The sequence below is a fragment of the Podarcis cretensis genome, assembly GCF_951804945.1.
Source record: "Podarcis cretensis genome assembly, chromosome: 1".
In the NCBI taxonomy this organism is placed as follows: domain Eukaryota; kingdom Metazoa; phylum Chordata; class Lepidosauria; order Squamata; family Lacertidae; genus Podarcis; species Podarcis cretensis.
In genome coordinates, this window is record NC_137170.1 from 115,917,417 (window position 1) to 116,061,595 (window position 144,179).

A 144,179-nucleotide genomic window follows, 5' to 3' on the forward strand; every position below is an offset into this window, starting at 1 on the left:
TCCCCCTTCCAAGCTAAAGACTGTGGGTTTTCGAAACAGCCCAGCGGGGATGCATGTGGGGCAGCCCTTCTGGTCTGTGGCTAGAGGAAAAGAGAGCTCAGTTTATAGAGTGGACTTTCCCCGTGATTTGTGCGCATAGAAACTAAAAATATAGAGTGTGGTGGGGCGGATCTGCTATTATTTTTAATTCATTTTGGATTGCCAGGTGAGGCGAGGAAGGACGGTGCTCCTCTACCACACACCTCCCAGAAATGCGATTTGCAAACCCACCGAAGCAGCCCGTTCGAAGGCTCTGAAGACGCTGACCTAGTGCTGAAGCTCAGCTGGGAACCTGATGCGAACAGCCCTGGCCTCTTTGCAGGAAGCTCGGAGCCGAAGGGTAGGGGGAAAGTAAACAGAAGTTCCTTCTTTATTCTCTGCTTCGCTGTTGCTCAGTGGTAGTTGATCGTCTGCTCAGGTTCATTCCTCAGGTTCAGCATCTCCAGGAAAGGCTCCCGACCTGAGAGAGCCGTGCAGGGAATCTTGAGTTAGACGAACCAATGATTCAGTAGAAGGCAGGAAGGATCTTATAACTCGTTCGCCCCTGTGTGCGATTATCTGCAGACCACGACTGAATATTTGGAGACTGGTGGATCCGACCGTTTCCTAACCACTTCTGCTACCCTCGGCCAACAAAGGTGCGCGAATGAACCCACACATCACCACCACTTTTATAAAGAGTTTATATATAAAAACCACCTATAATCGCTTTCCCCCTAGGCTGGAGATCTCTTGAGACTCTGTGGGAGTGGGCTGTCGCCTAGCAGAAAAGCTTTTGCCTCCAGATCAGATTCTTGGGTCATTGCTGGGCGGGAAGCGGATGGTTGCTGCTGTAACAGACCAGGGCAGCTTTCGCCATTTCCCACGTCTGTGAGCTGCACGACCTGGGAGTAGGCTGCTTGGCGCTCGGCGCTTTCCCTCCGGAGGGGAGCAAAGCTGCTCCCGGACCTCCGCCGGAAAAGCATCCGAGAACGCGTTTCTGTTTCCATCTCCGCACCGAAAGAAGCGACGGCAACTAGGGAACCTGAACAGGGAACTGAGCGCAATGCAAGGAGGAAACGAGCACTGGTTGTACCCTAATGAGCCTTCCTCATACGTGAAATCGTTCTGCGAGTTCGGTGCTGGGTGGAGACCTTGGATGCTTACACAACCCAGCGCGCAAAGGATCTCCGCGATCTGGCAAAAGAAAGATCCCGAAACGCTCGTTCTTTCTCTTTCAAGGAGGCTACTCCTAGTTCCTCGGTCAAAAGTAGAAGGGGACAATCCACACACACACACACCCTTTCCCTCTCAATATCCCCAAGCCTCGCGCGCCAGCGCAAGGGTTAATCTCTCCTGCGGGTACAAACAGGTCCGCCGAGTCTCTGGCTGGCGACAGATGGCCACTTTCTTTCGGGCCACAAAGGGATGGCAGGGAGAGCCGGGCGGCATACGAATGGGCAGCTCACGTGACCGCGCGAAGCTTGACGTGGGTGACCATATGGCGCGTGCCGGGGGAAGGCTGACGCAGTCGCTGGGTGGGTAGGGGGGGTATAGCGGGAGGGGGGAGGAGCGAAGGAGGTGGAGCTTGCTGCCTGGCCATCCCCAGGGGGTGCCTTCGCTGCCCGCCCCCTCCTCCTCCTCCCCCCCCCCCAGCAGAAGAGCCTCGGCTATATATATAAGCGGAGTCTCCTGCATGCAGCCTCAAGGAAAAAAACACACACAAATCCAATAAAAAGTGGCACATCCCTCCGTTGTAAGGAAAGCTTCCCAGGAGCAACAGGGTTATGAGACCATCACTGCAAAGGACACGCTGAAGAAGAAAAAGAGAAAGGTAAATATTTGATTCCCTCCTCCTTAGCACCCATCTCCTCTTTATACAGTATCCGTGGCTTGGGTGAAGGATATGCCTAAAAAAGAAAAGGGGGAAAAAGCACCCCAACCCATCGCACGACTAGCTTTATTTCCTCAGAAGGCTATTATTTCCTCTATCTGAACGAAATAAGGATGAACCATTGGATTGGCTCTTTTCACTACATTTTTATTTTTTAAAAATATTTTTTTAATGACCTTTCTTGTTGGCGAACTCTTTTCGCCACACGCTTGGGTCCAGTACGATCTTACTCGGGAGTAAAGCATGGACATAGCCAAGGGAGGGGCAAGGTGGGGTAGCTGTCCCCCTAAATCAAGTAAATCAATACAAAATACTTAAGTAGTTGAGGTTCTCCCCCCCCCACAGCATAAAGCCTGCTCCTCCCCCAACATAAATCCTGGCAAAAGCCATGAAGTAAAGACCCGCCGATCCAGCGCTCTCGACCTACTCTCTAGAAAGCGCGCGTTGTATGACATCCTTCAGTTCCCCCATCTGCGTTTCTGCTACTGCGTCAAGCCGTGTGAGGCGCAGCGACACAAAAAATACGGTAGAAATGATCCGAGGAATCCGTAGTAATGCCTTGTTGCGCATGGCACTGGGTTTTTTTTTTGGGGGGGGGGGGGGGGGTCAGAGCCAAATCGAATCCAGTAGACCTTGTCCTTACAGACTGGAAGGAGTGTGGGCTGCAGTCTAGAACAGGTGCCGCTGGATTTCTTTCTTTCTTTCTTTTGGCGGTGGAAAGAGAGAGGAAAAATGGGGTGTCAAATCAGTTGATAGGACTCGCCTGTCCTTTGACAGGTCAGGATTGGGAACTGGCGGGTTGCTTGCTAAAAGGGAGAGGGAAGTTCCTATATGGGGAGAGGGAAAGTGGGCAACAGATGGGTCAGGTTTCGCTCCCCATTGCCGCTTGAGGGAGAGGTGCTGCGCTGGTGACGGAGAAGCAAACGGTTTCACTCAACTGTTGCAATTGGATCGCCTTGTAGTTCCGGAGGCTTCGGTAGAGTCGCTTGCCTAAGACGGTCAGGATCGGTCTATCCCCTTCATTAGCAAACGCTTCCTCTCGCAAGGTTGGGGATCTTCAGGCAGAAAGGGGGGTGGGGGGAGGCAGGGGAGGGGTGGTTTATTAGAGAGGCTGTGGCTGCACCTGATCCCCTGTCTGGGCGGCAGACTTTGGCTGGACTCTGAACAGTTGGGAAGTCTGCACGGCTATTGTAGGGGAGAATGAAGTGGCAGAATGAAATGTGGGCAGAATGAAAAGGGGCACCCAACTCAACGGATAAATCCTCCCCGGGCTGAATAATCGTTGGCCATTTGTCCCGCTGATTCTGCTGCTGCGTGATGTTCTCTCCCCCCCCCCGCCCCCCCCCTTAGACACATTTTCTTCTTTTCGATTCTCTCCGTCAAATTTCATTCTATCTATAATCTCCTTAGAGAGCCACCACCAACACCAATATAAACACGTTATATAATGCTATTTGAGACGATCGATCTCTTTGTGGCGGAGACGCGCGGAGAAAAGTCGAAGTTTGTTTACTGGGGAAGGCTTAGGAGTCAGAGAGTCTAAAGCTGCAGTACTCTTTCGCCTCGGAGGAAACTCGGTTGAATTGAATAGGACGTTTCAGTAGACGGGGTGAGGATTGCGCCGTAAGTTTCAAATTGCTAGGAAACTTCTTTAAGAACCCAATTTGCAGAAAGTCGCATAGAAATGTGGGGGGTGGGGGGTGTGAAATTCACCAAAGCCAATTATCACATTGTAATCGGTGTGAACGGAATAACTATTATGGAGCTTCCTAAATAATGCTGACGAGGAGAAAATCCCGTGCATTTCTACTCAGAAGTAAACCTCGCTGGTTTCAGTGGCGCTTACTCCGTGGCAAATGCATTTAGGATTGTAGCCCCGGAGGAAGGGCTTGGAGGAAGTTATTGGGAGTGTCCTCTCTGCTAAATGCCTTTTCTCTTGTGATCTCTTCCGCGCGCAGGATCCTGCAGGATGACCAAATCGTACAGCGAGAGCGGGCTGATGGGGGAGCCCCAGCCGCAGGGTCCCCCCAGCTGGACGGACGACTGCCTCAGCTCCCAGGACGAGGAGCACGAGGCGGAGAAGAAAGAGGGCGACCTGGAAGCTATGCACGCCGAAGCTGAGGTGGACTCGCTGAGGAACGGCGAGGAGGAAGAAGAGGAGGAGGAAGAGGACGACCTCGAAGAAGAGGAGGAGGAAGAAGAGGAGGAGGAGGAGGAGGAAGAAGACGACGATCAGAAGCCCAAGAGGCGCGGTCCCAAGAAGAAGAAGATGACCAAGGCCCGCTTGGAGAGGTTCAAGCTGCGGCGCATGAAAGCCAACGCCCGCGAGCGGAACCGCATGCACGGCCTCAACGCGGCTCTGGACAACTTGCGGAAGGTGGTGCCTTGCTATTCCAAGACGCAGAAGCTGTCCAAGATAGAGACGCTGCGCCTGGCCAAGAACTACATCTGGGCCCTTTCGGAGATCCTGCGCTCGGGCAAGAGCCCCGACCTGGTCTCTTTCGTGCAGACGCTCTGCAAAGGCCTGTCCCAGCCTACCACCAACCTAGTGGCCGGCTGCCTGCAGCTCAACCCGAGGACTTTCCTGCCCGAGCAGAGCCAGGACCTGCCTCCGCACATGCAACCGCCCAGCGCTTCCTTCCCGGTGCACCCTTACGCCTACCAGTCGCCTGGGCTGCCTAGCCCGCCTTACGGCACCATGGACAGCTCCCACCTGTTCCACGTGAAAGCGCCGCACTCCTACGGCGCGGCGCTGGAGCCTTTCTTCGAGAGCGCGCTGGCCGAGTGCGCCAGCCCTTCCTTCGACGGGCCCCTCAGCCCGCCGCTCAGCGTCAACGGGAACTTCTCTTTCAAACACGAACCTTCCGGAGAGTTTGAGAAAAATTATGCCTTCACCATGCACTACCCCGCCGCCGCCGGCCTGGCGGGGACCCCGGGACACGGATCGCTCTTCTCCTGCTCTGCCTCTCGCTGCGAGATCCCCATCGACAACCTCCTGCCCTACGAGAGCCATGCCCACCACGAGAGGGTCATGAGTGCCCAGCTCAATGCCATCTTTCACGACTGAGCCCTTCCAGAAGCGTCGGGGCAGAGGAGCCAAGGGGCATCGAGGGGCTGCCTTGCTTCGGAAGGGGGACCCCCACAACACAGACACCCACCCTAGGGCTCCAAGTGCAAAAAGCCCGGAAGGGGCAAAGGGGGGAACTTCCAAACGCCAGAGTCATCTATATAAATATATGGGGAGGCTACATTTTCCCTGGTCTCCCTTCTGTAAATCCCACCTCGCTCCGCTAAGCTTCCCCACCCCGCACGGTCCCGAATGTAAATCTGCACTATCAATTTAGTGTAGAAGAAAGTCAGCCAGTCTCCCCACTGATCTGATCGGGACAAAAAAAAAAAATCACAAGCAATAATTAGGATCTATGCAATTCTTATTAATTTTTTTTTTGTTTTTGAAACTAGACGTGGGCCAGTTTAAAAAAAATAAATCGAAAAAAGTATATATAAAATGTCTATTTTTCAACCAGCATTTTTCCTACTTGCTACCTTTTCCCATGCCGAATTATTTTGTTGTGGTTTTGTACAGAATTTTTAATAACTTTTGATAAACTATTTTAAACCATGCAGCTTCATCGATTTTTATACGTATTGGAAACAAAGTAGAATTATATCTGATTTATACGAAATAATTTAAGTAATTTAAACCAGCAGAAAAGTGCTTAGAAGAGGTGTGTGGGGAGGGGGGGATGTTCTGTTGCCTTAGCACCTCCCCGCCCGGTTCATTTTCCTTTCACGTTCTTCACACACACAAATGCACAGCGCCAGCAAAGTCTTTCCGATTAAAAATTTCGTTTCCTTCCAGTAAGAACCAGATTCCTACAGGGTTTTTGGATTTATTTATTTTTAAATGGAAGTAGGAAAATATTTATTTCCTATTGGAACATGTCAATCCAACGGAAGGTTTGCAAAACCTTATGTGCGGATAGAGACACCCTCCCACTCGCCAGTCATTCTTGTTTTCATAAGGAAATGCCAAGTTCTTCCCTTTTTTCCCGAATCAAAAGCTGCTTGACTATCACATTCAATTTGCACTGTTTCTTTTTAATCTTTGGCGTCCCCGTCCTTTCTCCTCACGTGATTTTGAAGAGAACAGAGATAACTTGAAAACACTTAATGTTTCCAAGCAATGATAAATGCATGATATATATATTTTTAAATATATACATAGTCACATGAATCGGTGGTTTGTCATATTTCCGTCCAGGAGTCGAAAAGCCAATCAGGTTCGCTATGGTTGGGGTTGTTATATAATATGCTGGTGGATTGTAGTCAGTAGTTTCAAACCCATTCGAACCATTTGACTTCGTAATTAGAACAATATAGTTATTATGCATGTACAATGCAATCCGCAATAAGTGCTGTCTGAAATGTAACGCTGGTTCAACCGAACTCAATCTGTACTGTAATTTTGTTCGTAATCCTGTATATGACTATGTAATGCACATTTGGGAATTTAGTAAGCACACCTTTGGAACGAGATAGTAAGGAGACGTCCGTCAAATGTTGCATTTCTCCTTAAATATGATTCCCCTCTCCCTTCCCCCTTCTTAGTGTGAGCAATTCCTATGGGATTATTGTAATAGTTCCTTAAAAAAAGGTGCAACCTTTACTAATTTGTACAATAAACGGAAGTTTAAGAAAAAAACAAACAAACCAAGGTGCAGTCCAATAGCAACCTGACTATGGGTGGGAGGTGGCAGAAACCCATAGCTAGCGAGCAAGGTTCTCTCGGAAATCTGATCTGGAAGTCAAGGCGAGCTCGCATTCATGCGCTCACAGTAGCAACCGCTCACCGGGCCAAGGCCCTACGTAGCTGTCCTGCTCTGCGGTGCTGAAATCCCACAGGGAGAGACGGCAAGATCGGCCAGCAAAGCCAACTCCACAGCGCCCAGTGATTAATTTGTAGAGATTCTGCTGCTGCTCTGGACCAAACAGGAAGCCACGCCCTCTGACCTGTAAGCGCTTTGTAGCCCCCCAAAGATGGAGAAGGGGAGCTGGCAATAGTTATTCGGTGGAGAGGGGGAAAGCTCTGCAGAGCACTGAATGTATGGTACTCAGACAGGTTCTGGGACTCTTAAGCCTTGGGTGTGTTACTGCATCTGAAAGTAAACTGAAATAAGTGGTGGTTTGATTTCTCTGAAGCAAGTCATGTATCCTAAGTGATTGTTTGGGTTGGATGGAGGGTGGCACTTTGTGTCCAGACCATCTGTGGTCAAAATTCAGGAGTGCCATATCCTACACACAAATCTTACCAGGAGTCATAGGTAGCTCTTGTTTCCTCCACTCCTTCCTGCCCTCACTCAAATCTGATCAATATGGATATGTGTTCCTTTAGAGTGGGGAGGACACTTCCGTATGCTTGGGTTTCACACATGTAACTCTTCTACCAGGAATACATCTGTTTCCAGTCATCATGACATCTAAAGAAGTAAGCAATGCAAACATACTTTGCTCTTTGCAATTATATTTTGAATGCTTCCAAGATCAGACCTCAGACATTTCCAGGACATTCTGCCTCACATCTCCAGTACCATCTGAAATTTGAATCTTGCTGCTATCCCTGACCTAGAGTATCTACTGGCACTGACAGCACCATAACTAAGATTTGGGGTCCTGCAGCAAGGAAGGATGGTGATGATGGGAACCCACCAACTGCTCATGGAAAGGCATAGAGGAGATGGTTTCTATTTCCCCAAGCAGGAGGTAGCATAGAGACCCCAGCATTCCAGGGATTTATTTTTTAGCCTTTGGTGACTGCCTTAGATATATAACAGCATCTGAATTCAATTGTGGTTGGTCTCCCAAATCATGTTTCTGCCTGAAGCTGGTATTTATGTGTTTAGGCCAACCCCGGTTTTTCAGTATCCAGTCTGCTCCTACCATTAATTGCTGCTGCCAAGTTGCTGGTGAATCAGGACCCCTTTTCAAGTTTATGTTGCTAACAAGCCCATTTAAAGGCTCCAGTGCAGGGAAAGTTTGGTACACATAAGTCCTACTGGAACCCAGCTGCCCTTTGCTAACAGTTGTTAATTCATGATCACTAGGCTTCCAGACTGCTGGCAGGCTTGCACAAGTATCTTACATGAGGGATGGAGAATTTGTGCCCCTCCCAAAGTTGTTGGACTACAGTTCTAATGATCCCTGACCACTGAACATACTGACTGGGACTCTCAGGAGTTGGAGTCCAGCAACATCTGGTGTGCCGCAGGTTTCACACACCTATTTCATGTTGTCCCCCTAATGCACCATGAACAATCAAGAGCAGATATCATGAGCTGGAGTAACACTGTTATGGATGTGTGTGACAAAAGTAGGAACTAGTTTGCATATACAGGGATGCATGCTTAAATCAGCATCCATAAGCCTGTTCTATTATGATGAACAGGTAACCCTACTGTTTGGTGTGAATGAGGTTCATTATGGCTACACCGTAGCACTAAAATACTGAGGGAGGGATTAAACTATTGAGCCCTACCAGCAAAAGTTCTGTACAAGAGCTTCTACTTCTGCAATGGGGCTTCCCCACTCTCACCAACCCACATGCCCCCAAAATTGTCTTGAGAAGGTTGGGAGAACCTCAAGAACAGTGAGCTGGGAGAGGAGGCAAGGACTCATTCCACCTGGCAAGCTGAAATGCTTGTCCTCATGTAACATCACCTTAGCATGTTGTTGAATTTTTCCCTGAGACACAATGTTCCTCAGGACTGTTTGCATTTCATTATGCCATGCACAGAGAAAGTGCAGAATGAGCTATTATGCTTCCCTGAGAATCTCAGCATTCTTTTCCATTTTCAAAGAAAAAAATATCTACCACTTAATTTCAAGTGTGGTTTATTTGGGTTGGGTTGTTTTTTTGGAGGGGGGCAGTAATACTTTTGTGTTTGCAACAATGCAAAATAAAACACACACAAAATCTGCATGTGTTCAACCCCCACAAAAATAAAATTAAGGTCACCATGTGAGCCCATAAGATGAATCTCAACATCCACATGAGGGTAATACTTTAATGGACCAACTAAAATGACCAAGCTGTCACAAATGAGTGTGCAACAACATTTTGATTTCATTTTCTCCAGAACTCTTAATCAGGTCTGGTGGCAAACAAAGCAATGAGAAGGGAGGGGGGAAATGTTTGGTGGTGAAGTCAAGAGTCTGTTTTGGGAAAGAGGCTGAAGATGGAATGCAGGTGGAAGGAGCAGACATGCAAATGAGGTTCTGTAAGATGCTCTGCAGGTTTCAGGTTGCACCAATGCATCCTGGGAAGGAGAAACTTACAATGGCTAGTTTCGCACCTCTAAAAATACAAAAAGGCATCTGTTACATGTCTGTCCTTAGGAGAAGCACACAGCTTGCTTGGTAGGTGGAAAGCAGGAAAAAAGAGGGGGAAAGGCAGGTTTTATATAAATAAAGGTGGGAATTAATTGTAGGTGGTGTGCTAGGTAAAAATATTCAACCCAGTAGTCCTTTGTTCTCCAGATGATGCGCAGGGACGGAGGAAGTGTCAGGACTTTTGTGGTATTTTTTTTTTTTGAGGGGGGACCCAGAAAGTTCCCTGGAGTTTGTTCCTTCTCTAACTGCTAGTCAAGGTCAAGGCCAGTCCTCCCCACGCCTAATGAAAGTGTGTGAGAAATGCCTGGTGAAAACCACAAAGCCAGAGGAGGAGCTGCTGCTTTACAGTGATCATAAGAGCACAAGAAGATCCCGGCTGGATCACAGCCAATGACCCCTCTAGCCTAGCATCCTGTTCTCCCACTGATCAACTAGATGCCCGTGGGAAGCCTACAAGACAGACATGAACACAACACCACTCAGTGGGCAAGCAAACAGAAAGGAAGGGTGCAAAAATACAACGTAAAATTCATCTTATCCTTCTCAGATTTCTGTTTTTCTTGGTGCGGTTATCTTTTCTAAAGTTTTTTTTTAATGCACAGCCATGAGGATAGTGGGCAGGGTATATTACATTTGCCTTTTCAAATGCATATGCTTTTATTGTTTGATGTGGAGGAAGGGCAGAATAATTTACTGGTAGCAGGACTACTTTTGTTTCCTGCCTGCCCTGTAGGTAGCAACTTACTGAGCTGAAACCCTTTCTAGTAGTTCTGGAAACAGAGAAGCAGTTCTTAGCTGCCTCTCCTTTGTGCCTAGTTACTATGAAAGGAGATCTGCATTCAGGAAAGGGTGTATGCAGTCTTCATACTGTCTCTTGTTTCCTCCCTGGGTTGCCTGGCAGTTGAATTAACACAGTGATAGCTTCCTACTGCTTCCAGATTTCTTAACCTCAGCTGCCTTAATTTAGAAAGGGGAACATTTGGTGCTCCTGTTGTTAAACAATTGGGAGTCAGAATCCTTGCTGACCACTTACAGATCTATCCATAGATCCCAGTCTACTTTTTGCCCAGCTCTGGTTTGTTGTCTTGAAGAGCAGACGGGCAGAAGGCAATTGCCTTGAGGCAAGACTGTGGGTGTATGATTGCAAATATTATTTACATTTACACCCTAACTTTCATCCACGGAACTCAAGAAAGCATGCATAAAAATCCTAGATAGTCTCCCATTTTGGGACTGAACAAATGCAGACCTGTTTAGCCTAGCAAAGTGGTTGCGTCATGTACCTTCAGAACATGCTCTGGAACTGTTAGAATGTTCACATATCAACAAAACCTTCCAGAACTTTAAGCCTCATCATTGAGGTAATGAAACCGTGTATCTCTGAACATCCTCAGCCACAACTGTCATTTTTCAAAACTCCATTCTTCTCAATATTCCAAATGGATGATGCTGAAATTTGTTTCTTCTTTTTAAAATGAAAACAAACCCTGAGTACAATTGGTCACTGGTAATCTACTGATTAGGGACGCAGGTAGCGCTGTGGGTTAAAGCCTCAGCGCCTAGGGCTTGCCGATCAAAAGGTCGGCGGTTTGAATCCCTGCGGCGGGGTGCGCTCCCGCTGCTCGGTCCCAGCGCCTGCCAACCTAGCAGTTCGAAAGCACCTCCGGGTGCAAGTAGATAAATAGGGACCGCTTACCAGCGGGAAGGTAAACGGCGTTTCCGTGTGCGGCTCTGGCTCGCCAGAGCAGCGATGTCACGCTGGCCACGTGACCCGGAAGTGTCTCCGGACAGCGCTGGCCCCTGGCCTCTTAAGTGAGATGGGCGCACAACCCCAGAGTCTGTCAAGACTGGCCCGTACGGGCAGGGGTACCTTTACCTTTACCTTTAATCTACTGATTGACACGCACAAGCATGTATTTGACAACCTGGCTTCTCTTTGATGGAGCAAAATCCTAGAATGGCAACTTAATGGTTCCTCTCACAGCATCTGAGCTTGGAGTGTTTTCTCTGCTGTTGCATGCCAGAGACTCATCTTGGCTCTGAGGCGGTAAGAAAGCAATTTGCTTATTCCAGGATGCAGGGCATGCATCCTTTATGGAGAAGTAATGGATTAGAACAAGTTGCCTGGAGAATAATGTTTTGGCACCACCCTCTAAATATTCAGCTGCCATATTCCCCATACTAAGCTGTGTTTACTGCATAGCTTTCCTTCTTGAGACAAGGTCATGATCTCAGTTTACTATGCCCAATTATGTTATTTTATTATTTTTAAAAGAGTGACACATGTGGTTTTACATTTTCATTTTTCTTATCTTTCAGGGTTCTTGCACACAGGCTGAACAATAAGTGATCTAATCAGGCCAACAAGAAGAAAGTAGTTACAAGCATTGTATATAAGAGCTGCGGGACTTCATCATGATTGTATGAAAATTCTGTGGGGTTTAGAGGGTTTTTCTGGTAAAAAATGAGGTGACGTTATCGTATCTTGATAAAAGTGCTGTGCATGTCAGCCAAAAATGCAGCAAAGAAGAGGTGGTGGCAGTCTGTGTTGGTGAGTACCAACACAAAAAAGCACCATGAAAATTATTCCAAATCAAATGAGTGAGATTTGGCTACTGTAGGCAAACATGACCCTTATGTTTATAAGACAAAAAAATACAAAAAAATCCCAACATAAATGCCAGTCAGTTAGACCAAGACAATTGCAAAATGATTGTCTTCCAGTATTTTATTTTTTTCAGTTGCAGCACATATAAAGATTTGTTCACGTTGTTCACTTGTTCTGGAGAGTTAGTTCTGAAGGTGGAAAAGTGGTGTCACAAGGTCTAAAAAAGAGAGAGAGAAATCTGGTCCGTGTTTTGTTCCTTTTGGTTAAGTGCTTCCATTCCAAATAGAAGGATTCTTCCAGTCAGTCAAGGGGCAACTCAGATGCCACCATCTTTTATTCAAAGGCAGGCACAGATGTTCCTTCTGCAGGGGAGGTTTTAATTTATGAAAATGATATTGTTTATGCATGAATGCACTCCACATAACACACAGTACTTCCATCTAATGAGAGAAAACTGCAGAACCAGTGCCAATGTCAGGAACATATTCTGCAAATTTAGTCGCTTAAATGTTTAATGAATATTTGGAAGGCATTTGCAAGCCACAAGAAAGCTTTTCAATTATTTCCCCCTCTTCACAGCTAATAATCATTTTCACCTCCTCCAGCCAATGCAATTGACCATGGTATGACAAATGTTTGATGCTGTAGTACTTCAAAATAAATAATAATCAAAAGAACAAACAAGCTCAATTGGATGGTGGTGAAATATTTGGGTGGGCAGATGATTAACTTTACATATTACCTGGGCATTTTTTGAAAATCCAAGCCGGTAATTTTTCTCATGAAGAATTTTGTACTGGAATATATATTTTTTATTAGTTAGCAAAGGCAAGCTGATAAGAATTGTGTTTCCAGGTATTACTATTAATGACACTGATAGAAGTTGGCAGTGGTGCACAGCTCTGATACCAGCAATACAAGGAAGAAGAACGCCAGTAAATTGATTTGTCAATTGTGGAAAGCGGTGGCTGGGAGTAAATCTCTTAATTTACAAATCCAGCCTTATAGAGTCGCTACTGTTGTTTTGTCTCAAGTTTGTGTAGAAGGCATTTCCTCACCACAGCTGCCACAAGCCTCTTCCATTTTCCTAAAGTGTTTTTGGGGAGTGATGCAAGGTAGCCCACTCTAAAGCACCTTTCATCTCAAACTCCTGTCCACTCAAGTTAACCTCATTGTACACAGGTGTGTGGGGGGAAAATATCAGCTCTTGAGAGGTGGCTTAAACAAACAAACAGAATAAAATCTGCTCCAGTCCTTAGAAACTTGTTTAACAAAAGTTATTACTTAATAATCATCAACTATCAAGAGTGGGGTAGTGGGTGGGTGGTTAACTGTGTCCTGCCAGTTGTTGGAAGTCTAGATGACTCTTTGGGTCCCTTCCAGCTCTATACAATTCTGTTATTCTAATTCCCACAATCCCTAACAATTGACCATGCTGAAGGGTCCTGATATGGGAGTGGACGTTCAACAGTGTTTGGAGGGCTACAAGTTCTCTGACCCTGAACATAATCCTAGCACTGTACCTGAGCCCGGCTTCGGCTGGGGAGGGCGGGATATAAATAAAATTTATTATTATTATCAGTAGCAGACACTTTATTGCAAAAGAAGGACATATTTTTGTTGCTTAGTTCTACAAAAGCACTTAAAAAAGAAAGAAAAAGAAAGGCGCAGCTCTTTATATTCTACCAAACTAGATTGGGCCCCAAGTGACTGGAATTTACCACGCCCCAAACAAAGAATAGCCTAAATAGGTCACTTAGTTGGAAGGCCGCTACTATGACTGGTTCTCCCACAACATAAAATATATTAATACATACATATTAGAGTGGTGAGTTGGAAATTTGGTTTGCAACCGAGCTGTTGTTTAAACGCATATGTGTTTTTCCCTAATTAAAAATACATACATACATTGAAATATGTACTTAACAAGCTGTCACAAGTAAGGTAATCCAAATTAAGCCTGACATCACTCTTAATGCATTCACTTATACTATTAAATTGTTGGCAGGGTGTGCAAGGCATTGAATTGCTGCATTTAATTTTCAGATTCTGGGCACTTTGCGTCACAGACTGAGTGATATTTAAGATGGAAAGCATAAATGAATACCTGTGGTATGTAGCCTGTAACATCATTCTGGGAACACCATCCTACAAGGTGGAATCCCCACCCCACCCCCCACCCCCAGTTAATGGGCATTGCCATTCAAATGGTATGTAGGGGCTGCATCCTGGGGGCAGGAATTGGGCTTACCTGTCCCCCAATTCTTAATTCACCTGGTCACAGGTGAGAGTTGAATGCAGGATGGGGAGCAAAGGTGGACAAGCCACCCCAGAAGGAGCAGGACATGTCCCCCATCAGAGTACTACCCCTCCCCTAACACCCGATACAACCAAGACTGTGAAGCAGGGCCAGTGAAGTTTGTGGCTTGGGAACTTTTTTGAGGCTCCGGCTGTACTGTGAAGCTGGGAGAGTCATATTTGGTTCCCAGGCCTAAGGTTCTGCACAGGCCTTATCTATAACACCAGCCTTCACCACCCTGACCCCCCTCAATGCTTTGGATCACAACAGATGTTTTGTAGCCCAAAGGTGTTGGGTTAGTAAAGGCTGCACCAACCCTGCGCTCAACCAGCCTGGCTCTCTATAAACTGCCTGGCTATCTGCATCAATAAACAAATAGGAAAATTCACATCACCAAGGTTGCTACCCCAGTCTCCTTGGACTTAGGATCATAATGCAACAACAACAGCAACAACAACAACAATATAGAAGGAGGAGGAGGAGAATTTATTGCCCTATGCTCAAGCAATCAAATTGGAGATGAACATATCCAGTGCTTTTTTAAAAAAAAAAAATGTTTAGGGGTACTCTTATTTTCCTACTCATATTGAAATACTGCCTCTCAATGAGGCCAAACCTAGATTCACAAGATGTTTAGATTTATGCATCCCCCTGCACCCCCCCCCAGAAAAAGCACTGAACATATTTATAAAATCCAGGTTAGCAATTTTCATACTGTGCTAATGTTGCATTCACTGAATGGATAGAAAACAGGCACTGAGAAGTGGCTTTTTGGTGTGAATATTGCAGCAAAAGCAGGAATTCATTAATGTGAGTAGCAAACCTCCCACTATTTTTCTTTTCTTTTCAGAAACAGAGTGTGTACATAAATGTCATATTTAATCCTTCTGAGGGGAAAAGAGGCAGGGATAGGTCCATCTTTTAGGTTTGTTGCATTTGTGAGAGAGTAGGAATAACTTCCGAAAATGAGCTACATACTGACCTCTTTAAGGAAACGTAACAATCGGCTTGCGTACTCTAACCATGGTGACTCAGACCAGGTAACAGTGCAAAGATTTTAGGTTTCAAGAAAGCATTTCTAAACAATCATGTGCCCCAGTTTAGTAACTGTTGATGGGCACTGCCACTCCACTGCTCAACTTGGCCTATATTGCCTTACATGCCTTTATTGGTGCCATATATCCCAGGGGCCAATATTTGGCTGTTGCTTCTGCGCAGCTGTCCTCAATTCAAAAGCCTTTTCCCCAAAGACTTCACTTTCTCTGGGAACATAAGACTTTTGTAATTGTGGTTGTAGAGATTCTCTGTGAACATTTCTGGGTGTGGGTGTCATCTTACTCCCAAACAAGTTAATGAATAGAAGACTCTCTCCAATAACTTCTGCAGGGAAACGAAGAGGATGCATTGGCAGAAAAGGCTGGGGGAAGGTTGTCGCTTTTATTCTTTTGAGCAAGCAGTTTATAAATTAATCCATTATACCAATGGTTCCCCAACTTTTTTGGACTACAACTCCTATCATCCCCTAGCTAACAGGACCAGCAGTCAAAGGGTGATGGGAACTGTAGTCCAAAAACAGCTGGAGACCCAAGTTTGGGAAGCTCTGAAGCAGCCTTTCTCAACCTGTGGGTCCCCAGATGTTGTTGAACTACAACTCCCATCACCCCTAGCTAGCGAGGGGATGATGGGAGTTGTAGTCCAACAACATCTGGGGACCCACAGGTTGAGAACCGCTGCGTGAAGTAAACCAACAGGCAGTTTGGTGATTGGATAACACCGGTGTTCTCCCCACCCCTTTCCCTCTGAGGCAACTGAGCCGCGCTTTTCCGTGCAGAGGAATTCAAAAGAACCATCCCGCTCAGTCTCGCGGCTCTTTTCCCGCCTTTCAGAAAAAGCTTCCCTCCTCCTTGAGGCCAACCCCGTGACCAGGGCGGGGCGGGAAACGGGCTTAAAAGTTGGTCGCGAGGGAGGCGCGGAGATGGCAGAGGTCGCGCGCCTAAGCTCAAAGCCGAATGCGCGCGCGCGCACCCCTCCCCCTCCCTCCTCCAGCTGGACCCGGGACAAGGGGGAGGAGAGCGGCTCGCTGCCTTGGTAGCGGCGGCGACGCGCTGAGGCGCCTTTCCTGTCCCCTTTCTCCTTCCTAGCTGGAGGAGCCTGCCTGCCTGTCTGCCATGCACCGCCCCGGGAGGAGGATAGCCTGGGCCGCCGAGAGCCCGGAGGACCCTTTCGGGGTGGCGGCAGCAGCAGCAGCGGGCGCTGGGTGGGAGGGAAGCGACGGCGCCCCCTCCTCCCGCTCCTCTTCCTCGACGGAGGAGGAGGAGGGAGCAAAGGGGGCGCCCCCGGTGCGGGACGAAGACGAGCAGCCCCTCCTGAGGGGGATTTTCGGCGTCGGCAAGAGGAGCTGCGACGTGGTGCTCAGCGCGCGGAGGCTCAGCTGGAGCCCCATCCAGCCCGAGAGGCCCGTAGGTGAGAGCGAGCCAGTGTGAGGAACAACAGCAAACGCTGCTTGGATTTTTCTTCTGCTCCGTGCCGAGCTTCGGCGTAAGCGGAGCTACAGCCCGAGCATAGCAGGAAGGGCTGCTGAGTTCCCAACGGGTCTCGAACCCGCTTCGGCAGCGCGTGCAGCGCAGCCTCGGTTCCTTTCGTGCCCTCACATTCCGCCGCCTCCATCCCGCCCCCTCTCCGCTGTGTCACTCAAAGATACAGGTGGGCAGGGAGGACGTGACGTCAGAGGGTAGCCTGCCTCTCTTAGCGAAAGAAAAGTTTTGTTAACTTTGGGACTGGCGTGCAACCGATGGGTGGGTTACTTGCATAGGAGCCACCTCCTAGGGGCTGATGTCCCTTTGCCCCCCCCCAAATAACATTTGAGCCCCACCCCAGAAAGTTGATTGGCATTGCCATTCAAATTGGATGTGTACACCGCATCATGTGATCAATTATGTGGGATAGGGCTTACCTGCCGCCTATCAATATTTTATTCAAGTTGGCACCCTTGATAGAAGGGGCTGGTATTCCTTCGTGCGCCTCCCCCGTTAAATTTTTTTTGGGGGGCCAACCCCCCCCCCAGTTGGCCATTGAATGGCCATTGCCATTCAAATACTGTGCGTGAACCACATCATGGGATCGGTTTTGCAAGGCAGGGCTGCCTCCCCCACCAATATTTTTAGTCAAGTTGACATCTCTGGTTACCTGAGAACCAAATTATACTCTTGAGTGCTGATGCTGTTTGCAGAGCAAGCACTATAAGGAAGTGATAGTTGTGAGTTGATTTGTCAGCCAATAAAGGAACTGGTATGTAAAACTCAGCAAGGTCCTATTTAGGAAAGCAAGTAAAGATGATGACATAATGGCAGCCACATACCTAAAAGAAATAAAATATGAAAGTCTAACATACTGGTTGCTCACAACACAACGGTCTGAAAGGGAATCCTAATATTCATTGTATGTGACAAGGGCTCAATGGTCCATGTATGTTTTGGCCACTGAGCTTAGATACATGCCCAATGCTTTTTATTGTTTTACATTCAGTTCAAAGCATTTGTAGATGAGTTGGTGATCTGGTTGTTGTGCGGGAGACAGTGCTGTGTCCCTGTCTTTCTAATTGCACAACATCAGACTCAGTCTATAGCCATCATTGGGTTTCCTCCTCTCACCTCCTCCCAACCTAGGCATTAGTTTGCCCAGTGATATGGGAAGGTTTTTCTAATGTTGCAAAATCAATTTGGATCTGATTTATGATGTTCATGTTTCTTATATTTAGTAAACAAACGAAAAAAGGATGGCATGCTCATTTTACATTGTGTGTGTGCGCATGTGCTCGCATATTAATACCCAAAAGCCAAAAGTTTTTTTAAGTGAAATATTTGATTAGGAAAAAGAAATAATGCATTATAAGAGTGGATTCTTACAGTGTACAATTGTAAGAGCTTGTTATGATACTACAACAAAGCAGCCTTCTCTGGACACATTAACTCTGTTAAGCTTTAAAGGGTGGGGAATCTATGGCCCTTCAAAAGTTTTTGGACTCCTGACTCCCACCAGCCAGACTCAGCATGACCAATAGTCAGAGGTGTTGGGAGATGGAATACAATATCTGCAAGGTCACAGGTTGGTTGCAAGTTTATCCTTTTGGGGCAAGGTACACAAGTGGGTAATAGCTACCGACGTCCAAACATCTTTGTGTGATAGAGACTAAGGGTTATAAACCCATTTCTTTCAGGATTCTGACTTAGTTTTGGGACTGAAACTGCTTTGCTTATTCTGGTTGATGGCCCGTTGCTGGGAGACAGACCTTCATTGATTTTATTGGACTTTTTGGTGGCTTTCACAACCATGGAATCTTTCTTAAGGACCTTCTGTGGTTTTTAGTGGGATTCTAATATATCCATGAAATGACTGGGATAGGTTAATAGATTTGAAGTCTGCTGTTACCAATGCAGTGCTAGATGTTACCCACACTGCTGCCTTTCAGCTAATCACTGTTATTGGTTCCAGTGAGCTACCTGGTCCAATTCAAGGTTTTGGTATTAATTTATAAAAGCCCTCAATGGTTTGGGACCCAGATATTTGCTAGAACAGCCCCTCAGCTGACCCAGTATTTAAGGTTTTTGGGCAGGGGAAACCTCATATTTCATTGTGTGAGGAAATGGGACAGAGTCTTCCCTGTTGTGGCACCCAAACTGTGGAACTCACTTCCCTTGGAAGTGTGTTTGTCCCCCTTCACTTTTGATATTCAAGTGTCAATTAAAAACACATCTGTTTATGCAAATCTTTGGAGGATGAATCTATTTTAGTACAAACAGCATGAAGCATTTTTGTAATTTACCGTATTTTTCGCCTTATAGGACGCACTTTTCCCCCTCCAAAAATGAAGGGGAAATGTGTGTGCATCCTATGGGGCGAATGCAGGCTTTCGCTGAAGCCTGGAGAGCGAGAGGGGTTGGTGCGCACTGACCCCTCTTGCTCTCCAGGCTTGCGGAGAGTTGCCTACATGCTGAAGCCTGGGCGCGCTGAGCTCAGCGTGCCCAGACTTTGCGCAGCTCTCCGCAAAGCGCGGGAGCCCGGCGCTGGGCTCCCATGGCTTGCGGAGAGTTGCCTGCATGCGGGAGCCCCGTGCCTGGGGGGGGGGAATAATTTTTTTCCCTTTTATTTCCCCCCAAAAAAACTAGGTGCGCCTTATGGGACGGTGCGTCCTATAGGGCAAAAAATACGGTACATAGATTTTATTTTTAGAAAACCAATGTATGTTTTTTTATGAGGTGGTTAAAGGTAAAGGGACCCCCGACAGTTAAGTCCAGTCATGAATGACTCTGGGGTTGTGGCGCTCATCTCGCTTTACAGGCCGAGGGAGCCAGCGTTTGTCCGCTCCACAGACAGTTTTTCCAGGTCATGTGGCCAGTATGACTAAGCTGCTTTTGGTGCAACAGAACACCAACACCAGAGCAGCGCATGGAAACGCCATTTACCTTCCTGCCGGAGTGGTACCTATTAATCTGACAATGTACACAATTTATTTTCAGCTTTGTAATCTTGTTGGTTTTTATTTTATGGCACCTAGACACTCCGTTATGGTGACTGTCACTGATTTGAAAGGTGCCATTTGGTGAATAGTTTATATAGCTGAGTTTCTATCACTGCACTGTCCTGAGCTAAGGACGGCATTGAGGGGGTGGGGAGGAGTTAGGATTGCTCTGTAACTCACTGCATTTTTATTACATTTTACTCTTTGTGAAGTCACTTGAATACAGTTTGCAGAAATGCAGATTTCAAGGTTTAAGAATAAATAGGTTCAACTCTCCTAGGATCATTAAATTGTAGCAAGCATTATTTTCATGGTTATTTTCTCCCCCCCCCCCAGTTTGAACACATGAGACAGAATTGAAGGGATATCAAAATTTTAGTGCATTTTAGAATCTTCCACTTAATTATACCCTTAGCTTGAGGTGGCTCGTCTATGTTTCTTGCATAGTGGTGTCCTATTAAGAAAAAAATACTGAGGTGTGAAAGAATTTTACTGTATGTTGAAAAACTCTAAAGCAGTAGCAAAATGACTGTTCGGTATCTTGGCTTGCTGCTTTGTTCACCTTAGCAAAGTCCTTTGTGTTTGCATTATTTTGTGATGTTCTATTTTTGTTGATAGTGGAACTTAATCGTTACCTTTATATTGCATTTACTGATCACATCTGAATAGCTGTGAATTCTGAGCAGTATGTGCTTGCATGCCTTAATAGCCTGCTATAATCTTTATGTAGCTTCTCCTTGTTGGGGGGGGGAGGGGAATCTGGCATTAATTTCTGCTGGTTATGAATTCTTATCGGAACATTCTGTTGAAACATAATGTGTTGTACATTTGATACATACATTACCGTTCAGCCATAAGGGCCTGCTATTATTTTAGACACCAACTGATTTTATGATGGTATTGGATTTCTTTCACATATGCTTATGTTTTTGTCCAGATGAACTCAAAGAACATCTGTTACTCTTGTGGTGGTATCTGCTGTTTCCTTTTAGAATTTGACCTTTTGGTTAATTGCAGCTACAATTCTCTAGTTTTTCAGTATTGTGTGACTTAAGCAAAAAAAAATTTTTTTAGTACTAATCAGCTAACTGTAGGAAGATAGTTGAGTTCTGTCTCCCTTTGTCATATCTACATATTAGACCCAATTGTTAAATGGGCATGGTTATTTTGTTGTTATTGGGCAGAGCAATTGTAACAGGAGACCACCATTGCTCAGAGCTTCTGCCACATTTGAAGATCCATTAGCTCCAGCTGGTCTGAGTGCAAGGGGCTGGCGGGGGGGGCATTGTGTGTTTTGTGCACGAGCAGTTTTGGTTACGCTAACTCCCAGCTGGTCAGCAAAGCTATGTCTCCTGCAAACAGACTGACATGGGATCCAGGGATCCTTTTCTGACACTGCCCTGCCTCTGCATTTTGAAGTTTTCCAGCAGGAACACCATCCGATGTAGCTTCACAATAGCCTACTCTTTCCATGGGCACGATGGGGACTTCCCGGTGTCAGAACTTGCTCACTGCCAATTCCACCCTCCACCCCCCCCCCCCGGTAGTGCAGGTTTAAGATCGCTCCCTTATTCCCTTAATAGTTTTAAAGTTATTTGAACTGTGGAAGCTTTATTGTTTGCCTGTCCTATGGGTGTTTCAAAGGAGCAGCCGTCTAAAGTAGCAACCTTCACAAGTTGCAGTTGGGTTAGACTCTATTCCAGTGCCACATATTCATTCAGAATAAATTATTCTGTATGAGTGTAATGCTTTGGTGAAAGCAAGGGTGAAGCAGGGATACTATGGCAGCTTTCATTGCACATCATACTAGTATTTGAAGCATTTGGGGTGAAGTCTTGGGAGGGACGTGGGTGGCACTGTGGGTTAAACCACAGAACCAAGGACTTGCCGATCAGAAAGTCAGCGGTTCGAATCCCCGCAACGGGGTGAGCTCCCGTTGCTTGGTCCCTGCTCCTGCCAATCTAGCAGTTCAAAAGCACATCAAAGTGCAAGTAGATAAATAGGTACCACTCCGGCAGGAAGGTAAATGGCGTTTCTGTGTGCTGCTCTGGTTTGCCAGAAGTGGCTTAGTCATGCAGGCCACATGACCCAGAAGCTGTACGCCGGCTCCCTCGGCCAATAAAGCAAGATGAGCACCGCAACCCCACAGTTGGTCATGACTGGACCTAATGGTCAGGGGTCCCTTTACCTTTACCTTGGGAGAAACGGACTTCTGGAAGAAATATGCACTGTTGTTTGGCAATGGCACCATAAAGTATAATAACAGGCAGAGCTAATATCAGCACATGTTGTTGTTGGTTAATCCATGCCTCCAAATTGCATGACTAGAACTGCCATCATAGGTCTGCTGACTTCTGGTGGAAAGTTACTGTTGCACGGCACAGTCCCATGAGTGTAAGTTTTTACCTAATGATCCAAAGCACTTGAAAAGAGCAAAATGAGTTTTTTTGGACAGTCACCTTGTTTTTATACCCTTTTATTACCTGTCAGTGTGCTGGGTAACTTTCAGATAAAGGCAATGGTTGTTTGCATAGAACACTGAATAAGTTGCAAACACTTCTAAACATTTACTATTGTTGATGTAAAGCTTGAATTTTTTGCTCAGGCATTTGCTAGGCATGAAGGCTGGAGCCTGTTGTGATTTACTAGCTTACTGGTTGTAAACTTAGGGCCATATTCAACTTATTCAAAGTAGACACATTAAAATTAACATCCCTAATTTCTATCTATTTCATTGGGTCTACTCTGAGTAGGAATACAACCCATAGTGAACAATGGTGGCTTTTTCTGTTGCATTTCTTTTTAAAATGTAACACTTAAAAATGTAACACACCAGGCTCTGAGATTGTGAAGAGTGGATAAGAAATATATTAAGTAAATAATATTTAATTGTATAAACTAATTCTTCTTGAAATGTTGAAAATAGCATGTTTGCACTCTTGTTTGGAACTCTGCAAGATTGCAGGTATCAGTTGAGAATTTAGTTTTCTTTGGGGGCGTTTAGTTCTCTGGTTAGACTAGGAAGCATTCCCTTGATAAGTAAACTTCTAATGATCTGATTTTGTATGCATTCAACATTTAATTTTTTTATTGTATTAATAAATTAATATATTTCAACACAACATAACTTAGTAGGCAATATATTTACAAAGAAAAGAAACTGATTTAAAAATAGATGCAATATTTACTTGCTTTTTGACAAGAAGATTAGAGCAGAAACTGATCAGTGCAGCTTTTAAATGACAGAGCTGTATACGGTGTACAGCTAACTTGCCGTGTTCTAATTGATTTGAGTTAAGACCGCATATCTTCCATGTAAATTGACCTAATAGCAGGGTATAGGAAAGTATGCTTAGGCAGGTTCTGCAAACCTTTCAATCTCTGAAGCGACAGATGTTACGATCTACATAGTAGTGTGTATCTTGGAAACAGAGAGAGTGTTAGAGAAACAAAAAAACCTGAGCCAACGACATACTTTCTAATACCAGGAATAAATTCTTGTCATTGGCTATGATGTGATGTAGTTATAGAGATTTTGTGTGTGAGTGTGTGTGTGTGTGAGAGAGAGAGAGAGATTATATAAGAAATATTAAAGTGATAGTGAAAAATAACTGAAGTGTAATAACAAATTCATGTCCTGAGCTTGTCCCTCCCCCCCCCCCCCGATTTTGAAATAGCCCTATTGGTCATGCAGGGCTTCATCCTGCTCTCTGTACATAGATGCACAACTGCTAAGTGGCCAGTACCAGGCCCCTCTTATCAATCAACAACAATTTGGGTTGGGTAGTTGTGATAGAATAGTGGGGGTGGGTAAGCTGGTCTGTCGTGTGCCCCCCCCTCCACAAGCCAACCTAATGTCATAATTGGGATGATTCTAGTGAATGAGGACTTGGTGGACCCCCCCCCCCACACACACACCTCACAGTCCCCTGCTGCAATATAGTAATTAACCAAAGTCTCTTCTGTCCCTCTTGGTCAACAACAGAAGGGTGTTTGTGCTCCCCACCTGGCTGGACCACAGCTTGATGGTTGGCACCCTTAGTCTGTGGTCCATAAGATTTCCTCATCACACTTCAAGCAGGGGCAGGATGTAAGGTGTCCATGGCTGTCTAATGCTTGGGGGTGGGGAAGGGATTTTAGCTCTACAATGCCAGGACAAGGGTGGGAGGGAAAGGGGACGTTATTATCATGAGTTGTTGTGTATTTATAGGAATCAGATTCCTAACCAAAATTTCTGTACGACACTGTCTCTTTTCTGCCCACTGCTTAGTACAGTTCTTGATGCATATGTGGTCTTTGTTTGTTTGTTTGTTTGGATATAGTTGGTAGGAATAAGATGGGATAGAAATAAGACTACAGTTGCAGAGAATGGTAGGATTAAGAATTATGGTTACCATGGATAAAGGCTGCAGAGTAATAATGAAATCTACATACAGGATTAGCTTTTCTCCTTATGCAGCTGACAAGTATATTACAAAGAAGAACACAGGCAATGCTTTTCCAGACTCATCCTAAGTCAGCACTGTACGGTTTTGTGTTCTGCATTGACTGATTGTGTTGCGTTGATGCACTTTCACTTGTATGCAATATCTTGTATTATCAGGAATGTGAGGTTTTTATATTACATTTCTGACCAGTCAGCTTACTGTTCTTGACCTGATTGATTGATCTGATTCACAGGTGGATATAATGATTACAAGCACCACACAGTGCAACACATGGCACAAAACAACATGGGGGAAAGAATACACAGTTTGAACTGGAAGTAGTTTTGTGGTCTGAATGTTGTGTGCTTGCCCATTGTGTGTGGTATCTGCTTCATACAATAGTATATAGTATATAAACACTTATAAAACTGTTTTCACTTAGGGTGTGTATGCACACTCATACACACACTTTGGTAAAATATTACAGTACATACAGATTATTATATGTTTACTATATGTTTTGGAGACATGCTTATTTGTTATCGGATTTGGTCACCCTTTCAGATAGCACAACCTAATTTTCTTCCTGTGATCAAGGAGCAGGCTTTCGTCTATGTGTGGATATAACTGGGCACCATTTTGCACTTAGTTTAACCATTGGGTACCTAGAATTTCCAAGCAATATTGGGTATGAGAATACTAGGGCTTAATATTATTCTAAGGATGGTAGTCAACAAAGTTTTACTCAGACACATTAAAATTAATGAACATGACTAAGCTAAGTCAATTGAGCTCAATGGGTCTACTCTGAGTAAAATTTAGTTGAACCCCCCACCCCATGGACACTATGAGAGGAATTAAACGTTGCACTAAAATGTGAGTTTTATCACGACAAGCATTTTGACTTTCCAGATGGAACACTTCCCCTATCCTTCCCCTAAATGCTGTTTTGGGGTTCTTCCAAGTCCACCTTGAGCCAGTTTGGGAGGCATGGGACACAGGGGAGGGGAGGTGGGGAAAGCCATATTGCACAGGACTTTTGCAGACAGGACTCATTAGTTGACTCCTACCCTATTTTTAAACAACCTAGTAGTAACTATAGTCTGCATCCTGCAATAGGAACTTTCAGTAACTCATTTCACGACATCCTCAAATATCTCCAGGTCAATTCACACATGTATGCTCACTGCCTAATGGCTGCAGCATAAAACAAGGAGTGGCATGTGTTGAGCATGAGAAAGAACTTATATATTCACATATTAGTTTTCCCCACACTAAATGGTGGTAGTTCATACGCGCAACTGGGAATCAAAATGGTATGAAATACTGTATCAGTAAATTGGTGTGCATGTGTGAATAAGCCCTTAGTGCCATGTGTCTTTTGAAGTTTCTGAGCTTTATCATTTAATCCTGCAGCTATACTTGCTGCAGTTCAACAGAGTGCTGGGTCATATTCAGTGATGCTTTACTGTTTATACAGAAGATACCTCTGAAAGGAAACTTTCATTCATCCGTAAGAAATGGGCTTTTCTAGGAGACTGCACAGTATTATTTAATACTGTGATTTCTTGCTGTGAGTGAAAAGTAGGTTTGGTTCAAATGGATCAGATCATATTGCTGTCAAATTTGTCTGGAAAATATTTGACAGGAACATTGAGCATATTTGCTTTGTACAATGAGGTTTACCTCCAGTTGCTTTGAAGTAAGTGTATAGAATGCAGTGTTAGACATACCTTTATTTTTTAATAGCCATGTATGTAGCCATGATATACATTAAAGTTAATCATAATTCAGTTGGGTATTTTTTGCCCTAAGACACACAGTTTGGCCGTGTTGTTACTTGTGCCCTTTGTGACACAAGACAGAAAAGAGAAGTGTTTTAATCCAGAGACTGAAAATCTCCAGAGTTAATCATTATATGAGATGTTCTGCTTTATTCAACAGATAGCACTTTTCAACTCATAACAAAGGTGATCCTTGGGTGCTGAGGGAGGGGCTGGAATAGCACATCTCCCATACAAACAAGTAATTGGCATTCTCTTGAATTCAATTCTGTGACAGTAATGAGCTGGTCTCGTTTATTACTTTTAGCATTATGTATTCAACAAAGTCCTCTGGATGGTTAGAGAATGTGGGCCCAAGGGTGTATCTTCTCTGAGGCCAATCCTGTGAGGCCAGACCACCCCATGGTTATTTAATCTCTGTGGGAGTACAGCCCTAGCAACTTATATTGCCTGCTTCCTGCCTAACGTCTGTTTTCTGGCACCTTTGGGGATCCAGAAATAAGAAAGGCCTTCAAAGCTTGGGGTATTACTTATTCTCATAGCCTCCAAACAAGAAGACAATGCAGGTGCCATTTTGGCTGAGGTCAAGCTTAGCTAATACAGTCTCTCCTCACACTTCACCTCAGCTATGAAGGAAAAAATTGCCCTTCAACTTAAAAGACTCTTGTGAAGGCTGGGATTTTGCCTCGGATGATATGTATCTAAGGTACATATTCTGTGGGACCAGTTTTCTCTCTTCCCCTATCCCTCGGTTTGCATCCCAAAGCTGAAGGGGGAAGCAAGGAGAAAAGAATGAGAAATCCTCTTCCCCTTCATTCACTCTCAGGCTGAAGAGAATTAAGGTTTAGCAAAGTGTGAAGAATTTTTCGAAGGTAATTATAGATAGTAATTAGAGGAAAATGCACGTCTGAACCCATTTTAGGAGCACTCGTTTACTTAAGAATATAGCATGCCTTATCCAAGTGCGTAACACATGCTGGTAGAAATAACTATCTTAGCCATACTTATTTTTCATGCTGTATTTGGGGGAAATGGACATGTGCAGAAACTGTGAGTACAATTAGCGTCAAGCAGATAAATCCAGCTAATCCTGTTTATGCTCTCTATCAAGCAGATGTGCCAAAATTGATGTAGACAAGCTCTTGGCTTATAATAATATTTTTAAGAGCTGTGTAGTATTGTTTTTGTTAAGACCTTTCTTAACGTTAAGTGTAGTTAAAAATGGAAGAGGACCTAACAAGTGCAGCCTACTTTATGCAGGTCCCTGCTCTGCTCTTACGGTGATGGAACAACCTGGCAGGAAAGATTATCTTTATTCCTTGTAATTAAATTGACTTGGGGGGAAAAATACAATGGGAAGTGGGTGCTGAATTAAATAAATAGCATGATATCTAATGTATACTTAAACCCCTTATAAGAACAGATGGTACCCTGTATCCTTCTAGGTAATATGAGAGGATAGTTAATGTTTTGAAACAGCTAGGAATAATCAGTATGATACTAATGAATGGATAGTTCTTGAATGGAAAGAATTACTGTGGGGGGTTTTTTTAAAGGCAAGTTTAGCTTATTTAGAAGATTTTGACTATGGGAAATAAAATAGTTTCTTTTTTTAACGTAGTGAGAAGCAGGTGTTCAAAATTCCATAGATGCAGATGAAGTCAACAGTTTGAAAGTTGAAAATGTATTTCTAATTTTAATGACATATAATCGTTGTACATCGCCATGAGCACCCATTGCATTGAAAAAGTGATTTTAGAATTGTAAGAAACAATGCACTGTGATTTCCATGGTTCCTAGGAGGAAAGTCTACATATACATTCTAGTAAGGCTTCTCCATAAGATGTCAATCTAGAGTTTCAAGGAATGCAACCAGTCATTTATTTATTTTTACAAATCCAGCACCAGCAACCAGAATAGCTGTAAGATTGCTTTTATGCTGTCTTACTATAAAAAAAGCTAAGAAAAGGAAACAGAAAAAAAGAAATACTTTTGGTTGACCAGTCTTTGTCTGTCTTATAAGTGGCATGTAACCAGAGGGATTTGTTCAAGATGCTCTCTTTGCTCCCTTGATTTGTTGGCCATGGGCCTTTGGCCGTGGTATTTCACCATCTGCAATACCAGCCTTAATGGATGAAAGGACACACGAAAACCATTTTACTCAGGAGCAGGTGGCTTCCCTGCTGCATGGATACTTTATCATCTACTGCAAGGTAGACTAGAACCTCTGAGGCATGCATGTTAAGAGAAGCTTATAGAATAGGTTACTTCCCTTGAAAGCTTCAAGAAGAGGTACGTGGCCAGCTTGATAGTCTGCTGCAACTGCTGTGATCATGTTTTATTCCACATTTTGAAGGCTGTGTCCACAGTACAACAGAAGGTGAAAAAAGGAGGTTCAGCCTTTTGGTCCCGGAGTCTATTTGTTTGTTTTTGCTAATTTCATCCTAAAGGAAGACAATTAAAAGAATGGCTTCCTAACGATGAGACTGTTCATACTAAAGGCCATTGTTTAATGGTGACATTGATGGGGGGGGGGCGGAATTGCTGTGGCTAAGGACAAGAAGAATAAATCATAAAGTCCTATCAGAGTCCTTCTAGAAGAAATATAACTCTCTTAAAGTCAGCTATCCAATTTGGAGTCCCAGAGGCAGCCAAATCTTGTTTGATTTTTTTGCTTCTGAGCAAAGAAAGGAACCAGTAGGTCATGGTAAACCCATAGTTACCAAACTGATGATTTGGCCACTTTGCCCCTCCACAATAGCATACCAAAGAAACACGCTGCAATTCCTTAGTGTTGTGTCTAAACCAAGGTTCATGGTTTGTTTTCCTGTAAGCTATGAACAAACCTTGTTTACAGATCATGTTGGGAGTGAAACAAGACAATGATCCTTGGTTCAGACATACGTAAAATTAACTTTGGTTTACTGTGACATGCAAATAAGCACTGTGTCTCTGTGGTGCAATGAATTCCAGCCATTCTGACCAAGTTACTCAGTGACATATTGACTTGCATATAACCCATTTTGTGAGGGAAAACCAAGAATGGGAGAGAGGTAGAGCTTCCATGGAGCTTCCATGATATATCCCGAGCTTCCATGGAGCTTCCATGATATATCCTGAAACTGCTTTAAAAAAAAAAAGATTTTGTGTGAGGGATTTTGGAACTGTATGTAAAAGGGCAGCTGCTATCAAAATTAGGCAGCGGTGGGGGAGGACGGGGCTTGCACTCATAATTTTTTTACAGATGTAAAGGGAGATATTCATCTCTTGACCTTGTGAACCATTAGAGAAGGAGTATAACATAATGTGGAGGAGAGTAGCACAGTCCTTTCTGTGAAGAAGAAACAACTTTAAATATTACTGAGTGTGGTATGGAAGCAACTGCTGTAAGTCCCACATGGTTGCCAGCGATGTAGAGTCTGGCCCTCTCTTCACAGTTCATGAACAGCCCTTAAGTATCTCTAAAACTATTTTTTCAGGGATGCATTCAGGAAAAAAGTGACAATAATAGATATTTTGTATGTGCACTTTTAGTTAGGATGGAACCATAAGGGATTAAACTGTGATGTGGTATGAAAATAAACACTCTCTCTTCCTCCTTTGGGCAGGTGGTTCCAATGTGGGCTTGACAAATGAAGAGGAATATGTCGAAATGAAAGATGTATTTTCCGTAAAACTGAAACGCCGTCGTTTTGCTGGGCAGCAAAAAGGTGGCCTATTATTAGGTATCACAGTTTTTGTCTGCCTGAAAAAAGAAGGAAACAAACTTAAGGATTCTGTCATCAACTTAAGTAATTTAAGTGAGGACCATTGTTACATGTGGTTTAAGCATTTGAAGGAAATTTTGAATGGTAAGCACTTTTCAGAAAGACTTTATTTCTATATTTTCTAAACATTCTTAACCTTAAAAAATTACAGTATGAGGCTGAACATGTTTACTGAGAAATAAGTCCTATTGATTTCTGTAGGACTTTCCCCCCAAATCAGTATACTTAGAATTGCCATCTTAATCTGTTAGTGACATATTCCATTTAGCTGATTTTAAATTAGTCTAAGCCTCTGTTAATATGTAACAAGAAACCAAACATTTTACTGGCCTGGCTCGCCAATAAAAGTCTGATTTATCACTACATGCACAAGCTTCAGGGCTTGCACACTCAATTTACCATTCCTTCTTTGGCACATCTGGGAGGATGAGATGGGAAGCTTTCACTTCTGTTTTCAACTAATTATAATTACTTGTTTTGCATGAACTCAAACTGTGGTTATTCTTAACTGTGGTTTACAGAAGCAAGCAAATTTTGAACCATGGTTTACAAACCTGACCTGTTTCTCTAAATTGTAATTAACATTAAGCACATTTATTGGTTTGGACAAAAGAAGTAAAATGCAAAAACTTCTGATCTCATTGCAACTGTGCTGGAGGGAGGGGTTGTACTGGTTGTTTTTGTACTGCTAAACTGGTTTAATGTCACATCAAAACACTGCCAATGCCTGTGCTTGGATAAACATAATTTGGCTTACCAAGCCAATATATGCATGAACTCTTTCGTCTGCATATGCAGCTACTTCACTCCTCCCTTTGTGGCATGCAGCAATTAAACCAGCAAATTTCTAATTAACTAGAGTTTTCCATTTCATCAGAAGCAATGTCCTCTTTGAGGATAAGATTGATACCATTACACTAGCCATAGTAAAATTGCTCTTGGAGGCAGTAAAAATCAGAAATCAGTATGTACAAACTAAAGCTACTCTGTTGGCTAGCAAGGCCGATCTTACACCTTAATAACATTTGATATACTATCATTGTACCATATTTTGGTTCTATGGACTGTAGTAAAGCTCTGTGTGTGATTTCAGAACAACCCAGTCTCATACACCATGATTTGAAGTTTGTTTAGCATACTAGCTTGCTCTAAAGTTGGTTACCATAGTTTCCTGGTTTGGATGAAATGAGAAACTATTGTTAATTAGATGCTTAGTGATTTGACTGTGGATTTCAAGGAAAAGGCTTGTTCATAACTTGAATTAATAAACAGATCCAAACCAGGCTATTTTCTAAGCTTGCGGCTGCCCTCAAACTGTGATTTGTTTGGGAGCTGACAACGTAGGATCTGAAATCATGAGTTTGTGCTAACTCTAGTTTGCAGTAGATCTCTTGTTTAGAAATGCAAATATGATTTATTATTGCTATTCGTGGATTTATACCTCACTTTTTTCTGCAAAAGTACACCAGGAAAATGTATACAAAATGGAGATAGTACAAAATAATATAAAAGTACAGCATAAAACCCAAACAAAATGCAACCAGAAAACAAAACAAACAAGGAAAATCAGCAGCAGTTAAAGACAAAGACAGCAGTGTTAAAAGCATATGACACAATAGGAGACTGGGAGTCATGAGAATGCTTTCTCCTTCTCTCCTCTGGTTCCAGTTTGTTTTTCCATACTTACCATATATACTTGAGTATAAACCGAACTGAATATAAGCTGAGGCACCTAATTTTACCACAAAAAAACTGGGAAAACTTATTGACTCGAGAATAAGCCAGTTCACCACACCACAAACCTCCTGGTGGGCCAGAGTGCGTGTGTGCGCGCGCTCATGCACACATGGCAGAGGGGGTTTCTCTTCCCAGGTTCCTCCTAAACAAGATTTGAAACCAGGAATCTATGTGAAGTGGGGAAGATTGGTGTGCTTACTTTAGTTTGTTGTAGTATTCGAAAGAATACTGTGTAATATAAATCAAGGATGACTCAGTCCATAGAGCATGAGACTCTTAATCCCAGAGTTGTGAGTTCAAGCCCCAAATTGGGCAAAACATCCCTGCATGACTGCTGGGATAGCTCAGTTGGAAGAGCATGAGACTCTTAATCTTAGGGTCGTGAGTTTGAGCCCCACATTGAGCAAAATATTCCTGCATTGCCAACTCAACAATTCTATGGTTTTATGAAATATTAAGATAAAGCATCGAAAACCAGAAAAGGTTTGTTTCAACGCAGCCATATTTTCCTTTTTTAAAAAAAAAATGTGATAATTTTTGGTTAAAATTAAAACTACGTAATTTAAACAATCTCTTAGGAGAGATTTTTAGTCTAAATTTTTGCTTGACTTTAGCAGTGAGCAATATAGAGCTATGCTTTCAGTATAAAAATTAAGAGTGCCTATTTTATAGAAGAAATTTGTTACAGAAGCTCCTTTTACAGCATGCCTCTCACACCAAGTTTTTAATGTGAACATCGAAAGCTTCATGCGTGAAGGTTTAATTATCCCATTAATGTTATACATTAACAGTGTAGCATCAACAGTGGTATATCTCTAGTTAGCATGAAAAATGTTTATTCACATCATTACTTCTGTCTTTATGTAGCAGTTTTCTTATTGCTTGTTGTATAAAATATTAATAACGTATGTGACAGTGACATCATTTCAAGCCCTTAACTTTTGTAAACATAAGCCTGCTGCCATAAAACTAAACAGTGAAAACAGCACAGATGTGTGTCTGAGGATAGCGTCTCTGCTGCCCTATGAGCTTTTGTTTTCAGAACTCCCTGATTAACCCCTACCTTTCATGGTTCATTGATTCACTGATAGATCAAGTTTAAACTAGTGCATATTAGCACATTTGTTACTACCAGAGGAACAGTTGGCTATTTTGTTTTAAAGTCCTAGTTCACTTTAGCAAAGGAAGCTACAATGAGCAATTCAATAGAGCATAGGCTCTAATGATGCTAAAGGCTACAGCACTTATATGCCAGTAATGAGACCTGAAACTATTTAACATTATTAGATTATAAAGTTGTTTGCTGTAAGACTGCTGAATAATATATTTTGGGAAGGAGAAAACAAAGTCCCTGGTGAATCGAGATATCGAAGCAAATTCTCCAAACCCTTTGGGAAATCATTTTAGGGTTGTATTGATGTTTCTGCAAATCATTTTGCTGGTTTCATATATAACAACTTCCAACTCATAAACCATTGGTTATTGGACTGAGAACAAGCCATGCATGTACCCATGCATGTCCTTTTACCACCCTCTTGTGTACACTATGCATGAAAAGTTTAAGAAAATATGTGGTTTGTAAAGCCATGGTTTCTCCACTTAGATGTTATGGTTAACTCTGGTTTAGCAAACTCTAATATGTTCATTAAATCTGGATCCACAGTGTGAATGGGACAGAGGAGGGCGTGTCAGGGCCCCTGACCCCAGGGGCCTCCAGTACTTTGAGGAAGATTCAAAGGAAGATGAGGCACATGCTGCTGCCTCCAGGGAATAATCTTCAGTAGCTTCTCTCTTGCTTTCTTTGCCGGAGGATGTGGACCTGAAGACAAAACCCCAGCAGCACACCCCAAAGTAGCTAATGGATACAAAATTAGGGAAAGGCCTTTAGAAAAGCAAAGTCCCCCTTCAGGTAGATAGAGTCATCGTATCACAGGCCTTGTTAGCCTACAGCATCCCTCTATAGTTGCAGTAGGAGGGAGAGCTCCAACTAGCTAGCCCTAGAGCGATCTGTCCTTGGTCCTGACACCCCTGACCTCTGCTTGGAGACTTGACATTATTTTGCCTGTCCAGGAAGTTCATGCCTGAGTGTGTCCATTTCCCCTGCAAGCCTCAAGTCCCAATGAAACAATACAGTGCACAAAAACAAAGGTTATTTTTGGTGTGATAAACCATGGTCCTTAGTTAAGAGTCCTGGATAGCGCAGTTGGTTAGAGCATGGTGCTGATAATGCCAATGTTGTAAAAAAAAAAAATCAAAAAAATTGTAGCTGTTGTTTTATTTTTGGTGTGTGTTTTTTTCACTGAAAATTATGGGGATATCAGAGAGGGGCAAATAACTGCTAAACAAATGATTCTTTGAATTATCACCTGATGTGTACACGATTAGGATCGATGATAAATAATGTTGTATGGTAGGTGAAAGTTAACAAGATAATTTATTTTTAAATGCTGTAGTGATAAAAGCACAGATTATCAACAAGACACGTTGTTTCAAAATGTGTATTTTGGCTTTCATCCCCCTCCCTTACTCTCATACCTCTATTTTATTGATCCTTTTAATCAAGGGCAGATTTCTTTTGCACCTGTGCACCTTCTGTGTGGCATGAAACATAATCTGTAAATCCTTAAAATTGTAGTATCGAATCTCCGCAGCAAATGTGAAGGGGTACTATTATCAAATCCTTGCTGACAGGCACTTCCTTTTTTTCAATTCTCAGGAGAATATTCTCTTCTCACTTGATCTCCCTCCTTCTTTCAGGTTTCAACCATGACCTAAAACCTCTTTCGTGATAGCTGTCACATAATGCTCTTGATGAGGGTGACTGACTCATTTGTACTAGTTATTCTTAGCTGTAGAGATGCACAAACAGGTCAGTTGCTCCAGTTGTTTCAGGATTACGTAGATGGCATATATAAGTAATGAGCAGCTTCGTGCAAAAAAAATAAAGAAAAAAAGATGGCCACAGACACAAACCAGAATTTGCTGTACCTTTTCAGGATGCATATTCATCTGCAGGTGTTAATGTTTGCAATCCATGCTTTTATTCTTTTGCAATGCTGTGTGTTCAAAGTGGTTTGAATTAGCCTTAAAAACCCTGATGTGGTTTTTTTCCTTGTGTGTTTTTTTAAAAGGTTTTCCAAATAGGCCAAAGTCATTAAAGGTGTTTGTCAATCCAAATAGTCATAGAAAAGAGGCTGCTCGCATTTATCACGAACAAGTTGCACCTCTCTTTAAGCTTGCTGACATCAAGGCTGACGTTACAGGTAAGATGCTTTGTGGAACATGATTCGATCCATTTTTGGAGGTAGCATCTCCGCAAATGGGTCAGTCTGCATTTAATGTTTCTATTTTAATGACATCACTTAGCACACATGATTTTAAAGAAATAAATTCCCTGTTAGCGAAAATTATTTTGTGTTGATGTGCAGTCATTGGTTTATCTTTTAGTTAAATATTTTCATATGCTCTTGGTTTGTTAAATACCTTTCTCCATCCTGTTTACAGTGGTGCCTCGCAAGACGAACGCCTCGCAAAACGAAAAACTCGCAAGACAAAAGAGTTTTCCGTTTTTGAGTCGTTCCGCAAGACGAATTTCCCTATGGGCTTGCTTCGCAAGAAGAAAGCCCATAGGGAAATCTCCGGGGACCTCTTTTAAATGCTGGCGGTGGGGAGCAAAGCCTTTCGCCCCCCTCTGGCCTTCAGAAGAGGTCCAGGAAGGCCGGCGGGGGCCGAAAGGCTTTGCTCCCCACCGCCAGCATTTTAAAAGCGGTCCGGGATAGCAGGGAAGCCCGCGCTGCGCTTTCCCGCTATCCCGGACCGCTTTTAAAATGCTGGCCATCGCGGACCGCTTTTAAAATGCTGGTCCTGGACCTCTTCTGAAGGCCGGCGGTGGGCGAAAGTCTTTGCTCCCCCCCCCCCGCCTGCCTTCCCAGGATGGCGGAGAAGCGCAGCGCGTTTCTCCGCTATCCCGGATGGCTTTTGAAGGCAGGCGGGGGGGAGCAAAGACTTTCGCCCACCGCCTGCCTTCAGAAGACCTCCGCTGTCCCGGGGGCTTTTAAAATGCTGGCGGTCGGCAGCAAAGCCCTCCTGTCCATGGAGCTTGCGGGGCGGGAGGTGGGGAGAAGGGCTTTTCTTCCCACCGCCAGCCTTCAGAACAGCCTTCTGAAGGCTGGCGGTGGGAAGAAAAGCCCTTGTCCCTCCCCCCCCCCCAGCCTTCAGAAGAGGTCGGGGGACAGACTGTCCCCGGACCTGGTCTGAAGGCGGTTTCCATAGGAACGCATTGATTGATTTTCAATGCATTCCTATGGGAAACCGTGCTTCGCAAGACGAAAAACTCGCAAGAAGAAAAAACTTGTGGAACGAATTAATTTCATCTTGCGAGGCACCACTGTATTAGTTACTGAAGTTATAGGAAATTAATGAAAAAATTAGTATAATACAGTGGTACCTCTGGTTAAGTACTTAATTCGTTCCGGAGGTCTGTTCTTAACCTGAAACTGTTCTTAACCTGAAGTACCACTTTAGCTAATGGGGCTTCCCGCTGCTGCCGTGCCGCCGGAGCACAATTTCTGTTCTCATCCTGAAGCATAGTTCTTAACCCGAGGTACTATTTCTGGGTTAGCGGAGTCTGTAACCTGAAGCGTATGTAACCTCAAGCGTATGTAACCCGAGGTACCACTGTATGTTATTCACTAACCCTGCAAAAGACAAGACTTTCTAGGGAGTAAGACAACAAACCTGTACACAATCAAACTGGGAGTTAGCCCCACTGAACTCATTGAAACATGCTTCTGGGTAGCCATGCATAGGATTTCACAGTGATAGAATGGAAGCAGTTCAATTACTCAATCCCGGGTGGGGAGTTGGAACTTGTCCAACCTTATACAGAGTTGCATTCCAAATATGACTGCCCCCCAATGTAGTATCAAATATTATATTATACACTTATATTTCCCCACCTACGCATTGTCACAAGCACCTTTCTATCAGGTGCAAAGCACTTTCTTTCTGTTCCTCTCTCATAAAAATCAACATATGCAGTCACACTCATACACACCCCAGATGGGTTTGCAGGCACAAACAGTAGTAGACTGTGTGTTGTGGCAGAGGCAGTTCCACCAGACCTGGGAGAGGTAAAGCAAGGAAGATGGTGCAAATATACTTGCAGGACCACTGAATCGGCTTCATTGGTGTGTTTGCAACATGCCAACCTCACCAATGGATTGCCCTTCCCCCTTCTGGTATGTAGCAGTGACTTACCTGCCAGGAGGTCAGGTAAGCAGCTCTGACCCGTCATGCTGGCTCCTAGTAGTCAGGCAATCACACACAGAACATATCCTTTCCTCTCTGCTCCAGCACTGAGATAGGAATGGCTGGAAAGTTCACTCTGCCTACCTTTTAGAGAGGATCCCTAGGCTGCCATTTACTGTCTAAGAGCAGGTAGTGAGCCTATCTCTCATCTTAGCACTGTGCTGCTGTTGACCTATGATATCAAGTAATTGGTAGGTGGATGCAGTTTGCCTGAAGCTGCCTTGCTGGTGAAATTCAGAGACCTGGTGGACCTAACTAGGCCTACAGGTCAGAGGTACCCCATGACTGCTCCGTCCAGAGATCTCTAGGACTAGCTCTTCCACTTGCTTAGATGCTGAATAGATTATTCAGTTCTGACAAGCCCATTAGTGTTTTTGGCTCGGTCCTCCTACCTTTCCAGACAGGCGAACAGTGATTTCAGAGCTGAAAAACTGCTTGCTGGTACATGCCTGGTGTATGTGTATGAAACATGTACTCTGGAGATAAATGTTTGCCATGACAATGACATGCAGAGGAAATCTGGAAGAGTTTTTGTGCATTCATACTATTCTTGCTGAAGAATTGTGTCCTTTTATTATTAAATCCCAAACTTTCTTATCGTAAAGTCTATTCATAGCATATTGCTATGGTTAGTGGTTAACACTCCTCCTACAGGTTAATTTGGCAAATGACATGTACTTTGGTTTTGTCAGATATAATTTTATCAAACCAAGAAGTTCTGCTGTGTATCAACTGACACAGATTGCACATGAATATATGAAATTTATTTTTAATAGTAAAATCATAAAAATGTTCACTAGGAATTTATGCAGAACCGTAGATCAAGAAAAAACATGCTTACTGATTTTTTTATTTTTTAAAAAAGTGTTACCTTTAAATTAATTCATCCTTCATAGAGTTTATGTTGCTCAGCCAATCAGAGGAACAGTCTGTAAAGTTGAGATATATTTCAGTAGAGCAGGAAGACTTTAATTAGTAGACTGCCAGAATCTTTTTTGTGGTAAAACCCCTTCAGTCTTTATGTGAGCAAAACCTTTCTTCACAAATCTAAGATGAAAGTAAGGCTTGTGAGGGTCCTTCGTTAAAATGAAAACTCCATACTATAAGCTAAATTCTGCAACCTGCATAATTTAAGCATTTGGCTATATTTACTTATTTTGATTTTGCTGAGGCATTTTTGTTTTAAAATTGTGGATCTGTTTGCTGTCCCAGGCTCCTTCGGGAGCAAGGGCAGAATATAAGTTCAATAAATAAGAATGATTTTTGGAAAATTAATACTTCTGTTCCACACAATGCTGCTATATTTTGCCGTGCATCATCATAATCATCATCATAATCATCATCATCACATTTATTAGATGCTTTTTCTTGCTGCTACTCAAACCAACTTTCAAAAAAAATAAAATTGAATGAAACACTAAACTATGGTTTAATGCTATAAGAAGAGCCCTCAACTTGTTTCCTCCACTCCTCTCCTCCTTGGGTGTAGCAAGCAGGAGAAAATCAAAGCACATGCCCCTGTTTTCAGTGAATGGTGGTTTGTCATTATGTTTAAACTGGGTCAGGCTTTGCTTAGTTTTTAGCTATTGCATGTCCAAGCTGGCCATTGTGCATGGGCTTGGCTTGTTTGGATAAACCATAGTTAAATCCATCCACCATTTTGATTCAGCCATAATGGAAAAACTACAGTTAGCTGGAAAAAAGAAAGCCAATGCTTCTGATATCTTACTTCTGCCTACACATAACCCTAAACAAGGCGAGAGCAAAACTAGATTCAGACATAATCTCACTCTCACTCTCCTCTTGGCTTCTGACTATTTGCATTTGAGCTTATTGGTTCATATTTGCCCTTCATGTTGGCCAGTGAGAGTGTCAAAGAAGCAGGGGAAATGTATACCTAAGCATGTTTTGAGTACATGATTCCTGAGCCTTGCTAAGTCATGCTAAAGATGGGATGCGTAGAGCTATAAGAGCATTTCAAACTTGCCTCCCAAGGATTGTAAAAAAATCTTTGTAGCTTCTGGCATGATTCTAGCTTTGCAGGCATATATTTGAGCAGGGGGCCCTTCTTTCTACGCATCTCTACAGCTTTGAGGGGTGAGAAACTTGTTTACACATTAGTGACAGTGCTACAAAGCTGCTTCTGGGCTCTTCACTTTGCACTCTTGATCTTTTAAGACTAAAGGTCAAGGGTTTAGCATATGTAGAGACGACATGTTATGCTGTTTTGTGGCTGGAATTCCCATTTGCAGCCCCAGGTGAGAAACTGTGCTATGGTGTTCTGCACCATTGTTGGTTTTTTTTGCTTTAGGACTTTGCTACCCATCCTAATGAAGCAGGCAGGAGGCTAACTCTAAGGCAAAATACAAATAATGATGTGTTTATGAGTTGTTTTTAAATAACCACGGAGTGAGCGCAACAATATTTAAAAGCACTGGAGAGTGAGAATGTACTCTCACCAAAGACAGACAAGCATGAAAGATTAATGTAATCTTGCATATAATAATGCACATTCTTACACAAAAAATCCATCTGGAGGTGTCATGTCAGTCAGCAGAAATCTTTGATGAGCGGATGCAGCTGGGCTGTCTCTTCTGGCAAAGATGCCCTAGAAAATGCTAAATGTGGTTATGATGCTTGATGCCATCTGCATTATGCCAGTTTAGTCTTACTTTGCCGGATTTGCTGTACTGCGTTGGATATCAACAAACAGAGACAGCGATGTAGAGTGACAGATTCCTTTTCTCCAGAGGCTACAGACTCTGGTGTATACTTGTACCACCACCCTCCTGTGTTATATTCTTTCATTACTGGTCTCCGGTCTTTGCTATTTCCATGGTTAACTTGTCCAAGTTAGGAATGTGCATTTACTGATGCAAATACCATTTCGTTTTCAGATAATTCAGTTCTGTGTGGTGTGATATGATTGCATCTAGTAAAAGATGCCAGTTTATTCTTGTGCAGACGCTTGCATTTCAAAGATCTACAATTATAAATCGCAACATAACCATTGTATTGCTATGGAAAGAGCAGATAATGTACTGTATATAACTGAGTATCCACGTAATCCTAGTTTACGAATTTGCAAACAAGTAACTGACTTTTTCTTGTTCAAAATATAAGGGAGAAATAGTGCCCATGATCACAATCCATGATTAGTTCTGTCTACGCACTGGGGCTCTAGAATATATTTGTGTTTCTGGCATGCTGAGTGGCAAATGTGCTTTTGATATCCAGGAGAACTTAGTACTTGGCATAAGGATCTCCTAATCTAAGTGAAAAACCCCAAAGATCTCCTGGGCATAGCTCTCTGAATTGTGAATTATGACTTCCAAAACAGATTTGTCAATTTACACTGAGAAGTTGAATGTTGCTGAAATTGTCTGTTTATGCATATTTGTCTGTTTATTTCATAGTTACAGAATATGAAGGACATGCTCTTAAATTACTTAAGGAATGTGACCTGACGTCATTTCATGGGTAAGTTTAACTTTTAACTGCTTTCTTCTACTGCAAGGATGCTGCTAATTCAAGGAAAGGGCAATCAGTGGCATAGGCACATAGCTTATTTTTAATCTTGGGGTTCTATCCCATGCATCATGTCTCAGAGTTTTGCTACAAACCCGTTATTCAATGCAGGCATTCCTTTGCACACCCAGAATTACCCCGCCACCATTTGACTCCCTACCAAATCAATCAGTCTGGGTTCACAGAAGCTCTCTGTATTATAGCATCCACAGGCTTTTCTAGTGAGCTGGCTAATTTCAGATTTCCCCAGATGAAGCAGGTGTAGGGTATCATAATAGGTAATTCAAGCAATTCTGAGTTATTGTTTGTTTTATTGGTTTAAGCACATTATTGTTCTTATTTATTTCTTAGAATATTTTAATTAATTTAGAATCTTAATAAAGGTTCTTAAACCCTCAGACTTGAACAAAACAACAAAATAAATTTCTCTTTCAAATAGCCAGTTAATTGAAACAGTTAGCGGTGTTCAATAAATTACTACTTGAGGCTTTTTACAGATAGGCCGTACCAGCTTGCACGAATTTTTATACTTCTGGATGCTATGCAGAAGAGTTGGGAGTATAGAAAGTATATAAGCTTGCTCAAAATTTTGGGATCAGCAAGCCAACATTAAAGATAGCTGTGCATTTAGTTGTTCTAATTCTAGCTGTCTAGCTATATCTTGCCCTTCCTTTTAGGAGTTCAGGGCAGTGTAAATGGCTTTCCCACTCCCCACTTCATTCCCCCAACTCCAATGACAGTGACTGGCTCAGAGGCACCTAATGAGCTTCATGGGTAAGTCAGGATTTGGCCCTTGCCTCTGAAGCCTTAGTTCCATACTGTAGCCACTATAAGCAAGCTGGCTACTCTCTAACATAGCTGTTAAAGGCAACACAAATATGGCTAATTGCAGAAGCGGAATAAAATTCACAAGCAAAAGGTATGGGATTTGACCGTTTGTGTGGTACAGCCGCTACGAGACCAAGCTTCTAATCTGGCAGTCCCTGGTTTGAATCTTGTTTCTGCCATGAACACAGTGAAGGTAAGCTAGGCTGTGAGACTGCTCATAACGTCCCCTAGTGAGCTTACAATTTCTGAAGTATTGCCTTGAATAGATACAGATGGCAGAAATTTGGGTAAGATAGCGAAGTGTCTTCGTTAATAACTCTTGCTTTGTGTTGCATTTTGTTTGCATGTGTAAGAGGTAGGGGCTCTTAATTTTATTGGGAAGGCTGGATGATGCAACTAGATCAGCATCAGCAGAGACATTTTTACTGCTTCTATTATTGGTATATTAGTGTTTCCTATTTTGTATGGTTTTTCCTATGCCGTAAGCTCCAGTGGGGAAGTTACTATATTTTGAACACTGCCATAGAAATTAGTTAAATAAATAGTTTAAGGGAATGTGATGAAAGTTGCTTTAATGGTTAAATAAATGGTACAAACACACACTAGTACAAATTGGGTGATATCCAACAGAGACATTGGCTGGCTTTGCTGTTTCCCCCCACTGTGATTTTTGCATCACACGCACAAACCAAAAATTATGAAACCAATATCGCAACATGGATTTCAAACCAGTTTTGGATGATATATTGATATATTGCCCGGCCCTATTCTCTATATGAAATATAACTTGGGTATTACAAGTGAGAGAGATACTGCAAGCTGATGAGACTAATTTAAATTGGTATCCAACTCAAGTGTTAATTATTTTATCATGGATATGCTACAGTCAGTCTTGGGTGACATGCTTCATGCTATAAGAATGTTAGTTTTATGCAGAATTACAAAACCTGAGTTTTAACTTAGCTGGTTATCAAAATCAATAGACCTGTTGAAATCAGCGGACTTCATTTGCATAAATAGCATTGTGTAATTTGACTAATGTGGGATATTGCCTGTTGACTGCATGGCAGCTGGGAGAAGTGCAGAGAGCAGAAACGCCATGGTGCACCAGTAGCAGCAAATCCGGATGCCTTCATCAGCCCCACCTGCAACGAAACAAGTCTCTCCCATATCGGCAGCAGGCACTGTAACTCTCAAACGGTTTGACTTTACCCTCAAAAGTGCACACTTCCATTATCTCCCGAGACAGACGGATGCCAACAACATATTAACAGGGGGAAGGGGATGAGAACAGCACACTTATCATATTTGCAAAGCTCAAAAGAAGTCAAAGCTATGTAGAAAATTGTTCTGGAGCATATTAGTTCAATAAGCTGTCCTAGAAAGATTATAATCTGTTTCATCTTGATCATATGTAATGCCTCGCACTATCTTTAGCCTAAAACTAAATGGTTTTTGAACTAAATTGTAATGAAGAGAGACCTGCCACTGTTTTGCTGCAGGGTGGTTTCCGTTGGTGGAGATGGGACTGCCCATGAAGTTGCTCATGGTCTTCTGCTTAGAGCCCAGATGGATGCCAGGAGGGATGTTGATGACATAATTGCACCAGTTAGAGCACAAGTTCCTCTTGGAATAATACCAGCAGGTGAGAGTATATAAAGCAATGAATACAAAAAATGGTACACGTAGTTTTTATGGTATTGTGACAGAATCACTTTCAGATTTTATACTGTCTTGGGTTCTGTTATATTGTTCTCTGCTTATTGTTTGATTTATTTCTAAATCCCCAGTTATTTATTTTTTCTCCTGGCACAGTCCATATTCTTTATATGGCACTCTGGAGATGCTCACCTTTCCCTCACAGACCTAAGTATGGCCTATGTAAACCCAACTTTGATTCTTAAGTGGACAACCGTTTATGGGAGCATGGGCAAGTTGCTGATCTCCATTTATCTTTCTGAGTAGTGGTCGAATCATGGCAGACTTCATGTACCATGCTGGGTTACCATGGAGGAATATGCATGTAAAGGGGGTGGAAGCCCTGAGTGGAAAAGTCCTCTCTGGTTTACCAGTAGGTACAAGATGTTTCATGCCGTTTCATTCCAGAGCAGACTTTCAGGAAGCACAAGAGATTCCCAGGGGAAATCAGTGAGAGATATCACCTGGGCAATACCTGTTTTTCAACATTGTGATATATCACTAGCTAAACATTGTGATATACTGATATATCACCATGTCTGAAATAAAGATGGAACAATGTAGAGCAGGCACCCCCAAACTCAGCCCTCCAGATGTTTTGGGACTAAAATTCCCATCATCCCTGACCTCTGGTCCTGTTAGCTAGGGATTATGGGAGTTGTAGTCCCAAAACATCTGGAGGGCTGAGTTTGGGGATGCCTAATGTAGAGGCAATGGCTGGCTTCCCCGTTTTTCCCACACTGTGATTTTTGCATCACACAAACACACACAAACCAAAAATTATGAAACCAATATCGCAACATGGATTTCAAACCTGTTTTGGATGATATATTGATATATTGCCTGGCCCTATTCTCTATATTAAATATAACTTGGGTATTACAAGTGAGAGAGATACTGCAAGCTGATGTGACTAATTTAAATTGGTATCCAACTCAAGTGTTAATTATTTTATCATGGATATGCTACAGTCAGTCTTGAGTGACATGCTTCATGCTATAAGAATGTTAGTTTTGTGCAGAATTACAAAGCCCGAGTTTTAACTTAGCTGGTTATTAAAATCAGTTCTGAGTAGAAAACTAACACCCAGTTCTAGAATGTTAACAGTCATTCAGCATTGTGCTAAATTGTAGTTTTCCTTGAGAGAAAAAACGGAAGAAAGGTTTCGTTAGACCAACATAACAAGCTACTATACTGTGGTCAAAATAAAACCAGTCGGATGGCGGAAGCCTGTGGTGGTGCTGCTGGCTATTTAGGAATAGTGTTTGTTGCTATGGGAACTACAGCTCAGGAACTGTACAGAGGGATTTGGAGAAAACTGGAAGGACTGGGGGAAAGCAGATTAATTGTTATGAAATTGTTATGAAACAGAGGAATTTTATATATATTGACTATAAATCTCATAGCCCTGAGATTTCCGTTATTTCCTGCTTCCAATTAATTTGTGGAGAATAATATATTGTTAACGAGATTTTCAATTTCCATGATACTTTGGGCAAAGAACCACGGCGTTGGTGCAGCTTTCGTGAGATTCTTAGATATGCTTGACTAGGAAGTCATTACATCACATTTATCTGTTTGGATGTGGTGGAGACATTAACAGACTTATGAATATTCATGTTGTCTGGTTAATTAAGTTAATTGTTCTGCAGGAGTGCTTGCACTTCCAAAGACATTTCCCCCCACAATTTCTGTCTGGTACCTTCATCAGTCAGGCTTTATGTGAACTGGTACTTTTTCCCTTTCTCCCACACTTTAGCACCTTTTAGGAGAAGGTTTGGTTAGCAGGAACAGAAGCACTGGAATAGAAGTTTCATTTTATTGGTAGTGTTGTCCATTTAAAAAATGTGTCTTTTGTAATATGTTGGGAAACACCACAACTTAAGAAGCCGCAACATTGCCATTAATAAGCAGTCTTTTAATTACCTCTGCACAGTGCTGTCACTTGGGAAATGAGAAATCCATTGGCTTGGATCCAGGATACGTTAGTTGTTATTAGTTCCCATTGAAATCTGTGGAACTTAACATAGCTGTGATTAAATTTTTAGATTGATTTTAATGGACCTTAGTGCAACTAGGACTGCAGCCCTATACATAGTCACCTTGGGAGTAAGTCCTGCTGAGCTCACTGTGACTTATGAGTATACATGTATGTTAGGATTGTATTATAATTTAGCCTAGATCCAATCCTTTATTTCCATGGAATAAGTAGCCTTTATGGGACGCAGGTGGCGCTGTGGGTTAAAGCCTCAGCGCCTAGGACTTGCCGATCGAAAGGTCGGCGGTTCGAATCCCTGCGGCGGGGTGCGCTCCCGCTGCTCGGTCCCAGCGCCTGCCAACCTAGCAGTTCGAAAGCACCTCCGGGTGCAAGTAGATAAATAGGGACCGCTTACCAGCGGGAAGGTAAACAGCGTTTCCGTGTGCGGCTCTGGCTCGCCAGAGCAGCGATGTCACGCTGGCCACGTGACCCGGAAGTGTCTCCGGACAGCGCTGGCCCCTGGCCTCTTAAGTGAGATGGGCGCACAACCCCAGAGTCTGTCAAGACTGGCCCGTATGGGCAGGGGTACCTTTACCTTTACCTTTAAGTAGCCTTTAGTTACTGTTATTTGTTTGTATGCTAGTATTATTGCTAGGACCAAATACATGTTGAGCATCAGTGCAATAATAATATCATGGGACTGCAGAAATAATCAAAAGAATACATTACCTGGAGCCTTTGTTTCATGGAGGGAGGCTGCATAGTGCAAAATATTTAATTAGACTTTGAATCTTTCACACAAGGATTGCTGAGATCCAAAGGTTTTATGTACTTTGACCTTGACATAGCATAACTTCTTATGTCAAAAAAAACCAACTGGAGCTCTTCCAGGTGCATGTTTAGGATCTGTGTAACAGACAGGTTAGCTGTCGGAACTCACTCTTGTCCTAGATTAAAGCCAGAGTAGTAAACGGAAACAGGTCAGATCATGGCTGGCTTTCAAAATTCCAAGGCAAGAACCCCAGAAAGGAAAAGTTGAACTGAACATTGGCCACTGAGGCAACATGGGCTGGAGCCAGGCTTCTTGTGAATGAAGTTCTGTTCGTAGGTCACATCTGAAGGAATGGCAGGAAGAGGCAATTTTTTGCTGTTTCCTCCTTTGCCCTGTAGTCTCCTGTGCCCCCTGGAAAGCTCCTCTGGAGAGTTGGGGGATCCTCTGGAACAGCATCAGAGGTAGTGCTGGGGTGCAAGGGGAAAGATAAATGGGCAAGAATTGTCTTCCATAAGGAGGCACAGTGGAACCTTGGGATACGTACCGTCCTCCTTATGAATGCTTCGGATAAGGAGCTCTGCTAACCTGGAAGTAGATGCTCCTAGTTGCGAACTTTGCCCCAGGATCTGAGCGGAAGTCGTGCGCCAGCAGTGCGGCAGCAGCAGGAGTCCTCATCAGTGAAAGCGTGCCTCATGTTAAGAACGGTTTCAGCTTAAGAACGGACATCCGGAACGAATTAAGTTCATAACCGGAGGTAGCACTGTATGCTTCAAATTGTATGCTTTTTTAACATCTGGTTGTGAGACACTGCCATAACTCTACATTATAGAAATCAATCAACTTGGGCAAATGCTTTTACTAAAGGAATTCAGCTCCCCACTGGCTTAGAGGATTCATTTTGAAATATTCTCTTTTGTTAGAATGATCTTATTCACTTTGCTTTCATTCTTGGACACATTGTTGAATATTTACAGGTTCTACAAATATTTTGGCTTATACTGTGAATGGCATACAACACACAGTAACTGCAACACTGCACATAATAATGGGTAAGTATCCTGTATCTGAAACATTTTAGGAAAAGAATTGATTTTTTAAAAAAACACCATGCTAATTTCCATTAGGAGGAGCACTCGCACTTCTAATATACAAAGGTGAAAAGACTGCATTTGCATGAGGAGGGTGGAAGGAATTAATTTCCAATCTGCTGGGCAGGAAGATTTTATTTTTATTTTATTAAATTTCTATACCACCCTTTATCCAAAGATCACAGGGCAGTTTACAATATCTTCTGGTAGCATGTGACTAGCTCTACCTCTTTCGTCCTCTTGTATTTGTGAATGTGGGTTGAGGAAGAGGAACATTTGCATTCAGGTGACTTCAGAACCTTTTTGCATTTAGTAATATTAGTTTCAAATAACGATGTGGCACTTCCTAGTAAGATGCTTGGCACTGTTTTCTCAACATGAATGCACAATGCCATTACTTGTTAATTTCTGCAATAAAATCGAACAATAGCTTTGTTTTCAGTATGCATTACAGTTAAAGAGAGGACCACTTCTAGGCATTATAATTACTGCTAAGCACGGCACCTGCCTTTCGAAGAGAGGATTACTTTGAACATTTCTTGCCATTGTTTGGAAGGATGGTTTGTGACAAATGGTCCACTTTGCACTCGCATTCTTCCTTTGGCTTATTGAGAACTGCATACTATTTCTTTCACAGCTTGGTCTCCCACTTAAGTGACACTGACTCATTGTCCCACTGCGACAATGGCTCAAAGGACTCTAAGGAATGCTCTTATTTTGTGTGTTCTGCCTGCCCCCATTTCTTACAACTGTTCTGTTGTTTCACATCCTCTTGTGAAAGGGTGTAGCAGTTGCTAATCTTGCTAGGAGGGCATTGGAGGCAGTCTCAGGGTCTTGGGTTTGGCTAAAAAATCCTGCATTGTAGGGTTTGGACTAGATGACTTGCATGGTCCCTTCCAACTCTACAATTCTCTGATTCTCTCTCTCTGAATTTTGAGTCTGAAATCACAGAGTATTCCAGATTCATGCTCACATTCTGTATGCCTTGTGCCAAAGTCTGTTCCAGGAATAATTGGTGGGTAAACATTTAACTAGGAAAAGAAATTTCTTACTGGCTTATACATAAGACTGTCACTTTATTGGGAAACAGTGGGTATGGAAGTAATTAGTATTACTAAGATCTGCCCTAGAAATATGTTTGAAAGATAGGGTAGAAATGCCTGCAATCAGTACAGGTTTTGCTCAAAATAAGCTATGTTTATTTGCAAGGGGAAAGACAACTCAGTGTAATAAAGGCACATTTAAATCAATGTGCTCTTTGTTTATTATGTTATGTTCACATGTTTGCTTTGTGTTTGTGCTATTTTACCTGAATTCTAAGTAATCTGTCTACTTCATAGCTGAAGGTTACAGATTTTCCACCTTTATTGGATTAATTGGTGTGACTTTCTGGAGTTAGAAAACAGAACATTTTCATTCATCTAGGAATTTAATATTGACAGAAAAGTATATAGGGGTCCTGACTTTGCAGATATTTTAATTGCCTTTTAAAATTGATAAATACCGAGGACTCTCATTTGGTTGTGGGCCACCTTGAGCCCTGTGATGAAAGTTGAGGAAAAATGAAATAATATGTGTATGGTACCATTTCAGGGCATGTACAGTCAGTGGACGTGTGCACTTTCAGTAGTCCAACCAAGCTTCTTCGCTTTGGGTTTTCATCAATGTTTGGGTTTGGATCAAGGGCTCTGGCTTTGGCTGAAAAGCATCGTTGGATGCCATCAAGTCAGCGAAAAGATTTTGCTGTGCTCAAGACACTGGCAAGTCTGAAGTACGATGAATTTGGTTTTTTAAAATTATGTTTGTGTTAGTTTTTAGTTTAGTTTAGTTTAAAAAAAAAAAAAAAAAAAGAGTTGTACCATTTGGACCAAAACACATGATTTCATATTATTACCAGTTTGCAAAAGTTTAATGATTGTAGTTGGGTAGCATTAGTAGATATTAAACAGATAATAATGACCATTGGTGGCTGACGAGTGGCCTTCCAGCTGTGGTTGGGTCATTTTCCATCAGCCCCAGCCAGCATGGCTGATGGTCAGGGATGGCTGAAATTGTCATCCCACAATATCTGGAGGGACACAAATTAGGTACTCCTGATCTAGACTAATAACTACTGTTGGGTTGCAATCATACCCAGCTCCGTGTCAGTAAACCTCTCCAAATTCAGTTCTCCAAAACCAGTGGGATTTACTGTGACATAGATATGTATAGGACTGCATTGTAAACCTTACAGAATAGTAACGTGAAGAAAAAATGGTAATTGTTTAAACCTTGTTGTGTGCACACCTAATAAACCTAAGATAAGATATAATAACTAATCTTGTTCTGTCCTTAGACCAGAATATTGTGAATTATCATTTCTACCTTTGGAGCAAGATGCTCGGGGGGAGAATACGTAAGTAAGACTCAGACAAACAACCACAAGTCTGTATATTCCAAACTTTATCCTATAACAGTTGCAACCCAACTTCAGCTAAGTTGTAATGAATGTAAGCACTGTTTGATTTCAATGCAATTTAAATGTGACAAGCATTAGTTGGATTGGGACCATTGTATTGCGGATCATGTTTTCTTAAAGAAAATGATTAACCATGCACTTAGATATTATTGTTTCCGATTTTATTATAAGTAGTTCAGAGCTGTCACCAGCACACTCCGCCCCGAAAGCTTTAATCAGAATTCCTGTTGTTTTAGACATAATGTGCTTAAGATCAAAATGAAATCCCACTTTTCTTTCAAACAATAATTTGCATTTCCTAGCTGAGTGTTCAATCTTCAATTAAATCACAAACATGTTGTGCTTGTTTTTATTTTTTGTTCCACGTCATTCCGTGCCCGTTAATTATTTTATCTGATGCGTTTATTTTTAGAAAGCAGCAAAAGAGACTTAAATCTGGTAAGTTTCCAAGTTTAATCACTTAGCAGGAGAATTAGGTTTTACTTGAAGTAATACGGTGTGGTGTTATATTTAGACAGCAGGGATCACTGGCGCAGAATCCAGGGTCACTTCCTGAACGTGAGCATTATGGCAATCCCTTGCCTCTGCTCAATGGCACCAAGAGGCTTGGCACCTAATACCAGGTCAGTAAGGATTTACAGAATTAGAGTAATGTCTCTAAATTCTGACAACTTATTCTAAAGCCTTGGCTTTCCCAAGAATGCGTGCTTGTGTCATGAACAGTCTAGACCCTCTGAGGTTCATGGGGGGGGGGGGTGAAGATAGTTGAGTTGGACTACCATTGACTCCCTAATCTCAGGAATTGTAATCAGTTTTTGGAGCAGGCAGCCGAGGTCACCCACCTAGAAATAATCATTGGATAATTACAGTGATTAAATTAGTTTACAAGTCTGACTTAAGTGGTAGTCATCAAGTAATAATCTCCCTGGGGCTTCTTGATAGGAAATCTAGTTCTTTAGATCTGACTGATTGATTGTTTCAATACTTTTCTTTCTTTGCAGTTTCCAGTATTTGTTACTACAATAACGTCATCTTGACAGTAAATCAGTCAGATCTTATTATCGGAGATACTTTGACATAGTTTGACTGCAGTATTTGCAAAACTCTTAAGATTTCTATGGTGAAGAACAAAATAAAAAAATTCCTTCCAGTAGCACCTTAAAGACCAACTAAGTTAGTTCTTGGTATGAGCTTTCGTGTGCATGAAGAAGTGTGCATGCACACGAAAGCTCATACCAAGAACTAACTTAGTTGGTCTTTAAGGTGCTACTGGAAGGAGTTTTTTTATTTTGTTTTGACTATGGCAGACCAGCACGGCTACCTATCTGTAACTGGAACTATGGTGAAGAAGACAAACAATTTTAAGATTTTCTACCGGAGCTCACAATCTCAGGGTAGATATCAAACTGTGGTTGTGAGAAATAACTCTTTGGGTCCTCAACAGTCTCTTTAGTGTTCCCCAATGTGGCCAGTATAGGATCCTTGCCACAATCCACAAAATTACTGCATTTCCTTCAGGTCAAGTAAGTTGAAGCTCTTAAGCGTTTGACTTGCTAGTAGCTGCCACTACATGTTACAACATCAGAATCTTATGCCATCAGTGGGACTGACTTGCATATGATTGCACTCCCACTGTACATACAGTTGAGGAATTGATCCAGCATGTGTTTCCTTTTCCTTTCTTGTAGTGCCTCCTACCTTTCATTTTGGGTAGAGTGTCTGTTTTGCCTAGGCTGAATTTGTGGCAGGCATTGGATTTAGTAACAAAGTAAAAAGGGTCATGTAGAAATATAGTTAGAATGGTATTCTAACATACAAAATTGTACGGATACAGGAGACCCCCAAGTTTAGAACAGAAACTATTGGTTAACATTATGTTTACAGAACCGAGGAGTGTGCCAGCATTTTCCTGTTCCCACCTCTGATTTTACCAGAAGGGTGTTTTGTTATCAAAGCGAATCACAACAGGTCAATTACTAAAGGCTGCCCCAAATGGGAGAGAAGGAAAGACGGTTAGCACTGTAGAGGAGCATTTTAATTTTAAAATATTGGCATGGTAGAAATAATGGAGCCAATGAAGTAGTTCCATTATTTACAAAAATTGTTAGTTTTTATTTAATTCTGAAAATAAGTATAACCTGTAACCTCGCTGATAATAAAAATAGATGATTTTGAATAAGTCAACAATTTAGATCAAAGATAATTGTGTTAGTTCAATACTTTACTGAACTATGCCATTTTTAGATTGAATGATGGAAGCATGGCGCTTATTGTTGTGCGGAACACTTCTCGTCCGGAGTTTATTAAGCACCTGAAAAGATATGCTAGTGTGAAAAACCAGGTAAAGGTTTACTCTTATTGTCACTGCAACTCATTTTGATTTGATTTCTTTAATCACTGTGCCCAACAGAGGACACAGAAGATGGAAATGTGCACAATACATTCCCCCCTCCCCCCAAAAGAGTATCTAAAACATAACATGATGAAGCAGACAAAACTTTAAGATGGGAAGTAAATGCTCCAGGAGATAGTAGTGCCTTGGTAAGGAGACTTAACCTCCTGTCAGAGTAGATTAGCCCACTTTTATCTGATTTTTGAAAATCACCAATCAGACTAATACCGATTAGCCTATTTCCACCCATCTGTTGTGGTTTAGTTATATATGGTTCTTATATACAGGAGTTACTAGAGTGTAAAGCTGCTAAACTGATTTTAAAAGGGGGGTGGGGGTGGTAAACCAGAAACACTATTGTATTTAAACAGAGACTTCACTGAGATTAAGGGCAAGTGGAGACCCTACGTTTTGTGGGTGGGATTTTTTTTTTTTTTAGTTTCACCAATATGCAGAGCACAGGTGGACAACATACACAAGCAGCAGGCAACCCAGTATCAAACACCACAATTTATCCACAAAGCTTCAATGTACATGTTTGAGAGTGCATACATGTGTGCATATCTACACACACACACACACACACACAGCACTCATCCAGTTCAGTATATCTGGAGTCTTGGGGAAGGTGCTTATCCAGATTCATTCTGTAGTACTCAGCAATGAAGAGCATCACATTAAATTGGATTGGGAAGCCATATGGTTTTTTTGGGCTCTCAGCAGCCTCAGCCAGCATGGCAAATGGTTTGAGATTATGAGAGTTGTAGCCCAACGCCATCCAAAAGACCACAGGTTTCGCCCTGCCCAACCCCAAGATTTGGAAAGCAGGGGATTCAAGATACAGGGAATGAAGTATTATTCTAAATTAATGACCAGTGTGTTGAGTCTCCAGGTTAAGGCCACACTAAGGTTCATTGTCTTTGGGCACAACTTCTGGCTGATAAAGTGAACTGCAATGTGTGATGCATTGCTGCCATAAATCCAAAGGAAAAGAAGGAGCTTTACTTCATCTTATTGAAGTGGATAAGACAAGTCCTCTTTAGGAGTTATCAGTAGCAGGAAACATGAGAGCAGGGGGAACACAGGCTTTCTTGGTTCTTTTGCTTTTAAAACTACATGTTTAAGGAGATGCAGCTAAACTCTATGGAGTCATTTGAGAATATTACTCCATCATTTTTCTTTAATGAAATGAAAGCACAAGGTAACACCAATCCTATAAGGGGAGGGGGAATGTCCTGTTATATTTACAAAATTGTATCTTCTGTTTTTGTGTGTTAGTTCAATTTTCCATTTGTTGAAGCTTTCATTGTTGAAGAGGTAAAAGTCCAATCAAGAACTAGAAAGGAACGCATCACTAGAGACAACTTGAATTCCATAGATCCTGAAGAAAAGAACTACCCATGGAATATAGATGGAGAGTTAATGGAATGGCCATCGGAAGTTTGCGTCCGGTAGGGTGAAGTGTAGTGATATGCGATTGATAGATTGATAGATTGATTGATGATTGATTGTTGTAAGCACTAAGTGGTCCATTAATCAATGCCTGCTGTTCCTCTACTTTTTAAAGTTTGGAATACTATAGTTCAAGACTCTGAACTAGAGAATTGGCAAGTTTATCAAAAACCATGTTGAGTGTTTTGCTTAATCCCTGCGTTTTTGCTGCATTTTCTGTACAGCCCTGATGCTATTGTAGCTCTGCAGGTGCACACACAGAATGCAATACTGGAATTCCACACTGTGCTTCTGCATGAGTCTTTCTTTAGCCACTACAGTGGTACCTCAGTTTACGAACTTAATCCATTCCGGAAATCCGTTCCTAAACCAAAACCATTCTTAAACCGAGGTGTGCTTTCCCTAATGAGGCCTCCTGTCGCCGGTTCAGATTCCATTCAGATTCCATTCTTAGACTGAGGTAAAGTTCACAAACCGGGACACTACTTCCGGTTTTGGGGAGTTCTTAAACTGAATCATTCATAAACAGGACTGCTCTTAAACCAAGGTACCACTGTATTCCATTAAGCAAAGTACTTTTGCCTTCTTCCTGGGCCACTGGTAATATTGGGATCCTTGGCTGGGGTCTTTGCTTCTGACTCCAACCTGATGCTGCTGGCTGAGCCCTGCTCAGTGCCCTTTCCTCTGCCTTCTTTAACTAGACCCATACCTGGGATGGGGAGAGCTTGTACAATAAATAGAAGTCGAATCACACCAGCTCGCACCTGTATGTTGCCATTGTTGATAGACCACATGTGAATTTTTGCAGGGTACAGACTGCGTTCTGTGGATGTTAGGCCCTTATCCAGTGTGCCAAAATTGGGCAGTGCAGACTTAACATTATACCAATCCCTTATTATGCACATTGGAAATGTGTGCCTAGAGTTTAGTGCTGAGTGACACATTTCAACATCATTTTATGATACATTGTTCTCTTTAATAAATGCTTTAGGCCATATCTAAGCAAATCGCATAGCCCTGTAGGCCAGAAAATGTCACAAAATTGCAGTTGGATTTTACTTCCTTTCTGCATTCTGTTCTTGTGCCTGTTGTGATTGCATAGCAAAACCTTCAGCAGGTCATTGAAACCAGTAGTCCAGTTCTAGCTGATAGCATTGGTTTATTTCTCATGAGGGACAGACTTCAAAATCTCTGTCCTTGAAATTTCACTTGTGCTGTATTTAGTAGTGATGCTATATAGTTCAGAGTCAATTCAGTTTTACCAAGCTTGCTTGCTGCATGAATGACCCATTCATATTAATTCCATACACAGATATCCCAGGCACTAAGGCGGACCCATATAATCTAGGAAAGTAACTTTATGAGAAATGTTTAGATTGTAATAGGAAGAGGATTTTTAAATTTTCTCTAGTTTATCCTGTGTGTAAATCTGTGCTCAGATAAAATGCCATAGCAATACTGCAGAGAAGTAATGGATTTCCTGTTTTCTTCCTATTACCAGGGTACATCCCCGATTAATTAATCTCTATGGCAAGAGTGTTGATGCAGTGGATAATCCAAAAGGATCATGCAGCTGTCTATAGAAACAATCTAGGAAGAGAAATTATGGATTTTGCTGCTAAATCGAACAACTCAGTTGTATAGGATATGACTGATGCAGATTGAAACCCAAGCTTCAATGAGGCAAATCCCCAACGCATACTTATTTCTGCAGGAAAACTGAATGGTTTTTATATACTTGATTGACATTTTTCAGAGACTGAGGAGAGGGGCTGCAGGGATACGCTACACAGGTAAGGAAGGTGTGGGAGGATGTGGGTTTGTGTGTGCCCTTCAGCAGAAGAGAGAGGCCCTGGAAATTGGGTTCTATGGCTGTTTTTTTTGCTTCTTTCAAAGCGGCAGGAGGCAGAACATTTAAGCCTCTCCACCTAAGCACACTTTAGGCAGGGTAGCATTCTTCACCCAAACTCCCATGCATTACTCAGTGAGTCTAGCTTTCCCCATTACTTTTTATGACTTCCATTGTTTCAGTTCTGCAAACCATTCTGCACATTTCAGTACTGCTGGAAAAAGTGCGTTCCATTAAACATTTAAGAAGACTCTTAAACTTTTTGCCATCTTCAGTCCCTCCCTAATGAAAAATGCTTTATTTTGGATTGTGGCCCTGTGAGAGCCAATTACAGTTGAGTAAACATGTTATAGCATAACTGTACTTGTACCTTTTGGCTGCATTCCTGTGCATGCTTACCTGAGAGTAAATCCACCTGAATACAGTAGGATTTTCTTCTTATTGAATATGATTGCACTGGTAATCTTCAAGGTGGGGGCGAGACAACAAAACTAATTTTGCCAAGTAAGTATTTTAGTGTAATTCCTACTCCTCCTAAGTATTCTGGAATAATTTGACAAATACTTCAAATACAAAAAAGTGAATTTATTGAAGTTGGACTCTGAGCAGTTACAATTGATATGTGAATTTAGTTATTTTTAACTGGCAGAGCATTTTGAACTGACATTGTATCAGATCTTATTTGTATGCAAACTTTTATTGTTATTTTCATAACGACACTTTTATCCTTGTTTGTAAGTTAAATTATGACAACTTTCTAAATATTTGTGCGTCATTGAATTGGTAAAAAATGTAGATCCAGGTCGCTTTTGTGCTATGTTTCAGAGTGTTTAATGCTGTTTTAAACTTTGAGGTATACTTTGTGACAGCACAATGATTTGGGGGTTAAAGTGCAGTGTTTCACCTCTGTCTCGAACCCTATTTTAAAAGATGATAATTAAAATATATTGAACAACAAAATCTGCTCTAAATATAATTTCAGACTTCCTTATATAAACCTGCTCTTAAACAAAATAAATAGAATGGAAGGAATATGACTGCTACATTTCCCTGATCAAAGAAGTCAGTGGGAGAAGAATTACTTCAATATAATTTTAATTTGGATGCTCTGATTGGATATATCTACAAAAAAAAAAAAAAAAACAACCTGGTAAACTGGAATTTAAAGACTGCACATTAAAAAAAAATATATCATAGATTCCAGGTTCTGATTGTTTTGTTCCATGAACACACGCAGCTTCAGTTCACAGAAGGTGAGCTCCGCATAGGTGTTGGGGCAGCTATCTTGTGAATGGAAACTCCTATTCGCTAAGGATCCTGCAGTCTTGAGTTTCATAAGGGGCAGACCTATCCAAGCTTCTGAAATGCTGGAGAGATGGAAACCTCTCCTGTTAGGGGTAGCCAGCAGAAACCCTGAAATGAGGGAGTTTGGGGACAGGGCCATCTCAAAATCCTGTGCTGAATCTCATCCACCATCACCAGGGAAAGGGCCCAGGGCTTGGATTTACAGTGGTACCTCGGGTTACATACGCTTCAGGTTACAGACTCCGCTAACCCAGAAATAGTACCTCAGGTTAAGAACTTTGCTTCAGGATGAGAACAGAAATTGTGCTCCGGTGTCGCGGCAGCAGCAGGAGGCCCCATTAGCTAAAGTGGTGCTTCAGGTTAAGAACAGTTTCAGGTTAAGAATGGACCTCCGGAACGAATTAAGTAACCCGAGGTACCACTGTACTCCTAAACCACTGTCACCTTCAGAAAGTAGATGCTGTGTTGTGGCACAAATATCAATTTTACATGCACGTGTTGGGGTGTAGAGGAGGGTGAAACAGCTGTGCTCATGTTGCGTCTTGGGTCCAGGTTTGCCCTGGAAAAATGCCCTATTTGTTTGTAGCCCTAAAAGTCCACGATAATACGGGAAAGACAAAGTCCATACACTGATTGTACAGATGACCAAATTCATTAATTTAGTAGGGTCTCTTTCATGCAGATGTACATTAGATAACTTAAGCTCTGATGTAGATAGAAAAAAAGGGTTTGTGTTTTTAATCATATAAAAAGGTACTGTTGGTTGCTGCATCCCAAGCCTGTTCATAATGTTGTTCCTTTTTATATATTCAGCTGAATCCCTGGGCAGTGGAGCTATGCACTCTTAATTCAAGTATGATTCAAATGGCCAAAATTCGTTTTAGCAAGTAGTAGCTCTTTCATAGTGTTTTCGCTGGTTTTGCTTCATCTTTGGTGGTCTCGCTTATATTTGCCATTTTTCTTCAGACATCCTGCGATTTGTATTGTAGGAAGCTGAGAAAGGTGAAATCTTTCTTTTCACTTGGATATATCTATGGCAATGATTTATGACATGTCAATTCTTGCAAACGGTGCCTTCGATTAAAAAAATATATATCCATGTACTATGTAGAAAAACTTTTAATCATTGTCACTGGTGTCCTCTTGTTTGCTGTTTATAAAGCTCCAGCTTTCCCTTCCATTCTGTTCTTGAGGAAGAAGTTTATATTTTCTTGTAAAGAAACCAACCTAGAAGACACAATTTCAGAACCTATGAAGAAGACGTTGGCAACTAAAAAATAAAATTTACAATTCTATTATACAGTAGTATCTCCGCTTATCTGTGTGGAGAGAGCCCTCTTCCACTGAATTAAAGCAGCCCTGATCACTGCAATTGTCTGTGTAAGCAGAGTCCTCTTCCAAAGCTGAGCTAACTAATCAGTGTTCAAAACTCCCATTGCTCTAGGTACATTTTGCAACAGGGAATTTCATTAATGCAAGCAGTTTCTGAGCTCTGGGTGCAGTACTGCGCCTAAGATTTCAGATTAAAACTGCAGAGTGAAAGGAAAGGAACTTTTTCTGCCTCTCCACTTCCAGCTACTCTGTGAAGACTGGAGAAGAGACCCTCTTAAGAATATTAGGGGGGTGGGCAGGGGAAGGACTAGAGTAGACCATGTGAAAAATGAACATATTTTAGCTGCAGTTCATTCATTTGTATTATTATAAAAAAGTGTGCCTAGACATTCCGTTGTTGCGCCCATAACCTAGGCTTAAGGTGCCATTTAGCTCTTAGCTTTCATATCTCAGTTTCTAACATTGTAACTAATGCGTGCCCTACCCAGATGTTCCTGGACTGCAACTCCCACTGACTGTGGCTAATGGGATATAGAGTCCAACAACAGCTGGAGGGGCCACATGATTTAAACAAAAAGGAAATTTTTGGGGTGGCTGTTCAGGAAACTATCAGTTTCCAGAAAGCATTCTCTTCAGCAGTTGCCAATAAATAATCCCAACAGTGCCAACACAAATGGCACTGTAAACTGCAGAATGTCTATCATGCATCAAAGGCCATTATTTGGTAAGATAGAAATGAGTTAAAAGCTTTTTTACCTAACTTTACCCTAAAAGTCTGGGTCTGCAGATGTGATAACTTACCAATGACTGTTTTAGAAATAAAAGTGGCAACTTTTCCAGGGAAGAAAAACTTGTCATTCCTCAACCCATGTAATGACCAAAGCCTCCCTCCGATGAAAAAAAGAACTTTTAAAAAATGAATATAAAAGCTGCACTTTAGAATAAATTTGTGGGCAGTGGGGAAGCAAGGGTGACTCTTCCATTGTGATGAGATCTAGGGGGGAAAACAGTCCAAAAAGCAAATAGATGTATGAATTAAATCTGCAGTACTTACCTTCCATAAAATATATGCAAGAATCAAAAGCAAAGCAATTCCAACTAGTGAACCCAGTCCAATGAGCAACATTGTTACACTAGGTTTTGGTTTTTGGTTATGAAGTCCCTCCAAAATGACCTGCACAAATAAAGAACATCCAGCAGTTAACCATCAAGGGATTCTATAGAGACTGTACCAGGTTTCTCATACACACAAACTTATATGGCATGTATCCTTCAGGGTGTATAAATTAGACAGTCAGGTTTTGTATCCACAGCAGTGACCAGAGGAGGAACGTCAGCTAGGAGGAGCACAGAAAGAAGAAACACCATGGTGCACTTCCATCAGCACAAGCAGATGAACTTTTTTCCAGCTGAGAACAGCTAAGAGTTTGGCTGATCACTTAACCATTTTTGTCCCTGTTGTAGCAACGGCTGTGTGTTGATTGTATTTTTACAGACACATCATGGACCACCTGAATGAAGCTCATGTGTGACTGGTCTGAATACTGCTTCCCCAATCAAATGCTGTTTAAAAATACTTACATAGGTAGTTTGCTTGTCCTTGTGCAGTTCAATGACTTTAGGATTCTGATCTGCTGAAACACTCGCTTTTACTTCAAATGTAAGTGCAGAAGCTGCATCCTGTTTTTTTAAAAGATAGGTTTATACCACTTGGAGGGAACACACGAAAGACACTATGAAATGTTAAATTGAATTTATAAATATAGGCTCAGGAATCCACTTAGGCCATGCAGGCAATGTTAAGCCCTTTTCAGGTCCCAGGGAGGAAGAAATTAAGCACATGCTTTAGTCCCTGCCACTGAAATTAGTGAGTCTTATAAGCACAAAACCATTAATGGATTTTGCTCTTTGTGAGGCTTCTGACCCTTGGGTACATGCATTTAATGACGATTATTCAAAGATGAAAATATTTACCATATTCAACACTGAAGGAGTTGCTTCCAGCTGAACGTGAACAGTTGCTTCTTTCCCATTTTCCATGTTTCCAAAATTGCAAAATATTTGCAAACAGAGTGAGTCATCTTTCATACAGTACTTCAGAAGAAAGAGAAAAATTGTATGAGATGCAACTTATACACAGCTATTATTTTTTTTAAAAAAATAAATAAACTGACCAGCCTTATGCAGGGATTAACAAGTTTCTCTGAGCGATTGTCACAGTTTCAGAGACATTTGGAGGCTATAATTCTTTCTGCTTCTGTTATTCTGGAGCTTGCTTGGAAAAGTTTCAGCAAGGACTTGCCTGCTTATGCTGTTTCTCATAAAAGGCTACCAGTAATGTTGTTCATTGTTCTAAATCTTTCCGCACTATTTCTCTTGCTAGCTTGCTAGAATATAGCTTTTTTAGATGCATCCACAAATGCGGTTTTGTCATTTTTATCTATCCCCACAAAGCTGGGCTTTCTCCTAGTCCTATCTGATGGTGATGGGGTTGAACATGGGACCTTCTGCTTGCACAGCAGATGCTTTACCACTAAGCTTCCCTCCTTCCCAGGGATTTCAGTGTTTTGGTAAACTTCTGATGAAGGCCTCATCCACACTTAAGGTTCTCCATCTCCTAAAATTGTGGTTTGGAGACTGAATACAACACACATTCCTCTCCCCCTCCCCTGGAGCTAACCATGGTTAGCTTTGAAGCAAAGTTTGCAACCAAAGTTATAAAAGTTGGTTTACATATTCTGATTACACCTCCTTAAAGGGGAGAAGTGGGGAACTTACGCATGGAGAAAGAGGCAGTGTGCAAGCCCATGGCTGCCTCTTGATTTCTTAACCACAGTTGGACTGATTTAGATACCAACTGTCTGATCTTTCTCACAAAACATTTCTGAAGCCCCAGTGTTAGCTCAATTTTGAAACACCAGTTTAATGAATATTCCAAATGCCAATCCATTTATGGTAGATACATTGCATTTACTGTTTGGCCATGTAGGGAAACTTGGCTACATGGAGTTTGAGTGCTTCCTTCGCTTTGCACCAGAGTTGGGAACCAGACCCATCACATTCACTGAGGAAGCTAAAAGCATGGGTACTGTTAAGTTGTGGATGCAGGGATTGGAAACAGCATAGCCACACAGGGGGTGTTTCCAGACAGGCAGCTGATGAGCCAGGACTACCCAGACTCCCTTGCTACAGCATTTTAAGGACTATTGTCAAGAGAGACATAGACCTGCCTTCCTGCCATTGCCAGCTACTGCAGTTAGCTGGAGGGTTGTTAATTTTAGAGGATAAACAGGGAACATATGGACAGCAACATGATTTTAGATATTATGGCAAGTCCCTACATGGCAGTTACTAAAGCCCTAAATATGACGGGGTTTTTCAGTATATTTATATAGCCAAAGTGGCTGGCAGGCCTGCAGCTTTAAAAACCACTTAAATGCAAAAAGCAAAACATGCAGAAATCAGCAACCAAGGATTTTTAAAACTTGTTTATGTGTTGATTACACCTTCCTTTAAAAAAAGAAAAAAGGTGTCACAAAAGGATAAAGGTAAAGGTACCCCTGACCATTAGGTCCAGTTGCGGACGACTCTGGGGTTGTGGCGCTCATCTCACTCTATAGGCCGAGGGAGCCACCGTTTGTCTGCAGACAGTTTCTGGGTCATGTGGCCAGTATGGCCACTTCTGGTGAACCAGAGCAGCGCACGGAAACGCTGGAGCAGTACCTATTTATCTACTTGCACTTTGACGTGCTTTTGAACTGCTAGGTGGGCAGGAGCTGGGACTGAACAACGGGAGCTTACCCCGTCGCGGGGTTTCGAGCTGCTGACCTTCTGATCGGCAAGCCCTATGCTCTGAGGTTTAGTCCACAGCGCTACCCGCATCACAAAAGGTTAGGAAGTTCAATATTCTACAGTTCCAGCATACCATTTACAGGGTCTGAGTAAACTCTTTCACCACTTTGAAGGCATTAATTACATGTCTGACCAACTTGCGATGTTTTGTGAAATCTTGATTTCAATCCTTAATTGATTTTAAAATGCTTCAAAAGGAGGCTCTTGTTCTCATTTTGTTAATTCTTTTCACGGATCAGATTCCCCATCTGGAGCTACTGAAGTATAAGCACCATCTTTTCTTATCCTTTGCTTTTTTATGTCCAAAGTTTACCATTTTAACTATTATGTACCCCAGTCTTGCCAGAAACACCTCTTTCTTCCATACATGATCAAGCCCAGTTTTCTGATACCAAAATCTGCTCATCTAATTAATATGAACAAAAGTGTGGAATAGGAAGTCATAATGGGTTGGATCCAGAGTGTCCCCTCCTGCAAATAGAAGGGACTGAGATCCAGGAAAGGAGGAACGAGGTGGGACTCACTTTTTCCCTCCTAAAAAGTAAGGGGAAATGTGTGTGCATCTTATGGAGCGAATGCAGGCTGCATAGCTATCCCAGAAGCCAGAACAGCAAGAGGGATTGCTGCTTTCACTGTGTAGTGATCCCTCTTGCTGTTCTGGCTTCTGAGATTCAGAATTTTTTTTTCTTGTTTTCCTCCTCCAAAAACTAGGTGTGTCTTGTGGTCTGATGTGTCTTATAGAGCGAAAAATACAGTATTTTTACCAATTCCCCCTCCCCTCTGCAGCCCCTTCCTCAAATCTTCTACAACAGCTTTAAAGGGGCTACAGGGATGCAAGAGACAATATCTTCCTCTTCCATTAGTAGCATCCCATGAATGGATTCTGCTCATGGGCATTCTGGATTCAAACCAATCTCTCTAACAAAATTGATTGAATAAAGTCAAGAAATTACCAGCCCCCTCTTATCAAGCTTCGTAAAGAATGTAATGAGATCTTGCAATATATTTCCATTTGTCTCCGGCAGAGTGCAGTCTCTTATATACTTCTTGTATGTACAGTTTCCATCAGTTGTCTAAAAAAGGAACAAAAGCAAAATTAGATTGTAGTTTCTGAACCTTGGGTGCTATTCCACACTAGTCCTACTCAAGAGTAGACTCACTGACATTAATGGACACGGCCAACATATTCATTTATTCCAATAGGCCTTCTCTGAGTTGAATTACTGCCCCTTGTGCAAACCTTTACTCTATAAACACATTTAAGCTGCAGTCCTAACCCTGTCTGCTCATAAACCCTACTGAACTCGTTGGAGTAAACCACATTGTTTTTAATAGTCCTTTAAATAATGGAATCATGGAATTGTAGGGTTGGAAGGGACCCAGAGGGTCATCCAGTCCAGCCCTCTGAAATGGAGGAATCTCAACTAAATCATAAGTTTTAATATAGATAGCTTTGGGAAGAGAGAGAGAGAATGGGTCCAGTGTATAACCATTATCCATAGCTAAATTTGCCCCATTTTTTCCTCAAACTATGCTGAAGGGAGGGTGGGTGGGTTTGTAAATAAATGTAGGGCCAAACTAGCTGATATGTGGGCTCTGTGCCACCACCGCAGCTAATAGGGATGAGGTAGCTGGAGGAGAATTTTCAGTCCTTACTGGTGGGATTTTAAACAACTATTTACCAAGCTGTGTTTTATGGCTATGGAAAGGACACAAAGTGGATGGACACAACTGGATGACTCAGGATGTCTGACACATGCAGATCTTTGCACCTGTACAGCTGACATGAAAGGTGTCTTGTGTGACACAGCAGCCCAGTCCCTACTGGTTACACAGCTGCAAACTTCTCAGTATTTTACTGCTTTGATACAACCTTCCTACTTGCCATACATAGAGTAAACCAGGCATACCTGGACATCCAGAATATTAAACAACTTGATTTCTCTAGGAACAAAAGAATTGGGTATCTGTATCACCAGGCTTACACCAGGAGCCATACTTAGTCCCAGATTGCTGACCTAAGGAGTAAAGAACACAATTACGGTAGAATCTCATCTGAAACTGGAAATCAAACCAGACTTATATAATACCTGCTGTTTTTGCTCTCTCAAACACAAACGTTTGAAAGATATGTTCACATATCCAGGTTTTATATTAAAAGGCTTATATATTGGAAGGAGTTAAATTAGGAGGTGCAATGGACACACTACTGTCAGAACACAGCTACATTAAAATCTTTAATGTCTCCATTGTGGCCTCGTGGACAATGTTTTTCTCCTGTCCCAAGGGACATTTAAAAAGAGTTTGCCCCTGTAAACCAGAAAGCCACCTTTTCAGGAAGTGACCTTTGGGAAGAAGGGTAGCACAAAATTCAATAAATGCACCCTATGCTTAATACTACTCTACTTGGTGTAGGAAGTTAAGGTTGGGCCTATTAAAAATCCAAAGAGTTAAAGAGCTGTTTGGGGAAGGAATCCAGAGGGCGAGGTGGGAAGGGGTGAGCAGAGATCCACTGGTTTGCTGGTTTGCTTGCCTCTCTTCCCTCTCATGGTGCAGGGCCTATAACCTGTCTCATCACAATATACATTCTAATTTTCTCGCTGTCTCAGAATTAAATTATTCTGGGGCTATTAAGGAGTCCACACACCCCTTTTAAGCTCCCCCCTGCAGAATTCTTCTGTGTTTTGCTCATTGCAAATGTGGCCTTTTCAACCATCATATTTGTAACTGGAATAATGGCAAAACTGCATGTTTTTATTACTTAACCTTAGAAAGCAACTTTGACAGAACAGTTAATTTTTCATCTGGGGAACTATTGAAGGAATTGTGTTCCAAGAATAGTCCAAGGAGATATAATTGAAAGAGGCACTGCAGGTATAGCCTTACTGGCTCAGAGAGTGTCTAGCTTTATTGAAATCAGCTTAACCTATAAGGAAAAGCCCCCCGCTCCCCATGAAGTGATAAATTTCATTTAATTCACTTTTCAAAAGCGCCTAGAACAGAAAATGTGTCTGTAAGAAATATCTCTTACATGGAAAGTGAAGTTTATCGTCTCCTTTATGCAGGTAACTGGTGAATTTTCCTCACTGGGTCCATAAACAAATGATGATGGAGATACAGATCTACAAAAAGAGTTTCCCAAAAGAGATGATTGAAAATAAATCTTGATGAAATCATTACCAGTGCATCCATTGTCAATTAGCTTCCTTAAGTACCGTTTGCTACACATCTGGAATCCCAGGTCATCAAAATGGAAGTTGGCTCACAGGCAGCCTAATTCTAGTTATAGTAGCTGCCTGCAATAGGGACACAGGTGGTGCTGTGGGTTAAACCACAGAGCCTAGGACTTGCCTATCAGAAGGTTGGCAGTTCGAATCCCCTCGACGGGGTGAGCTCCCATTGCTCAGTCCCTGCTCCTGCCAACCTAGCAGTTCGAAATCACGTCAAAGTGCAAGTAGATAAATAGGTACTGCTCCGGCGGGAAGGTAAACAGCGTTTCTGTGCGCTGCTCTGGTTCGCCAGAAGCGGCTTAGTCATGCTGGCCACATGACCCGGAAGCTGTCCACCAGCTCCCTTGGCCAATAAAGCGAGATGAGCACCGCAACCCCAGAGTCGGCCACGACTGGACGTAACGGTCAGGGGTCCCTTTACTTTTAGCTGCCTGCAAGAGGCAAGTATAACAGGGTCTCCAACTGTAGGATGGCAGGCTCTTCTGCCAACTGTGCTGAGGGAGTCAGGCACAGCTGGTGTTTATGCACTGCTTGCTGACTGGGCAGGCAAGGAGGCAATCCCGCTCAGCCAGTGAGGCACTGACCAACTGAGGGGGGCTCCGACTGGCCTGTTTAAACTTAGTTTTTTGGCAGGCAAGCCCACTCTGCAGCCGGGGAAATCCCCTAAATTGCCAGCTGGACACATGTGCCCTGGCTAGCATGGATGGCCACAGAATGCAAGGGGCCGCAACTTCCGCCCCACACGGGAAAGGGGGTAAGCCGCCATTCTCTACACTGGATGGTGGTTCCTCTCTAGGATTTCAAAGAGAATTCTTTTCCTGCCCTACCTGGAGATGCCAGTGACTGAAGTGGGGCAGTTCTGGATGTTCTACCATCCAGTCTCTCTTCCCTTTCAGAAACCCTCTGGTCCCTCTTTACCTAGAGAGGCTTCCTGTTTCAACTGCATTCTGTCACCCATCTGCCCTTGTTTGTTAAGAGTACCCCATCTCCCAAATAGCTCAATATTCTAAGCTCTTCTGAGAGTTTCTAAGCCATGAAAAGGTAACAAGATTGCAGAAACACTGACAGTGAAATCCTAAAGGCATGGAAATGATGTGGGAGATGGAAGTCAAACAGAACTATGCATAAGAACTAGTTAGCACATGAAGGGGTTAAGACTCAGTACATGAAGGGGTTCATAGACTCAGTTAAATCATGCTCCCTGTTCTCTGATGAGAGAGGAAGCGAAGCCTCTTCTTGTTCCTTCTTTCTCTGTGCCATGTAACTGACCAAGGCAGATATGGCAAAGCTTTGTTCCAAGCTTAGAATACATGTTTGAAACCATATTTCTGCATTTTCTACCCAAGGGTATTCTGCCCATGTTCTCCTTGCTTCTGCTTAGATAAATTCACGAACGAGACCTTTGAATCTATAAGTAAAGCATTTTAAAACTTACTTAACACTGTGTGGTTTGCTCACTGCAAGAGGGGTAGAAATAGAGGAGCACTTTGCAAGTATGGGTTATGCCAAATGGGTTATGCCAAAGCCTACACTCCTTAGGCTTCACTGTGCTACTTGACTTTGTGAGTTTAAATTCTGCCCATTGGGACTCTCTCCTGCTGAAGAGTCGGTTGAGCCCCACATTATGAATCCAGGCACCCAGCCACCCAGGCACCCATTTGGTTCTTCAGCCCTCACACATGGGCCACAGGGATTCATATTTTGCTCCCACAAATATGAAGGTGGTTTAAACCACCTTATCCAAAAACCTGCTGGACTCTAGAAAGGGTTCATGCTATCTTCCTCAAAACCCTGATTGCAGCAGTTCATTATCAGCTCTAGATACACACTTGAACATTCATTAGCTTACCCATGAACACTCAGCTCAACCTCATGCTTCTGAGGCAATGTTAAAATTAGGCTGTTATCCAACAATATGTCAGTGCCCAGTTCATTTTCACTGCGGGAGGAAACAAAGATTACAGTGTATCACAACACATAAGATCAGATTTGGTTAGATAAAGTTTTCTGAACTGCACACTTAGTATCACTAAGAAAGAGCATGAGCCAACCCAAGCATGAGCCAACCCAAGAAGTCCTATTGGTCTGAGTGAAAGAGTTAAGCACATTTCCACTGCAATTTACCTAAAGTCTTATTTTTGCAACCAAACCACTAAAAACAGGTTTTATTTGGTTTCTGTTAGGACTTTTGCACATTATGTAATATATACTTTCCATGCTTCAGCAACTCCTTGTATAATTCCCGGTTCTGTCATTCAAATGCAGAGACAATATTAGTCTAAAAGGGCAATCTGTAGCAAACAGCACTTACCAGGTTGCGTTAATGCAGATGCTGAGGTCATCTCCTGCCCTGCTAAGTGAGCTAGCATCCAACCCAAAACTGAAATCCATCTGTGAAGTAAATGAAATGCTTTAGGGTTTAAACGAATGCATCTGTATTCTATCAGCAAGCATACGATATTAGTAATATCAGTAGAAATTATATGATTGGCGTTTGAACTGCATGCTGCCTTTGTAACTCATTTAATCATCAGCCCAGTCTTCAATGCACCCGCTGGGAGATGGGTACTACTGAATTCGTTTCCTAGTAAGTGTGCTTAGAATAATTGTTATCTTCAGTCTGACTTGCTGTCCAGGCAAGCTGCATTTTTGTGGCTCATCCATTCCAAATACCTATTTGATCAAGTACACAACGCACAGTAAACCAGGAGTGGTAAGCTACCACATTTTGGACCAGAACTGGCCTGCAGAGGGTTTTCTTGCTTTTGTTTTTACTGCCCCACCACCAGCACCCATTTCACCACTGGCAGCAGTGCTGAATGCCTCTCTCTCTTCCTGCTGCTACTGAAAAAAGATGGGGGCAGTTAGAGAAATGATTTGTTCAGCTGTTTCCCAAGTGCTGGTAATGGCCAAGCTCTCTGGAAACAGCAGAGCACTCCAATCGACTCTGAGAGACAGCACTGAGAAGCGGGAGGTACTTCGTTCAGCACTGCTGCTGATGGCAAATTGGGCTGGGTGAGGGGACAACATTGTGGCTACTGTTTTAAACTTCTCAACCCAACCTGGGATGCGGGTGGCACTGTGGGATAAACTACTGAGCCTAGGAATTGCCGATCAGAAGGTCAGCGGTTCAAATCCCCACAACAGGGTGAGCTCCCGTTGTTTGGTCCCTGCTCCTGCCAACCTAGCAGTTCGAAAGCACATCAAAGTACAGGTAGATAAATAGGTACCACTCCGGCGGGAAGGTAAACGGCGTTTCTGTGCGCTGCTCTGGTTCGCCAGAAGCGGCTTAGTCATGCTGGCCACATGACCTGGAAGCTGTATGCCAGCTCCCTCGGCCAATAAAGCGAGATGAGCGCCACAACCCCAGAATCGGTCATGACTGAACCTAATGGTCAGGGGTCCCTTTACCTTTACCTTTACCTACCCAGCCTAGGAACATGAGGAGGAAGAGGAAAACTCTGCTGATGTGCACAATACAGTTGAGATGCTAGGGGAGGCTTTGTGCCTGTCCACACACCTCTGTATGTGCATGCCCATGTAATGTGTGTGAGCTGAGTGTGTAACGTGGTGTGTCTTCAAGAATGTGTTGTGGAGTGGCCACACCCACTTCTGATCACAGCCACCACTGGCACTTGGCCCTGGGAGAGGTTTGGGCAAGAATGAGTGAAGCCCTCAGGCCAAAATAGTTTAAGAATCTCCCTGGCAAACAATCCCCAAAGTACTACATATGCTGGCAGAATCCTATTGGCTGCCATGCTTGTCACCTATTAATTCTTCATTTTGACATTGCCAGCTTGTCTACAGTTTTTAGTTCTCCAAAGAACTCTGTTTCCAGAGAGGTGTGAGCTCTGGGATAGCTCAGATAGTAGAGCATGAGACTCTTAATCTCAGGGTTGTGGGTTCAAGCCTCATGTTGGGCAAAATATTCCTGCATCGCAAGGGGTTGGGTGATCCCAGTGGTCCCTTCCATGTCTATGATTCTATTTTCAAATGTGTGCTGACACAGATCCTAACCGCAAGGCTATTTGTTAATCATCAAAAGGGCAGTTAAGAAAAACACATGCATGAGTCTATTCAATTGCCATGGGACATAAGGTGTGTTCTTTGATGTAAGTTAGCTCCAGTCAGCATGGCCAGTCAGGGATATAATGGGAGTTTTAGTTCAACTTCATCTGGAGGGTCATAAGTTCCCCACTCCAATGTAAATGATGCCAAAGAAAGTAAAAAAAATAAAATTAAAAAAGTTGATATTTAATATTACCTTTGACAGGTGATCTACATATAAATGCCCCACACTGCAGTCAAGTCTCACCGCATGACTTTCTGTTTCTGACACTTCACAATGTATTTGGGCTTCCTCCTGTGGTAACAATGTACAAGAAGCAGCTGACAAAGGAATATGGATGTTTTGCAAAAGTACATATTAAAAAAAACCAACCATGTTCTGAGAGACCAACGTAACAAGGTAATGGAGAGCTGCAATGGGATATCATTACATTTTTGTAGAAAGAAGCCATTGGTTGCTCAAGTCTGGATAGAGACTGGTGCTGGGTGTGTTTATTATTTTTCTGATGAAAACTGACCCCCTCCTTTCTTACCTGCTGTAGAATTTTGGTGAAATAAAGCCCTTTGGGGAGCTGGATATGGAGGGCAGTTGTATAGGCATCATCGCCAGCATTGTACAAGGTAATATTCAACATCAGTACCCTCGTACTTCCCACCACAAGGTAGGGCTTCTTTTCATGAGGCCTGTTGGAAATGAAAAGATTGCTTTTGACTTAATTCCAAATGTTACTCAAGTACAAGAGAAATGCTCAGGCTTTCCTCTAAAGCCCCAAGCCATACACAGGAAGCCTGTGTCCCTCCCCAGATGTCACTGGGATCCCAACTGCCATCAACCCTTGACCTTTGGCCATGCTGGCTGGGAAGGCTAGGAGTTGGAGTCTAGCATCATCTGGAGGATCACAAGGTCCCTTTCTGCTATTATAAGCTCACAGCTGGGAAATAACTCCACTGGAGGAACTGCTATTTTCTCCTAGGAGAGTAAACCAACTCTTCCAAAATAAATCTGCTACACAAGACTACTTCAGGATGTTTAGGCCTGTGGGTTCAGAAAGCACCTGCCCTGTACAAAAATGGGATTTGATCACTTTTGCTGGTTCTCCCTGCCATCATATGGTTCTCCCTCCAGGACACCTTAGCTGTCTGTTGCCCACACATTTAGCCCCGTTCTCCAATGTCATGTCCTCTTTTCAACAGCTGCGTGTCACTGCAGTGTTGTCCGTCAAGAAAGCCCAACTGATCAGCTCCTTACCACACATAGGGGCTTTCACACAATCAGGACACCTGGCCAGGCAGTTGTCCCTTGGACGTGAACAGCTAACACCTGGGCAGGGCTTATGTCATTTTGCCAAGTGGTGACAAAAAAATTACCACAGAATTTTACACAAAGAAGGACTAAAGAGATCTGATGAAGCCTGCTGGACCTGGCACCATCCCTCACCCTGACCTATCTCACAGGGCTGTTGGGGCATAAAATTTGCTTCAGTGGATGGGTGGACAACCATACATGCCATTTTTCACTCCTTGGAAGGAAGGATGGCAGGATAAAAATCGCCATCTCTCCTAAGGTAATGTCTTCTTGAGGGACCTTGGTCATCTGCATCTTCCTACCAAAGGGGAAGCACCATTCTATCTCATACAAATGTGTAGCAAAATAGACATCTTTATGGACTCTGTTGTCCTATGACCTGGTGGTGGGCATTTTACTATTCCCTGTCTGATCAAGGGGGTGTGGGGCATGATTGTCCTCATCACTTGGCAAGCCTAGATGACCTAGCAAGTGCTTTTACACACACACACACACACACTAAACATCTCTATTGTAGCTTTTGTGCTGATTGTAATTGCTCTGTCTCATATTGTTAGCAATGACTGCCTTATATGCTTCCTCTTTGCGTTTCCACTTTAAAAAAGAAAAAAGCACATGGCTAGGTGTGTCTGTGCTTAATGCTGTCTTTATGGCCACCTTATGCTGCACACAAGCTCTCATCTAATAAACTCCAAGTCAAGGTTAATATATAGACAGGACTCCTGCACGTGAGTGAGCAAGTCTAGCTTGCATTCCTCCTGGTGCTCTCTAATCACGTTAACAAGCAAAAAAAAAAATATTCCTAAGAGGATTTAAAAAGTAAACTTCAATTTGACATTAAAGTTTAATTAAGACTTGCAGAAGAGCTGCCTTGAAATAGACATTTATCAAATATATTGGCTCGAGACCAACACATTAGTCAATGAACACCTTGGGGAGACAAGCTGGCACTTCAGCAGGCAGCAAAAGGTAGTAGCTCTGCGTAAGAAGCTAAGTTTCAAATTAAGGAGAAACACACAACTGTTAACATTCCAGTGGCTGGATCTTGGGGTTACAGTATGCTTCCAAGTTAAATAATGGGGTGTTCTTCCTGTGTGATGCTGTGTTTTGCTTCATTGCCAGTGTGCCACCAAAGCTTGAAAGGGGAGCCTGGACAAAAAAAGATGGCCAGTGTGGAGTATGATATTTGCATATATAATAAAATCACCAGGTGCACATCTGGGAATGTGAGAAAGCTGAACTAGACTTTTCACTAGCAATCATAGTGTTTGTATATATATCACAGCAAGCAGTGCAGGAGCCCATTTTAATGGAGATATATTAATGTCCATAAAAGTTCTCATCCGTACAAATGTACAGAACACTGCAACACAACTTGCAGAAAAAGGGTTCTTCATGATGTGGCATATTGTGAAATGCAAAGAGAAGTACCGTATTTTTCACTCTATAGGACACACTTTTTCCCCTTCAAAAATTAAAGGGAAATGTGTGTGCGTCTTATGGAGCGAATGCAAGCTCCTTGGCTTCAGCGATAGCAACGCGAAGCCTCCAAAGCGCAGAGGGAGAGCTCCCCCCGCACTCCGGAGGCTTCGCGTTGCTTTCGCTGAAGCCGCCTAAAGCCCCCAGAGCGCAGCGGGAACTCCCGCTGCGCTCCGGAGGCTTCAGGCAGCTATCCGCAGGCCTTTGGAGCACAGCAGGAGTTCTTACGGATAGCTGCCTGAAGCCTGAAGCCTCCGGAGCACAGCGCAAACTCCTGCTGCGCTCCGGGGGCTTCAGGCAGCTATCCGCAAGCCTTCGGAGAGCAGCAGGAGTTCCTGTTGCGCTCCGAAGGCTTGCAGAAAGCTGCCTGAAGCCTGGAGAGTGAGAGGGGTCGGTGCACACCGATCCCTCTTGCTCCCCAGGCTTCGCTTCACTGGAGAAGCGCTGCACAGTTTTCCCTCTCTGCGCAGCGCCCCTTCAGCGGAGCGGGAGGAGAAATGAAAGGGGCTCTGTTTCTCCTACCGTTTCACTGAAGGGGCGCTGCGCAGAGAGGGAGAGAATCCCCCCCCCCCGTTCTCCCCCTCCTATGGTCCAGTGCATTCTATAGAGTGAAAAATATGGTATATATACCACTTTGAGCTCCTTGGAAGTAAGGTGCGACATAAGTGTAATAATTAAATAAATAAAGCTTTTTTCTTTTCTTTTCTTTTTTTTTTACAGCATAGAAATCACTAGTTACTTACCTCGGGAATGCAAGTTTTCCAGAAACTTGCAAGTTAGCAGAGCAATTTTCTTGAGAGCAAAATCTTGCAAACATGAACTATAAAAGAGGAAAACAACAATTATTTAGGGTCAAATACAATACCATATCCATACATATTCAGAAGTAAATCCCTTTTCACCCTGAAACTCAGACTGTTAATTTAAAACAGTATTTTACTGGCAGATCTTCACTCCTCTCTCTCATTCTTTACACACAGGTCTAGTACCTTCCACTGTCAACAACAACAAAGGATGGGACCCAAAAGGAAACAGCTCTTTCTAAGCAACCCCTCAAGAGATACCTCTGGGAGGCTCCTAACACAACACCAGCCTACACAACATACACATGGTATTACTGACCATAAAAAGAGACTGCAAAAGGACCATCTAGCCCCATCTTCTGTTTTCACCATGGTCACTATAAGAAGGACCCAAATGCTACAGCAATCTCCCCACTTGTGATTCCCACTGAATAATACACTGTCAGTGGACTGATGTAGTGCAGGCATTTTTTTATTTGATGTTTTTTTTCAGACTGGCTTGATGCTAACTAAGATGCTTCATGAGGTGTGGAAACAAATCCATGTGACCCTTTCATCACAATGGTATTTGCTGAGGGAAACATTTATTAATTTTTAGGGGTTTATTAGGCTATTAAACACTGCATTGGAGCACTTAAGATTAGATAAGGGAATGAACATATTTGCCCGGATCGGGAAAACAATGCCAGCAGCAGAAGGCTGTGCACACACACATGCACACATGCACACACACTTATGAATTAACTGCTATTCAAAGTTTCGTACAGAGCAAGGGGAATAGTTTATTCCAGGGGTCAGCAAACTACAGTCCCTGGGCCGGATCAGGCCCAGCAGGCTTCTAAATCCGGCCTGGCCATTTAAGAACCCGCCGTGAAGCCGAGACTCCCAGCGAAGGCGATGGGAGGAAGAGGCTGAGCAGCGGCGGCTCTGCCTTTCAAACGCCATGCCTGGTTTACCTCAGCGCGGGGACATCTCTGCCAATCAAACGCCATGCCTGGTTTACCTCAGGATGGGGTGGGGACGTCTCTGCCAATCAAATGCTGTGCTGTGCTGAGGTAAACCAGGAGTGGCGTTTGACTGGCAGAGACATCCCCGTGCTGCACTGAGGTAAACCAGGCGCAGCGTTTGATTGGCAGAGCTGCTGCCGCTTGGCCTCTTCCTCCCCCTGCCGCCCTGCTGCTGCTGTGGCTGCTGCCGCTCTGCATCCCCATAAGTGGGGCAGCAGCTGCATTCCTGGAGGAGGACAGCCGGCCTGGGCTAGGGCTCAGCAGGGCCACAGCTGCTGCGCTGCCATTGGCAGCCGACGTGACGGTGGAGGACGATGAGGCTGGCAGTGAAGTGGCCCAGGAGGTGGCCTTCACCTCCGGGGAGCAGGAGGACGAAGGGGCAGAAACACCTGCACAGGGTGGCAGCTGCAGGTAAGGCACCAGCTTGTCCTTCCCATCCAGCCCCCAACAGTGACTGAGGGACAGTGAACCGGCCCCCTGGGGGCCATAGTTTGCTGACCCCTGGTTTACTCTCATGGCTCTGTATCCATAGGACTGGCTTCACAAGTAATATTTCTGAAGCCATTCTCTCTAGGATAAAAATGTGTCTCAAACTGACTGTAATTGATTTGTATGAAGGATGCTACGATTTAAAAACAGAGATACTGAATGTACCTTTGCAAAATATTTCGATGAAAACATTTTTAAAAAAACAAACAAACGAAGACGGCCGTCTTAAAAGTAGCATTTATTAGATGAACACACAGTGCAAGCTGCTTAAATCTGGATCATTCATTTATTTAATAAATTCATACTCCACATCTCCAATTCTCAAGAGCTGCTACAGCGGCCCCCAAAATACACAAATACAAAACATAAACATGGGGGAGGGGACATACACACAAATGCAATTGGAAACTTATTTTGCAATTCAACTGTTTTAACTTATTTTAAGTTGTCCAGAAAACTTTACGTTACAGAGAGGCATATAAATGTTGGAGGAAAAACAAATAGCAAAAAGTATGCAAAAAACAAACAAACCCTGTTTCAGGTGCAAACATGCTACTTTCGCAAACACAAACATACCTTGCTGCGTATGACATCATCCTCAGTTCGTTGTTGAAGAACTGGCTGGAGTGGTGGGAGTTCATCTGAACTTTGATTCTTTAGAACATTCTCTCCGAGGTGGTAGGTAGCTTCAACATGTATAGGAGTCAAGATATCCCTCACATTTTTCTACAGAAATTGGAAACCTAATGAGTTAACAACATAAAAACACACACATGTGCATGTAAAGAAAACCCGCCTACCTTAGATCGCTACATGAACAGAAATAGCAGAATTTCTAAGTATGTGAAAGGCCACACGGTGCAACATGCAATGATCCAGTAGCAGCCAGTATGGTGGGGTGGAGTCATCCTACCAGCATTGCCATTGCTCAGCATACCTGGACAGAGCAGGGCAGCAGTGAGGTCATGTCTGCAGGGAGGGAATAACAGGGCTGCGTGGACTGGCTACGCTAGTGGGTCCATGCAGACCTGACTGCATTGTCACCCCTGCTCTGCCCCAGTGCTGTCCAGGGAATCTGGAGTGACACCGGTGTGAAGAGGGTGGCTTTGCATCACCACCATGCTGCCCACTGCTGGATAAATGCCACAAGACCATCCCACCTGCCGAATAAAAGCTGCTTCCTCTTTCTCTCTCTTTAAAATCTTACATGTTGGAACTTCACTTGTTTTTCATTCGTTTCTTGAAAAAGAAAAGTTACCTTGTATTTTATTTTGAGCTACCATCTAAAGCTTGTTACAGTGGAACCTCGGGTTGCAAACATGATCCATGCGGGAGGCACGTTCGCAACCCGCAGTGCCACATCTGCGCATGAGTGAGCACCGAAACCCGGAAGTAACCCATTCTGGTACTTCCAGGTTTGGCGCGGTGCGCAACCCGAGAACACGTAACCTGAAGCGTCTGTAACCTGGGGTACCACTGTATATTTCTTAAATCAGGCATAGGCAGACTTGGCCCTCCAGATGTTTTGAGACTAAAATTCCCATTATCCCTGATCACTGGTCCTGTTAGCTAGGGATGATGGGAGTTGTAGTCCCAAAACATCTGGAGGGCAGAGTTTGCCTATGCCTGGCTTAAATTATAGTAAACAAGGTGTGGCCAAAGCAAATTCAAAGGTGCTTCCAATGTTGCATTTCTTCATAATATTCTAATGATGCATTTAGAGAAGTTTCATTGGTCTGTGACTACAATGAACATACCATTCATTCATTCATTCATTCATTCATAGAAGTGGCCAGGAAACAGCTACAAAGCTGGACCAGAGGTGTGGATCCTTTAAAGGCCTGGCGACCACATTCCACTTTGGCTAATCCTCCAAAGTGGGGCCACATATTGGCAGTCACGAAAAGAATGAGTAGGACTACACTCACACATAGCTGATGTAACCTTTTCTCTTTTCTGCTTAAAGCTGCAAAAAAATTTGCTTATTAGGGTGCAAGTTCCATGGAACTTTCTTCTGAGGATGGTGCTGCAAGCTCAAGGTATCACAGGCAGGGTCTTCCAGGAAAAAGACCTCTGCTTAAAATCCCATATCTTTGTAAGATATACACATTTTAATGCCAGACCACACTGTGTAGTTAGGCTCTCGATCAAAGTTCAGTTCCCAAGCAAGCTACTTTGCTTGAAACACTGAACATTACAACAGCGAAGATAATTAAATTATTCCCCGAATGGATGAGATAGGCAGGGACTGATTGCCTCCCACATGTCTCCTGCTCTTAATTCTTATCTACAAGAAAGCTTCCACCAATTCGTATGTTATCCAATTCATATAATTTTCCACAAGGGTTTCCCTACATCTGCTCTTCATTACTTTCCATTATGCCAATTAGCTATTAATTATTATTTTCTCAGATACTGAATATGCAAGGATTATGCTCGACAGACGCTGAGGATTTATTGAACTTGAATGACTTGACTTAAGTTCAAAGGTCACAGAAGGGGGAGACACTTTCAGTATTAATATTTCAAAACAGAAGGGCATTGCGTCAGAAGTAGGGATGGCACAAGCATTTGTGCAAGACAGGTGGTTCAAAAGTTTAGAATCCCCTCTTGAAGATTTCCAAGTTGATGGCCACCCTTACATCTTTTGATAGCCACCAGCTTGGATGGCTTTAAAAAGGAATTGGGCAAATTCATGAAGGATAAGGCTATCCATTTCAGAGAGGAGCTATTCTGCTCAAGTCTTGCACATCAAAGAAACAGAACAGGCCAGTTTTTGGCAATCCTTCTCCCATCGTTGTTCACATACTGGTGCAATTATTTCACTTCAACAATTCTATTTAGGAGAGAGAAAGAAATACACATGTTACCCTCATGAATGCTTGGTGAGTTGTGCAAGTAACGTTGTTGCTGTTGTAAATGCTGAGGCTTCCGGAAGTCATTTCAGATGTACCATTATAGGAAAAATAAAACCTTGCTGAGGTATCCGGCCTCCTGCTAACATCCAGGCTTAGATTATAAAGCAATACTGTAAAAAAGTGAAAGAGAGGGGTGAAAGGACAACATTAAGAGGAAGGGTTTGGAAAGTAACTTCAGAGGCTTTTCATATTTATTAAATTGATGGCGAATGCTTTAGAATGCCAGGCTTTCAAAAGTATCATTTTCAAATTGTTCTAAAAAGTATTTCAGAATTTTCTTTCATACCTTCAGTACGTCAGCAGTATCATTTGCACACTTAAAAACAACAACAATAGTGTGTTCTGATGAACGAATTGATGGGGAAACCCCTAATTCTTTCTTTTGTATCACATATACTGCTCCCACCATCTTATTCTAGTGAATTTTTCTCCATCTTGTTGGTCTAGCCACTTAGCTGTTGCCTAGAGAGCTTCTGCTATTCACTCCACTCTCTGTGATAATCAGGAATAGCTATGGTCTTCTCTCAACCTACCAGATGCCATCTTCTGCCTCTACAATAAGCATCGCAATGCTGGGTCCTCTCTCATTGGGCTTGAACCCAATCTGAGCCTTGGCAACCTTAGCTAAGCATTATACCCTGTGCTCTCAGCAACAGGGGCTGGTTGATTATCAGAATAAAACCATTCTGTTTTATTCTGATAAAGTCTACAAGAGGCGCAGGTCAATATGGTGACTTCTAGATATTTGTTGAACTCCAGTTCATATCACCTGCAGACAACATGGCCAATTGTCAGGGGAGGGGGGTGAAAGTTGGAGTCCAGCAACACCTGAAAGGGACTAGTTTGGCTACCCATAGTCTAAAGGGTTAATCCAGAAATCCACAGTCTCTTAATACCATGTAGTAAAACTTCTGAGAAGCAGCTGTTTCGTTCCATGGTATACTAATTGCTAATGTACCAAATAATATGAGCATTTACTTTGAAAATTAAACAGCTACTCAGGATAAAAGACTAATTAGGTAAATTTAATCCTGTGTATATATATATATTTATTCTATTATATATATATGTGTGTGTGTGTGTGTGTGTATTTATTCTAAATTTATTCTATTTTCAATGTAGAAAATTACATCTGTTACTCAACAATTATATTCCAATTCAGCAAAACTACTGACTTCCCGCTCATCAATGTTTATAACCCAAATTACATGCAATAATGATGATGATAATAATAATAATAATAATAATAATAATAATAATAATAATAATAATATTTCTGTGCCACCTATCTGACTGGGTTTCTCCAGGCAGATGGGCGGTTCCCAACAGAATATTAAAAACATGATAAAACATCAAACATTAAAAACTTCCCTAAACAGGGCTGCCTTCAGATGTCTTCTAAAAGTCAAATAGTTGTTTATTTCACTGACATCTGATGGGGTGGCATTCCACAGGCCAGGTAAACTTATCTAATTTAATCCTCTCCAATATGTTTCTTAATATATTCTGTTGTTTTCTTACACTTCAAACCCCACGGTTGTCTTCACAAATGAAAAATAACTTTTAATACAGACTAGAAATGGTTTCTAGTCTTCTTTAGAATATTCTAAATCAGTGCTGTCGATTTTTGCCACCTCTGCATATTCCAATATTTTTTATCAGCCATTCTTGATCCTGTCTACTATTGAGCTACACAGTACAGCTATTGTGCGATGCTTTCTCCTATATGGAAAAACTTCATTCAGTGCCAAAAATAATAATGGAAACCAATTGGCTTCAATTTGATAGATTAGTAGGTAATTAAATTCCATTTAACCATCAGCAGTAAGCCATTTAAAAGAAGAAGAAAAAAGATCAGAGCAATTGAGGCACATACACCATCAATAAAGTATGCTGAGAAATAATGATGCTGCATTTAGCTAATAGTTTACCTATGTAACCTGGAACTGTTCGGCCATTATAGCTAAAGCAAAGTGTCAGGTGCACACACACAGCTGGCTGTCCATTTAACACACAGTCCAGTTTAGTTCGATTTACTGAGGGAGGATGTTTTAAGGATGCTTCAACAATGACGACTGCCCTTGTCCTGAAAAGCAAGAAGAATTCATAGTCACAATTTTGTAATTTTGTAATGTTTATAATTTCGTGCGTGCTGCTTTATCATTTCCACATCCCAAGTTTTGAGAAAACAAAGCCTAACTTTAATTGACTTAGGAGCCAAGCCTGCGACGGTAAAATATTGTCTGGCACAAGATTCAGAGATGTTCACCGCTCAGATCATTTCATAGAGATGTTGACACATTGTGCGATTCCAGTGTCCTACAGAACTCAGTGTCCTACAGAACACATTCCAGAGCTTAATGACCAAGTTCAGAGCTTAATTGAGAGCTTTATGAGGTCAGCAGCACATGGCAAATTTATTTAATTGCATCTCATAATTCACCATTATGTCCAGTTGTCTCCAATTATGGTATGTGGTGTGTGCGTGTGTGTGTGTGTGTTGGACTCACCTCAGCAGCACGGCAGAGTCTGACAGGAAAGCACCAACTGCCACATCTGTAGGTGAAAAAAAAGCACCGCACAGATTGAAGATGATCATTAGTCACCATTTCTCTCATGCACAATCCCCTTATTGCTTATTCACCTCTGGACTGCGTTAAATCACTCTTTGCACATTATTAATGAGAGGGGATACAAGGATACATTAAGCCAACATATATTATCGGAACTTCCTAAACAGAGTCATCGAGATGGAGCTGCGTTGCTTTTATTCCTGGCATTAAAATAATTCCACAGTCATTGCATAACACCATATAGTTAAGCGGTTGCTCAATCTCAAGCATTTTTGGAGTCAGGGTGGGAAAGAATTTTAATAGATAAAGAAAAAAATGAATTACATTTAAAAACTGAAAGGCTAACCTCCTTGTTCGTCTGTGTTTTCCCTTTCTGAAAACATTTTTTTTTAAAAAAATCTGTTATGATAAGCAGCCTAGCCTGAGCATGGCTACTCAGAAGTAAGTTCTGCCAAGTTGAACAGGGCATGTTCCTGAGCGAGAAGAACTCAGGGTAACGATACTGGGTTGCAATCCTGTATTCATTTCCCTGAGACTAAGTCCCATTAAATAAAGTTCACTTCTGAGCGGAAATGTATAGGACTGCACATTTAATGGCCTTCTCATCTGATAAGTTGCTACTATCTTTAAACAAATTCAATGCTGTCAACAGTGGGCAATGGGAGAGGAAATCATTCATAGGTACCATTACTACCAATGCAGCATGAAACATCACAGAATATTCCCACAATTTTAGGGATAGTGGGATGGTTGGGAACTGAAACTAATTCACTTTCAGGCATTCTGATTATTTTGTAACCTTCACTGGTTCTGTTGTTTCGTTTTACTAATCTTTTATGGACTTTAATGTTTTGTGGGTTGAGTGTTTTGGTGTTTTTTTTTCCTGTTTTGCTTTATTAGTTTGCATCCTGCTTTCAAGGATGTTTTTAAAAGGGTGGGTATGAAATACAGCAAAGCTTGTTCCTACAAAAGCAAAGAAAAATGCTCAACTCACCTGAATACCCATTGTTGTCTACATCAATTCTCCCAGATATAGACTGACCAAACATTCGTAAACTGTTGCTGATCTGATGTCCTTGTATCCTCTAAAAAAATTTTTTTAAAGAAAAAGCCTGATATTTTTAGTATATCTGAAAAAAGTTATGGAAGAATACTCCCCCCCCCCCCGCCCGTTAAGTACCATTAGTGACTACAGTTAACCAACAACGGAAAGTACAGTGGTACCTTGGGTTACAAACTTAATTTGTTCCGGAAGTCCGTTCTTAACCCAAGGTGTGCATTCCCTGCATAGGCCCCGGAAGCAGATTGTGTTCATATCCCGGGGCAAAGTTCGCAACCCAGAACACCTACTTCCAGGTTTGTGGAGTTCATAACCCCAAGCGTTCATAAGCAGCACTGTTCGTAACCCGAGGTACCACTGTAAGTTAAATCAATTTTACCAACAAATAAGGGATGGAGAACCAGTAGCCCTCTAGTTGCTGTTCAAGTCTCAACATTCTATCATTCCTGGCCACATTCCTTACTGGCTGTGGCTGATGGGAGCTGCAGGGTTTGTATGTGCCTCACTGGGAATGGTGCTTCCCCTGTGGTTTAGCGCTAGCATTAACCTTACAACATTGCAGCAAGGCCTGGCATGATGTGCTGCTTTCACTGGGGCCCCATTAAAAGAACCGCTGGACCAGACAACATCTTGGGTTGAATGTGACTGCTGCTTAATCATAAAAAGCTCTAAGTAGCTTACATAAAAGATACATTAAAATGAATCGATAATAGCCAGAATTTAAAAACATGTTGACCATACACACACACACACACACACACACACACACGCACACACACACAGTCGTACCTTGGATCCCAAAAGCCTTGGTACTTGGACGTTTTGGCATCCAAACGCCACAAACCCAGAAGTGAGTGTTCCAGTTTGAGAAAGTTCTTTGGAACCCAAACGTCCGACAGGGCTTCCACGGCTTCCGATTGGCCGCAGGAGCTTCCTGCAGCCAATCAGAAGACGCACTTTGGCTTCTGAACGTTTTGGAAGTCAAACAGGCTTCCAGAACGGATTCTGTTTGACTTCCAAGGTACGTCTGTATATATATAAATGAAATTGACTGTTTAAAATGTATGTTATAAAACTAATTAAGAAATGTTCCAAGACACTGAGGCAACCTGGGGCCTCCGGTGACAAAGATGGATCCAAAAGCATCCCCAGACTGCACACCTGGTCCTTCAGAAGGAGTGTAAGCACATTCAGTTTAGGCAATTAACCAATTTCTCAGACATGGGAACCACTCACCCAGAGTTCTATTAATGTCCCAGATACTTCCAGTCCTGACTCATACAATTTGCTTTCTGTCTTTTTGCTACACAATCTACCAAGTTGTGGAGGAAGACTGAAGCAACAGCAGCCTCTAACTTGCTAACAAATACTTTCTAACAAATGAATGGCGGCAGCTAGAGTGAGTTATTTCCTTTCTCCCCATCTTTTCCCTCCTCTAGTGACTTCCCATTCCCACCCCATCTGTTTCCCATTTCGTATTCCAGTGTTGCTGGCAAAAGTCTTATTCAACATCTTTATCAACGACTTGGATGATGGACTCAAGGGCATCCTGATCAAATTTGCAGATGACACCAAACTGGGAGGGGTGGCTAACACCCCAGAGGACAGGATCACACTTCAAAACGACCTTGACAGATTAGAGAACTGGGCCAAAACAAACAAGACGAATTTTAACAGGGAGAAATGTAAAGTATTGCACTTGGGCAAAAAAAAATGAGAGGCACAAATACAAGATGGGTGACACCTGGCTTGAGAGCAGTACATGTGAAAAGGATCTAGGAGTCTTGGTTGACTGCAAACTTGACATGAGCCAACAGTGTGACGCAGCAGCTAAAAAAGCCAGTGCAATTCTGGGCTGCATCAGTAGGAGTATAGCATCTAGATCAAGGGAAGTAATAGTGCCACTGTATTCTGCTCTGGTCAGACCTCACCTGGAGTACTGTGTCCAGTTCTGGGCACCACAGTTCAAGAAGGACACTGACAAACTGGAACATGTCCAGAGGAGGGCAACCAAAATGGTCAAAGGCCTGGAAACGATGCCTTATGAGGAATGGCTAAGGGAGCTGGGCATGTTTAGCCTGGAGAAGAGGAGGTTAAGGGGTGATATGATAGCCATGTTCAAATATATAAAAGGATGTCACATAGAGGAGGGAGAAAGGTTGTTTTCTGCTGCTCCAGAGAAGCGGACACGGAGCAATGGTTCCAAACTACAAGAAAAAATATTCCACCTAAACATTAGGAAGAACTTCCTGACAGTAAGAGCTGTTCGACAGTGGAATTTGCTGCCAAGGAGTGTGGTGGAGTCTCCTTCTTTGGAGGTCTTTAAGCAGAGGCTTGACAACCATATGTCAGGAGTGCTCTGATGGTGTTTCCTGCTTGGCAGGGGGTTGGACTTGATGGCCCTTGTGGTCTCTTCCAACTCTATGATTCTATGATTCTATGAAGCTTGGCCTCAAAAATTGCAAGCCTTCTAGGCCAAGACGGTGTCACTTCTGTGTTCTGTTTAATGCCCCTCTCGCTATGACGACAGCATCTCTGCTAAAACAGTCACAGTAGTGGCTAAAACAGACCTACCTGTGAGAAGGTCGGTGATATCCCATCTTTCCTGCCATTATATATGTAAATTGCGCCCTCCAAATCGTTTTCCTGTGGAGCCCCAATGGCTACATCTGTTAAAATAGATGTGATATACTTCAATGCAACGTTATGAAGACGCATTAGCATATCAGCTACACACTCATTTTAATAACGTTTACTCCAATGCATGGTTTGTTTGGGTTTTTTGATAGGAAAGTAAAGATTTGCTCGCACCAAGTGGAAAGATGGCAATATCTCATCACTATTAGCTGTTCACAGAACAGTGGCATAAATTAGTGCAAGGATAGTTGCTTGACAGGGTGGGAGTGAGGGAAAGCAACATTGGACAAAGGAAAAGAAGCTCCAGGGTGTTGGAAGAAGCACATAGCATGCTTCGGTTTCTGTTTGTCTTGCTTTGTATTGCCATCTTCTCCCTGTAGTTTCGGGTAAGGACCATAGCTGTCAAGCGTCCCTTATTTGGTGGGACAGTCCCTTATCCCAGCGCTGTGTCCTGCTGCTGTCCCTTATTGATGATTTCCCTTAAATTTCCCGGGTTTCAAAGGAAGCAGCTCCTCTCCCTCCCTCCCTGCCGGCCAGGGAGGAGGGAGGCTCCAACTGTGTTGCTTGGCTGTGTTGCTCAGCCAATAAGGAGTCTAAGAATGACTGGGGGGGTGGAGCTTGCATGCCTTGTGCAAATCAAATCGGCTGCGTTGCCTGGGGACTCGCCTTTGCTCAGCACTTCCCAGCGGAGTGCTGGGAGTGCTGGTGACAGTGGTTTTCCTTGCTGCATCCCCTTTGCCGGGTTGCTACGCTATGGGAACCACCACTTGAGGCTTCGTTTGGCTGCTGGTTGACTAAAATCCCTTATTTTGGCTGCTGATCCCTTATTTTCGAGGCTGCTGGTCCCTTATTTTCAAATCTGTAAGTTGACAGCTATGGTAAGGATAGGATTTCAGGACACACTTCTCATTTGCTCTGTTTCTCTCTAAGAAGCACAGCTTTGCTTTCACAATTTGATCTTATTGGCCTGTAATGAATGGAAAGTGATGAAGAGAGTAGCTCCCTCTCTTGCAAACACTACATTTCTATTCAGGAAACATTCCTAGTCTTATATCAGTTGTAAATGCAGCTGGAGATTACCACACACACACACACACACACACAATTTGCAATAGCTCTTTATGGTCTCATAACAACTTGCTAGAGCTATCTTTGTATAAGGCTTCGCAGGAGCCATGCCAACACCCCCCCCCCCCATAGAATCATCAGCTCAACTACACTCCTCATGACCCCTGGACGAGGTCAGCATCTTTAGCCATGCAATCTTCAAAAACAGAACACCACAGCCATTTCTTGCTTAGACTTCTGCAAGTCATTTGTGGTCAAAGCCACTGTGGTTTTCTGTAGAATGTAATTCTATTTCTTTACCCATAAGCCCCCAAAATTGTGTTTTTTTAGTTTAATGCTGCAACCTGTCCCAAGTCTCCAGGTTAGAACAGGATAACTAGCAACTTAAACATCGTTATCTTTAGTCAGACAAAAACTTACTTTTGCCTTCAACTTTCTCATTCCCCCTTCCTTGATAACAATCTCTGCCTATGCTCCCTGCCATCTTCAAGTACAATGTTTCACATTAAAAGCTTTCCACTTATCTAGTTAGAGCCCAATTCAAATATTGCCTAAAGGATACTGCAGCTTCTGAAAAATCCTTTTTTACATGGTTGGCTCTTGAAATCACATGGTATAGCATGGGAGGGCCAATCGTACAGGCCTTCAGAATTGTGCATCTACTTATCAAGTCGCCACATGGACCAAATGGACGAAAGACAAATGCATGATGCAAATTGAAACTCCTGTCTTCCACCACTAAGTGGTGCCTGGTGAAAGGGGTCAGTTTGCACAGGACAGGTGCACACCTCCAACAGCCTGCGCAAACCAAGTGATGCCCACTATAGGTCACTGCTCATAAGTCCAACTTTGCAGTGCATATATATCACATGTACAAGTCCTTCCCTTCCTAGTCTTAGCTTGACAGTGCTAGCCACTAACTGAAATGTATCTTATTGGTGTCTATGTCAGTGATAATCAGCAATAAGAGCAAATAGGGCTGCAAATGCTGCATTCTCACAGGAATGTTAAGCTGATTTATACAGAATCAGACTGTTGGTCTGCCTAGCTTACGTTGCTGGTGACAGCTCTCCGGAATTTCCAGCAGCAGTCTCTCTGTGCCCTACCTGAATATGCTGGGCACTGAATCTGGGACTTCTGCATGCAAAGCAGATGATCTATCACTGAGCTACAGTTTCTCCTTATTCTCTCTAAAGCCCCATCCTCAAATAATTTGCTACTTCCTTCATGGTTCCCTTCCACCATACATACAAACCAAACAGACACCTTCTCATGCCTATGGATGATGGTTTTTGGATTTCTTTCCAGTACATATTGCAGTTAACATCCCAAAGTTTCTAAGTTTACTCATGTTTCCCACGGGTATCTTTAAATATTAAGGATTACTGTATATTGTAAAAAAATCACTGGGTTTTTGGCATGTTCCTTAGCATATAGTTCATTTTTTCTGCTTCCATTATTTCAATAAAATCTGAAAGTGGGGAACCTAAAATATTAAAAGTAACACATGTGCATAGTTTATCATTCCTCTTTTAAAAGCCTGCAAGAGGTGATGAAAGGAGGTGTGTATAGACATTTCTAACTTGACTAAGGTTTGGTAGAAAAAAGAGAAGAGGGCAATAATTTCCAGGAAGTAGCTCTAGTTCAGTATCATGCAGTTTTACCTACAAAACAAATGTTAATTAAGCAGATCCAGAGGAGAGTGTGAAATGTAAATGTTGTTTGAGTTGCCTAGCAAATAAATTTAGATATTCAGTACATTAATGTGCATGAAACCTGAAGACGATAAGAAACATTAATGGCTGAGAATGAAAGTCATTATGCAAGTGATGCCTAAGGGATATGATTAAATCAAAATGGCAAGTAGTACAGATTAAAGCAAATTAAAAACAATGTCAAACAAAAACACATTTATTTAGCAGAGGCTGAAGCATCACCATCAGCTGAATGAAGCACAGTTACTGAAAAACCAGACTTGTTGGAAATGTCCATGATTTATTGAATTTGATAATCATGTAAGCGCTGAGCTTCCCACTAGCTTAGATATGCTTTTACAGAATTAGGCAGATGCATGGATGATGGGCCTATCAAGAACTATTAACAACAATGGGGCTCTGGAGATAGTGATAGATGAAGGACTTTGATTGTGGCAGTACAAGCAATGCAGGTATATCCTAAGGCAAGCCCAGGAAAGACAGCAGCCTCTCTCTAGAGCAATTCACTTGAACTTGATTTAACAAATTTTACTTATCTTCCCTGCTTTTGGGGGGTTTTTAATTAAAAAGGTGCCTTGAATGTGCTGGGGGCAGCTGGAAGAAGAGTCTAACATAAAGAAGATGTGAAGAGATCAGTGCAGACTGAATAAAGTTCTCTTCCACCCCTAGCCTTTATTCATCTAAGCCAGGGGTCAGCAAACTTTTTCAGCAGGGGGCCAGTCCACTGTCCCTCAGACCTTGTCGGGGGCCGGACTATGTTTTTGGGGAAACAACAACAACAACGAATTCCTATGCCCCACAAATAACCCAGAGATGCATTTTAAATAAAAGGACAGCATGTAAAAACACGCTGATTTCCGGACCGTCCGCGGGCTGGATTTAGAAGGTGATTGAGCTGGATCTGGCCCCCAGGCCTTAGTTTGCCTACCCGTGATCTAAGCTCTTCAGCTGAGCTATTAAAAAGTAAGGAAAAGTAGGTCTCAATCTCCATACCTTGGTGGTTGCCACACACACACCCCAAAAAAATCGGGAGAACCATCAAGTGTTTCTTCTTAAAATAAAAACAGGATTCCTTTGGCAACCCTGCATGCTGCTTAGGTTAATTGCTGGCCACCCATCCCTGCCCACCAAGCTAGATTCCCCAAGTGCCTTGCCTGCTCCCCCTTCAGGAATGCATGCTGGCATACTCAGGTCCCCCTTGCTTTCTGTTCTAAGCCATCTCCACCTCTTCAACATTCCAAGGTTTCCTAGGCTATCTCCCATCCAGGGACTGCTTAGCTTCCACAAGTAGACACAAGTAGGTTTTAATGGCCATCAGCTCTTCAGCCTACTTAAAACTGGAGAATGTAGACCAGCTGCTTGATGGCACCAGTTGAACCCAAGTTTGCCACCGGTCTCTGTATTTAAACTCTCCATACATGCCCAGAGGCACTCTGGATGAGGTTAACAGGTGAAGCCACAGGAAGCTTGCTTCAAGTATAGCAGCACCCCACAAGTTTTGGGAGGACTGTCCACTGCTGATCTATAATCTATGATTCCAAAATAAGCAGTGTTATAATCACAAGTATGGTTTCAGGTCTTCCAAAACTCCATTTCTGAATGAACTTTCAGAATTTGTTCTCTATATATGGATACCTGAAGTCCACAGAAATGATAGAAAAATGGTCAGTGGAATCGCTGTGACAATTCCAGTGGATAACTATGCAGTATTCCGCTCTCATTGGTATGAGACAGGATACTTAGTTAGCATTCATTTTAAACCTGACACTTCTTTTCTCCTTTAAAAATCTCTAAGCAACCAATTAGAACTTTTGTTATGAGTAGGGCACTTAAAAGGTAAATGAAGGTAACTAGTTTTAAGTAAATTGAAACTTATTTATGCGCCTGAGCAGTTTTATTCCTACAGGAAATTCAGAGACATAAGAATAATAGTCTTCACGATTACCTAAATCTCCAAGATTGTTGTTCGAATAGCTAGAGTAAATGATCCAAGCAGAAAGAGAACTGGAATGTGTTGCTTCAAAATGCATCACGCTTTTTAAAACAAAGTAGAAACAGGACTTTTACTTACGAAAGAATTTTTCAATCTCTAGAATGGTGCATTATGCACACAAAATGCAGAAACTGAAAATATTTAGCAATTAAACAAGTGAACATCCCACAGCCCACGACACAAGCCAGGCAAAGGGAGGTTAAGTTAAAGGAGGCTGCAATCATATACAAACTTTGGTAATCTATACTGAACTCTGTATGACATAAACACACACACAAATCATTTTAAGTTCCATAATACCTAGTTTTAAATCATTAGGACATTATACCTTCAAAGCCATCATTATCCATGTCTCCTAAATTGGCAATGGCATCTCCAAACCTCGCTGCGTACAAATCACTCCCAGCCAGTGCCGTCTCCAGCTCCAGCATATTTCCTCCCTAGAGGAAAAGAAATAATAATTCTGCTTTGTAGCAGGGCTCCTATTGTATGGGGATACAATTAAGGTAAACACTTCAGAAGAGAAACAGTCCATGTTGAAATCATATGGGAGACCAACATGCTACAGACACAAGAACAACACATTACCTTCCACAAGAGTGTTTCTGTGTGGAACGTGAGCCGAAGTTAAGTACTTGGAAACCAATGAAACTTGGAGCAAGAGAATTAATTGCATACTTGAAATTAATAAAGCAATATATTATTGTTTCTGTACAGTGGTACCTCGGGTTAAGTACTTAATTCGTTCCGGAGGTCCGTTCTTAACCTGAAACTATTTTTAACCTGAAGCACCACTTTAGCTAATGGGGCCTCCCGCTGCTGCCGCGCCGCCGGAACCCGATTTCTGTTTTTATCCTGAAGCAAAGTTCTTAACCTGAAGCACTATTCCTTGCTTAGTGGACTGTGTATCCTGAAGTGTATGTAACCCGAGATACCACTGTACTGCCATCAGCATAAAGCCTTTATTTGATTCATTTTGACAGATTCATATGAAAACCTGCTACTCTTCACATATTGTTCTACCAAAGCCAAGTTAACTGTTTTTTTGGTTTTTTTGCACTATATGGTACACAACAGCCTTATTCACCCAATCCCTCTCCCTTCCATACCTGTACTGTGTGAGGGGGAGAGCAGGGCAAGTCTTTAGCTCTGTTACTTCCTGAATGTCCCTGACATTAGTCCCTCTTTGTATGGTGGGGGAAGAATGTCTGCATCAGGGAGCTTGCTCTATAAAGGTAAGCTTCCTATGCAACTTACAATGCTCATCGTCTACAGTATTGGGAGGTATTTAATGCTTGATGTTTTTATTATGTTTTTAGATATGCTGTAAGCTGCCCAGAGTGGCTGGGGAAACCCAGCCAGATGGACGGGGTATAACAATAATCATGGGGAGACTCAACTTTAATAGAGAAGTTCACCACTACAGACATTCAACACCTAATATATTTGTGTTTTGGGTGGGAAAGGCTGCAGGTAGGGATGAACAAATCTATGAATTTCAGTTTCTCATTTCTCTGGTCTTTTTCCAGTTCTCCACATTTTTGAATCAGTTTGCAATTTATTATTTTCTAGAAAGGTATCATAAAAGCTTGTCAGCATTTCAGGACAAATTTTGCCTCATACAATTTTCATATGCAATTTTGCTTAAAATGGTTTTCCAGCAATTTTCCATAACATAAAGCATTTTTATGCACACTTTTCCCTGTCATACAGGCAATCCCCCCACTCACATGCATTTTACTCATGTGTGACTACATATTCCAGACAGGCTTCAGTTCCTTGCCCTTGCTTAAATTGGTCCTAGTCTTTTCAATACATGCAGGTGTCACTCCCGACATAAGGAGGGGGGTTGCGGGCTCACGCCCACCTGCATCCGTGCTGGGCTGGCTGCGGCCCCGCGCGACTTGGGAATCCTTGGGCTGCGTCATTCCCTGTGCCAGCCAATAGGCTGGTGGCAGGGGCGGGGCTAGGGGGGTCATTTAAGGTCGGGGCAGCCCGAGATCACCCCTTTCTTTCCCTCATCCGGCTGCGGTTTCCCACCCTCTAGGTTTTCCCTCGGACTTTGCTATGGACCTCGGTTGGTTGCTGCAAGGGGCCTGGTAGGAGTTTTTCCACTTGGCTAATTGGCGTTGTTTTGAAAGCCATTTGGTTTTTTCGCCTACCTCGTAGCAAAACGTCACAACGCATTTGGTTTTGGCGGTTAGGCATTGGTAGGGGTATTATTATGCAGATGAGTCATGGGGGGGGAGCGCCATCACCTCCCTCAAATGTTTAAGGGTAGTCCGATAAAGGATTCCAGGGGGTGTTGCCTCATCCGAAACCTATGGAGGCTAGGGCCTAAAGCGCGCTCCCGAGTGGTGACACCTCGGGGAGCACCTAGGGATGTGCATCTCAGGGGCTCCCCCTGTTGGTGTTAACCCTTTCCGGTTCTATACCAGATAGTCTGATAGGACCAATGCCTAAAGCCTGTAACCAATAAAGTTGTGGCCATTTTTCGCCCATTAACCTAAATTCTGGTGTCCTGTGTCTTTATTTATTCCAACTGGGGGGGCGGGGCGGGAATCGAAACGCAAAGTGTTTACTCATAACATATGATGGGACAATGAATGCACAAGTGTTGCTATTTTTTTCTGGTAGGTTTTCTGTGATAAAATGAGTGAAATTCATCAGGGGAAGCTTTCCCCATCACCACATCCCGATGTCAGAAAAACCTTTGCTCATTACTATACTCATACTATACTCATTCCCTATAGGAAGTTGTCAAAGGCTCAAGAGCCCTGTGGAGAAAAGCTGGTCCTATGAACAGAACATCAGCCACCCCTTGGAATCAAACTACCAATCGGTTAAAATAAAGCAATACTTACGGAGCCTGAGTTGATGTAAACATACACTCTTCCTTCTTCCCTGACTTTACTGTGCATTGGGGCACCAACCAGTAAGTCTGAGAGCCCATCCCCATTGAGATCCACAGCGCAGACAGTAGCTCCAAAATAAGAACCAAGCTGGCCATACACAAGAAAGAGAGAGAGAGAGAGAGATAATTAGCTAGTCCTCAAGGTGAAAATGCTGCAGGCAACAGTCTCAGCTTTTAAACAATGCATTACCTTTTTGCCCTTTAATTCAGACAAAATCGAAAGCTTTTTCCGTTCGATTTTAAAAATGTATGCCTAAAATAAAGATAAAGAAGTTAATTGGGTATGTGGGGGTGAGGGGGAAGCATTCAACATGCAGTAGGAAGAGGCAAACCAAAACCAGCTGGCCAAGAACAGCACTTCAACTCTGCATTCAAGCTCAAGGAGCTATCAACTCAATACCCTGCGCCTTTGGCAATGGCAACATCTGGTCACCTCCAATAGCAGGGATGGGGAACCTCAGGCCAGGGCACCAAATGTGGCCCTCCTGGCCTCCCCACACGGCCCTCTTGATTCTCCTCCTCACCCACACCCACTGTCTCTAGGTCACACCCCTCACCAGCCCTACTTTGCACCATCCTTGACTGTGTTTGTTTACCTGGCTGGAATGTGTCCTTGAAATCCGGTGATGCCCCCTTGCTTGCCTGGGTGGAGGGATGTGTGAGCACGCATAGAAACTAGCCTACTGTACAAATTTGCATTAATTGCTTTGCCCATTTTTGCCTCTGATAGGCTCCACTTATCATTGGTACACATTCCCCAGAAAATTGCCCAGAAGGCAACTCTGCACACAAGACCAGTGTTTTCATACTGCATCTTTTTGCTCTCGATGCTGGGCTTTGTTGCAAGGTCAGCTATGTCCAGAGCTTGGACTTTTAAGCTGAATTTGGTCTTTAAAAAAAAGTTATCCACCCCCACCACAGAACACAGTACAGTCGTACCTTGGATCCTGAACCCCTTGGTATTCGGATGTTTTAGCTCCCGAACGCTGCAAACCCAGAATTGAGTGTTCCGGTTTGTGAATGTTCTGTGGAACCCGAACGTCCGACGAGGTTTCTGTGGCTTCTGAGTGGCTGCAGAAGCTTTCTGCAGCCAATCAGAAGCTGAGCTTTGGTTTCCGAACATTTTGGAAGTTGAATGGATTTCCGGAACGGATTCCGTTCGACTTCCAAGGTACGACTGTTCACAGACTGCACCATCCCCTGCTGTACCTTATCAGATCTGCTTTGCAGCTTAGCAAAAGCCTCCCTCCACCTTGGGTTAACTATAGCTCTCTTCATGTGTTATGCACAGGTGAGGGACAAGTGTGGAGGAAGCAGCTGTGTAATGCTGCCCAAGGTTCTTCCTTGCCTGGGAATGTGGAGGGAGACTGGCAGCACAGAAGTTATTCTCAGCATGACAGGAGAAGCAGAGCTAAATGTACGGCCCTGCAGGTGTGCATCCATCCTCTGCCTTCCTTTACTGCAGCAAAGCAGCACACGGCTGACAGCTCAGAGGTGTCAGCTCCTGCAACTTCTGTTGTTAAGTGTACACAGTTTTGAATGCCATCAGCCACTTCCCAGCTCAAATGCAACATTGACAGCTGTGGTCATAGGGACAAACAAGTCTTACATATCAATCTGATTCTTGTTACTTGGCTGTCATGGAAGCCCTGACAGCCAACTCTCCTTCGCTGCTGCAAAGTGCAAATTCCTTTCTCATCATTGTGAGAGATGTATATACATGTATATATTAATTCTTACTTTACCAGTCTGCTCCTGTTGGGGTGCACCGCCAATTACTTCAGAACTATTCCACGACAGGAAATGACCAGCTCCAACAGAGTAGCCTGTCCATTAAGAGAGCAGTGAGAAATCGCAGTAAAGGTCCCGGGTTCTATGCAACACAGAGCAATACATTCCACCCAATCCCCAATAAACGAATGAAGTTAAGGAAATTATTTCATTTAATAAATACTTCAGTGTTGATTCACACAGCACAGCTATCTGGGATCAAGACAATGGCTTGAAAAGGCCAAAGCAGGCTCAGCTGTGTATCACTAGATATCTGGTTGTGCACACCTAACACTTTGTGGAAAATTCAGCTTTTGGCATGTCACCATTAATGCCATTTTGCAAGCTGCTCTGCTGAAAGCTCGACACGGTGGCTGGGGGTAAAGGAACATAACTGGCCCTTACCTATCGCAAGCTAACAGGCACATATCCTTTAAAAACACTTGTCAAAAAAGCTGTAAGTTGTTGTGAGCAAGTTCATGCCTCAGTTTTATTTCTCCAGCTGTAAAATGGGAACTACTTTCCTTTTAGGACTGCTATAAGGAGGTTATTCCATCACCTCCTGGCAAACAGAAGGGGAAGAAATGGAGGCAGTGAGAGATTTTGCTTTCTTGGGTTCCATGATCACTGCAGATGGTGACAGCAGTCACGAAATTAAAAGATGCCTGCTTCTTGGGAGAAAAGCAATGACAAACCTAGACAGCATCTTAAAAATCAGAGTCATCACCTTGCCAACAAAGGTCTGTATAGTTAAAAATATGGTTTTCCCAGTAGTGATGTATGGAAGTTAGAGCTGGACCATAAAGAAGGCTGATCACCAAAGAATTGATGCTTTTGAATTATGGTGCTGGAGGAGACTCTTGAGAGTCCCATGGACTGCAAGAAGATCAAACCTATCCATTCTGAAGGAAATCAGCCCTGAGTGCTCACTGGAAGGACAGATCCTGAAGCTGAGGCTCCAATACTTTGGCCACCTCATGAGAAGAGAAGACTCCCTGGAAAAGACCCTGATGTTGGGGGGGCCACCAGGAGGCGCATTGGAAGATGGCCGACAATAACATCTCTCCGACCCACACGAGGTAATTAAGAGGCTGCTATGGGAAGTATGCAGCCTTCCCGCCCCCCCCAAGGGAATGGGGGGACCGCCTTGCCAGCAGTATCCATAATTCACCCCCGGATTCGAAAGAAGGGGGTGTGGACACTTGGCACAAGCCCTCATCTGAAGTCGACTCTTCCTGACGCTATCTCCAATCAGCGCACTGGTTCGCTTTGGCTTGAAATACATTATTGGAAATACATAATTGGAAAGAAGCTAAAGCACATACATCAAACGAAGATCGGGAGAAAGTCTGCTGATTAATGGATCTCTGTGAGCGGAGCGACGGGCGGGACAAATAAATCAAGTGAGGAATCACCATTAAAAGACTGGTATGTTTGGAGTGAAACGGAAATGGGGTGGAGGAAAAAAAACTTTTCTTTTCTTTGCCTTATGTGAGTATTAATAACCCTCCACCCCAGAGAGAAGAATAGTTGCAGTTTATTAAACACAAGCAGGAATACAAGAACTGTGTGGAGTGAATTGTTGATCAAAGAGAGGATTGGTAAACATCGGAGAACGGAGGAAAGTTTTATGACGCAGTTTCAAATGGCGTCTCGCTAAGACAGGCTTGCCTAAGAAGGACGGGGGGAGGAGGACCAGGGTCATCAGAATGCGAATGGTTATTGGAATGTGATCTAGACCTGGCAGAGCCCTCGGAGATATGTTTGGCAAACCTGGGGAAATAAATGGACAGACTGAGGGAAAGTTCTTTACGGAGCTGTGGAAATGGCGTCTGTCCTTATGTGATATGATTTTTGGAGAGTGTAAAACCCACACAGAGGATGTTTGTTTCCAACCCGCTTGTGAAGATTATCAGAGATCGCAAAGAAAGGAATATATGATAACAACAAGAAGATGAGGAAAGTAACAAAGAGACTATCTGGACAGAACTGGATAGAACTGTCTAATTAAAGCAGCAATATAAGTGATGTTTGGACCCCATTTCGGAGCTTGTAGTATGGGTACCCCCAACAAAAATTTTAAAATCGGCTGTATAATTTGGAACTAATGTGATTTGGAAATAATGTGATTAGATTGGCCTGTTAATAAAAATTATATTTTTTAAAAAGGAAAAGACCCTGATGTTGGGAAAGATTGAGGGAAAAGGGGACAACAGAGGACGAGATGGTTGGACAGTGTTCTCGAAGCTACTAGCATGAGTTTGACCAAACTGCGGGAGGCAGTGGAAGACAGGAGTGCCTGGCATGCTCTGGTCCATGGGGTCATGAAGAGTCAGACACAACTAAACAACAACAAGGCTAAATGCAGTGAAATGAACTGGGCATGTGCTTATACAAAATGAAAGGGAGAGAAGAATACCGCTGAGATTTATTAAGATATACCAAGCATATTCAGAAGGGTCAAGGCAAGTTTGCTCATCTCAAAGATACATGCTGTAATCCAGTAGGGAAGATGCATGTGGGCATTTCTCTCTCTCTTTCTCCTGGATCAGGTCAGACATGCATTGGGATGCAAGGTTTCCAAATGCAATCCCCATTTTCCCTCCACAGAGCAGACTGGGATGAACTTTCCTGCCCTTCTTGCAGTATGGATGCTAACATCCTCCCGGTTTGCCCTCTTACGCCGCTAGTTGTGGTCAACACCTCATGATGCACAACCATCTCCGACTACAAAAATGAAACTCACTCAAACCCTTCATGTCAGAACAATCACAATAGATTTATATTTTATATTTCCTCTGGGTTTCCTCTGTCTAGAAACTCAGAATAAAAAGAAGTCTGGATGAGCCCTTGTTTCTGTTCTCACAAACAAGTGCTAACAGGTTTTCCCCCTAGCATTTCTATCATGAATAGCAAAAACAATCATAGATAGCATGCTTTCAGAAACTGTATTAAACCAAAGTTTCATATGAAAGCATATTGACAAAATATATTTCAGTTACCTAGATAACTCCCAGACTTTACTTGATTATTGTCGTCTACATACGAAAGGAAGGTATTTGCTGTTTTATTGTATACAAAGATGGATCCAGTCCAATAATATGATCCTGGAGCTCCCATAATAATTAAATCCTGGAAGAAAACAAAAAGCTTAAGTCTTAAGTTCTTAAAGATAATCAGAGTGAGTCATATTTATTCCTGCTCTGCTTTAAAGCCTGCAGCATTACCTAGCCCTAGACACATTTGTTCAACTGGTAACGTCATTCAGTAGGTACAATCAAGTCAAAGCCCATTGTCTTTCTTTTTCTATATTTGAAAATATACCAGCTCTTCCCTCTGCTAAAGATTAAGTCTGCAAGCAACTCCAAATGGGCTACAAGCTAATGAAAAACTGCCCTCCTCCCCAGAATATTTAAGAACTCATAGTTCTTATACAGAACATAAAGATGCGCAGTGAGGTACAGTGATCTTTACAACCCCAAAGGGAATGCTTTCAGAACTTATTACTGCTATGGATAGGTTAAATCTGAATCAGGCAATAAAATCTTATGTTCCATTATATTATTTATATCTTTTTTGAAATAAAGAAGGTAAGTCTATATTTAAAAAAAAAAAAAAATACAGCTCATGGTGTGTGTTAAAAAATTGTGCTGTGGAGTACTCAGTCTGCTCCAAAATACATTGCCTTTGGAACAGTGGTCTGTAGTTTGGCTTACACTGGCAATGACGCAAGTAGTCATTTATACGACTGCACCTGAAGCATGACTGCATTCTTCAGGAATGGAGCAGAGCCAGCTCATAGGTCAACCCCGACTCCCTTGCAATTACAAGGTGAAGCTATGGGACGAAAAAAATAATAAAATAATAAAAATGCCGCTGTAGCTGCTGCATAATAAAGGCCCCAGCCATGCGACACAATGACCTGTGTGTTGAACACAAAGAGTGTGTGAGAGTGTGGGGGAGAGCTTTGGCATAGCAACATGACAATAGTGCGTTGGATACAGAGGAATGGTGGGAGTTTTCAGCTGGGGAACCCCCAAGGGAAGAAGGCTCAGAGCTGGGGGATTATTGGTTGGATGGGTCTTGGGAGGAGGTGGTGTCAGAAGCTGAAGGGGTAACAGGGCTTAGTGAGCTGGGAGAGTCTGTGGCAGAGAGAAGTCCAGAATCAGAGGCAGAAGCTGAAGCAGGAGAGTAGGATGAGGGCAGCCAAGAGGAAGAGTTGAGTCAGGCAGGTGCAGAGTTGTGGGTGTCTCCCCCTCCTGTTGTGATGAGCCCCCTTCCTCCCTTGTCTCCCAGAACCAGAAGAGGCATGAAAAGGGTGAAGGAGAGGTTGGTTTCACGCAGGTGCAGTCCCCAATTGCTTGGGGAAAGGAGAGGAGCAAATGGCTGTGGGAAGGAGGGGACTTTCAGTCTCGGCAACTGTGCTTTGCACAGACACTCCACCAAGTATGTGCAGATTGTGTTTTTGCCAACAACTTGAACAGTGTTGTTTACTGCCAGCTCACTCCTGACATGCAGTTGTGCGGAATCTCAGCTTGGTGCCCAAAGGCAGCCCTCCTGGCCTCGGTATGTGGTGCTCCCCACAAACAGAAATCTGCCCGGGCATACCCCTCATTGGCCCTGCTTCACTCCTCCATTGGGTGTTTTTGCCAGGCTGAAATTTGCCTTTGAACTCAGACAAAGCCTCTTGCTTGCCTGGACAGAGGACAGAGAAGAGTGTGTTGTTCCACTTCCTTTTGCCTCTGGACCCTGGAAGCCTCCTCAGAAGGCAATGTGGCCCTCAGTCTACAATGAGACTAATATACAATGAGAGGATAAAAACACACAAACCTAAAGCTTTAACAGAAAAGCAATATTTTTAAAACACACACCTCTGTGTAAAATGACATTATCCCAGCCTGGCATGATCCGTATTTGTCTCCATATTTGCTCCAGTAATCTGAATATTCACAACAAAATACAGGGTGGGGGTGGGGACAGAGAGTATGTATAAACAACAAGCAACTAAAAACAATAATCCTCCATGAATAATATCGCAAATTCTCCACAGCTGTTTGATAAAGGAGTTTGGGATTAACTAGAACTCCTGGCATCCAACAGCAAGGCAATATCCCACTTAATGATATCAGAAGAATAAGGGATTTGAAAAGGGTCCTATTCGAAATGTATTGTCATTGCTCAACCTTGCTTTCAAAGCTCTGGTTTAAAGGATTCCAATAAAACCGGCAAACTCATTTTTGACACAGTTCGTTCTAATCAGCTAGAATGCCAATGTCACTGTTTTTAACAGGCTTCACAGATAAGATGTGTTGGTAGCACTGCTGTTTCTTCCCCTCCCATCTATAATATCAGGAAATCACTGGTACTGGAACTAGAGAACTTTATGGGAAGAGAAGCTAAGTGATGGCACAAGCTCAAAAGTGTGGATCTAAAGCAGTGTTTCCCAAACTTGGGTCTCCAGCTGCTTTGGGACTACAATTCCCATCAGCCCTGACCACTGGTCTTGCTAGCTAGGGCTGATGAGAGTTGTAGTCCAAAACAGCTGAAGACCCAACACTGATCTAAAGAAAGTCAAGGAGTGCCCTGGCAAGTCACCACATGTACCAGTGAGAGACACTTTGGTCATTCCAAGTCATAACCCTTCCTGAACCTGGTGCCTTCCAAATGTTGCTTCTGTCATTCTTGGCCAGTAGCCATGTCGGCTAGGGATGATGAAAGATATAGTTCAAAATATCTGGAGGGCATCAAGTTAGGGGAGGCTGGTCTAGAGTCAAATGTGGGAAGCAGAATAGAAGGAATCAATTTCCTTCCATCCTGCACTGGTAGGGCATGATTTCTCCCGGACATCTGCTGTATCTAAAGCAATGGTGGTCTGGCATTGTCAACAGCTCAACTCCACTCTGGACTAAAGTCCAGGGCAAATATTTTTTTCAGGGAGAATCAGACTCCGTTGACCAAGTCTCTGAGGCTGTTGCCTCTCCTGCCTTGGGGATATCATGCAGGAAACCACTCCAGGGGGAGAATAGCTGGGTTGCTTCTCTGTCCCTCAGTCTCCCTAAACGTTCCAACATGGCCTCCTATATAGATGATGCCGGAATCATTGGGTGAGAGGGTTTCTTAAAAAATAACAATAAAGCCATCTTTGTAATCATAATCATTGTATAATCAACACCCATTATAACAGTGCATTTAAAAGACCTTGCCTCATTTTTGTTAAAGATATTTTTTTGTTTTTCGTAGCAATCATGGCAGCCTCAAAAAGCTTTTAAAAGTTGGAGGCCAACGTTTGGCTTTCCCAGCTATAGAATGTTGAGCATTTGCTTGCTGCAAATGAGTGTTTCTCATAATGCATCATTTACTTCTATCTGTCCAGCCGCACTGACACTTACCCATATAGCAAGGACATATTCTTCGACTCAGCAGCGTCCGAAAATTGGAAGGTATCTCATAACAAATGCCGTAGGGAAATTTGTGCGCTGAGATATAATATACATTTTTCCATCGGTGTCCACAGGCCTAATTAAAGACAAAAAGAAAGTGTGATGATCACGAAGGTCGCCTGAAGAGAAAGCACTTAAGACACAAGAAGCTGCCTTTCACCGAATGGGACCATTAACTCATCTGGCTCCATGTCATCTAAACAACCTGGCAAGCAGCTCACCAAAATCTCAGACTAAGCTTCTTACCCAGACCTCCCTGGAGATGTCAGGAATCGAACCAGGAAACATCTGCACGAAAAACACTGAGATATTACCCTTCCCCCAAATATTGGGGAATGTAAGACAGTACTTACAACAATGGATCCATTTTCTCCTGGCTGTCTTGACAAGCTCACCCCGAACCACTGATCGTCTCTTTCTTCTATACAGGTTTTCCCACACTTTTCTCCTTTTGGGTCACCTTAAACCAGAAAGAGAGAAAAATTAGCACACGTGTAGCCATCTTCCAGAACTTATGAACCACACTTCCACTGCCTTCCTACCCTTAATGGGCATAATTCAAAGTTCAGCCAGCATAGCGATGTTATGACGGTGCAACATTAACATTGCACTAGATAACTTTTAAGGTGATTGCAAGCGCTTGACCATCACAACGTAAGCAGGGGTAGTCTCAGGACACAGTGAGAGAGGAACAGTGCAGTGGGCTGCTTCTTGCTTAGTTTGTTCCAGCTTCCTAAGTCACACAAAACAAATGGCATAAGCAAACACACTCCTATTGGAGGCAACAGGGGTGGTATAAGAAAGGATTTATTTTCCCGTATAACAATAGGAAACTCATTGAACCATCCACTCACAAGGAGGAGGTATCAGCAGGCCCATGGAAACACCCAAAACCTGCATAAGTACAAAATAAATGCTTATGAGGGGAGAGAAAAAATAACCCAATGAAGGCCAAGCACAATCTGCTCACCACAGAATGATGCCTGAACTGCTGCAGAGGGAGTGTAGAGGGAAATGGAAAACCAAGGTAATAGCATGGAATATTCTGGGAAAGGACATGGCTGCCTGGCTGAACAAAAGCATTCTACATTGCTGTGATGATTCATGTTTTTAGAAAACCTCTATACTCCAAGAAAAACACGTGATTAGAGTTCAATAGTACAACAAGGGGGGGAACTTAGATCACTACTGAAAGAGATCCCGGGATAAAAATATGGCAACAAGTCCCATAGTAGTCTATGAAGGAACTTACTCCATCATCATCATGGGGCTCTCCTACCACCAGAGACCTGAGACACACCCACCCATCTAGAGACTTAGCTACAGGTAGAAACTCACCTACCAACTGGTTTGATCAGCCAGTTTAGAACAGTTTTATTTTATATATTATTTATTTATTGAATTTATACCCCACCCTTCCTCTCAAAGCACCCCAAGGCAGCAAACAATAAGCGATAAAACAATAAAAACACATTCAAACAACTTCAATACAGATCTGGAAAAGATCTCAACTCAGAAGGCTTGTTGGAAGAGTTTTACAAACTCACATATTGAGATGTGCAGCATGGGGCTATATTACTCTGCTCTACTGTCTAGAAAAGTACCGGTAAGAACTTTGATGAAAGGAAACCCTTTTTTGTAAACAGAGAGGTGAGGCTAACAAAGAACAAGCGGCATGTGGGTATTATTTCACTTGTGTTCATGGCAAAGCCATTACAGATGTATCTTTACCACCTTAGTTCATTAACTGTGTGCAAAAACCCAGCAAGTTCACAGCCTGCGTAACAACAAAAACATCCTCTGGACAAACCTAACAGAAAACAAGAACTGGGTTTCTTGGATTTCTAGAGAAATGTACAAATGTTTTTGGTGGCAACTACATGGGACACAATGACTTCTCTAATGAAATGTGAGGCAAATTTATGTGATTGCCCCCTCCCCATTTTTTGTATCAATACAATCAACTGCTTGTAGAAAATATATTCCAAAGTACCTATCATTTTCAGAGAAAGTTTACAGAACCAAGTAGCACAGAAAGACAAAACAGGAAGGTATGCAGCTGCCTCCAACATAAAAACACTTGACAAGTAAGGAACTGTAAGAACTTAAGAAGCACCGTACTGGATCAGGCCCAAAGCCCATTGACCTTTTCTCACAAGTGGCCAGCCAGATGGCTATGGAAGCAGGACTTAAGCACAACAGTGCTTTCCCCTACTTGTGATTCACTTCTGTGGGACATCACATTTTGCGGGTAAAATTTCCTATGCTGAGGGAGCATGATTATATCCAATAGTGAACTTGGGTAGTTATGTGCCTATCTGTTTGCAAACGAAATGGGACCATCCAAAAAATAAGGTACAGTGGTACCTCGGGTTACATATGCTTCAGGTTACATATGTTTCAGGTTACACACTCCGCTAACCCAGAAATAGTGCTTCAGGTTAAGAACTTTGCTTCAGGATAAGAACAGAAATTGGGCTCCGGCGGTGCGGCGGCAGCAGGAGGCCCCATTAGCTAAAGTGGTGCTTCAGGTTAAGAACAGTTTCAGGTTAAGAACAGACCTCCGGAACGAATTAAGTACTTAACCCGAGGTACCACTGTATTAAGATCTCAGCCTCACTCTTGGTGTTCCCATTTCAAGCTGTCAGGCTTTTTAAAAAAATAAAAATTCATTGCTCATAGCAGTAACATTGTGGTTCGAGGACCCGACCCCCGCGAAGTAAAATGAAGACACAGGGACACGTGATATAAGGTTAATGGGCTAGAAAAGGCCACAACTTTATTGATTACAGCAATGAAAAGGTATTGGCTTAGGCATTGGATCGCGAAACAAGTGGGTTTATTCACCAGGGGTTCATCACCTGTTGATGCTAATCCAACTATAGGCTCACCCCTGATGTCACCGAGGGTCGTGCCATGGCCTCCCGCCAAGCAGGCTTCGGACGGAATACACGACCGCCAGATTCCATTAACGGAATACCCCTAGAAATTGAAGGCATAGGCGATGGCCACACCTAGCACTTCGACACACCACAACACATAATTCCAATGCCTAACCTACCCACCAATACCACCAAAAAGTTGTGACGATTGCTACGAGGTAGGCGAAAAAACCAAAAAGCCTAATGCCAAATGGAAAAACTCCTACCAGGCCCCCCGGGCAACCGGGGCGACCAACCTAAGGTCCATAGCAAGGCCAATGACCTAAGCCCTAACTCAAAGGGAGTGGAGGGTGGGTGACTCGCCCAGGACGACAAAGAGAAATGAGGCCGGGGGGGAGGCTGGCACTGCAGCATAAAGGCTGCTGGACACGCCCCCCATGGCACCTGGTTGGACAGCCACCGGGGGGGCGTGAGTGCCAGCCAGGTGAGCTGGAGGCAGGGGGCAACGCCCCCTGCTAGGAGCGGTGCTCGGGCTCCCGTCCACAACCACTCCCCTCTCTTTCAGGGAGGAGAGTCTTTGTGGTTCGAGGACCCGACCCCCGCGAAGTAAAATGAAGACACAGGGACACGTGATATAAGGTTAATGGGCTAGAAAAGGCCACAACTTTATTGATTACAGCAATGAAAAGGTATTGGCTTAGGCATTGGATCGCGAAACAAGTGGGTTTATTCACCAGGGGTTCATCACCTGTTGATGCTAATCCAACTATAGGCTCACCCCTGATGTCACCGAGGGTCGTGCCATGGCCTCCCGCCAAGCAGGCTTCGGACGGAATACACGACCGCCAGATTCCATTAACGGAATACCCCTAGAAATTGAAGGCATAGGCGATGGCCACACCTAGCACTTCGACACACCACAACACATAATTCCAATGCCTAACCGCCACCCGAGCTAAAGGCTCGCCGCCAATACCTTCAAAGCTGCAACCAATCCCAGATGCTTTTGCTGACACTAGCTAACCAAATGTAGTTCCCCAGATCCGATAAGTGGATGCCGTCATTCCGGTATGAAGCTTGGTCGCCGATCCGGATACGGTCATGATAAATGACTCGGCCATACATAAAGCGCACCCAACGGGCTACCGCCCGATTTACGAGTTTCCTGGTTCTTATAATGGCCATACCAAACAGTTCTTTTCAAGAAGGAGGACCAGAACACCGTTGTTCTGGGACACAAGGCTGCAAATGCATTCAAGTCTCTTTTTATGCTCCACAACAAGTCCACACTCCTTCTGTTAGCGAGGTCATTCTCCCCAAATGAATTGCAACGATGTCGGGAGGGCCAAACTTGGCTACTTTCTCCCACAGCAATGGCATAAGCTCCTCCCAACACATGCCTCTTGTCGAAAACCAGGAAACTCAAACACCATGTGGAAGGCCAAGATTGTGTGCAAGGCCGCAGCTCACCGCTTGTACGCGGGCCCAATGAACTATACTGTGGCCGCAAATCCACACGCTTCTCCTGAGCATAGCTGGGGGTAAAAGACAGAAAAGAAAAGGCGGATAAGTAGGGTAAAGCTGCAAGTGGCATATTAGACTTATAAGCATTGGATTTCCCACCGGCCCATTTCTTTGATCCTGTCCGCCAGTAGCCCCAGGTGCAACCCAGGCCGTGGTTGCAGCGCCAATCCTAAATGAATGTGCAGCGTACTCCTGGGAGGATAGACCACAAGCCTCAATAGCCTTGCGAAGTACTCTGGTGAATTGATGCCTCAACAAGGGTGACCCATCTTCATGGACCAGAAACGGACCCGGGCTGGGCGGTCTGAGATAGAGGTACCGCCTAGTGTCCTCTACCGAGCATGGGCCCTGCTGTGCCGACGCCGTGAGCTTAACTAGGACACCTTTACTAGCCTGATCAGTCTTGGACATATACGCACTGTCATGTTAGAATCGGACAACTGCACATCCTCGCACAGGAGGCCGCGTGTTGAACCTCGTGCACTAACTTCAAACACCACCTCACCAAGTCTAAGCGTGCCAAAAAGGCGATAGCGTAGCAAATTGACCTGAGTTTTATGCGTATCTGTGATAACAACTCGGAAGAAATCGGCTTACGGCCCTCGGCCCTGTGAGGTTGTAACCTGCCCCAACCCTCAATGGCTCTATGGATCAAGAAGTCGCTACCCGGGTCATGAGCAAATGTAGCTTTTGAAAAGAAGCTGATGGCGGCTACATGAATATTTAAGGTTTTAGTAGCACGTCCCAGATAATAGAGATGGGAAAGGTACTGCAAGACAGTGTCAGTGGTAGGAGGTACGTCATGTGAGAGCCCAGATAACCCAGACCTGAAACCAAGGAAATCACACCAGGCCTTCTTGTAGGACCTGAGAGTGGAGGGTGCCACGGACGCCAATACTCCCTGTATCACTTAGCGTCTCCCATATTCCACAGGTGCTCCGGAAAGGCAACAGTTGTGCTCCAGGTGCAAGCAACCGGAAGCGAGGTATCGGAAATCGAGACAAGGCATCGGCTATGTCATTATTGGCTCCGGGTACGAATTTGGCTTTAAGTATTATGTTGTACTCAAGGCACCGGAGGACGAATGCCCGCAAAAGGGAGGAGATCCTCTCAGACCGAGATGACTGCCTGGCTAGAATGTTCACGACCACCAGGTTGTCGGTCCAGAAGCACACGCGGTGATCTCGAAAATCTTCCGTCCAGATGTGAACGGCCACCACTATTGGAAAGAACTCAAGAAAGGTGAGATCCCGCGTGATGGCCTGACCTTGCCATGCCGTCGGCCATCGTAGTGCACACCAGCGCCCCTTGAAGTACAAGCCAAAGCCTAAGGACCCAGCCGCGTCCGATTGGACCTGGAAGTCTGATGACAGATTCAAGACATCCTGCCATAGAGATACCCCATTGTAGTTCTACAGAAAAGTCGTCCATACCTCCAGATCTGCCTTGACCGACCTGGGGAAGCAGACCCTGTGGTGCGGGTGTCTAAGACCACTGACAGCCTGGCTAGGCGGGCACAGAAGGCGCATTGGAGTGGGCCTGGAAATCAGAGGCTAAATTAAGGATTTCCAGCCATAGGGAGACTCCGTTGTGGTGTTCCAGAAATCTGATCCCCATCTCAAAATCCGCCTTGACCGACTTGAGAAGTCTTACTCTATGGTGCGGATGCTTGAGGCCCGCTGACAACCTGGCTAAGCGGGAGCGAAATGGGCGGCCTGGTGAAACTACTCTACATGCGAAGTTGAAATGATCTAGCAAGGACTGGACCTGTCTAAGAGCGACTTTTATTATTATTATTATTATTATTATTATTATTATTATTATTATTATGATATTTCGGGAAGGGTTTGACGAATTGTTTCCTTAAGGGCAACTATTTTCCCCACTGGCAGGTGGGCGGATTGAGCTGCTGTGTCAAGCTCTATACCCAGGCAAGTAAGATCCGTTGATGGTCCGCCTTATCTGCTGTGAGGGGAACTCCCAGCTCCTGGGCCAAAGCTGAAAAGGCCTCCAGAAGGGAGGCACATTCGCCAGTATTGTCACCGAGGGGAACTCCCAGCTCCTGGGCTAAAGCTGAAAAGGCCTCCAGAAGGGAGGCACATTCGCCAGTATTGGGCTTCCCAACGAGTAGAAAGTCACCGAGGTAACGTGTCACCTTGCCAATGTAATATTTCCCTTGAAATTTTAATCCCAGCCAATGAGAGTCATTGGGATGAACTGGCAATAGACAGAAGGCTGACTCCATGTCACATTTTACCAAGAGTGCCTCGTAACCAAAATCCGGATAAGTCTAAGTGCCCAATCGAAGACTTCAATCGAAGAATGTGGAGAGGAGGGAGCAGGATCAGGGAAAATGCTAGACCCGGAGGGTCCCTATCGTCTGTTCCCTGCTGCGGGGGCTTCCCTGGCACTGGCACCCCGCCTTCCCTAAAGGGCTGCTGCCTTCTGTAACACGCCACGGCTGGAAGTACCCCTGCACAGCTCTCGCACTCGTGCAGATACCTACAAGACTGCCTTTGGCATGACCCCTTATTGAATTCCCAACGTACCTTGACCTTGCGCTTTGGCTCCCTTCTCAGGTCCGGCTTACCAGTGCGTAAGAATCTAATGGCTTCTTCTCAACATACAGGACGACCACCACAGACCAGGTGCCATCTTCAATTAGATCCCAGCATGCTAGATGGATCCTGGAAGCGGGCTGCATATTCTGCAAAGAACCGGAAGAACTGGACGCAACAGGGTTATTGACACAGGCCGGCGGCCTCCGCACAGGCGACCCAATGCAGATTCTGAGGGCCAGAGGCCTAGTTTTCACTGCCGCAGTTACTGCCAGAGAGCTTGGGCCTGCGCCTGAAAATTGAGAAACGTTGAAGAGGGCGGCAGAGGTGTCTGGGGGGCACAAGGAGAAGGGGGCGACAGAGGACGAGATGGCTGGATAGTGCTTTCGAGGCCACCAGCATGAGTCCGACCAAGATGCGGGGGGCAGTGGAGGACAGGAGTGCCTGGCGCTCTCTGGTCCATGGGGTCACGAAGAGTCGGACACGACTAAACGACTAAACAACAACAAATATATATATATATATATATATATATATATATATATATATATATATAAAAAAGATGCTTCCTACTTCATATTATAATGTCTCGTTCAATATGCAGGGGTCCCATACAGGGATCAAACCAGCAACCTAGGCATTATCAGCACTATGCTCGACCAGTTGAGCTATCCAGGCTCTCTAGAATTGTGTGGGACCCCGAGGGTCATTTAGTCCAACCCCTTGCAATGCAGGAATATGCAGTTGTTCCATACAGGGATCAAACCACCCACCTTGGCATAATCAGCCCCATGCTCTAACCAATCGAGCTATTCGGGCTCTCTAGAATTGTGTGGGGCCCCATGGGTCATTTAGTCCAACCCCTTGCAATGCAGGAGTATGCAGTTGTTCCATACAGGGATCGAACCTGCAACCTTGGCCTTATTGTCACCATGATCTAAGCAACTGAGGGTTCCGCAATATGTCAATTATTTATTATAAATTTTGTTTTTATTTTTATCAATTTTATTTGTCTATTTATATATTTATCTTTAGATTTATTTATTTAATTAATTAATCAATTTAATCTTGGTATGTGATGCCATTCCACTTATTCTCTTTATTTATATATATATATATATATATATATATATATATATATATTATTATTATTATATAATACTCTTTATATTAATGTTATTATTATTATTATTATTAATATTAGTATTATTATTGTTATTGTTGTTGTTGTTATCATTCTATTATTATTTATCTATTATTTATTTATTTATCTATTTATTGTTATTATTATTATTTATTATTATATATTACAATCTAATCAAGGAACTATTTGTTCAATCGATTACCACTGTAAGTAGAATTAATTACTGATACTATCAATTGTCTACCGTAACTGATGATATGAAATAATTATTCATCACTTGACTGTTCCTCTTGTATATGTCTATAAATTTATTTATGTGCAGTTAAATCAAATATATAATACCATTATAAGATCATAAAATGATAAACAATCATTAATGAAGATATCCCTGTATCAGTAGCAATGTACCAAGCCTAAGTCCCAAGAGCTATGGTGCCCCAGCGGCACAATACATAAATAAAATGATCAGCAGCTAAATAATGAAGTAAAGTGAGCAGCAGCTAGACACGTGGAGCTGCTCTCTTAAAACAGAGAAGCCACTCCCATTACAAAAGTAAATTTCATGGAAGCAGAATCTAAAGCATCCATTAATGAAACCAGGCTGCGAACTAGGCTTTACTTTACTTTACAATAGGAAACAACACTCAGCAATCCTTTAGCTGCTAAAGAAATAAAGAAACACCACACAGAAGCAGGAAAATTACAGGGAAGCCTCAAGCCAAACAGCTCAATGTTGTCCCCAAAAGCCAGGTGGTTTTGAATGCAACAACTGCCAAGTAACAAAGTATGTCGGCCTGGCAATCACCTAATCCGGTAAAACAAAGGACAAAGATTAACTCTGGGGAAGCAGCCTGGGGAAACTCTGCCTCTTATGAAAGAGAAGGCTGAAGAGCTATTGTCCCCCTGCCTTAAGGCCGGCACAACAATGGCGTATATATGGCAACCCAAAGAGCCAGCAGGCAACAATAGCCATCCTTTTATGGGGCAACAGCAATGGAGTTTCTATGGCACAACAGAATGAATCGCCAGCCAGACACAGAGAAAAGCACACTTTTAAAAACAACTGGGGGGGGGGTGCAAGCCCGGAGCACAGGGAAGTTTTAAAACTAAATGGAATAAAGAAAACACCCAGCTCTAGCTTTTCTTACTGTGGGGCAACAGGGTTGCGTTTCCAATACAACTAGGAGAAGACACCAAGCAAACCCAGAAATACTATCCAGCTTTAAACCAAGCAGGGGGGGGGGGTGTGACGTGAGGGAGCTCAGAGCACCAGGAAGGGTGTAATGGAGAGCAGAAGCAAGCTGAGACAATAGCAAAATTGGGGCAATGGCAATCAGGGCAATGGCAATCAACTGAAGGAATTTCGAGCTGAGCTGCCGCACCCTGAAATGGCAATCAGCTCAGGAGAAACAAAATTCCAAGAGCAGTGGGGGGGGGTAATGAAGGGGGAGGGGGAGGCAGTTGAACAATCTACCGGTGGAGAAGCCCTCACGGAAATACACAGCAAAACAGCAGTTTTAAAATGCACCAGCAATTCAAACAAACGCTGAGACTCACACTGACCACGTGCGCAGTACGCGCTCATAGAACCCACCCCCGTAGCGCTCAGATTTCCCTCCTTTCGAGCACGCTGCGATGCTGCCGACAAAGACAGGGAGAGTGTCTTTTAAAATTGGAGAAGAGCAGCACACACACACACACATACAGAGTGATTGATTTAAAATCGGAAAAGTGCAGCACACACACACACACAGAATGTTTGGTACAAAGTCGGAGAAGTATTTTTGTTTTTTGTTTTTTAAGATGTTGCCAGCAAGAGCAGCCTCAATCACACAGGATATCCAGGCAGGATTAAAGCAACAACTCGCCAAAGAGCAAGGAGGGAATTAAAGTAAAGGAGTAAGGGGGGGAATTAAAATAAAGGAGTATGGGGGCAATTAAAGTGATGAAGTATGGATTTAAGGTCAAACGTTCAGCAATCGTTCTTACACCAACCACTCAGACACTCCAATTAAATAAATCAAACCAATACGCAGTAAGTAGGGAAGAATTAGCAGCATAAAATAAAATTAAAATTAGCACTCTCAAAAACGCAGCTGTGCTGGAAACACACACTGGAAGACCCCCTACACAGCGAAAAGGCTTTGGGATCAAAGATGAAACTAGGAGGGTATTATGTGAAAAATAAAGGGGGAAATGATGGTGGGAAGGAAGGAGGATTTAAAGACAAGGAGAAAGGAAAAAGTAATCACAAAAGTAATGAAGGAGGATTTGAGGGCAAGACTTCCCTTTCTCAAAAGTCTTCTTCAAAGTTAGCTCCACGTGGCCGCTTCTATGCAGGAACACGGAGGTGAGGATCCTCCTGACTCGCCCAGGACGACAAAGAGAAATGAGGCCGGGGGGGGGGAGGCTGGCACTGCAGCATAAAGGCTGCTGGACACGCCCCCCATGGCACCTGGTTGGACAGCCACCGGGGGGGGGGGGCGTGAGTGCCAGCCAGGTGAGCTGGAGGCAGGGGGCAACGCCCCCTGCTAGGAGCGGTGCTCGGGCTCCCGTCCACAACCACTCCCCTCTCTTTCAGGGAGGAGAGTCTTTCCTACATAAAACCGAAAAGCAAAAAATTTAAGTGATAAAATCTTATGCGTCTGGTGACTAATTCTGAGGAGACTCTTGCAGAGCCATGACCTTCTGACCCCTACTGCCAACAGACGAGCCAATTTATGAATGTATTTTTGATTCATTTCCCCAACTTGAAAATGGGAAAAAAATGGAAAGCAAAAAAATTAAGAGTCACGGTTTCAGATTTAAGCTTATGTGCTTGGGATTTTACAGCCATATCTTTTGGGGGGAGGTGGGGGGGGGGAGACTTGCACACAGACACACATGCATGCACACATACACATGCACATAAATGCACACAAACACATGCTAATGCTTTACTGCACTTTAATTTAAATAGCTCGCCTCACATCTGTTTCAGCTCAGCAGCATCACGGCCTGGTCCAAGGAAATGTGTGGAGGCTTATCTAACAAATATATCTAAGTTAGTGGTTTAAGCAAGATGACTTCCACCCAAAAGGCAGACAGATGAACTATATGGCTCTGACAACAAGGCAAGATCTTGCTTCTCATAGAATTAAAAATGCCTCCAGCTTCGCACCCATTTAGAAAGCGATTTCTTTCAATAGGCATGACTATATTTCCATGTTTTTCACTTTTTACTAGAGTGCTTCTTTCACATGCTATGTATAAGGCTGCACAATTATCCAACCTACACAAATTTACGTGGAAATAAATCCCATTAAACTCAATTGAGCTTACTTCTGAGTAGACACATAGAGAGTTGCACTGCAAATCTTCAGCCCAGACATTTAAAATACTAGTTGTTTCTAAGATCACAAAGGAATTCAGAACTATAAAATGGAAACAACTTTTCTCTTAGTCTCTCTCCCTGCTCCTCGTGATTAAAAATAATGTAACAGGTTAACTGGCTAATTCTTTGGAAGCTTGGTTTGGGAGATAGCAGTTAGGTGCATGCAAGATAAAGACTCTGAAATGTTTGGGGAAATGGGCAGATTTTTATGCTGCAAAGGGGCCCTTCATACAAGCACTTGTTGCCAGGTGGGGGCAGCATGTGAGACATGGCCAATGGGGATGCCAGTGGCGTAGCGTGGGTTGTCAGCACCCGAGGCAAGGCAAGTAATTTGCGCCCCCTAACCCATGGATTTGTGCCCCCTAACCCTAACCCCCAGATGTTGCGCCCGGTGCGGCCGGCCCCCCCTGCACCCCCACGCTACGCCACTGGAGGATGCTACATTTAGTTAAAAGGATCCTGTTGCTCTGGGACTGGTGAATTTGAAAGGGTGAGAGGCTTGAGTATTTAAACAACCCCACGCAGGTCATTTCAGGGCTGTGGAGCATTTTGGCATCAGACGGTTACCCACCTATCCTGTTTCTGCACCTTAAGCCCCAATTTGGGGTCATCAATAATGAACTGAATGAATAGAGTGAAAGGTTATGAGTCATGGGGTTGGGGAGAGAGTGTGTATGAATTTTGCAGTGCTTTGTTTATTTCTGAGTGCCATTTTGTTAATGTTGCTGTTATTTTATTTATTATGAATGCTGTAGTCCTTTGCGAATCCTTCAATATGAACTTTGTTGCAATTGTACTGCTTTAGTTGTTCAGTCGATGATGTTTTACGGGTTGTAACGGCAATTTGTTAATTCTTCTATATGATTTGTGCTGCATTTGTGATGTTCTATTGTTGTTTATAAGCCACTTTGTGATTCATTTGAAATCTAATAAATCAAATCTTCAGACCCAGGAAGGCAGATTTGGTACAAGTGGGTGGGGGCTGAGTATGCTAGCAATCCCTCTACCTATTGCTTTAGGACCAGGATGACCAGCAAACATTGTAACTGGTCAAAAGTTGCTGTTTTTACTTCACCACAACTGTGGCAGGTGGAGGAGCAGCCAGGTTAAGAATCCAAAGTTTATGGGCACCATAATTTGGCATCATTTAGGGACATAATGATAGCGGACATGTAGACAGACGAGGGTGGAGGGACAGCTAGCCTGATTGCTTGGTCGGGTTGGCACAAAGTAAGCTGGAATTCCTCTCCATGGAATGGCAGCTTGCCATGTGACCTCAGGAAGCTCAGCAAATGAGGTGGCCCCTGAGGACCAACCAAATCAAGTCCCAAGGACTTAGGGGTGTTAGGGGGCTCTCCTCCATCACTGGCCTTTATAGGTTCTCTAGTTGTTAGTTCTGAATTTGCATGATTATTTGGAAAGGGACCCCAAGAGTCATCTAGTAAAACACGCCCTACAATTCAGGAATGTCAACACGTTGTTCCCCATCCAGTTTGAAACCATACCAGACCCTGCTTAGCTTCCCAGATGTGCTAGCGGTTTTATCACTAGACAATTGGGTATACCATGGTCCCTTTTTTTGTCCCCACAAAGATAAATTCCGCATTTCACAGGCATGGGTGAAATAGTTCAGTGCTCAATTCAGTTATCTGAAAGTGCCTGGGATCTAAGGCCTGCAGGTACACAGACTTCCTAGTAGCCAACAATCATCAGAACACAGAACTCTGTTTTTCTCTGTCTGAGCTAAGGAGCAACAGAACACTAATAAATTATTCTTGGGGAATGCAGTTTTCATGAACAATGTTTGAAGCTCGTTATTACATTGCCGATCAGAGAACAGTTCCAACTCAAACATGCTTCATGACAGATCAAATCCATTGCTAGTGTAGCCCCAGTATTTGGGTCCTCGCTGGGTCAAGAACTAAGTATTTGCTGCTTTTTGAAAGAAGTGAATGCGTTGAAAGACCGTTAACCCTGCAATGGCGATCAGGGGTTGGCATCAAGGTCCATCCCACAGGGTGGGATAAGCAGGGAGCTTATCACCAACTCCTGGCCACGGACCTCCTTGCTAATGCTGCCTGCTTACTTGTCTCCACTGAAAAGCCAAGTAAACAGGAACAGGCGCAAGTAGCAGGAACAACAGCCTCCTCTTCCACCCTGGGCAGCTGTGCAGACTGGACCCCAAAGATGTCAAGTCGGGGGTGTAGCCAACACAATGCCCATCATTCTTGGTCCCACCGGCTGGAACTGATGGGAAAGTCCAACATCATCTATTGAAAAATGAATAGTCGGTGGCAAAAGCATAGATGCAAAGGCAGGCTCACTCAGTAAGGTGGCATACCGAAAGCATTGTGTCCAGAGGCTTGCTGAAGCCCAGGGCCAGAATTGGCAGAGAGACGAACACAACAAAAGGGAATGAAGCCCCACATCCACAGTGGGGACCCTGACTAGCACTACGTTTCTCAGTTTGATCCTGCAAAAATGAAGTACCAGCTTCCCTACCATCCCTGGACAGGCATCGCAAAGAAGCGTGTCACCAGGAGCAGTAGGGATATGAGTATTCTCCTCAGCCTTTTATGTTCAAGTGGCAAGTTAGAGCAGCGTACACTGCTGCTTACATATGAACACCTTAGTCTGACCTTTAACATGTCAGGCTGGGAAATCCATCTTGAAATCCAGCCTGTTTAGGGAAGCTTCTAATGTTTAACAGACCACTGTATTTTAATATTTTGTAGGAAGCCGCCCAGAGTGGCTGGGGAAACCCAGCCAGATGGGTGGGGTATAAATAATAAACTATTATTATTATTATTATTATTATTATTATTATTATTATTATATCTATGGAGAAGGAACTTGCTTAACGTGACGTGGGACAACGTCCTTCCACTGACAACTGATCTAGTCATGAGTAAGCATGGCAGGCTGAGACTGTCAGTAGGGATCAAGATCTTTGCACATGTGGGCAGCACGTGCAGAAGAACAATACAAGGGTGAATCTGGACAAGAGGAATGGTATGAAGTCCATTCACACACCCAGCTACCATTCATCAAGTAACAAGAAACACAAACGAGAGCTGTTGTTCAGCAGTGCAGCGAAAATGTCCCCAGTTCAGTCTCCGGGGATTTATTTTAAGTGGAAGAGAAATCTGCTTGCATGGATACATGGCACAACACAACACAAGATTATCCTTCAATGGATAACCTGTTACAGTTTTGTTCCAGCCGCATGGATTTCAAGATGGTCTCTTTTACTGTTACAAGAAAAATTGATGTCAAGGGTGCAACATTTGGAAAGAGAGTACCAGCATGCTTAAGAAGCCTGCACATTCTCTCAGTGCCTCAACCTACCTCAGTAAATGGTCTCTTCCTGGGAATGCTTCACACATCACAGGATCATAGCAACCTACCTTATACAAAGTCAGATAACTGGTCCATCTGGCTCAGCATTGCCTACTCTGACCCTCCAGGCTTCCAAATCCTAGCTGAAGATGCTGGCGATTGAACCCAAGAGCTCTGCATGAGCTATGGCCAATCGTCCCACTTATATAACTTATTTGCTTCATAAATTGGAAGCGGTGCAAATCTGTGAACCAGCTCCACTGAAAAGTACTGCACCTGAGCTCTCTCTCTCTCTGTACTGGTTCCTTCACACATGCATGTTACAACTCGATGTCATGGCCACGAGATGTTAAGGAATCCTTAACTGGAGAAGAAGAGTAGACCTTTCAGCTAGTCTTCAAATCATCAGCACGCAGGTTGGCAACAGTGCACTGTATTCAGTAAAGAGCCTGGAGCCAAAACACTCCCTGTGACCCTTTTTCTTGAATGACTCCATTTTCTACAAAACTACAGTGTGACAGCATTCCTCAGCTAATTTTTCCACAAGGAATGGGATGTATTTATGCAAGAGAATTTTTCTCCAATCTAAACACTTCTTCCCACACACTTTGAAGTACATGGGGTTTCCCCATTTCTCTCGTCCGTGACTGTCATTATAAACGGCATTGGCTCCAAAGTTCTTGGACTCTTGTTGCTACAATGCCTTAAAAGGCTAGGCTTCCACAAGATTATGAATAAGCGCTCCATGAGTGTTGGGAGCAAAAGGCGGGAAACCACACAATGCATAAGGTTTTCAAGTATCATTTTTAGTCCGGACTTAACTCGGTCTTAAAACAGCAAACTCACTTTCCATCTGCTAACAGACAAAAACGATATTTTGGTGGTTGGCAATTTTAAATGAGTCAGCCCTTCTAAGAACAGACACATTAAAAGGCAACTAGGTAAACATAACCCCTTTGATTTCAATGGGCTTAAGCGCGCCGAATTCTACACTTCTTCATGGACCATATCATGTCGTTGTTTTTCCTGTGAATGCTGATATGCCCAACTGCTTGATCCAAAATAATTACCTGCGTTTTGACTTGCTGGCTTTTATTTCATTTTCAAGGTTTTTAAGAACATAACTAGAGAGCAAGTCCCATCGACTGCAGTGAGACCGCCTTGCAATTAAACATGTTTAGGATTTCACGGCTTGTCATTCTTTCACTCTTACTTGAGCTCCATTTTTAATTGGCATTGGGCACCTTCTTGGGGGAAGTGCCATGCAAACATTAAATTAATAAGCTGCAATTATTTCTTTTTTTAAAAAAAAAAGGATGTAGAGGAATATAAACAAACTGAGAGCTGATGTGTCATTAAAAGGGAGACACATCATTCTCTGCGTATTCAGCAAGGAAAGCCATCATCTTTGAATACTGACGAAATAAATTAAGGTGGAAAAGTAAACTCGTCTTGTGCCGATCTCGCAATTACAACTGGCAAATGGACATCCTACCTTCTCGGGAGCAGGGAGGAGGAGGAGATAGAAAAAGAAATGAGTCTTCAATAACTCCTTTATAATTTCAGTACTTTGGAGACGTTACTGAGCGAGGACAGATGGAAATAAGGAACAGCGTTATACGGTAAGGATTTCCGAAAAGCTTCACCAAAGCTGGGGTCATCCTGTTTGGCTGCCAACAATGGCCAAGTCACTGAGAGGGTCACCACCACTCACCCAATTGGAGTATTTCGCAATCTCTCCCAGGATTATTCCCAATTTGGCATCGGAAAACTGCCCCTGGATTCACCACGGAGCTGTTTGTAAGCCAGCTGGCTTTTGGGGCTCCCACTACAAGCCTGGGGGAAGGAAGCAAAAGAAAAGCAAGGCTAAACCAAAGGCAAGTGGATCCAACCTACTGCAGACACAGTGACAATCCCCTTGGGGACCAACGGAGGTAGGAGTTTAAAATTAGTTCCTCTAGTCCAGAGAAACACTGAAGCGTCTCTGTCTACCGGGAGGGGGGGGCAAGCCAGAAAAAATTCTGCACCTCAAAGGATAGTTTGAGACCAGGATTTATGTTGGGGAGGGGGGGACCCACCCACCATCCTTCTCTGCCTGGCTCTGTCTAGCAGATTCTGAATGCAATGTCTCAACAACGGTTGTTTTAAATTATTCTCTTTTGACCCCGATTGCTCAGCAAAAACCTTTCAAAATCTTTCTATAATTTCTACTTTTAGTTAAGCATTTTTATTTATTTACTTGATTTTTTTTGGAGGGGCAGCTGTCCCCCCCCCCCCGCTTTCATCCATGCTTGAGACCCATGAGAAAAACACAACCAAGGGGTGCAACATTTGCTCAGTGCCAGATCGCAAACCCTCTGGAGGCCCCTAGGCAGTTGAAATATCAGGGGCCCCTTTTCAAATTAACTCCTAATACTTATTTTATTTTACCGGCTAACCATTTTAATAAACCAATTTTATTACACAATCCGTTTGTTGTGGGGCCCCCCAAAAGGCCCACCCTGCCTATTTGTTAATCTGCCGCTGCATTCTTAAAACTTTCTAACCTTCTCACGAGCGATTATTTTAAATCGGCAAAATGCAACGACAGAAGTCAGTGGAGGAAACCTCTTCCCAAGAAGCGCTGTCGTCCTTAACCCTGGACAGCTCAGAGAATAGAGGAGACTCTTAACCTCAGGGTTGCGAGTTCAAGTCCCACATAGGGCAGAAAGACCCCTGAATTGCGCGGGGTCAGACTAGATGATCCTAGGGACCCCCTTCCAACTCCCACAGTTCTATGAACCTGGGAGTAAAACCCTGCTGGATTCAGAAGTCCTAAACTTCCGAGGAGACACGTCGAGGATGGTCGTCCTAAGAAGAGGGAGGGAGAGACCCTCCCACGCCCACCCTCCCTAACTCACCATCTGCTGCTTCCCACGCTGTGCAGCAGAACCGAATAGCCGAACAGCGTCCCGTTCTGACCCGGGAAGACGAGCGCGCTCCGCCGGTCCAGGTTGTAGGGCTGCCCGCCCATCGCGCAGCAGCCCAGGAGCAGAAGCAACCGGGCAGCCCCCGTCGAGGAAAGAAAGCCTTCTTCTGACTCTCTCCAAGCAACCCTCATCACAGTTTTAAAAAAATATATATATTTGGAGGGGAGGCAGCTGAAGCAGGACAAAAGAATGGATTTGCTCCCCCCCCTTAGCAAACTGGGAAAGACTCCCTCAAAGTCCAAACGGGGCGGGAACTCTCCTCGGCGCTGCTCGACGGCCGGCTGGGCTATGTATATGGGCGAGGCGGGAAAAGTTAAGCGGAGCGCGCAGGGCGGCCTGCCTGTCGCTATTGCAGCTGATATGGGGTTTGGGAGGGGGGCGTGGGAGCGCGGCTACCTGCGAAATGCTGTAGGGGGCGCTGGCGGAGTCAACCCGAGAGTGGCTGGGGTGTTGTCCCGCCAGCTGCGACCAATTAGCAGATGCTCGGAATGCGGATGCGAGTCCGGGCGGGGGGGGGGGGGGAGAGAGCTTGGCCGCAGACGGGGCTTGGGAGACAGGCGACCGACCCGAAGGGAGGGGCAGTCATTGGCTGAAACCAGGAGTGGGGCGGGGGGCGGGGGGAGCTGCAGGAAATAGCCCCCGAAGAAGAAGAAGAAGAAGAAGAAGAAGAAGAAGAAGAAGAAGAAGAAGACGACACTGGGTGGAAGTAGCGTGGGAAATATGGGAAGGGGCGGAAGGAAACCCACGTGAGACAGAAGCTCTCAAAGTTTCATATAGAATTGTAGACCCCTTGCAATGCAGGGATCTTCTGACCAACCTGGGCCTCGAACCCACAACTCTGAGATTAAGAGTCTCAGGCTCTTGCCAGCTGAGCTGGAAGGGACGCAGCAATTCAGCACTGCTCTCCACAACCTTTTGAGTAGTGCTGCTGCTGCAGCAGCTGAGACTGCCGTTCAACAGCTCCCACTTCCCATGATGAAGCATGAAGGAGCAATGGTAGATGGTTCTTTTAGTGCTGCATCTGTAGCGAAAAGAATCTTGTGTTTACAAGAAGTACTGTAGAAAGGTAAAGGATATTCTCTCCCTACAGGAGGCACTGTGATATCAGGGTAACATGAGCCTCAACCCCAGTTCTTAGTGATAAAAAATGGTGGCCAATGCTGTCTATTTCTGATGCTAGCAGAAGCATTTTTTTTTTTAAGTTACTGTATCAAGAAAATGCATAAAAACTTAGCCAACTTTTGTTTTGTTTTTGAGGTGGGGGCATTTTGCTGAGATGTAATCTATCACATATTCTGGAGTTGGTGCGTGCTACTACTGAACTATCCTAAAAACAGCTGTGGTCTAAACCACAGGGCCTAGGACTTGCCGATCAGAAGGTCGGCGGTTCGAATCCCCGCGACAGGGTGAGCTCCGGTTGCTTGGTCCCTGCTCCTGGCAACCTAGCAGTTCGCAAGCACGTCAAAGTGCAAGTAGATAAATAGGTGCTGCTCCGGCGCAAAGGTAAACAGCATTTCTGTGCGCTGCTCTGGTTCGCCAGAAGCAGCTTAGTCATGCTGGCCACATGACCCGGAAGCTGTACGCCAGCTCCCTCGGCCAATAAAGCAAGATGAGCGCCGCAACCCCAGAGTCGTCCACGACTGGACCTAATGGTCAGGGGTCCCTTTACCTTTTATGCTTTGAAAAAAGTCAGACACACAGAAACCCCATTGCATCTTTATTTACATTCGTCTTAACTGCATTTGTTTTGCACAAGTCCTCCCTAATTTTCAAAGATGTTGGGCTTTGTATACAGCAAATAAGGAAAGGTGGGGTGGCATCACAGAACTAAATGTGAGATTGCTTTCATAAAAAGGAACAAATCTGAAATGGAGAATTCGGGTTTCGTAGTGCCTGAGAACCAACCTTACCATCACCAAGCAGTAATTTTGTGCAGAGAACTTGTAATCTAACAACTAGATAAAAGCAGCAGTAGGCTGCCAAGAAGTGAGAAGCATTTTTAAAATTCTCCTACATCTTCCAATTTCTCTGTGCAGATGCATGGCAAAATGTTTGCAGCCGCCTCCGCTGAGCAACAGCTTTCAATGCCCCCCCCCCAATAAATTGGCTCCTGTGGGTGCTGAATTAGGATGAGGACAGACTCAGGTTAAAATCCCCACTCTGCTATGAATCTCACCATCTGACCTTGAGCCAGTCGCTATTTCTCAGCCTGATGTACCTCACAAGGTTGCTGTGAAGATACAGCGGGCAAGAACCATGCATGCCACCTTGAGGAGAGGCAGGATACAAATACAAATCAATCAATCATAATAATAATAATAATTTATTATATATACCCCACCCATCTGGCTGGGCTTTCCCAGCCACTCTGGGCGGCTTCCAACAAAATATTAAAATACAGTCATCAATCAATCAATCAATGCATCGTCTGAATTCACCCAGCAAGCCATCATCAAAGGGGAAATTGCTGTAAGGTTCCCACGGCCCTAACTTGAGTTCAGTAGTTCTTTCCATATGCATAGCTGTAAATGCACAGCCCTGGTGAGGAAATGTTCCCCACCCTTCACACATCCACCCAGCTGCATTGCAACTGCATCCCTGTGATGTTGCCTCATGTGGTGCGGTAAATGTGCAAACTGAGAAAAGGTGGGTGGGGGACCATCAGCAACCCAGATCCATCACTTGTGTGGTTGTGTCATTCACAGACACACTGTTGCTGCATGGGAAGCAGCCGGCTGCCAGTATGAAGGAATCCCTTAAGGAAAGACTATTGGCGTAACACCAAGCTTGGGCCGGCCAATGTGACGTCCTCCATATTTTGCTGGACTCAAACTTTCATCTAGCCCCAGCAAGCATGGTCAGTGGTCAGGGGCAATGGTAGTGGCATGGCGTTAGAGGGACACAGGGGTGGTTGCCCTGGGTGTAAAATTGTTAGGGGCACCAAAATTCCATGCCCGGTGCTGCCTTAATACACCTGTGTGCTTCTGGTACTGGGCTCCATTGAAAACAGCTTCTCCCTGCAAACCAGGAAGTGACCTCTCCAGACAACGGAACGACTCTTCTTATCTCTGCAGCTGTAATGTGGATGCTGTTAGGCAGTTGAATGCACATGTGTACTCCATTTGTTTCCCTTCCACACTCCACATGGCCCCAGGCACTGGCAACCCATGCTATGCAACTGGGCGATGGGAGTAGCAGTCTAGCAACATCTGGAAGGCCCAAATTCTCTATCCCTGCGCTAAAACAGCTTATAGCATATATCAGCCTTGCGTTCCCAGATTTTTTGGACTACAGCTCCCATCATCCCTGAGCACCGGTCCTGCTAGCTAGGGGTGATGGGAGTTGTAGTCTAACAACATCAGGGGACCCCAGGTTTGGAAAGGCTGCCATATATCATGCTAAACCACAAACGTGAATATTAGGTGATAATGCTCATATTTGTATGATGTTATATGCCTTTCCCCCCTCCCTTCTCTCAGTGTGCGTAGTAAAAGTTTGAAACTAGCTTGTAGGGATTTAATTTCATAGATGAATCTGAGTTATGCAATTTTTAGAAAGGAAAGGAAAAAAGCATGTTTGAGCACTGATCCTTTCTGAAAGTGCTTACACAGTAACCTTCAGTGATGCTTCACTTCCTCTTTCATTTCTACATTTTTGATACAAACACACCCAGAAACTTTAGCCATAGTATTTAGCCAAACAATGAGTTTTTTAAAATGTGTCTGTGGTTTGTGAAATGGGGGTGGGGAGCTAGTTCTTTTCTACTGGAGTCAACCTGTTAGTGTGACTTATTTGTATTAACACTGTTCACATGAATCAGGGGGTCTTGCAGAATGAAGTTTTCATATACGTTGTTCCATAATACTGATGATGGTGATGATGATGGTGATGAAGATGAAGGATACCTGTTCCTGACTGTCTCATGAGAAGCAGGGGTGCCAACTTGAATAAAATATTGGGGAGGGCAAGTAAGCACTGCCTTGCACAATTGATCACAAGATGTGGAACATGCAGACCATTTGAATGACAACATCCATCAACTTTTTTGGGGGGGTGGCCTCCTAAAATATTTTATGGGGGGCTGAAGGGGCTTTGGGCCCTAGGAGTTGGCTCCTATGATGAAAAGTAAATGGCAACATCAGATACTAGAAGATGGGATTATGAAAGTCAAGAGAGAAGCTTTGCAGATTGCAGAACGTGATGGGGAAAACAGCAAGCACTTCTGTGCTCATGAGTGAAAAATACATTTTCAAATCTCTTCTGGGTTATTGGATTTTAACATCCACACACTAATACTCTATTCTGTAGTTTCCTAATGAAAGCAATGTTTCCCCCCAGTATGATTCTAACTCCCTCATTTATATGCTCTCCTTCTGCTGCCTTTCCAAGATGCATGCTCTTTTATTTTAAACTTACAGGTATTTTACAGACGTGATAAAATGTGTAACAGGCCTGAGAATATAATAAATCAGAGTGAATAGGAATGCAGATAAAAGGCAAGAAATTGCCAGTTATTGGATTTAGCTTTTTCTTCTTCTTTTTAGTCATAAAATTGAGATTTGCCACCTCATTCATCAGTGTGTTTGGGGTTAGATCCGATGCATAATAAAAAGGACTGTTGACCTATCGCTTGTGAAGATCTTCTGCAAAACTATTCTTCAAAGTCCAGAGCCTTCAAAGTCTGTGAAAGTTTGGGAAATACCTCAGTATTCTCCACACACCTATGCACCCCATCACCAGTGCTTGGATCAATGAAATATTCTTCCAGCTGCATAGGAGCTGCTAGACCAGAGCATGAAAATCTTAATTTCAGGGTTGTAGGTTTGAGCCCCACTTTGGGTGAAAGATTCCAGCATCGCAGGAGGTTAGGCTAGAATTAGATTATCCTTAGAGCAACACTAGTATTGCTGTAGATTTCCTGCATGGCACTGTGACTGGGGTAAAGCAGTGGGAATTTCGGGCTGCTGGTGCAACTAATATTTAGCAGGATGCTGTCTCTGAACACAGCGGTCAATAACCATCACCCAACTTTGTGGCAGCAAATTCCATATACTAATTATGTGCTGTGTTAAGAAGCTCTTTCTGTTGCCTATAAAATTATTATTAATATTATTTTTATTACTGCAGATTACCTGGATGATCCTGGGGCAGAGAAGGCTGTAGCTACTTAAATGAATCAGTGGGGAGTGATAGACAGAAAGGCAACCCATTCTTCTTCCTGCAGCAAGTAAGAGGTATTTACTGTCTACTCCACAGCTCTTAGTGAGGTTTGGGAGCAAACCTAGTAGCAGAGAAAGAATATTTTAGGAAGCCTTCACCATACTGCAACAATATTGGATGTCAAATCTGTGAATAAAACTAAAACAATAAATAAAGCAAACAAACTGCAGCAGAATGGAAACAATGCCGCATGTGACAAATACATAGCAGAATGGAAAATTATGCATTCTTTCATCCCTACATACATTCTCACCATTTGTTCAATCCTATTCTTACCTCTGCAAAGTGGATTTGCAAATGTAACCTAAATACTTCCAAGTAAGGGACTATGTAAATGATACTCTCTTATCCCAATTTGCCACGAATCAAATGTTTGAGATCTGTCCCCTGCCTCCCTCTTAAACAATATTTACCAAATATAATCATCAAACTATATTGGCTCTATATCTATATCTATCTATCTATCTATCTATCTATCTATCTATCTATCATCACCTATCTATTCAGCCTATGCGTCTCCAGCTGTGGGCATTAAGTTTCTTCCGTCTTCTCCTATGGTTTGGGAAACTAATCCCGGTATGAAATTTTCTGAACTAGCATGTATAATCAACACATTTGCAAGAGCTGAGGTTTAAGAAGGGTTAAGCTGAAAAATGAAACAGCAGTGAAGAGGCTGCTGGTATTTTCCAAATTTGGAAAGAAACACAGTGTGGCTTTTCGTCCTTTTACTTCTGCTTTCATTGAAGGGGAATTGCACAAGAAACTATTCACGTATATTTTACTATAGATGCAACTTGCAATTCCCATTGTTCCAGCGAGGTCCTGCATGGCATGCTTGAATTTCATTCAGCACTGCCTCAAACCACAATGCTTGTGAAACTGGGTAATTTCCCAGTGTGGATGCAATTTTGTCAAAAACGCTAAGCAAAGACGTTTACATAAATTTATTTCAGAAAGGAAATAGCAGTACTTCATCACTAGAAGATGTTGTTTTCTAGGGGAAGGGAAATTCTGCTGACCTTTTTTTTCCTGACAACACTTTTTCCTTGTGACAGCAGTATGAATGTGGGGTGATCCATGTACTAACCACTCTCTTAATATAAGGTTACCAGATTCTTTTCAATGAATCCGGGGACACTTTTCGACTTCCTACTAAATAGATGGATTTTGTCAGGGGACTGATTTGTAAATCTGGGGACTGTCCCTGGGAAATGGGGACGTATGGTAACCTTATCCTAATAAGGCATCCATAATAAGAGAATCAAGCCCACCCCTGCCTCTGTTGGCTTTCAATAGAAGGGAGCCTCAACATGCTGTTTTCAATTTAGACATTCTAAGTCCTGCTGTCCACAAGGGTGCTTGTAGTTACCTGATACACATTTGGAAAGCCTTCCCTTGATTAGGTTATCCACACCTTTTCTTCCCTCCACATGCACCAGGTGAACGAAGAAGGAAATTGTGATTGCGATCTTGGTACGTGCCAACTCACAACATCATTGGTCAGGCATGGAGGCACACACACACACACACACACACACACACACACACACCATTGCCAGGATGACCTATATCTGTCTTCCTCTGTTTCCAAATGGACACACCGTACAGAATCAATCTGCAATTAGCTTTTATTTTCAGAATCAAACTAGCTTCCCAAGAAGTGCCTTCAGGGGCAAAAAAATATATGCAATTGATCTTGATTATGTGTGGGCTACATAGAAAAACAAGTACCCAATCTCCATTGATTCTAGAATAAAATGTGTGTGTGTGCAGCCTTGAATTATGGCCTGATCCCTGACTCCTTTCGGATGCTACAGGGACACGTGGATTCTTCCCAAACATTTTTTGCAAAGCCACAACAACCCAACCTGGAACAAATTACAGTGAGGACAAACTCCCAGTCTCAGCGAGATTATACTTTAATGAGACAAGGCAAGACAGAGGACGCTAGTTCAGCTTGGGGGAAATAGATTATTTCATAAAGCATTTGATGGGGCTGTCCTTAGGTGCTCTGATTTATATTATTGGAAGGGTTAGTCAGTAAAGACTGGAGGTTTGCTCCAGACATTTGTTCCCTCTTTCTCTTTGTTTTAAAGCATGGTTTTGCTGCTGTTGTTTTTCCTTTCCAGTACCCCTAGTATAGTAAGATACGCCAGCTCAAGGCCCACACAAAATGGGGCATACTAGATCTCCTCCATCAAATGCCCCAGAGCCTAATTAGTTAGCTGTGCTCTACAGATGGTATTAATTAAAAAGAGGGCATTACGTTGATCAAGGCTACAATAGTTCCTTGGATTTAAGCCGCATTTACCAAGGCACTCTTCCACCTGCTGTTTGCTGAGCTGTCTTGTACTTCCCAGCCTGCCAAAAAGTTTGCTTTATTAAGCATGCAGGTTCTTTTCAGTAGAGCCTGCCCAGGTCAATGAAAATCACCCCATTGGTATAAGCTGGAGGTAGTTGTTCCTGGATTCAAGACGGCTGTTCTCATTCACTTATGAAAATACAGTGGTACCTTGGGTTAAGTACTTAATTCGTTCCGGAGGTCTGTACTTAACCTGAAACTGTTCTTAACCTGAAGACCACTTTAGCTAATGGGGCCTCCTGCTGCCACCACGCCGCCAGAGCACAATTTCTGTTCTCAACCTGAAGCAAAGTTCTTAACCTGAAGCACTATTTCTGGGTTAGCAGAGTCTGTAACCTGAAGCGTATGTAACCCGAGGTACCACTGTATACACAACAGAGTAAATATCCCTTCTCTTTCAAAGCATGGCACACACTTGTCAGTTTTTACCAGATTTTGATATGTGGTCTTATCACACCTAGGAGCATAGCACACCATAGCCATACAACCTAAGAACTGTCTTGCTGGGTCAGCACAGGATCTGTTAAGACCAGGGATGGTAAACCTGTGGCTTTCCACTTGTTGTTGGACTCTGATTCTCATCAGTTCTAGATGAGCAGTCAGAGATGATGAGAACTGGAATCCAACAACATCTAGGCTGCCACAGGTTCCCCACCTATGCTGTTACCTCTGGTGGCCAGACAGATTCTTGTGGAAATTCATAAGAAAGGTACATTGGTGAGGCCATTGAGTGTTTAGAGGAGGGAGAGACTCCATCAGGCAAGGGGTCCTTCCACCTGCCTTGCCCCACCCTCCGGCCCTAGGAGTCCTCATAAGGGAGCTGTCCCTGGAGGAAGAGCTGTTGGGGAGATACTCCATCAGGCAAGGCCTCCTTCCCCCTGCCTTGCTCTACCCTCTGCTTCTCAATATGTATTGTATCGTTTTATCTACTGTGGCTTGCCGTTGTTTTATTGATTCTAGTTTAGATATTATTGTAACTGTTGAGTGGATTTCTGTTTAACTTTTATATGTTATTATTATTTTATATTATTCTAATGATTGTTGAATGTTACTTTTTTGATGGAGGTTTCCTATTTTAAAGTTATGTTTTATTATCACATTTTTGTATTGCATTAGATGGTTATAAGATGTAAATTTTTTGTTTATTCAGCTTGTAAACCACCTTGAGTATTCTAAGATAGAAAGGAGGTATACAAATTAAAAATGATGATGATGATGATGTTTCTCATGTCTTCTCCACTGCTCAGAGGGGTATATTGCCTTTCAAGATGGAGGACAAATTGAGCTGTTATGGTGAGCAGCCTTTGATGGATTGGTCTCCTATTAATTTGTCAAATTCTTCTATCTTGATCCTTGGCCATCACCACATCTTATGGCGACATCCAGGCTGCAGAACTGGCAATTGACCTTGCCAAAATCATCCAGGAGATACAGAGAATTGGTTTAAACAATTGATCAAGACCACTAAGGAAGTATATCTGAATAGGGTCTGTTGGAAAGAGATCCAACAGGGAAAATAAATGTGCCAGTGTGCTAAAAAATGTGCTAAATATTGCAAGAGATCTGTGCTATAAAGATGGCATGTGATGAACTGTGTTTCAAAAGTACTGCAATTAATTAGACTTCTTATGGATAAAAATAAATTTTTGGATACGTGCTCTGATGTTTACTCTTAAACTACTACATGAAATGAGGAAGAAGCCAATTATGCTGAACAGGTGACACGTGTAATGTGAGTTGTGCCATATTGCACATGATATTTCTCCACTTTGTTGCAGAGGTTTTTTAAAAAAATATTGGGGAGTGTCATCATATGTGGTGGAACTGTTCTAAGGTGGCTATCTTCTGAGACAGAATATCCAGAAGAAATATAAAACATTATTAATCAGGCAGTTGACATAAGTCCTCAAAGGGAATAGATGAATTAATCTGACAATGAAAACAAAGTTTTCACCCATGTTCTTTGAATCTGTGTACACGTGGCATTACCCACAATCTACTGGTTTCTGCAGTTTCCCAAAAGCCAGTTTCACCCTGACTTCAAAACTTTTTGCCTGGTGAATCCCAGGTTTATACAGTGGGACCTTTTCCTGGGGGTGGCCAAGCTGATGCCAAATGTATTGCTCACTGATGTGGTCCAAAGGAAAGCAGAGCAATGTGTTTGGAACCAGTTTGGCTGCAGGAATTGCTAGAAGGAGGTATACAAGGCTCCATCCAACCGTCTTAGGGACTCCACTCCAGATTTGTGTAGAGTTTGCTGCTTAGTCTTTTCTTCTTCTGAAGATATCCTGCAAGGCAGCCGAGGTTTATGATCAGAGTTTTCCTTCTCCTTGAAGGGTTACTTTTCCAGATTGATGAGTCCCATCTGCTCCTCACTTCCCTCTACAACACATGCAGAAACCACCTTCTTGACCTTGTACTCACTATTGGTCTCATTCACCAGAGCCTGTCGTCATATGCAGAGGAAGTCCCTAACTCACTGAGGGTTTGAGACCCAGTGGCTACCCTCACCTGACTTAGCAGTAAACTGATCAGGGAGTATGAAAGTAGTTGCTCAGCTGACGAGGCTGAGAACATTTTGCCATGCATGTGCAAACAGAAATCAGAAGACGCAGGAGAATCAAAAAGTGCAGGTTATTTATTTCTACATGTCTCTTGTGCTGTAAATCTGTTTACTCAACTAAGATTTACTCAGAGTTGTCCTACAGAAATTAACGGACCTAACTTAGTCATGTCCATTAATTTCAGTGGGTTTGCTTTGAGAAAAAAAATGAATGCCACCCTCAGCTGCTTTTGTCATCATAATACCAAGCACTTGAAAACAACAAATTTGCCTTTGTGACGCCCTATCATGAATATCAAACATGCTAGAACAACAGTTACCTGGAAAAAAGCAATTTAGAATAATGTTTTGCCTTCCCCCCACCCAAACCCTAATAAAGAATAACACTACACACTAAAAGCAAGGCTTGTAACTGTTGCTTCTTTCAGTGATAAAGGCAATTGCTATTGTGTTAGAATGTCCATTGCAAACAAAGGATTTCTTCTGGACTGCCCCTAACTTGCCAGGCAAAATGCCCATTTGACTAATCAGAAGGTGAGCAGAAGAAAGACATTTCCAAAAGGAGAAAGGGAGTGCCCCCCCCTCACCAAATATCAGTCTCCTCATGTGACATGCCCAGAGGCAATTCCAGATCTATGAGCACAACTGCCTCTGCAGCTCACAAAGTAACCAGATGTTGTTGCTGGAGTCTTCCAGAGCTTGGCATCTGGGGTCCAGCGTGCCTGAAGAAAGGCCTTAGGTGCTAACCCCATTGTCGGAGCGAGGTGCAGGAGGAGAGATGCAGACAGAGAAAATGGACTCTTTTCCAATAGCTGCATCTGAAAGCATCCCTTACGTGAGGCGCCGGCTCTTTAACTGGGAAGGGTTAAGTAAATAACTAAATAAATAAGCCTGGGATGAAGCCAGTGAAATAAATGTAAAACAGTCCTTGACAAACGCTTGTCTGCTTGTCAACGCAATCAAGCTACTTTAGTGCAGAGAGTCGGGGGGGGGGGGGAGGTGAGTTTGTTTTGTTGCCGCTCTGATATTTTGCAATGGTGATTACTATCCTTGAAATGTGGTTTCTTGGGCTGAGCTTGTCAGCAGAAGATGCTGCCACGACACTATTATACAGCACAATTGCTGGAAGCAGGAAACTGCTTGTCTCTCCTTTCTCTCCCCCCCCCCCCCCAAGGTATCACATAGGGAATTAATAATAATAATAATAATAATAATAATAATAATAATAATACCCCAGACATCTAACTGGATTGCCCCAGCCACTCTGGGCCGCTTCCAACAGATATAAGAACACAACAAAACATCAAATATGAAAAACTTCCCTATACAGGGCTGCCTTCAGATGTCTTCTAAAAGTTGCATAGTTACTTATCTCCAGTGCTGGATTTATGTATAAGCTAAACAAGCTATAGCTCAGGGCCCCACTCTCTTGGGGGCCCCCAAAAAATTTACGGGGAAAAAAACCTGGATGTCCATTTCCAAAATATAAGATAAAAAACAAATAAAATAAAACCTGCATACAGCAACAGTGTTTTGTGTTGTGTGGGCTCCTATGATACCTATTAGGTCCATAAATTACCATATACGTAGCATATATTCAACACAAAAACAAGCGACAATTTGTTGTTGACAAAGGACAGCTGGACCCCATAAAGGGCTCCATTACCTTCAGTAGTTTAGGGCTTCATCAAACCTAAATCCGGCCCTGCCTATCTCCTTGACATCCAATGGGAGGGTGTTCCACATAACATATATATATATATATATATATATATATATATATATATATATATATAATATATTACAGTAATAGTAATGTCATCCTCACCCCCCAAGAGTTTCTCTGCTACAAGCACCAAGCGGCAGTCCAGTGGGGTTGATCATCAGTGGCAAAATTCGGTGATGTCACTTCCCATTTCCCAAGCTGATCTGGCACTCCTGCTGGAGCGTTTGCACCACAGCACCCTCCCAGTTGCCAGGACACTCTGCCTCTCCTAGTAAACAGCAGCGACTGGCCTGCCTCTTCCCCACACCCTGCCATCTACTACTGGAAGTGGAGACATAATTCTATTGCCTTTGAACTTGGGTTTGCTGGACTGTCCTGCAACACCTGCTGTGTCGCAATTGGGTGTTTGGATGAGCTTGGACAGAGAGTACAGGCACATCCCCCTCTCCTGCATAATGTTTTCTGGCCCTGAGAGCCCCTCTCCTTCAAATGAAGTATGCCAATACAAAATGAGGCACAGACACTTTTTTTTAACAAATTGTACTGTTGTTGTAGACTCTGGATTGATGTTCCACGGATGGAACGATCTGGTTTATAGAGCTGCCATTAACGACACAGACATTTAAGGCAGTGGACTTGGCAATGTCTTTCTTTCTTTTCTTTTCTTTTTTTAACCTTGGCATGGAGAGAGCAATATAAAACCAATGTCTGTCCCTTTCAGCGGAGGACAACATTAGCTCAGCTGTGTGATGGCTGTCTGCAGCAGGAGCTGTGAAAAAACTAGCCGCAGAGCTACAGGCAACTCCGGCGCTGGGCCTGATGAAATTACACTGATCTAATTTGCACGCTGTGAAGCCATTTGGCATGGGCTGCATACGAGCCTTGACATCTTCATCGGAATGAAATGCACACCGAGAACGGCGACGTTGCATTCCCATCTCTTTCTCCGTTCCTTGTACTCCTATTTTAAAGGGTCGGTTTTGAGAATGTCGCGTTTGGCTGGTGAGGAGGGCCTGCCATTTTGCTGCGCCTCCATGTGCTGAGCCAGAAAATCTCTGCTGTAATCAAGTTTGGCACCAACGGCCCACCATATACCTGCACCATCCTGTGCAATTTAATTGGCATTCAGTGGGTTGATAAATGGATTGGCTTAATGAGACAATATACTTGACATATGCAGGGCTCTCCTGAGAAATAAGATTCATTTTTGCACTCTGCACATCAACATGCTACAGATACCGACACAGCCACCTCCAACAGCTGCGCCATAAACAATGACAATGCCGTCCCCCTGTGCTGACCAATAATCTCCCTTAACACACTCGGAGCAGAACGTTAGTCTCTCTATAATGTGCTTCATTCATTCGTAGCTTTAACAGCATGGTCCCAAGCAGGTTTACATGGATACAAGTCCCACCAAGGCTGCAGAAATATATGAGGGAATCCCAGAACTTCATCTGTGCTTTATACAACATTCCAGGATTCCTGCATACACTAGTGGCCAAAATTGTGGAAACCTTTTGGGAAAAGTGTATTTCTGAGGTTTGATGGTGGCACTGTGGGTTAAACCACAGAGCCTAGGCCTTGCCGATCAGAAGGTCGGTGGTTCGAATCCCTGCCATAGGGTGAGCTCCCATTGCTCGGTCCCTGCTCCTGCCAACCTAGCAGTTTGAAAGCAGGTCAAAGTGCAAGTAGATAAATAGGTACCGCTCCAGCGGGAAGGTAAACGGCGTTTCCGTGCACTGCTCTGGTTCGCCAGAAGCGACTTAGTCATGCTGGCCACATGACCCAGAAGCTGTACGCCAGCTCCCTCGGCCAATAAAGCGAGATGAGTGCCGCAATCCCAGAGTCGGTCACGACTGGACCTAATGGTCAGGGGTCCCTTTACCTTTACCTTTAACACCTGATTGGCTCTCTAAACACTCTTGCTCATTGGCTACATTCAAATGAAGGAAAGCTACTGCATCTTAACCTAAGCAAGTTGTGCTTCCTTTTTCTGGTTATTTGGCCATAATTTTTGATAGAATACAGATAATTGAACAAACTTGGTTGCATTACATTCTTCATTAAATTATCTTTCCATTCATATATATATTATATGGTATTACTCCAAAAGGGTGGTATATTTCTGAACAAATTGGGGGCTGGCCACCTCTGACAGAAAAGTGACATATTGATTTTTACATAAAAACAAAAAGCTCTTGTAACAAGCCGAAACGTCAGTGGGGATACCATGCAGCTTGAACCAAGGACCTATAGGCTCTTCAAGCCAACACTGTACTTGCACAAAGGCATACCCTCTAGCATTCTTCAGATGACAATAGAGACTTTTCTTACTCCCTGCCCCACCCCTCATTGACCCCCCATTTTTTGCCCTCTCCACAGAACATTTCTCATCAGAAAAAGAATGAGAGTCACCACTATACCAATGGGTCACAGCAAACATCTCTAGGTATAGATATTTTTTCGGTGGGGAGGAATCCTGTATACAAAATATCCCACGATCTGAGGGAAGACGGTCATCAGCTCACCTGTGTGCCTGCATTGTCTGTTGTTCCTGGTCTCCCTTCTTATGGTTCTTTAGCTTTAAACCGGACGGTCCTTCAAATAAAGGACTGTTTCTAAAGACATATAATTTTGCCATTGCTTTCCTTAACCCATAAGATCAGACCTTGCTTTTGCATACTCTTGTACTACTGTTTTTATGTCATATTTTTCTTTTAGTTATATTGGTTGCTGTTATTGTGCTGCATGCCATTTAGAGCTGGTTTTTTTAAGTGCTTTATAAATGTTTTAAAATAAATATGTAAAATAGGACCCGTGGTCACCTTAAGTAGACCAGATCCCATTTAGACCCATTTAAACAGGGACGCAAGTGGCGCTGTGGTCTAAACCACTAAGCCTCTTGGGCTTGCCAGTCAGAAGGTCGGCAGTTCAAATCCCCGCGACGGAGTGAGCTCCCGTTGCTCGGTCCCTGCTCCTGCCAACCTAGCAGTTCGAAAGCACGCCAGTGCAAGTAGATAAATAGTTACCGCTGTGGCGGGAAGGTAAATGGCATTTCTGTGTGCACTGGTTTCTGTCACAGTGTTCTGTGCACCAGAAGTGGTTTAGTCATGCTGGCCACATGACCCGGAAAGCTGTCTGTGGACAAACGGCGGCTCCCTTGGCCTGAAAGCAAGATGAGCGCCGCAACCCCATAGTTGCCTTTGACTGGACTTAACCATCCAGGGGTCCTTTACCTTTACTCAGAGTAGATCCATTGAAATTAACGGACATAACTAACAGGTTCATTAATTTCAATAGGTCTATGCTCAGCAGGCCTAGCTCTGAAGATACTCAGATGCCTAGTGCAATAGTTGCCATATCTTATTTTATTGTAGACAAGAAGAATATTGTCCTAGAAAAGGGACAAAGCCTGTCTGCATCTGGCTACTGCTGAGCGGTGCTCAGGGCTCTTGCGGTACCTGCCGCCGGCTTCTTGCCCATGCAGTGGAAGAGGCCCACGTGTCGGGGCCTCAGATTTTTAACGGGGTGCCAGTCTGATGCTTGCGATTTTGCTCCAAGGGAAGCCTCATCCATGCAAATAAGCCTGGGGAAACTTAAAAATGAAACGGTGTGTGACAGTTTCTAATTACTGTGCAAAAAGAACATATGGAAACTTCATTGTCCATTTCATCCCTCAACATGTACCATCAAGTCAGATTTCTTTTGCTCAATCATCGTCTCTGGAGCATTTGGAATCCGTCTGCATGCGTTCAAGGGCGGAAAAGGGCACCGGGGGTGCTTTCATTTCTCAAATTCAAACTGAGTTATTATATTGCTCAAAGATTTTTATTATTATTATTATTATTTGGTAATTTTTCTTCATTGGGTACACATTAAGGCATTCTGCTATGTCCCAAAGATGAAGACCTAATTTCCTTACCTGGAAGTATTTTAAGTCCCTTATTTGGAATGCTGGTCCAAAGCAGGGGTGCAACTTGAATAAAATATTGGGGGGGCAGGTAAGCCCCACCCTGCATAATCGATCACAAGATGCGTAGCACACACACCATCTGAATGGCAATGCCTATTAATGTTGGGGGAGGGCAGGACCCCTCAAATATTTTATTTGGAGGAGGCTGAAGAGACCTCAGGCCCTAGGAGTTGGCTCCTATGGTCCAAAGGGTATCAGCATGCATACCCTCCAACATTTCTCTGAGGGAAATGTTGTTGTTGTTGTTTAGTCGTTTAGTCATGTCCAACTCTTCGTGACCCCATGGACCTGAGCACGCCAGGCACTTCTGTCTTCCACTGCCTCCCGCAGTTTGGTCAAACTCATGCTGGTAGCTTCAAGAACTCTGTCCAACCATCTCGTCATCTGTCGTCCCCTTCTCCTTGTGCCCTCCATCTTTCCCAACATCAGGGTCTTTTCCAGGGAGTCTTCTCTTCTCATGAGGTGGCCAATGTATTGGAGCCTCAGCTTCATGATTTGAGGAAATAGGGATGTCAACTTCACGATCTGAGGGAAATAGGGATGTCCTAAATAATAATATAAACAAACAAACAAACAAACTTAGTTGCCCCAGCAATCTGGGCAGCTTCCAACATATATATAAACATCACAATTTTATTTTTTTTAACTTATACAGGGCTGCCTTCAGATGTCTTCTAAAGGTTGTATTGTTACTGATCTCCTTGGCTTGGAGGTCAAATAAGTCCATACTCTCCAACATTTCTCTGATGAATATAGGGACGTCCTAAGGAAAAGCGGGACATTCCGGGATCGAATCAGAAAGCGAGACGGCTTCTGTAAATCTGGGGCTGTCCCTGGAAAATAGGGACACTTGGGATGTCTGAGCATAGTTCAGATGGGCAACGTTATTTTGCCGAAGTGGAATAATTTCAAATACGTATGAGCAGGGCTTGAACCCCAAGCAAGATATTGCCAGCCATTCCAAAAGGGGGAGGGAAGTGAATCTTAAAATACAGCTTTAATTCTGTGTGTGTGTGTTTGCGTGTACACACACACACGTTTCTCCCAGTATCCACATTTTAATACTAATAGTGTAGACATTAGAGGAGATTGAAAAGGCTATGTTTGGGTCAATGAAGTGAGGCATATATCAAGGCCCCATTTCTGAGGAGCAAAAAGCCTTCCAGCTTTTCCTAGCATAGCCTCTGGCCACCGAAGCAGAGTCAGTTAATGAATCAGAAAAAAAGCTGGTTACCAGATGTCCCGGCTTATTAACACACACATTGCATTCTGTAATGGCATTCACTGAGCAATCTGTGTTAAAGGAGAGACTCTTTTCTCAGCAGAAAGAAAAAAAAGGGCCTCAAAGAAGCCCTGAGATGCTTCCCCTCCTGTCCGCTTGATTTAAGGAGGAGGCTGTTGTTTCCCTAAGTTTGTTTAAGATGCTGGCAACCGTTTTGTGGAACAGATATTTCACAATCGCATTTGTGTGCAAACGTACACACGTGCTCTTCAAATGCTAAAGAGAGGTCTCAGGAGAGGCCTCATCATTCACCCCTTTCCAACCTATTCTGTTGGGGATTCTTTGGGGATGCTAAATAAATCATATGTACGGACATATATACACACATACAGAATCCCGATCCTAAAAACCAAAAAGGGGGATTTAAAAAGAGACAGAGGGAGGGGGAGAGAGAAATCAATTCTCCCTGATTGGTTTCCCCTGCTGCTGGTAATGCCACCCATTGTTCAGCTTGGAAGTCTAATTTTATGTTAATGCCCTGAAAGTTGTCAAATCTTGGCAAAACCTATGCATAAATTACACAGAAAGTAGCTCACAGGAGGGGGAAAGTAATGACTGTCATGGTTAGCCAAACCCATTAATAGTCTGACAAGCAATAACCCAAGAGTTCTGGTCAACTGCTGCAGACATCTGTGAAACTTTTGCAATTAATTTCAGAAGGGGGATTTGGGGGAGGGAAAGGGTATCAGCTGCAAAATAAGGTATAAGTGACTGATTATCATCAGCTCCGCTGGTGAGGGCATAGCAGAGCAACACCAAACTTCCCCTCCCCATTTGGATGACAACATTTGTTGGGGATATGGAAATATATAACAGTGCAATTTTTCTAGAAAAAAGAGGTGTCAGAACTCACCTTGAACGATTCCTTCATACCCTTGGAATGGCAATGGCACCGACCTGAGAGGTGCCAGAACTGAGTTCCGGCTGAAGAAAAGCTGGGGGGGTGTGTTTGTGTGTGTACATGTGCATAAACACAGGTTTATACTTCTTTATTTATAACCCAGTTTGGGTAATGGAAGGAGACAGGCATGGGCAATCAGATGTGTCAAGAAGAAGAGGAATTGTGGGTAGTACCTAGATGAGCAAAGACAGCCATCTTACCTGCTTGCTACTATTGTGTGTTTGCTGGGGGAGGGAGAACAATTTTGGATTTTGGGAAGAGAGGACAAGATTCTCCATCACCTCCAGACCTCACCTGGTATAACTAGTAGCCACTGATATACAGTGATACCTTGGTTCTCAAACTTAATCCCTTCCGGAAGTCCGTTCCAAAACCAAAGCATTCCAAAACCAAGGCACGCTTTCCCATAGAAAGTAATGCAGAATGGATTAATCCGTTCCAGGCTTTTAAAAACAACCCCTAAAGCAGCAATTTAAAATGAATTTTACTAACGAGACCATTGATCCATAAAATGAAAGCATTAAGCAATGTACTGCAGTCACACAATCAATCAATCAATGAATCAATCTGAACTGAATTCCACACAGTCACAAAAACAAAACAAAAACTGACAAAAACGTAAAATAAATAGCAAAAACAGACAGACCTCAGAGTAACACTCAAAACGGAAGTGTGGCACTCAAATTGGAAGTGTAGCACTCAAAACGGAGCACATTCAGCTTCCAAAAAAAGTTTGCATACTGGAACACTTACTTTCGGTTTTGCAGTAAGTGTTTGGGTTCCAAGTTGTTTGAGTACCAAGGCGTTTGAGAACCAAGGTACCACTGTACCTGCATGAATTTGTCTAATCCTCTCCTAAAGCCATCCACGTTGGTGGCCATCAATACATCTTGTGGGATCAAATTCCATACACACTCTGTGAAGAAGCACTTAGTCCTGAATCTTCCGCTATATCCCAAGGTGTTGAGAAATACATAACATCACAACAGGTGCTCATTACAGATGGAGGGAATTTTGACCCAGGATGCCTCTATTTGTGGGTATCCCCCATGTTGCTTGTAACACGTAGGTCCAGCCTTAGTAAGACTATCATGTGTGCCATTTCTCTGTTGAGTTTCATAGTTCTCCTGTTCTCCAGCCACTGCTCAAGAATGCTGTCTTTTCATCGAGTCGGCCTTCTTTCATTAAAATTCATTTAAAGGCATCCGAAACAATGAGCTTTAAGTGTAGCTGTCTGGCTAAAACTGACCTGAGCTTCAGGGTCAATCTGATAGGAACAAGACCAGGCTGTTTCAACCCCAACCCCACCGGGTTACAAAGAGACAAAGGATTCATTGATACAATGCACTTTACAGCTCTTGTGCTGTCCTGTGCCCCATCTGCATTTAATTTAATTACTTTAATGATGCTCTCCACTGCAAAAAAAATAAAATAAAAAAAATTAATATTCTGATTTTGAACTAGGGTGGCCACTACACATGAAAAAATAGAGGTAACGCATCACCCCAAAAGGGGAGGGGCAAAAGGAGGCACAAATTGGTACGAAAGGTGCACATGCTAATTTAGATGTTCTCCCTTCTTTATCTTTTCACCAGGCACGGACTGGGCAGCCGTACAAAGAGAGGATGTTTTCTAATAGAGGAGGGCCCTTGTAGAGTTGGACACATGACCACCACCCTATCAGAAACATGCATACAAATTAAGGCATGCGCAACCATTCGCTTGCCATTCATGGTCTTTTAAATGGCTTTTAATAATCTGACAGTTAGTTACTTCAGGCCATTGGAATCTGCATTGTACAAGTCTGGAGCTTTCTGGGAAAAATTGCTGTGATGATTCCAGTTGGCGGAAGGAAGCCGGTTTCTGGAGTTTAGGGTGTTTTGGGATCAGCACTTCCTTCACAGACATTTGCTTCTCACCTGCTCAACCCGTACATTGGAAAACAAACAGTTTAGCAAGACATTCTATGTCTCCAGAAATCCTATTTTGAGGAGGCAATTGATTCTGCTTAAGGATCCCCCCCCCCCTCTTGCACACACCCTTTCTTTGAGAGCTAGAGGAGCTATAATCAGAAAATTTGGGTGCTGTACTATTCTAGCAGACAGCAATTTCAGTTAATAAAGCTCTCCAGGCCAGAACGATGCAATCAGTTCTCTATAAAATGTAATATGGGACTTAACATTGTAAAAGTGCAGGTTGGATTGAAAAGCAAACGTCAATCATACTTGGGGAAGGCTTAAAGGCTTATATTTTCTTTATTGTTTTAGATCAAAATACTTAGAAATCCAAATACTCCCATGAAATGGAAGCTCTTTAAAAGGAAGTGTCTGTCTTCAAAACTTGAAGAGAGAAAAGAAAAAAATACCAGTATCTTAAACGAGGAGGGATAATCCTTTCAGATTGTGTTTTAACAGTCATGTAAAAAAATACAGGCTGCAGGTACTTCTCCATTTCCTAATGTTCTTTGTGACTCTGTTTGTACCTTAATATACTAATGACCAGACACATATCATACATTATGAATTGTTAAGATAGTTCAAACAATACTTGCCCCTTCTCTAAGTCCTATGTGCGTATTCTGTTTTCTTTCATATCCCATTTTCTTCCACGATTCTGAATGAAATTCCAGACTTACTACTCTATAAACATTAGGGTTGTCATATTTCAAAAAGTAAAAACCAGAACCCTCCGAAATTCTTGAGGGTTTTTCTTTCTTACAAAAATGCCAAAAAACTCATTTTTTTAATTGACTTGCCTAAGATCCAGGATAAAGCGCCACCGCCAGACGTCAAATCTGTCTTTGAAATCCCAGTAATGTCCGGGAAAATCCAGACGTATGGCGGCCCTAATAAACACAGATCCTCTGCATCAACTTCATGTTGGACATCAACTCATCTGGACATTGAGATAGCATATATTGATATATATGTTTAAATTAAGATGCATGTATTGATGGTTATAGTATCCTTAATGTGAGCTGATGGATTGATTCTCATTCTCTCTCTCTGTCTCTCTCTCTCCCCCTTTCTTCGTTAAATTTGTTATATGATAATAATATTAATCATCATCATCTCCAGTGGAGGCTGGTGCAATTGGGAACAGCCCCACCAACCTCATTCTGCCCTCAGACAGCACCCACCTACCTGGCTCTTTACAGCCAATCCAGCAGGTGTCACCACCTTCCAACTCCCCTTCTCCTTAGTCTCAGTGTTGCCAATGCAGAACTTGACAGGGTGAGGACCAAACTAGAAGCAGTTGGCTCTGCCTGTCCTTGGCTCTGGCTCCACCTACTGTTGGTCTTCCTGCCTTCCACGCTACCAGTCCCAATAGGCACCAGCCATCACTGAGTATTACAGAGCTACATGCAGTGCCACTAAAGGAAGAAAGTGAAATTGGTCCATTTGACACACTTCCTCCTCGTAGCCCCGCTCCCCCTTTACAGACCCTCCAAGCGCCCTTTGTTTTCCAGGGACAGTCTTGGATTTACATAAGCCGTCCCAGTTTCTGATTTGATCCCATAATGTCCCATTGTTCCTTAGGATGTCCCTGTTTTCATTGGAGAAATGTTGGAGGGTATGCCTTCTGAAGGCAGCCTTGTATAGGGAAGTTTTAAAGCTTAATGTTTTATTGTGTTTTTATATATGTTGGAAACCACCAAGAGTACCTGGGGCAACCCAATCAGATGGGTGGAATATGAATAATAAAATCATCACCATCATCATCATGATGGAATAAAAAGGTAAAGGTACCCCTGCCCGTACGGGCCAGTCTTGACAGACTCTGGGGTTGTGCGCCCATCTCACTTAAGAGGCCAGGGGCCAGCGCTGTCCGGAGACACTTCCGGGTCACGTGGCCAGCGTGACATCGCTGCTCTGGCGAGCCAGAGCCGCACATGGAAACGCCGTTTACCTTCCCGTTGGTAAGCGGTCCCTATTTATCTACTTGCACCCGGAGGTGCTTTCGAACTGCTAGGTTGGCAGGCGCTGGGACTGAGCAGCGGGAGCGCACCCCGCCGCAGGGATTCGAACCGCCGACCTTTCGATCGGCAAGCCCTAGGCGCTGAGGCTTTAACCCACAGCGCCACCTGCGTCCCTTCATGATGGAATAGGACGTCTCTATTTTCATCAGGAAAATGTTGGAGGGCATTCCTTTAGCAGCAAGGGGCCTCTTTCCACTACTGAATGATGGTTGAGGGGTGTGAAATCTGCTTCCTTTAAGTCTACATCCTGCCCCTCTCCATACCACCCTTTCATAAAATATCAGGGCGATTTATGGCAGTGTAGGTGTACCTAGGTGTAGGTAACATGCTTGTATACTGCCAGAGAGCACGTTATTAAATATATATATTGATCTGTGCTTTTTAATTAACAGAACTGGAATTGAGCTATTGTTTAGCCTTTGCTCGTCATTGTGAGGCTGAATATTGTGGTGAGGCCCTCAAGAATTTCAATCTAAGGTTAATCTTTGAAAATCAGGCTAGAGTGGATTAAATAGCAAGAAAGGGGAGGGCGGGGCAACACCCATACTGCAGGTTAATGAAATGGACATGATCTAATCCAAAAGAAACTTAAGTGATTATAAATTGGAGATTACTATAGAATAAGTCCTCTGTAAGCCTTTTATACTTGACATTGTTATGTATGACTTTCCAAAGGCAACTTTATTTGATTTTGATCCATACAGTGGGGGTTTTTGTGTGGGTTTTTTGGTTTTTTTTACTACTTTCTAATATCTGGACTCTGTTTATATAACTAGATCAGTCGTTTTTATAGGATTTTAATAACAAAAAGACTCCTTTTACAAAGAAAAAAATAAATTAATAACTGCAGGGCAGCACTAAGAAATGCCGCAGTTATCTGAAATGTTCTGTTCCTATAAAAGCCAAGGTTCATTGGATTTCCAAAGCAAAAGGGGGGGGGGGTTGCCTGCCAAAGTAATGCTTTTTCCATGTAGAAGTTTGATCTTTTTTTGTGTTAACAAGCACCCCAAGCAAAAATCTGGGCTTCCAATAGTTGTTTTACATTGTTGCCGCAACTAATTAAATTTAGAATATTACTGCACGCAGGCAGTTTTCAGACTGAAAATCTGGGCACGGACAATCCTCTCCCTCTGTCTTTGTTTCAGAGTGGTCTGTTGCAATCAGATTTGATTCTTCTTTACTTTGTTCTAACATTCTGTATAGTGTTCATTAGCTTCCAAACCTATCGAGCTCGTGGGGCCACTTAAACCCTGATGGAACTGCCGTAATTTCACTAGAATTCATCGGGGACGCATTTCACCCAATAGGCTTAAGTCTAATGAATTAAGCTATAATAATGGTGGAGCACATGGCAGGGGAGTAAATATGGAGCGGATCTTGGAAGGAATGGAGTGCACTATATGATGAGTATTAGAATGGCTTCAAAATGCATTCACATAACATTTTGCTTATAAAACACCCAGGATGCTCAGGAGACTGGAGGACAGTAATTCAGCCAGGTTCCATTGCTGAAACATCCCCTCCCTTTCCCCTCTATTGCTTTTTGGACTCCAGTCAAGCACTCTGGACAACTTGGTTTTCCTACCAGTTGAATATTCCTCAAGCCCCAGTGTATCATTGCTCCAGAGCATTCTGGGAAATGGCAGCTAGACTTAGATGCTCATCACTGGATACAACCCTGCTTGGTGTTTTGCTCCTGCCCACTGCTAGGTAAAGGTAAAAGGTAAAGGACACCTGGACGGTTAAGTACAGTCATCTCGCTTTTCAGGCCAAGGAAGCCAGAGTTTGTCCACAGACAGCTTCCCGGGTCATGTGGCCAGCATGACTAAACCGCTTCTGGCACAACAGAACACTGTAATGGAAACCAGAGCACACAGAAACACCTTTTACCTTCCTGCCGCAGCAGTACCTATTTATCTACATGCACTGGTGTGCTTTCGAACTGCTAGGTTGGCAGAACCTGGGACAGAGCAACGGGAGCTCACCACCGTTGAGCGGATTCAAACCGCTGACCTTCTGATCGGCAAGCCCAAGAGGCTCAGTGGTTTAGACCACAGCGCCACCCGTGTCCACCACTACAGCCAGGTAAATTTGTGAGGAGAGAGGAGGCAGCCCACCAGAGGGCATATAACCTACAGTTCGCCTGGTTTACTCTGTTAGATTGTTTCCATCCGAATATATTGGAGACACCCTAGTGAATGTTAATAATGTTAAGGTCCCACGGATTTCACTGAAGTGTTCAACACACATTCCATCCTCTCGTTGATATTGATTAGATATGGAAGTGCTTAATTTTGGTCTTATCACTCCCATTGTTTGAACAGGACTGAGAAGGGGGCCACATACCTATAAGTTTTGAGTCTCTACATGGCTGGCATGCTTGTAGCTTGAATTCCATAAAGGCATTGTGTGAATGGGTGAATGGGTTTGTAGCAATTTATGGAGGAGATGCAGTAAGATCTGTTTTCATTGTAGGGATTTACAACCAAGTGCTTCAGGCCATAAATCTCTAATCCTGAAAACACTGAATGGGGTTTTTTCCAGCCATCAATAAATCTGATATTTTATTTGCAAGGCTTTAAGGGAAGCCCAAGCATTATTGCATTAATGCAGTTTGAAATTATTTGTATTGGGATTTTTTTTTCCTTAAAGGAGCCACTTTCACTGAAAGAAGTAAAGAAAATGATTGCAGTTATTTACAATCATCTCAAGGACTGCTTCACTGCCCATGAAAAAGAAAATAAAAAACTTCACAGATAGAACAGACTTCCTTCATTTCCCCTCTATTGTTACAGGTAAACGCAACCACCCCTTTGCTCTGCAAGTAGATCAGCACTAGAACTGGGGAGAGTATTTGAAATGGGGATGGGGGCTCAAAAACGTGACTGTGGCATTTGCCCTCCTAGGTGTGTGACATCATACTGGGTTCATAAGGAAAGGGTTAACTAATTGTAAAATGACCAACCTATAGGAACCCGAGGGGAGGAGTTAGAGTTAGAGTTAGAGTTAGAGTTGTTAAGAAGTCAGTCTGGAGTTAGAGAAGAGAGAGGGAGGATAAATCTGTGGGTTGGGCTAGTCTGATGTGAGACAGTGAGAGAAACTGTTAAGTTGAGATAATCAGTCAGAAGGTATTAGGAAGGTATAGGCCGGTAAAGAAACTAAGAATAAGAAACTGACAAGAAAATTGACTGAGAAACCATACTTGTTAATGCTTACAAAATAAATTTGTTTATTTGATTTAATTTTAACAACTGTCTGGAGTCAGTGTGTACCCGAGAGTAACGGGTTGGTGGCAGCGGGGAAGCAGGCACAGTGGTGGCACAGGGATCAATAGACCGTCAAACGTCCGGGGACCCTGTGTGATCGCCACAGTGACTTCCTCCTCCCCACATCTAAAGGGCATCTCACTCATTCTGAGCCCCACTTGGGGCTGGTTTTGAGCCACACCAACTTACCTGGCCAAAAGTGGATTGAAAAGTAAATGCACTTAAGGTCCGCCAAAAAGAAAATAGGAAAGGGGTCAAAAGTATCTCCTGCTTTCACAGATAGTGCTGAATCCATGAGGACTCTCAAGCTGCAAACTTGATCCTTCAGGAGGAGTTCAACCTTATCTAGAACAGATCAAGCACATCCATTTATAAGGATTTAAAAAGAGCCTTCAGGGAGAAGCCAGCAGCCAATCCTAGACCAGCATCTTGCTTTGAAGCCTATGCGAAGCCCACAAGCAAGACCTAAACATAACAGCAGTTTCCCCTTCTATGGGGAAGTGGGGTTTTTTAATTTCTTGTTTTATTATGTTTTTACATGTGTTGGAAGCCTCCCAGAGTGGCTGGGGCAACCCAACCAGATGGGCGGGGTATAAATATTATAGGAGCAGCAGCAGCAGCAGCAGCAGCAGCAGCAACAACAACAACAACAACGGTTTCTACACATCCTGCCTGCAGCAGTTGAGATAGAAAATAGCTGGTTAGTAGCCATTCAGGCTACATGGTTTCCTTAATCCAGAATCTCATCTGGATTTAGTTTCATCTTGTTCATCTTAATCCATCCCAAAACTTCTGGAAGAAGCAAAGATCACCAGCGCTGAAGCAATGATTATTCAACATCAACTTCGTTGGACTGGTCATGTTGTGTGGATGCCTGATTATTGTCTTCCAAAGCAACTACTCTATTCCGAACTTTAAAATGAAAAGTGTAGTGCTGGTGGTCGACAAAGAGGTTTAAAGACTCTCTCAAGGCAAATCTAAAAAAACACCGACAACTGGGAAACACTGGCCTGTGAGTGCTCCAATTGGAGAACAGCCTTTACCAAAGGTGTCTTGGGCTTTGAAGATGCTCGAACTCAGGATGAAAGGGAGAAATGTGCTAAGAGGAAGGCACATTTGGCAAACCCTCACCATGATCAACTCCTGCCTGGAAACCTATATCCCCACTGTGGAAGGACTTGTGGATCCAGAACTGGCCTCCACAGTCACGGACTCATTGTTAAAACCATGTTCATGGAAGACAATCTTACTTGGCTACGAGTGATCGCCAAACAACAAGAAGAAGAACATAGCTGGTTAGCAGCCATTCAGGCCACATGGTTTCCTTAATCTAGAATTTCATCTGGAGTAAGTTTCACCTTGTTCATCCTCATCCATCCCAAAACTCGTAAATGGAAATGAGAAGTGGAACATTTTGATGACACACAACTTTCTGCATACTGATGGCACTTTAGCCCAGACCTCCAGCTGCCTTCCCTAGTAGTTTCACGTAGATGTTAGAGCATCCATCCCAAAAACAAATAGCTCAGAGTTGGAGAAGAAATCCCCATGTATCACCAACAGAGTCCATCCTTCCAAAAATGACTGGAGCCACTGCAGCACTGAGCCCAGCAGGCTTAATCAGAGCCAGTGAACTAGAAGGATTCCATAGTATTGGAAGCTGCTGAAAGGACATGGAGGACCAAGAGAGGCCCACTCTCTTCCCCAGCATACATCATCTGCCAGGGTGACCAAGGCTGCTTTTGTCCCATACCCAGGCCAAAACCTGAATGGAATGGATCCAAATAATAAGTATCATCCCACACTATCCCATACATGAGAAGGAGTTTCTGAGACCTCATACACTAGTGAATTTGGGAGGGAGTTGTTATATAGTTCAGGGAACCGTAGTTGGAAGAAGGCTCATGGCATCCTGAAAAATGCAGAGAAGTACTCAGATCTGTATAAAGGAATCTTTGGTTTCTGGTCAGCATTTTTGGATTGACTTTGCACCTAATAGATCATGGCATTTCTCTGACAATTCTCTTTCATGTATTACATTCATCATTATCATTATTAAAGATTAGAAGTCCAATATGATAAAATTAAATCAAATTCATATCCTAACATATTAATATGTTAACAGCTACCAAGGCAGCTAAATTAACATAATGGAATATAAACTGGAATCGGTATAACCAACAGAGCATTCAAAGTTTAAGTATAGTTTTTTCTCTCTCTCTTTTTAAGAAACAAAGTTGTTTACTTTAATCTACTGACATTTCATTTTGTGATTAATTTTAGACTAACAGTATAAAAACTACAAACTCATTTTAATGTGACAAGCATTTGGTAATTAATTTTCCAACAATGCTATGGGATT

General features: G+C 43.3%; 3 protein-coding genes across 7 annotated transcripts; 2 read left to right on the top strand and 1 right to left on the bottom strand.

The window, feature by feature from the left end:
• The first annotated feature begins 1,695 nt into the window (after window positions 1-1,695).
• NEUROD1 (neuronal differentiation 1) lies at window positions 1,696-6,290 on the top strand. 2 transcript variants are annotated; one of them, XM_079971632.1, is made up of 2 exons: window positions 1,696-1,852; window positions 3,871-6,290. In XM_079971632.1, the coding sequence occupies exon 2, from the start codon at window positions 3,882-3,884 to the stop codon at window positions 4,977-4,979; it is 1,098 nt and encodes a 365-aa protein (XP_079827758.1). In that variant the 5' UTR covers window positions 1,696-1,852; window positions 3,871-3,881; the 3' UTR covers window positions 4,980-6,290. The 2 variants fall into 2 exon arrangements, with proteins under 2 accessions (XP_079827758.1, XP_079827759.1); XM_079971633.1 differs by lacking the exon at window positions 1,696-1,852 and adding an exon at window positions 2,532-2,689.
• A 9,935-nt stretch (window positions 6,291-16,225) lies between these two features.
• CERKL (CERK like autophagy regulator) lies at window positions 16,226-55,870 on the top strand. Of its 2 annotated transcripts, XR_013839636.1 has the most exons (14): window positions 16,348-16,671; window positions 29,546-29,788; window positions 34,573-34,704; window positions 40,168-40,231; window positions 42,610-42,752; window positions 46,530-46,604; window positions 48,237-48,414; window positions 48,979-49,038; window positions 49,514-49,539; window positions 49,616-49,724; window positions 51,346-51,442; window positions 52,772-52,944; window positions 54,447-54,738; window positions 55,777-55,870. XR_013839636.1 is itself a non-coding variant. In XM_079979319.1 (13 exons), exons 1-13 carry the CDS (start codon window positions 16,377-16,379, stop codon window positions 54,526-54,528), a joined length of 1,677 nt encoding a protein of 558 aa, XP_079835445.1. In that variant the 5' UTR covers window positions 16,226-16,376; the 3' UTR covers window positions 54,529-55,754. The 2 variants fall into 2 exon arrangements, 1 of the variants encoding a protein (XP_079835445.1); XM_079979319.1 differs by lacking the exon at window positions 55,777-55,870 and having other exon boundaries at window positions 16,226-16,671; window positions 54,447-55,754.
• ITGA4 (integrin subunit alpha 4) lies at window positions 55,359-116,878 on the bottom strand. 3 transcript variants are annotated; one of them, XR_013839152.1, is made up of 29 exons: window positions 116,474-116,878; window positions 115,288-115,409; window positions 99,107-99,213; window positions 98,703-98,829; window positions 97,185-97,252; window positions 95,316-95,445; window positions 92,284-92,369; window positions 90,734-90,796; window positions 90,494-90,631; window positions 87,958-88,069; window positions 82,791-82,885; window positions 80,151-80,241; window positions 79,094-79,139; window positions 78,515-78,669; window positions 76,536-76,693; window positions 74,242-74,391; window positions 72,110-72,186; window positions 69,115-69,265; window positions 68,778-68,876; window positions 66,825-66,904; window positions 66,363-66,452; window positions 64,315-64,405; window positions 63,194-63,301; window positions 62,237-62,356; window positions 59,406-59,525; window positions 59,013-59,111; window positions 58,486-58,605; window positions 56,535-57,326; window positions 55,359-56,310 (listed from the first exon to the last, which is right to left on the bottom strand). XR_013839152.1 is itself a non-coding variant. In XM_079977014.1 (28 exons), exons 1-28 carry the CDS (start codon window positions 116,671-116,673, stop codon window positions 57,219-57,221), a joined length of 3,111 nt encoding a protein of 1,036 aa, XP_079833140.1. In that variant the 5' UTR covers window positions 116,674-116,878; the 3' UTR covers window positions 55,359-57,218. The 3 variants fall into 3 exon arrangements, 2 of the variants coding, with proteins under 2 accessions (XP_079833140.1, XP_079833141.1); XM_079977014.1 differs by having other exon boundaries at window positions 55,359-57,326; XM_079977015.1 differs by lacking the exons at window positions 115,288-115,409; window positions 116,474-116,878 and adding an exon at window positions 103,106-105,147 and having other exon boundaries at window positions 55,359-57,326.
• Between the last annotated feature and the right edge of the window lie 27,301 nt (window positions 116,879-144,179).

Coding starts and splice junctions, on each gene's coding strand:
- CERKL (XM_079979319.1), top strand. CDS start 16,377: ATGCACCGCCCCGGGAGGAGGATAGCCTGGGCCGCCGAGAGCCCGGAG. Junction 29,789..34,572: donor TTTGAAGGAAATTTTGAATG/GTAAGCACTTTT, acceptor TTTTTTTAAAAG/GTTTTCCAAATAGGCCAAAG. Junction 34,705..40,167: donor CATCAAGGCTGACGTTACAG/GTAAGATGCTTT, acceptor TTTATTTCATAG/TTACAGAATATGAAGGACAT.
- NEUROD1 (XM_079971632.1), top strand. CDS start 3,882: ATGACCAAATCGTACAGCGAGAGCGGGCTGATGGGGGAGCCCCAGCCG.
- ITGA4 (XM_079977014.1), bottom strand. CDS start 116,673: ATGAGGGTTGCTTGGAGAGAGTCAGAAGAAGGCTTTCTTTCCTCGACG. Junction 90,632..90,733: donor CTGAATTAAAGGGCAAAAAG/GTAATGCATTGT, acceptor GTGTATGGCCAG/CTTGGTTCTTATTTTGGAGC. Junction 63,302..64,314: donor CGATAAACTTCACTTTCCAT/GTAAGAGATATT, acceptor TTTACTCCTTAG/GTCAGCAATCTGGGACTAAG.